This window comes from Pyrus communis, chromosome 3 (genome assembly GCF_041283825.1).
Source record: "Pyrus communis isolate YQ-2024b chromosome 3, ASM4128382v1, whole genome shotgun sequence".
Taxonomy (NCBI): Eukaryota; Viridiplantae; Streptophyta; class Magnoliopsida; order Rosales; family Rosaceae; genus Pyrus; species Pyrus communis.
Genome location: NC_142567.1, coordinates 26,316,766 through 26,448,054, shown reverse-complemented (window position 1 = coordinate 26,448,054; position 131,289 = coordinate 26,316,766). Strand labels below are relative to the sequence as shown.

At 36.8% G+C, this 131,289-nt stretch overlaps 10 protein-coding genes, 2 long non-coding RNA genes, 2 other non-coding genes and 1 pseudogene across 15 annotated transcripts; 4 read left to right on the top strand and 11 right to left on the bottom strand.

The window, feature by feature from the left end:
- Window positions 1-14,948: 14,948 nt before the first annotated feature.
- On the bottom strand, window positions 14,949-15,021 carry TRNAE-CUC (transfer RNA glutamic acid (anticodon CUC)). Its single transcript has one exon. It is a non-coding gene; the product is annotated as a tRNA-Glu (tRNA).
- Window positions 15,022-15,555: 534 nt separating this feature from the next.
- Window positions 15,556-17,939, bottom strand: LOC137716149 (BAG family molecular chaperone regulator 4). Its single transcript, XM_068455552.2, has 4 exons — window positions 17,559-17,939; window positions 16,759-17,015; window positions 16,532-16,678; window positions 15,556-15,982 (listed from the first exon to the last, which is right to left on the bottom strand). The coding sequence occupies exons 1-4, from the start codon at window positions 17,749-17,751 to the stop codon at window positions 15,782-15,784; spliced, it is 798 nt and encodes a 265-aa protein (XP_068311653.2). The 5' UTR covers window positions 17,752-17,939; the 3' UTR covers window positions 15,556-15,781.
- A 6,554-nt stretch (window positions 17,940-24,493) lies between these two features.
- LOC137715512 (putative N-acetyltransferase HLS1) lies at window positions 24,494-26,550 on the top strand. The gene is made up of 2 exons (XM_068454861.2): window positions 24,494-24,982; window positions 25,080-26,550. Exons 1-2 carry the CDS (start codon window positions 24,809-24,811, stop codon window positions 26,076-26,078), a joined length of 1,173 nt encoding a protein of 390 aa, XP_068310962.1. The 5' UTR covers window positions 24,494-24,808; the 3' UTR covers window positions 26,079-26,550.
- Window positions 26,551-33,629: 7,079 nt separating this feature from the next.
- On the top strand, window positions 33,630-35,772 carry LOC137715393 (zinc transporter 6, chloroplastic). The gene is made up of 2 exons (XM_068454712.2): window positions 33,630-34,530; window positions 35,238-35,772. The coding sequence occupies exons 1-2, from the start codon at window positions 33,793-33,795 to the stop codon at window positions 35,550-35,552; spliced, it is 1,053 nt and encodes a 350-aa protein (XP_068310813.2). The 5' UTR covers window positions 33,630-33,792; the 3' UTR covers window positions 35,553-35,772.
- A 781-nt stretch (window positions 35,773-36,553) lies between these two features.
- On the top strand, window positions 36,554-36,627 carry TRNAI-UAU (transfer RNA isoleucine (anticodon UAU)). The gene has a single exon. It is a non-coding gene; the product is annotated as a tRNA-Ile (tRNA).
- Window positions 36,628-42,084: 5,457 nt separating this feature from the next.
- Window positions 42,085-43,231, bottom strand: LOC137714194 (RING-H2 finger protein ATL2). Its single transcript, XM_068453468.2, has one exon. It carries the CDS (start codon window positions 43,134-43,136, stop codon window positions 42,318-42,320), a length of 819 nt encoding a protein of 272 aa, XP_068309569.1. The 5' UTR covers window positions 43,137-43,231; the 3' UTR covers window positions 42,085-42,317.
- A 6,758-nt stretch (window positions 43,232-49,989) lies between these two features.
- LOC137715061 (6-phosphofructo-2-kinase/fructose-2,6-bisphosphatase) lies at window positions 49,990-57,143 on the bottom strand. The gene is made up of 23 exons (XM_068454283.2): window positions 56,821-57,143; window positions 56,645-56,708; window positions 56,168-56,469; window positions 55,762-55,980; window positions 55,301-55,507; window positions 55,100-55,195; window positions 54,790-54,888; window positions 54,659-54,688; window positions 54,271-54,324; window positions 53,801-53,854; window positions 53,640-53,717; window positions 53,437-53,528; window positions 53,305-53,362; window positions 53,129-53,203; window positions 52,781-52,828; window positions 52,420-52,517; window positions 51,989-52,064; window positions 51,259-51,321; window positions 51,041-51,126; window positions 50,903-50,971; window positions 50,756-50,819; window positions 50,578-50,643; window positions 49,990-50,237 (listed from the first exon to the last, which is right to left on the bottom strand). The coding sequence occupies exons 1-23, from the start codon at window positions 57,022-57,024 to the stop codon at window positions 50,160-50,162; spliced, it is 2,280 nt and encodes a 759-aa protein (XP_068310384.2). The 5' UTR covers window positions 57,025-57,143; the 3' UTR covers window positions 49,990-50,159.
- Window positions 57,144-61,410: 4,267 nt separating this feature from the next.
- LOC137716176 (uncharacterized) lies at window positions 61,411-61,931 on the top strand. Its single transcript, XR_011065652.2, has 2 exons — window positions 61,411-61,550; window positions 61,701-61,931. It is a non-coding gene; the product is annotated as an uncharacterized LOC137716176 (long non-coding RNA).
- A 2,236-nt stretch (window positions 61,932-64,167) lies between these two features.
- LOC137716175 (INCREASED PETAL GROWTH ANISOTROPY 1-like protein 1) lies at window positions 64,168-66,947 on the bottom strand. The gene is made up of 5 exons (XM_068455582.2): window positions 66,297-66,947; window positions 65,825-66,141; window positions 65,582-65,693; window positions 64,491-64,622; window positions 64,168-64,402 (listed from the first exon to the last, which is right to left on the bottom strand). The coding sequence occupies exons 1-5, from the start codon at window positions 66,885-66,887 to the stop codon at window positions 64,313-64,315; spliced, it is 1,242 nt and encodes a 413-aa protein (XP_068311683.2). The 5' UTR covers window positions 66,888-66,947; the 3' UTR covers window positions 64,168-64,312.
- A 2,789-nt stretch (window positions 66,948-69,736) lies between these two features.
- Window positions 69,737-72,918, bottom strand: LOC137716399 (pyruvate decarboxylase 1-like; annotated as a pseudogene). Its single transcript, XR_015961008.1, has 6 exons — window positions 72,266-72,918; window positions 71,601-71,760; window positions 70,757-71,411; window positions 70,555-70,690; window positions 70,273-70,461; window positions 69,737-70,092 (listed from the first exon to the last, which is right to left on the bottom strand). The product of XR_015961008.1 is annotated as a pyruvate decarboxylase 1-like (transcript).
- Window positions 72,919-74,241: 1,323 nt separating this feature from the next.
- Window positions 74,242-76,582, bottom strand: LOC137715609 (ran-binding protein 1 homolog b). The gene is made up of 4 exons (XM_068454951.2): window positions 76,284-76,582; window positions 75,975-76,126; window positions 75,731-75,856; window positions 74,242-74,726 (listed from the first exon to the last, which is right to left on the bottom strand). Exons 1-4 carry the CDS (start codon window positions 76,436-76,438, stop codon window positions 74,488-74,490), a joined length of 672 nt encoding a protein of 223 aa, XP_068311052.2. The 5' UTR covers window positions 76,439-76,582; the 3' UTR covers window positions 74,242-74,487.
- A 486-nt stretch (window positions 76,583-77,068) lies between these two features.
- LOC137716009 (clathrin heavy chain 2-like) lies at window positions 77,069-87,219 on the bottom strand. Its single transcript, XM_068455399.2, has 30 exons — window positions 87,014-87,219; window positions 86,553-86,757; window positions 86,173-86,261; window positions 85,955-86,033; window positions 85,697-85,824; window positions 85,100-85,198; window positions 84,891-84,999; window positions 84,611-84,690; window positions 84,291-84,518; window positions 84,140-84,205; window positions 83,750-83,866; window positions 83,362-83,559; window positions 83,083-83,199; window positions 82,836-82,895; window positions 82,617-82,703; window positions 82,402-82,485; window positions 82,107-82,241; window positions 81,962-82,024; window positions 81,784-81,888; window positions 81,569-81,681; window positions 81,203-81,455; window positions 80,929-81,065; window positions 80,569-80,847; window positions 79,477-80,479; window positions 78,769-79,254; window positions 78,483-78,653; window positions 78,217-78,402; window positions 77,880-78,002; window positions 77,686-77,796; window positions 77,069-77,574 (listed from the first exon to the last, which is right to left on the bottom strand). Exons 1-30 carry the CDS (start codon window positions 87,056-87,058, stop codon window positions 77,431-77,433), a joined length of 5,100 nt encoding a protein of 1,699 aa, XP_068311500.2. The 5' UTR covers window positions 87,059-87,219; the 3' UTR covers window positions 77,069-77,430.
- A 1,967-nt stretch (window positions 87,220-89,186) lies between these two features.
- LOC137715821 (mitogen-activated protein kinase kinase kinase 18) lies at window positions 89,187-90,649 on the bottom strand. The gene has a single exon (XM_068455167.2). It carries the CDS (start codon window positions 90,612-90,614, stop codon window positions 89,187-89,189), a length of 1,428 nt encoding a protein of 475 aa, XP_068311268.2. The 5' UTR covers window positions 90,615-90,649.
- A 13,500-nt stretch (window positions 90,650-104,149) lies between these two features.
- LOC137715710 (putative protein phosphatase 2C 25) lies at window positions 104,150-106,336 on the bottom strand. The gene is made up of 4 exons (XM_068455050.2): window positions 105,777-106,336; window positions 104,973-105,311; window positions 104,682-104,861; window positions 104,150-104,566 (listed from the first exon to the last, which is right to left on the bottom strand). Exons 1-4 carry the CDS (start codon window positions 106,233-106,235, stop codon window positions 104,396-104,398), a joined length of 1,149 nt encoding a protein of 382 aa, XP_068311151.2. The 5' UTR covers window positions 106,236-106,336; the 3' UTR covers window positions 104,150-104,395.
- Window positions 106,337-110,712: 4,376 nt separating this feature from the next.
- On the bottom strand, window positions 110,713-112,854 carry LOC137716178 (uncharacterized). Its single transcript, XR_015961007.1, has 3 exons — window positions 112,785-112,854; window positions 111,889-111,961; window positions 110,713-111,009 (listed from the first exon to the last, which is right to left on the bottom strand). It is a non-coding gene; the product is annotated as an uncharacterized LOC137716178 (long non-coding RNA).
- Window positions 112,855-131,289: the final 18,435 nt, after the last annotated feature.

Sequence of the window (131,289 nt, the reverse complement as noted above, 5' to 3'; positions counted from 1 at the left end):
CTCTCTGTTTGTCTATAGCGTGTCGATTCATATATCTCTCTCATCCCTAAATTCCAGAATTCACAGAAATTTTTGTTTTATGACGGGTTGGATCCATCACGATCTAGTGCGCATGTTCAAAGAGAGAGAGAGAGAGAGAGAGAAGAAGGTTTTTTCTGGCAATAAGGAGCTGCATGGCGTGGTTGGGGTGGGTGGCTGTCGACATCGTTTGGTTGGCGGTGGAGTTTGGATGGCTGTTTGATGCTTGTTTTCCTTTTTAACTTTTAGCTTTTTTAAAATTTTTGAAAACGTTTAACATTTTTGGGTATAGAGTTAAGTTGAGGCACATATGTGGAGACACAGTAAGACATAAATTTAGAGACAGCAGAGATCCGCAAGAGTGATCAACAAATTAAAAAGAAACTGCTAAAGTGGATCAAACTACACCCAAATGATTTCATATCCCAATGGAACAAATGATTTCTTATCCCAATGGAACAATCACTCTTTCTCAGACTTCTCTCGTCGGTCGAATAATTAAGAGGAAACAGGTTAATATATTGTAGATTGTTGATGGTACTGCACAAATTCAAAGACAAAGAACGACATTACCAGGATAACAAAGAATGCAAAATTCTCTTGGGTTGAGTCGCGGATAATGTCGCTTTCTTTAAGATGTTTCACGGCTTTGCCCAAGTTGCGCAAGCAATCACAAATACCACACCGTTCCCAGGATATAATAGCACATAATCACCTCTGTTTAGACCTTCCTTTGCACTAAGGAAGATCCAAGTTTTTCTTAGGTTTTTCAAGTGTATTTTTTACCTAGCAAGAACCCTAGTATATATAGACTTTTGAAGGACTTTAACGTTGGAGTAGTTGAGGAGAGAATGCTCACAAAATCAGGGATCAAAACCACACGATATATTTTGTTAGATTAGTCACCGACGGAATTTGAATCCACACCGTAATACAAGGGCTCAAAACCACTTAGTTGAGAAAGAATAGGTCTCTTCAACCAAAAAAAAGCCTTTCAGTTTAAGAAAGATTTTTCGACAAAAATAGGAAGCTAACGCTAATTAAACAGCTAACCCAAAATTTTAAATAAACAGCAAGTGGCCTTTTACCATAGTGGTGGAAAAGTGTTGAGTCTTACATAACAAAGTGGGTTTAAACTCCGTCGGTGGCTAATCTAACAAAAAATTTCGTTTGAAAAAAAAAAAATTAAATAAACATACAACCGTAACATAGATCATATGACTTTCTTGATCCGAAGAACTGAAAGGCTCATTAACGAAAATCCTTTGAAACAAAACCCCCACTGATGGGTTGAATTATTTTAAAAACACGCACACGCTGAATGAAAGATGAAAGAATTTGTATCCAAATTTAAAATTTTGCAAGAGCCTTATTGATAACTGATGTAAACCAGCAATCCATAGCTATGAGATAAGACTGTGCGAAGAAGAAGAAGAAGAAAAAGGAACTGAAAGAAATGAATTAGAAAAGTATAGAGAAAGCACTGATTGTATTGAATGAAAGATAACCAAGGGTTTACAAGGCTTTTATAGACTACACATTTCTTAATGACTAATTTACCCTTCCTTATCCATTAACAAATTCTATCCAACTGATTCAACATATTCTAACTAACTTTTAACCAATTACAACCATTCCTAACCATGAGCTAACATGGCAACAACCATTGTAGTATTGCCATGTGTCTTCAGTCATCATCCCCCCTCAATCTCGGCTAGGGAACCAAGTCGAAGATTGCAACAATGTTTGAAAAATATTGGACTGTGTTTGGTTAGAATATCAGCCGTTTGCTCCTCAGTTAGGATATACTGAACCAGTGAGTCCTTCTTCTGAACCTTTTCTTGAACAAAATGGAAATCAGTGTCAAGATGTTTAATTCTGGTATGAAACACAAGATTAGAAAACAAAGCGAGTGCTGACAAGTTATCACAATGGATAAAAGAAGGTTCAGACACAAATTGATGTACGTCCCACAACAGATTATGAATCCAAGTAATATCAGCAGCACAATGAGTAAGGCATTTACACCCGGCTTCAATTGAGCTTTTTGAAAATGAAGATTGTTTCTTAGATTGCCACGAGATTGGATTATGTCCCAAATAAACAACAAATCCAGTGACTGATCTTCAAGTATTAGGATCAGCTGCCCAATTTAAGTCTGAGAAAGCTACAAGGGAGTTATTTGCTGCAGCTTAATAAGTCAAACCATAGTTAATAGTGCCTTGCACATAGCGCAAAATCCTTTTGAGCAAATCAGTGTACATTAGTGGGATTGTTCATATATTGACAAGCAGCATTGACAGCATATGCTAAATCGGGTCTTGTAAATGTTAGATATTGCAGCGCTCCTACCAAACTCCGATATAAAGTAGGATCAAATATAGGTGTTCCTTCTTAATCAAGAAACTGAGTGTGCGGTCGACAAGGTGTATTCACCGGCTTGCAACTATCCATACTTGCTTTGTGCAACAAGTCTTTAGCATATTTAGATTAGTTGAGGAATAGATCCCCATTTGCTTTGTATTTAACCTGCAGTCCCAAGAAATATGACAATAACATATCCCCTAGCTCTGTAATGACTGCTTGCACCTTCTCTGAATTAGAACCAGTAGTAATATAACCACATCAACTCCATCATACTTCACAAATAGACTTGTGTCAGATTGAGACATTATAAATCCCATTGCAGGTAAATAACCAGTGAATTTAGCATTCCAGGCTCGAGGTGCCTGTTTTAAACCATAAATAGACTTTATCAACTTGCAGACATGATTTGGATGCTGTGAATCAATAAAGCCTTGTGGTTGTTTCATATAAACCTCTTTCTCTAAATCACCATGCAAGAATGCATTTTTAACATCAAGTTGTCTCAATTCCCATTTGTGTTGTGCTGCAAGTGAAATAATGAGTCTTACAGTAGTATGCCTAACAACATGACTGAAGGTCTCAAAATAATCCATACCATGTTCTTGAGAGTACCCTTGAGCAACTAGTCGTGCTTTGTACCTTGAAATTGAACCATTTGAGTTCTTCTTCAGTTTATGGACCTACTTACTTCCAATAACTGCTCGATGACTAGGTGGAGGAACTAAGATCCAAGTGCCTTGACTTCGAAGGGCATCATATTCATCTTGCATTGCATTCTGCCAGTTTGAATTTGTTGCAGCACTTCGAAATGATGTTGGTTCAGCAATATCATGGATGGAAGCCAGAAAAGAAAAACCATTTTGACACTTATCCATCTCTGTAACTTGTAAAGTAGATAGTTCTGGTATAGATGCAATGTAACCAGAATAATCCTTTCTAGAAATAATCCCAGTTTGTAACCTGGTTTGTATCCTATAAGTATGTGTATCACCATGTAAAGAATCACTAATATCAGACGCATCAAGGTGAAGAATTACCTCCAATTGTGCAAGAGAAAGGACAGGTAACATAGAGGCTGGATTTGGAGATGATGGGAAAGTTGTTTCAGATTATTGAGATGAAGAAGTATTGTCAACTCCAGACCTTGAGTCTTGATGATGTAACTGTAACACTTGAGTTGCAGATTCAAAGTTCAAAACTTGCACTTTCTTGCTTGGAGACAGATGCACATTGTCTGGTACTGAGATATCAATTCTAGGATTTACTAGAAGAACAAATGTTGCAGATGAGTGGTTGTTTGTGACCTCTGGACATATTACATCCTGAGATTGAATTTTTGAAACTCCAGAACTTGACTTGCATGGAAACATATCTTCATTGTGTATAACATGCCTAGAAATAAAGGAGTTTTAACGAAAAGCCCGCGGTACTGTTCACTTTAACAAAAAACCACATTTTTACCCTAAAAAGTCAATCATGGTACTATTCAATTTACCCTTTATTTTGTCTTTATCGTTAAAACTCAAAGTTTTCAAGCCTTTTTCATTAGTTTTCCTTAGAAATAATGAATTTTTGAGTTTAAGGATGAAAACAGATTACACCTTTATATCCAGTTGCATATCCAAGAAAAATACATAACACAACTCTTGATTGTAGCTTATTATGATTGTATGGTCTGACATATGGATACACTGCACTACCAAACACCTTCAAATCTTGCAGTGAAAGAGTAGCACCAAACATCATTAGGAGACTGCCAATTCAGAATCTTATAAGGCATTCTATTAATTAATTAGAAACACATAATGAGTACATGCATGGAACCATAACTCTTGAGATAAACCAGCAACAGTCATAAGGGTTATAGCAGTCCTTATAATATGCCTATGTTTTCTCTCAGCAATTCCATTTTGCTGAGGGGTATAAGGACATGAAACTTTATGAAGAAACCCTTTATGTGCTAGAAAATCCTAAAATCTCTTACTCATGTATTCTCCTCCTCCATCTATTTGAATGCTTTTAATACCAACATTGAATTGAGTATACACAAAATTGTAGAACTTGAGAAAGACAGCAAAGACTTCTAATTTATTAATCAATGAAAATATCCAGACATATCTAGAGAACTCATCCACAAAGTTAATATAATATCTTAATCCTTCAACAGACTTAGTGGGTGAAGGTCTCCAAAGATCAGAATGAATCTTTTGAAAAGGAAATGTACATTTGTCTTTCTTATCTAGAAAAGGTAATCCACTCATTTTTCCTGGAATACAATGTGAACACATATGCTGTATACTATCATCAGTACTAGTTATTTGGGATTGTTTTATCATTGCAGACAAAACTTCATTGCTTGGATGTCCACATCTCTGATGCCAAATCTCATGCTTCAACTTTCTGACCAATTAATCCAGTAGGCTTACTCTTAGACTTCACTGCAACACTTGTAATCAACTTGGTAGGAATCTTAAACATCTCTTCATCATTGCTCCTTCCTTGGTAAATCACAACCTTGGTTACCTTGTCTTGCACAAAAAAATTATGTTAATCACATATGAACCAGCGTAAGTTATCTTTACATAATTGTGTAACATATAGCAAGCTAACTACAATAATGGGAACATGTAACACATTTTGCAAAATTAAAGAATGAGGTAATGTGTGTAATTTGGCAGATCCAATGTGCTGAATTAGCAAACCTTCCCCATTGCCAATTGTAATTTGACCAGTACCCTCATAAAGAGTAGCTTGTTGAAGAGCATTCACATCTGCAGTCATGTGATGTGATGCAACCCTATCAACAATCCATGAGTCATTTGGCAAGAAAGTTGGCTGAACTTGAGCTTGCATTGTAGTTAAGAATGCAAATGGTGGATTGCCCTGATATGCAAAATTATTCTTGTGATAACAGTCCAATGCACTATGACCCTTCTTCCCACAAATCCGGTACTCAACCACTGGACCACTGGAACTTGCATTTGTGGATCTTTTCCAACAATTTGGAGTTGTGTGACACCTTTTTGAGAAAATTTGGCACTCTGGAACAATGTGTGATTTTGTTTCAGTACTACCAGACCAAGAATTCCAATTATTAGGCATTTGTTTGTTACCAGAAAATTAACCTCTACCACCTTGTGAAGACCTGAAACCTCTATTTCCATTATTATTGTTGGACCTGAAAGGCCTCGAACCAGAATTGTGATTTGAGAACTGCCTTGTAGCACCAATATTTCCCACAAATCCATATGCACTTGGAAATTCAGAATATCCTGGGAATACAGGTTGTGAAGCAGTAAACAAAGATCCAGGAAATTGAGGATATATCATTGGTATATTAAAAGGAACTGGCATGGAAGAAGACTGAAATGGCAATAAACCATTAGAAACATTGTTCTGTGATGAACCAGAAGAATGTATTCCAAAAGATGAAGCTCAAGGTGGCATTTGAGTTAAAACACCACCAGTTATAAAGGGAAGTCCTCCAGAGTTGCTAGTAGATCCCTGAGATGAACTTTGTGATGATTTTGCATATATAGGCCTGAGAAGGTGTGAGATAAACTATTCATAACAGATTCAGTCTCCCTTTTAGCACACAACAACTGTTCACGAAATTTTCTCAAAGAGAGTGGTGTATCTCTAGTAAGAATCACAATTCTAATAGTAGAATACTCCCTAGGTAAACCAGATAAAGCAGCCAAGATAAAATCATTATTTGAGACATTTTCACCAGCAATGAGAAGTTGCTTTAATATTCTTGAGTTTTGTCAAGAACTGATCTATTGAATCCCCACCTTTTGGAACCGTCTGAAATTCAGTTTTCAGGGTATTAACTCGAGCTTTGGACACTAAAGCATACCTATCTTGAAGACTGCACCAAGCTTCATGTGCAGTTCTGCACCCAAGAACATGCTCAATTGCTTCATCAGACAAAGTAGCCAGAAGTAAGTTTAACAACGCCATATTAACCGATTCCCATTCCAAGAAAGCTGCTGTGATTTCTGTAGTAACCCCATTATTTGTATGTATGACATACTTTGGAGGACAGACAGTAGATCCATCCAAATGATCAAACAGCTTATACCCTTTTAACACTGACTTGAATTGAAATGCCCACTTCCAAAAATTCCTATCATTAAGCTTTGTTGTCAACATTCCCAAGACTCCCTCAATTTTCACACCAGGAACAGTCATTTTCACAATCAGAATACACACAGAAATAGCTACAAACACAAACAATCCAAGAAAAACTTCGAAGAATGGCTTCGTGCCTCAACAGATTCTAAAAAATAATGGCTTCGTGCCTCAGCAATCAAATCAAGAGAATGGCTTCGTGCCTCAACAAATTTAACCAAATAATGGCTTTGTGCCTCAAGAAACATGATAAAAGCAAACCACAACTACGAATCGAAACATATCAACGAAAATCGACATACTTGTTGATGAAAAAAAAATTCCCAATAATGCCCAAAGGTTGAATCTTGACAGATGAATGCCCTAAAGGTTGAATCTTGACAAAAGAAACCACAGCAAAAACGCCCAGAAATTCAGATTGCAAAACAAACCCACGGAGCCCAAGAACCTCCATAGACCCACATCGGACCAACAGCTCCAAATACCATGATAACTGATGCAAACCAACAATCCATAGTTATGAGATAAGAGTATGCGAAGAAGAACAAGAAGAACAAGAACTGAAAGAAATGAATCACAAAAGCATAGAGAAAGCACTGATTGTATTGAATGAAAGATAACCAAGGGTTTACAAGGCTTTTATAGACTACACATTTCTTAATGACTAATCTACCCTTCCTTATCCATCAACAGATTCTATCCAACTGATTCAACAGATTCTAACTAACTTTTAACCAATTACAACCATTCCCAACCATATGAGTTGACATGGCAATAACCATTGTAGTATTGCCACGTGTCTTCAGTCATCACTTATTAATAACATAATTACAAAAAAAATCCTAAGTTACTGTAAAATGTAGGGTGCCAATGCCAAACATGACCTAACTGTCAACTACAAAGCTAAAACCAGATTACAAGCAACTAAATATGCTGATAAAAAAACCAGGAAAAAAGAAAAGAAAAGTAACAAGTCTGCAACCACATGACCTTTATCTTTTATCGTCCCCAGCTCCGCGCTAACGCTTCGTAATTAAAGTCAATCATGCTAGAAAAAACATGAAGACGACTTGTATTGAAGTTGGTGGGTTGTTAGTAGGGTTTGTCTGGTTGTCATCTTACTTTCGGCTAGGGCTTATTTAAATATCATGTAAAGCTAGTATTAGTTTAAGTTAGAGATAGTGGAGGACTCATGCTTCCTGAGCTGCCATGTCTTCACTCATGCTCCTCATCATTTCTCCACGAGCACACATGCTTGCTGAGCTGCACATGCTTGTGAGCTGCCATTTCTGTCCGCACCATTCCTCCACTTTCTTTTCTTTTGTATTCCTCTCCTACTTATAGTTGATCTTGTAAACTATTTCAGATATGATATATACATAAAATTGTCTTCATGGTATCAGAGCAGTGATTCCTCTTGGACCTGCTTCTGTGTTCTTCCGGAAAAAAAAAAACACCCACCAAATCCAAACCAGTTGAGCCATTATGGCCATACCAGCAGAAAAAATTTCAAAAAACGAAACCATGGATACCAATCCAATTCAACGTTTGAGCTCTGTGCTTCTAAACGAATTCAACTACCTGCCTTGGTCACGAGCTATTTCTCTCGCTCTTGGAGGACGTGGAAAGCTTGCATTCATTCAAAAGGATGACATCATCCCCGAAACAACTGCACCGGATTATGCAGCATGGGTATCCCAAGATCAACTCATCATGTCTTGGCTGTTAAACTCTATGGAACCAAAGATGGCTGAGATTTTCAGCTACTCAGTATCATCTCACCAACTTTGGAATTCCGTACGAGACATGTATGGAGATCTAAACAATGTTGCGCGAGTCTTTCAACTGAAGAAAGATCTTACGGAATTACAACAGGGAAATCTCTCTTTTGTTCAACATCTTGGCAACTTGAAGGCCAAATGGAATGAATTGGATCTCTACAGACCTCATACCACGGACACAACCATTCTTTTAAAGCGTGCTGAAGACGACAAAGTGTTCCAGTTGCTTGCCAGCATTGGACCAGATTATGAAGACCTCAGAAGCCATCTCTTAATGACACCTGAACTTCCCACTTTACAGATGGCCTGCAACGTTATTCAACGTGAAGAAGTAAGAAAGAAGGCCATGAACGCAGACATGGTTGTTGGAGAATCAAATTTTAGGCCATCAGAAGCAAGAGCCTTCAACTTCTCCAGACCATACAAGGGAAAACGACCAGACTTAAAGTGTTCTCACTGTGTGAAGATAGGTCGTACAGGTATTGGACACATAAAAGAGAAGTGCTGGATTCTTTATCCAGAACTTAAACCTAAGTTCAATGACGATGGAAGAGCACCAAGAAACCAAATGAAGCCTGCCTACACTCCTAAGGGAAATCTTATTTGCGACAATGTCTCCAATAATGTGATAAACTCTTCCTCCAGTCCCATTGCTCTCATAAATGAATTTGCTAACTTCTTGCAACAGAAACAAGGAGCAACAAATCATGAAACTCCTTCAGCCATGCTCGGCAAGTTTGCTGGCTTCCTCGAACAATCAAACTCAGTGTCACAAAATGACATGCCAGGTATTATTGCAACTATCTCCACTGCTTTGGAACTTAGTAGAAGTTGTGATTTTTGGATAGTTGACTCAGGAGCTTCAGATCACATGACTAACGATGCATCTTTACTAAATGATTTTCAAAACTTCTCCACTCCTTCTTTTGTCTCCGTAGCTAATGGCACCAAAGTTCGTATAGTAGGCAGAGGGAAACTCAAAATTTTCTCGAGTCAAAAGGAATCTCCTGTCATGCATGTCCCTTCTTTTCCTTTCAAACTATTGTCAGTAGGAAAAATAACACATTTGCTAAATTGTCATGCAATTTTTTCAACTCACTATGTGATTTTCCAGGACCAAGTTTCGAAGGAAACGATTGGTAAAGGGTTCTTCCTCAATGGACTGTACTATGTCAAAATCTCTTCAAGTTTCCAAAAAGGTTTCTACGTAAACTCAAGCACTGTAAACAAGGAGCAGCTGTGGCACATGAGATTAGCTCATCCTTCTTCACATGTTATGTCTTTTCTTTTTCCTAGTTTCTGTAAAGTGATTCCAGATTGTGAAGTTTGTCAAAAATCTAAGTTCACCAGGTTACCCTTTCCCCACTCTCTCTCTAGAGCTACCAAAGCTTTTGAAATAATCCATTCTGACATTTGGGGACCTGCCACCTTAGAGTCCTTTGATGGTTACAGATTTTACATTTCGTTCATTGATGATTTCTCTAGAACTACTTTTGTGTATTTACTTAAATTCAAGCATGAAGCTTTCCAGTGTTTCAAAAATTTTCATAAATTAATTCAAAATCATTTTAACTCTAAAATTGGCATCTTAAGGTCTGATAATGGGTCTGAGTACACTTCCAAAAACATGACAACTTACTTAAGTGAGCATGGAATTTTGCAACAAACAAGTTGCGTAGGAACGCCACAACAAAATGGCATTTCAGAAAGAAAGAACCGAGACTTGCTTGAAAAAACACGATCACTAATGTTACAAGCAAAAGTTCCAAAGAAATTCTGGTCTCAAGCTATACAAACCGCTGCATACATCATCAATCGCCTTCCTAGCAGAATCTTGAAGTTCAAATCCCCTTACCAAATTCTCAAGGGGAGAGAAATTGACATAAGTCATCTCCGTGTGTTTGGATGTGTATGCTATGTGCACATTCAAACTAATCACCGAGATAAACTTGATCCAAGGGCTATCAAATGTGCATTTGTAGGTTACTCAACTTCCCAAAAGGGATACAAATGCTACGACTCTAAGACCAGAAAGGTATGTGTATCCAGGGATGTGCGTTTTGATGAAACTCACTCTTTCTTTCAAATGCATGATGATGAACCTCAGGGGGAGCTCTCACATGAAGTGTTCCCTACCCCTCTCTTTCTTGATGATACAAGGCTGTCAACACCGCAAAATGAAGCTGTTGAGATAGAGCCAGCTCCTGAAAGTATGGAAGAAGTCAATGAAGAAGTCATTCTCGAAAGGAGAGAGCCTCAACTTGAACAATCTCCTCCTCCACGAAGGAATCCTTCTCGAAACAGACAACCTCCAGCCAGGCTTGATGATTTTGAAATCTACACGCCTAGACATCCTAGTGGACAAATGGTTTTTCATAGCAAGAGCTCTCCATCTCATGCTGTCTTTGTAACCAAGTTATCCCACAATTCTGAGCCTCGATCCTTCGAAGAGGCACACCAATCTCCTGTATGGAGGCAAGCCATGCTTGAAGAACTGAAGGCACTTGATGAAAATCAAACTTGGAGCATTGTTTCTCTGCCAAAAGGTCAACGTGTGGTTGGGGCAAGATGGATTTATAAGACAAAATTTCACTCAGATGGAAACATAGAGCGGCACAAGGCAAGGTTAGTTGCAAGGGGCTTCACACAAACCTTCGGAGTAGATTACAAAGAAACCTTTGCTCCTGTGGCAAAGATGAACACGGTTAGAGTACTTCTTTCGGTGGCCATCAATTCAAACTGGTCTCTACATCAAATGGATGTAAAAAATGCCTTCCTACATGGAGAGTTAGAAGAAGAGGTATACATGCGACTACCACCTGGTCATGAACGAGAGAAGGAACAAGGAATAGCCTGCAAGCTTCACAAGGCTATTTACGGTCTCAAGCAATCTCCCAAGGCTTGGTACTCAAAACTTAGTTCTGTCCTTATGTCATCTGGCTTTAAACGAAGCAATGCAGATTCTTCAATGTTCACTAGGATTGGTACGCATGGAAGATTGGTGGTACTTGTTTATGTTGATGATCTTATTGTCACGGGAGACAATCCAGAAGAAATAGCTGCTCTCAAAGCCACATTACATTCAACATTCAAAATCAAAGATCTTGGCAGACTTCGCTACTTTCTTGGAATCGAAATGGATCAATCTCCCACTGGTTTGTTTCTAACTCAACAAAAGTACGTTCTAGATCTTCTAGAAGAAGCAAATATGGTGCATTGCAAGCCTGCCAAAACACCACTACCAACAAATTTCAAGGATGAAACCTCAGGCATCCAACTTGAAAATGCATCGGAGTATCAAAGGTTGGTAGGAAAACTTATCTATTTGACTATAACCCGACCTGACATTGCTTATGTTGTTAGCTTTGTAAGCCAGTTCATGCATTCTCCCTCATCTCATCATTTACAACTAGTTAAAAGGATCCTTCGATACTTGAAAAGCTCAATATCTACTGGGATTTTCATGCAAAACAACGGACACTTCACCATTGAAGGATACACAGACTCTGATTGGGCAGGCAATGTCCTTGATCGCAAATCCACAACTGGTTACTGCACTCTTGTTGGTGGTAACCTAGTTACGTGGAAGAGCAAAAAGCAATCTGTTGTAGCTCGGTCAAGCGCAGAAGCTGAGTACCGTGCAATGGCATCGACTGCATGCGAATTAATTTGGCTAAAAAGGTTGCTACATGATCTTGAAATCATCTCCTCCAAACCAATTCTTCTTCATTGTGACAATCAAGCAGCAATGCATATTGCTGCCAACCCCGTTTTCCATGAACGCACAAAGCACATTGAGGTTGACTGTCATTTCGTTCGCAACCAAGTTCAGTCCAAGCTATTACAAACTGTATTTGTTCGTTCCAGTGATCAACTTGCCGATGTGTTCACCAAGCTTCTGCCTTCTACACAACTTGATCGTCTTCTCTTCAAGCTGGGATCCAGAAGAACTCTCGATCCAGCTTGAGGGGGAGTATTGAAGTTGGTGGGTTGTTAGTAGGGTTTGTCTGGTTGTCATCTTACTTTCGGCTAGGGCTTATTTAAATATCATGTAAAGCTAGTATTAGTTTAAGTTAGAGATAGTGGAGGACTCATGCTTCCTGAGCTGCCATGTCTTCACTCATGCTCCTCATCATTTCTCCACGAGCACACATGCTTGCTGAGCTGCACATGCTTGTGAGCTGCCATTTCTGTCCGCACCATTCCTCCACTTTCTTTTCTTTTGTATTCCTCTCCTACTTATAGTTGATCTTGTAAACTATTTCAGATATGATATATACATAAAATTGTCTTCAACTTGCTTTAGATATTGACAATGGGGAACAAAGTGAGACACGGCATATCGCTCAAGTAGACAAGGCGACCGCCATGACTTCCGAGGACAATGTGAAATCTCACTGGAGTTTCAGAGGCACGAAGAATGCACAAAAAGGTTCCAATAAATTAACGTCAAATTTGATCGGAATAGAAAAATCAACATGATCATTCGACTCACATTCAACATGCACAAGAACAAAAGTTTCAATGAAAAGTAATTTGATTACCTGTTCGCAATCAGCACTGCGATGTCCAACCCTTCCACAGTTAAAACAATTTCGATTGAAACGCTTCGCCGCCCTCCCTTTCGAAGAATAAGACATTGTATTCTCCATTATCTTCTTCGCATGCCCCATGTCCCTCAGCCTCCTGCTCACCTTGTCCAACCCTAACCCATCCGAACCATCACTCTCTATGTTCACAATTAACCCGCCAATCGTGTCACGCCAGCTGTCCGGCAAGCTGTTCATCAGCATCACCGCCTGCAGTTCCTCCGGCACCTTCACCCCTTCGCACTCCAGCTCAAAAGCCATGCAGCCCATCTCCAGAATGTGCTGGTTTACCGATTTGCCCTCGCCCATCTTGTGATCCACGTACTTCCTGAGCTTCGACATCCGCTTCGACATGGAGGGTTTCTCGAACAGGGCGGTGAGCGCGTCTATGAGCGACTTGGCGGTGTTGTGGCAGTCGCCGTCGTGGCACATCTGGACGTGCTCCTGCAGAGCGCCGAAGATGATGTGGCGCGCCTTGAAGTCATCGCGCAGCCACTTTTCGTGGCGGGCGACGTCGGCTCGCAGGGAGTCGGGAGTAGGGTTTGGGGGTTTTGGGTCGGTGAGGACGTAGTCGACATCGTTGTCGGTGAGGACGTAGTCGACATCGTTGTCGGCGAGGACGAAGTCGAGCCTTTGTTTCCAGAGGCGGAAATAGGTGGTGAAGTCGAGTCGGTGGGTGGTTGTGAGTTCTGGGGATACGAGTGCGGAGAGAGAGAATGAATCGCCGTTCATTGTTGAAACTAGAAGAGAGAACTCCGTCGATGTTGTTTTGATCAGATTTCAAGGGTTTACCTGCAACGCAAGTTGTAGTTTCCCACTTTACCTCTCCAAGTCTCCCCAATTTTTTTTTTTCTTTTGGCCCTTTTGGTGTAAGATTTGGCTTACTAAGTCTATGCTTCTTCGCTTAGGCATCATTTCGTATAAGTAATTAGATTTTTAAGGTATAAGATATTATTTTTAAGGTATTTTGACGGCATAAATGAAAATTTGTGAACAACTTAGATAGTGATTACTCAAAAATATGATTCTTTTTTTTTTTTTTGGGGGTAAACCTCAAAAATATGATTTAGGCCAGCAAACTATGAAAGATTTAGGACATATATGATATAAGTTGCTTAGTACTTACCCTTAAACGGTCCAGCCAGGTTACTGGTACCTGAGAAATATAAACTCAGTTTTGGACTCGTTTTTACACAAACTCGGTCTAGCTCGGACCCGTTTTTAAATTAAAGAAAGAATCAGATTGTTTTACATCAAGTCGGGTAGTACAGTCCGAATGTCCAAAGACCCGTATGTCCATCCTTAATTCTCATATACCTTCAATTAGCCTTGAATTTAGATCCTATCATTTATACCAAATGGGTATGTTCACTTGCAAGGGATTGTTTATTAAGATGCGAATGTTCATTTGCCAGGGGTTGTTTATTAAGACTTAGGAGTGTAGTCAAATTAAGAATTAATTTTAAAAGACTAGGGTTAAAAGACCTTAAAAGAGTCCATTAAAATTCAGGAACAGTCAATTAAGATTTTGAAATGCTAGTTAGTTCTATGGTCTAATGGTATTTCTCTTCACTTATAAGTAAGAGGTCTTAGGTTCAATTCTCGTCAAATGCGAATTTGAACCATATTATTATGGCTCGCCTATTGTAAGACTTAGCCCACTCCCGACCCCCTTAGACCTCATTTAGATGTGCTTTTAAAATAACTGAAAACACTTTTGATGAAAATGTTTTTGGAACCAATCCTTAGTAAAAATACAAGTAAATCTTGGAAAAACACTTGAAGTGCTTTCTAGAAGAAGCACATAACTGGTGCTTCTTGCAAAAAGCAATTAAAGTGCTTTTGAAACCCAAAAATATTTTCTCTAAAAACGCTTTTAACCATTTTAAAAGCACATTCAAACAAACCCTTATTATACGTAATATCGCTTGTTCGAAAAGAAAAAAAGAATTAAGATTTTAAAATAGATTAGTATAGATCAGTGTAACAAGAAACAAAAAAAAAAAATTAAGATTTTAAAATAGATTAGTATAGATCAGTGTAACAAGAAACAAAAAAATTCCGTTGCCGGGACTTGAACCCGGGTCTTTCGGGTGAGAGCCGAATATCCTGACCAACTAGACTACAACGGATTTGTTAGCATAGCAGTAGACAATTGTTTATACAAAGGAATTACAGATTTCATTTTCCTATAACATTACAATTATGGGATCCCATCCCCATTTCTGTCAGGGGTCCACATGGCTACAATTCAATAAATTCTATTACCCTTCAATTCAATATGATCAAATCTCAATCATTGATAGAATTGTCAATTAACCTAACCAAACTCACAATCATTGATCTCAACTTTAGTCAAATGGTTGAAACTCATGCTCTTTTAACTGCACAAACCTTTATACAACTACACTTGGGAAAGCAACAGCCAAGGTTTGGAGTATGAGCATCAAATACCACAGGTGTATGTGTCTATTGCGTCTATCTTGAGTACTTTAGGTTCGGCTTGTCGTGACCCAAAAACCACCGATTTCTCTTAGTGGAGTGATCAGGAATACTTGATTTATCAATTTATCCGGTAAAGTTTCTATTTAAAGTATTCACTTTTTTAATCTTCTATGTAAATTTATGTATTCAATATGACATGATACATAGAGTAGACAGAGGCATCACAACTAAGCAATACATTTGGAAAACCATATTTACAGATGTATAAATTGTCCGAGGAACCCTTCCCTCAGTTGTTACCCAAGACAACATTTCACCAATCAAAGTCAGTGTACAAAATTGTACCAAATGGGTTCGGGTTCTATGACGATATACATATATGTATAGGTATATATAAGTCCTTACAAATTTATACAAAACCGGTATAATATGATGAAAATAATAAGCTTAGTCAAACAGTTCCCAATCCTGAGTTATTTTGGTAGAAGATGGCAATGGGGTTGGGGCATGCAGGCTTCCAACCCCCAACTCAAACCTCTCCCATTTTGTAGTGACCGAGACCGCGTTGATACTCTTCTTGCTGAATGGATTAGGGTTTCTCGCCTTCAGATTGTCGAGCGTGTCAACAAAGCTCTGCACACGACGAACCTGTATGCAAGAACATAACTATTGTCACCCTCCATTGACACAAAATATTCATGCAGGCACTTCTATGGAACATATGGGCGAGCAACTGTTTAGCGAAAGTGATGTAAAAAGCATCATTTGGAACAGAATATGTTGCACAGCTACGAGTTGAAATTTCTCTATGTTGGGGTCCTAGGATTCTTTTCTATGACACAATCCAAAATATGCACACGTGAAATTCGTTGGTGGTCCTTCCAAGAGCAAAAGAATCCCCAACCCATCTTTTTGTTCAAATGGAAAAATCTGAACCCCACATTTAGGATCCAAGAAATGTCTTCGACTCGCGCACTCTCAGTTTTCAAATTATCATTGCACTAGGTTTCAAATTTCTCGAGTTCCATCTCATTTTTAACTTTATAGAGCACGAGTAACAAGCATCATTCGTCGTAAGTAATGACTCAAGTAGCAACGCTATTGATCAGGATAATGTGGCTTAGGTTCCCTATAAACATGGAAAACCTTATGAACCATGACACTAGTTATAAAGTTTCGAAAAGAAGCATCACCAACCTCAACCCGCCTCTGCACTTTTGCTTCTCCATCAGCTACAATCGAATCCAATCTAAATAACTCCACCATGAGTAACTCCGTTAAGACCACAATCTCCTTATCTGAAACCGTGGTGCCACTTAGCAGATTTGTCTCCAAATCAACAACCTAACAAATGATTAACAGCGCAATTAGCTTATAGAACACTGCACGAAAAAAGGACTTAATCAAACAGAAAATACACAAACCTTTTGAGAGAGCTTGTCAACCTGTGCTCTAACTTCGGCAACCTGCTCATAGGCTTTCAATATGCCTTGATTTTTCTTCATCTCCTCAAGCTTCTTCTCTTTGCTAGCTGGGTCCTCTAGTAATACAATCTTCGACATATCTTTCACGCCAGCAATGTGCAGACATTCATTATCTTCCTTCTCTTTCCCTCTGAACAACAATCTTTGCTCCTTTGGCTCCAAGCCAGTGTCATGGGCAAGAACTCTTTTCAGATCACCTTGCATTTAACCGCGATTACGAATAAGTTCCAAAACAGTTACAGAATGTAGAATGATGAACAAAAAGATTCACATTCTATCCCTCCACATAAATTCCAAATGCCAAGTCCAACACACCAAAAGGATGAAGCAAAAGACTACTCTTCAACAATAAGAAATTTTTGTCAGAATATATGTTTCTGAAGAAAGAAGCAAAAGTGAATCAAGACAAACAAAACCCAAGAAGCAAACTTTAAGAATCCACTGCATCTATTGAAGCATTAAAACCAATACAATTTCACAAATTATTACCTAAATCATTTATCAACTCTAAATTCACCCTTGCATTGTCCCTTTTTTTCTTTTCCTTTTCTTTTTACAGATTTTAATAATAAAATAAACAAAATTTTCTTGAATGGCAATCACCAATTTTTCCAAAAAATATAATATGAAGAACCCAATTTGTAAATGAGCAATGCTACCTAAAATTCTGTCAGACAAATTATGAGGAAAACAAGAAGAACCCAGAAAGTAAATTAAATCAGATTAACGAGAAGATTTACCAAAAGTGGATTGAGCATGGACAATGAGATCATGGTAATATGAACCATGAGAAACCTTGATCTTGATCATAACCCCAGAATTGGCATCCCCAGTGTCTCTCTTTTGAACAAGCATTCCACCAGGCCTCAGCTCCCAATCTATCTTCCTATTTAACCCATCATTTCCCACACCAGCTCTTGATCTTTTTTTCATTCTATTTGTCTGAGAGGATCATAAAATTATGGGAAAAATGGAAAAGGTGGAATTGTTGAGAGAGAGAGAGAGAGAGAGAGAGAGAGAGAGAGAGAGAGAGAGGTGAGTGTGTGATGGCCTAGAGGGTTGAGTAAGCAAAGAAAATGCACTTGAAGACAGGGACCTCTCCAACTCAAAAGTTGGTATGTAGATTGCAGAAGGAGAGTACCACTTTACACTTGCACTCGTGCGACTGTGTTTAATTTTCCTGGAGATTAGTGGGCTTATTAATGGGCTTTTTGTTAAAATTTGGACTTGGGCTTGAAGTTCATGGATATTTTAGAAGTGTTTGTCACCAATGCACTTTGATTGGTGTCCACTTTGTTCAATGTGTTAAGGACATGGATTTTTGTGTCTTCTTAAGTAGGCATGGGCTCCCTACCCAAACAACTAACTTGGGTTCTTATCATTTTATTTAACTTATTCTAAACCATCAGCCACTATTGAGTCCAACACAATAAAAAGTCTTAGGTGAGGCTGCTCTATCCGACAACTCAATCATGGAGGGTGGGATCGAGTGCGGCCCAACTATAGGACTTCTTCTTGTGTTTTTTAGAGAATTGTCGGATAGGGTAGCCTAACCCAAAATACACTTCTTAATAGTGGTTTATGATGATAAATAAGGCGTGTCAAATTTATTCTAATTACTATATTTTTATCTTTAAATTGAATAAATTAAAATCACTACTATTAATTTAATATGTAAGACCAAAAAAAGGAAATTTTGGACACATTTCGGTGAGTTTTTTTCATTTTTATTATTGTTTCTTTCTTGGCAAATTTTTATTATTATTATTGGTGGTGGAAATGTCATAGAAAAAAACATCTTTGTCAGCGATGGGCCACCTTGTAAAGCTACGTAGACAATGGGCCCAAATTAAGATAGCAGCTCGTGGATAGTGGTGGACCAATCATCATTCAAAAGAATGTACAGTTGGCCCATCAAAGGACCCACACCACAAACCTATGACTCAACCTTGATTGCTGAACTCAGGTGATCAAACTTTGAATATTGCTGGGAATCGGATATTTCTTTTTTCTTTTCGTTTTTTTTAAAACGGAATTAGTTAGTGGTTTCGACACCGCAGTCCACCATTTGAGATTTGAGAAGACTCACATAAACATTTTAGCCTCTTGGCCACCATCGTTGATTCACCAACGTCAAAAATTGAACCCAAAACGGATTGTGTGGAATACGAACCTATATATTTTCTTTCGTTTAAAGAGAACTTTAGTACGTGAGCAATGTTTTTAGTGACATATACGTCAACAAAACCCTACATTCGCAAGAAAAATTTGTTGAAATTTCGATAATTGGGTTGTGAGAAAATTTAGAATTAATAACTTGTACATATACTGGATGAAAATTTCAAATTAGAGGCTTATATTTGTATTGAATGGGATGAAAAAAATAATCCGCAATTTGATGAAGCAATTGACAAAACTGAGAAAGGATCCTTGTCAGATCCTCTTTGTGAGGATTCTAGGGATTCTCCAATTATATTCGTTCATCGTATATCGTACAATCAATTTTTGTCAGGTACTGTTTATATTCAATTTTAAATAAAATAAAATAAAATTAACAATGATTTCTGACCGCATGATGTACGATGAACGAATGTAATTAGAGGATATTCAAAATCCTCACAAAGAAGATCCGGCAAGGATCCTCCTGGGACAAAACTAATGGTTGATGGGACAATTACATAAATTGAAAGGTTATCGGGCTCAAAATCAAATTGAAAATTTAGGAAGAAAAGGGGAATAAGGCCTATAACTTAAGAGGCATTGCTAAATATATTTATTTTTTGTTGCCACTTAGAACTACGGTCTAATGGCATTCATTTTTACCACTTGTAAGTAAGAGGTCTAAAGTTCAATTCTCGCCAAATGCGAATTTAAACCACATTATTATTAGCCCATTATGAAGCTTAACCAGATCTTCAATTTTCCCCATTTTCGAGTTATAACCTAATTAGCCTTGTATCTGAGGTAACCATAACAAGTTCTATTCAGTTTTTGAACTTGAATGCTTAAGGTTTGTCCATCTGTTGTGTTTTCATTTTGAGGCATGACAATATATTTCCTCTACGTAAATAAAAAACTAATTGATACATTATTCGACGGAATTGCATGAGTATGTTGTTCTTGTCAAAATTTTGACAGCTTTATAATTCTCTATATGGATACAATAATCCGACTCCAATTCTGAATTATACCGCAATGCGACATCTGCACTTGAGCTTAGCAATCAATTTGTTCTCACTACAAGAAATATCATCTCTATAATCTATATGCTAGCTTGCTCCTTATGTTGTCTCCCCTTATAGTTAATTTCAAGGTTCTTTAAGCTGAGGAATAAGGACCACAAAACCACAAACCAAATGCATCAAGGGATGGATATCACATAACTCTCAGTGCTCTTGTACTATGAAAACCCACAGTGACACACATTATTTTATATGACTAAAAGGAGATTATATATCTACCACTAAAGGTTTGTTTGGTGAATTAGACAAAATAGATGCTGTTCATATAATCAGCCAAAAAGAGGGGAAAAACAAAGGGATTTTAGCCAAAATAACCTCTAAGAGTAGCATAACTTCTTACTTTAGTCTTTGAGATTTAAAAACGATAAAGGTGGCCCCTGAGATTATCCACTGTCAATTATTTTGGTTCGTTTGTGAAAAATTTCCTTAAATTGAGGGTATTTTTTTCAAATCAATCCCTCCACTTGAATTGGTGGTTTTTTCAATTTAACAAAAATTTGTCACATAAGGACCAAAAGCATTGACGGTGGATAATCTTAGAGACTACTTTTATCGATTTTAAATCTCAAAGACTAAAGTGAAAAGTTATGACAATCTAAAATAACATTTTTGCTGTAAACTCAAAAAAAAAAAAAAAAAGTCTTTCATTGTGATTTTTTTTACGAAAAGTTTTTAATTAGCATTAGTAATATTGTCACGTGATGTAATTAGACGAGAAGACAAGTTCATATCAAAATACAGTATTTTTTGAATTATTATATTATGAATAAATAAGATGACACTACGAGTTGGTGTAACGTTATTACAGTCACACATCAAGAGTCTCTTTCTTTTTGTGTGGTCATCTACGGTAGGGATTGCGTACTAACTTAATGTTGTAATTACGTAGGTCATCATGTTGCCTAATGAGTCATGTACCAATCCTATTAACACATCAAGCTTCACCATCCTATTTTCTTTCTGCCAAAAATATCGATCCCATCTAAGAATTCTCATACTCCATCTGTATGTGCACCAACTGTGGACACGTCCAATGAACATGCAAACAATTGGCCATCGGTTATCTGTCACATTATTATGTATCCACGTTTCAATATCTTGATTACAGTTAGGAACTTGGTCCCTGAGCAACGAATTGTATAAGTATGGCATCTAGGGTTTTGGATGTGGAGATATGGATAATGATAAGTAAGGGGGCTATCAACCCTTTTAGAACATAATAAGAAGCAAATGCTACAACATCCTTAATCTTTAAGGGAAGATATAGATTCTAATGTTGTTCTCAACATATTTTTTTTCCCAAACACTCCTCGTATGGAATAACTTCTACATGTATATGCTATAATATATGTTAGGGACAATTTAGTTGCGGTCACTAACAGTTTTAGAGAATTGAACTTTAAAAAAAAGTTGGATTCAAAAGTATTTTTCTTGATAAATAATATTAGTCTGATCCAAACAGTTTTAGAGAATCACATTTCTTTTAGCTAGCACGAGAATGAAAAAACAAGGGTTTGCGCGACGAAGAAGTAACATGCGTCGCGCAAAAGCTCTTTGCGCAACGAAAGCACCTGCGTCACGTCGCGCAAAGTGTCTTTGTGCGATGAAAGCACCTGCGTCGAGCAAAGTGTCTTTGCAGAACGAAAGTAACCTGCGTTGCACAAAGACATTTTGCGTGACGCAAGTGCTCCCTTTGTCACGCAAACCCTGCTTTCACTGCCTTTGCATAATGGTTGGCACGTGACTCAGGTTTCTTTGGGCTAATTTTCAGGCAACATTTTTTGACTTTACGCGATGAAGGTACCTGCATCGCGCAAACTGTTTTTGGTACTAGTGAGAAAATCACATTTGAGAATTGAACTTTAAAAAAAGTTGGATTCAAAAGTATTTTCTTGAAAATTAATATTAATCTGATCCAAACAGTTTTAGAAAATCACATTTCTTTTAGCACGAGAATGATTTAAGCTGATGTACAATTAATGTATCAATTAAATAGATCATAAGAGAATCACAATTTTTTTTTCCAATACATGGGGTAAATCTTCAGCACTTTACTAGAGAAGATGAGTGTTGTCGATCTAATTTGATATGAATATCAATAGAAAAGTAAGTTTCGCTCTCAATTTTATTTTGCTACACTCTTCTATTTAATTCTAATATTTGAATTGAATAAATGTAAGTAAAAATATGAGACAACAGAATCAGAGGCGTGTATAATCATTTCTATCTATACTTTTGTAGAAAATCTTGGTACGTATGAGATATAAAGTGTTGGGCAATACTTGGAGACCAACTATTTACATCAAAATTGTGTAAACCTTATGACGTGGTTGTTGATAATTGGATTACTACGTAAATGTTGATTAACATGCTTATTTCTTATTAGTAACACATCACATGATTTACAATTTGGTTTTAAAAATTTGACTACCAAACATTACTCTAAAGTGTCAATTAGCAAACTACTGAAATAATTGATCTCCATGCCTATCTCCTTTACAACATGATCCATACTAAAGAAGAATCAAGGAACCCACGCTCCCCAATTATAAATTCCCCTCCCTACTCATTGGGCATATTAGGAATGCTTGTAGCTAGCTTCAAAGCATCCAATTATATTGAGAAAAAAAGCATATGTAGAGGGACAACATAATGCATGGAAAGAAAAACCACAAGGCAGAGAGAGATTTGCAGACTTCAATTGGAAGATGCATTTTGTTGTGGAGTGTTGAATCATTAGAGAAGGGACCCTCAGTTTTCATGTAAAACATGTAGTGGCAAGATCACAACCCCCTTGGTGGTAGTGGGTTGGGGCAAAGAGTGATTTTCTGGTGGGGTGGGAAAGCATAGCCTTTACACACACGTGTACACATTGCTGTTGGTGAACGTGTCTTTTCTAGTTAAATTAATGGAAGGTCTAATGATTAAGGAAGAAAGGTTAATTAGTAAGTTGGGATGGAACTAAGTACATGATTAAAGGGCCACAAAATAATGAAAAAAGAAGCATGAAAAAGAGCACAATAGCAATGGTTAGGGCATATTGTGCCATTTTTATTTTGTTTTTTGTGTGAATGTAAGTGCTTGGTGCAATATTATGAAGTGATTGTGCTATTTTCTATTAGGGTTTCTGTTATACATATTTTTAATGATTACTTTGTCATTCTATTTGGGTTTCTGTTGATGAGATTGTGAAAAGGATTCTGCTTAATGGCCTCATACACATCCCAATTTGTTGCAAATCTCACAAGCCACCATCTTCAGCGTGCAATTTAGAGAGAAGTCTAATACGTATACTTTTTTTATAGACAATCATCTATGTCGTGAGATAATTGAATTTGATCCACAGTTCTTAATTGTGCTTTTCTTAATCAGTTTCCACTGCGTTCTCAATTTCCTAGCTTTCTTTCATCAAAGAAATTTAGTTTCATCTCTCATTTTGTCTTGTAATCTCTTTAATTTCCACGCACTTAAGGCGCATTAGGCAAGTATTATCATTAATATTTGCTTCATTAGCAGAGAGCTCAGCATGACTTAAGTGGGGTTTCACTTTCACTTCCGAATCTAGGTGTTTTAAAAATGGAGGTTATCAGCCACACAACGCCACAAGCACACGTACAACAAAAACCATATAAAATAGTCCAAAAATGAGAAAAAGTTAGTGTGGTTGGAAAGGGATTTCATTTCCTCCTTTCCAAACTGATAATTAATTAAAATAATCCTTGCACAACTTAAATTAATCATCTGATGATATACCATGCAAACCAACAATTTTATACAAGCGTACACGTAGCCCGCCGACACAAATTCAATTAATTAATTAGGTGATATTTCATCTTCAATTATTTAATTATATAATCCACATTATCTATAGTATATCTATAAATATTGGCCTCTGCCGACTGTACGGTGCATCGATGAGGTTGGTGACATAGTGGAGTGTAACTATTACCTGCATGATATTAGGCAAGAGTGGTACTCTATTTTATACCCAATATGCCAATACTTTGGTAAATTCAATAGGTTAATCTATCGGGGTCGGCCAACGACATAATACTCTTATTTCTTAGGCGTGCAAAAGTGGGTGAGCCTGAGGTTATCAGAACGTTGATAGGTTTAATTAGTAAGTCTAAAGATGTTTAATTCGGAACATTATCAGATTGTGTTAAATATACATTAGAAGTGTGACATATCAATATCTTTTACGTAAAAATTTTCCTCTAAGTACGATAATTTTACAGAAATCTGATTTTGGTTACCAAATTATGTGATAATTTTTTATAATTCGTTAAACAGAATAAGTTTCAAAGCAGCACATGCATGCAACTATATATCACTTTCACATTGATTGGTATTTTCTTTTCTCAAGAGGAAAATTCGAACTTGAAACTTGTTCCGTTATTTTTATTCAAAGCTAAAGACAAAAAAACACAATCTATTTGTTTGTTTAACACCCTTTTGTCTAGTATATAATATTATTCTTGTATCTGGACTAGGTTGATGTTGAGGATAGAGAACATTTCCAAGTGCCCCCAGCTCCATATAAATGCCTCCATGATTATCATTACGGAAAATTATTCAGGCCAAACAAGCTTGATAAAATAGCCTGCATTTTTTGTGCCTGAAGGTACATATATCTGGCTTTAGCCCCTCTTTATTATAGAATTATAAACCTACAAACCTCCCCCTTGTTTCGCTTCCAAGATTACTGATCATCGTACATATCTTGGACGACAAGGTTAAATTCCGGCATGGGATTTCAGGAGGCTATAATTCGAAGCTATGACGGGCTGGTGGATAGAGGAAGAGTGGAAGATCTCGAACGAAGATGTGAAGTAGGGCCATCCGAACGTGTGTTTCTCTTCACCGATACGATGGGTGACCCCATATGTAGGATCAGAAGCAGTCCGATGCACAAGATGCTGGTACGTTACAACAATACTATTCATTCTTTATTTTTCGATAATATTCTTCTTTAGTTTCCAATCAATTATACATCTTATCGATTGATCTGTCATATAGGTGGCTGAGTTGGACAACCAGTTGGTTGGGGTCATCCAAGGCTCTATAAAGGTGGTCACAGTTCATCACAAGAAGCCACCACCTAATGATCAGGCCAAAGTTGGCTACATCTTAGGCCTTAGGGTTTCACCGCTGTATAGAAGAAAAGGAATTGGGTCAAACCTTGTGAGCAAATTAGAAGAATGGTTCATAGACAATGATGCTGATTATGCATACATGGCTACGGAGAAAGATAACCTTGCGTCAGTCAGACTTTTCATAACAAAGTTTGGCTACGTCAGGTTCCGGACGCCGGCGATTCTGGTGAACCCGGTTCGTTACAGGCCCCGCCACGTGTCTTCCAACGTTGAGATTGCAAAGTTGAAGGTTGAAGAAGCTGAATATCTCTACAGAAAGTGTATGGCAAATACTGAGTTTTTTCCTCATGATATAGATAAAGTGCTTGGGAATAAGCTGAGTTTGGGGACTTGGGTGGCTTACCCTAGAGGAGAGTTGAAAGATTTTGGGGTACATGGTCATTTACCTGAAAGTTGGGCTATGCTTAGTGTGTGGAATAGTGGAGAGCTTTTTAACCTGAGGCTAGGGAATGCACCCTTATCTTGCTTAATGTATGCAAAAAGTTGGAAATGGATGGCTAGGGTTTTTCCTTGCTTTAAATTACTGCCTTCCATGCCTGATTTTTTTATCCCTTTTGGATTTTACTTCATGTATGGGTTGCACCATGAAGGACCATTGTCAGGGAAATTGGTGAGGGCTCTCTGCCAGTTTGTGCACAACATGGCTGCTACCACTTCAGAGAATTGCAAGGTTATAGTGACAGAAGTTGGGGGCTGTGATCCAGTGAGACATCACATCCCACATTGGAAATTGCTCTCATGTTATGAAGATTTGTGGTGCATAAAGGCCTTGAAAAGTGAAGATAGAAGAACTAATAGTGTCCATGAATTCACAAGAACGCACCCAACAAAATCTCTCTTTGTAGATCCAAGAGAGGTATGAGACAACGGAACTTCTGCCATGCATGCAAAATTTGAACTTTGTCTGAACCGCTAATTATATTGATCTAACGGTTCAAACAGTGTTCATGTGGCAGATGTTCTCCGTCCATGCAAAGTCATGACGAACTGAACTTCTTTGGCCCTTTTGCAGCATAGGCTGCTTTGTTGCGGAAAAAAAAATTGAAAAATGTTGAGAGAAGCCAAACTTAACCCCACCTCATAATGTTTTCTTTGATATAAGTCTTACCCTTCATTGCATGTCCACTGTTTTTTGAGCTTTTCTCTTGTTCCTTTCACGTCGTGACACAAAATCTCGATAGATTTACTTAATTAGGTGCCACCATCGGTGTCCTTTGTGTGTTTGTGATTTTGATTTTGCGTTTTCATGATTCAAACTTATCAATTAGGCCAAGGTGGTCCAAATTTTTGTACCCATCTCGTTATGAGGTAAAGATTTTAGCTGGACCCTCCAATGCTTCTGTCCTGTCACATTCTTGGATAGACACCACAACGTGCCATTGTATAACCCCATTTAAATTGAAAGCTATACATAATAGCATGCTTTGTAGTACTAATGCACGTCATATGATGACCAATATACATTAAACAAAGTACAATAATACAAGACCTGAGTTAGAATAGTCATCGAAGTAGCGGAGGATTCCCAACCGTAGATGCATATCTATAATTGAGATTCATAATACACCGCCGATTAAATGTCGATCACTCGTACATGGACGATTATCTCGAGCATTATTTATAGACTATGATGCAATGCAACGTCTGAAATGTAGATCCACATAAATACTTGAAATTTAGGTTCGTTTTCCATATTGTTTGGGTATTATATATTGTCACTAGCTAGCCAAATGTGAGGAGCTACAAAATTCACATCCCTCTCATATCGTCCGTGGAAAAGACCAAAGTAGGGTTAATGTTATAAGTCATTAGTCATGGTCAGGACAAAGATTAGATAAAACATGAATTAGTTAAGCGTCTTATGCGTACTTCTATCTCCTGCCAAACAAGGAATTAATTGAAGTCTCATTGTCTTTTTTGTGTGGTGGTGGTCATTACTAGCTGCAATTAAATAAATTAGAGTTTCAACTAATAAGGAGGCATGCATGTGCACTAGCACTAATGATGGTGGTTAATTAAGATATGAGGATAATGTCTGGGGACAGTTGGGTTTAACTGTGATCGAGAGGCTCATTGTCCCCGTTCATCAATTTCTCATGGACTAGTAAGAAAATGAGAGAGTATAAAAGCTGTCCCGTTGGCATGGAAAAGTAAACCAGGGAGAGCCAGCTCAGCTATAATGTTTAGTGGAATTCAATTTTCTCACTGTTTGCAATTGAAACCGTTGAATGAACAAGAATTTTAGAATTTTAGACTGTTAGATGGTTGTTAAGATAACTTTCAATTATCGTTGACAAATAATATTGTGATTTTTAATCACGATAATTATTTATTGAGTTCATTGAAATTTTCTTGACATTTTTTTTATGCAAGATAAATGGGATGCAAATCATATCCCTGATATGGGATCAAAACAATGCATGTGTTGATCCAATTAAAAGTCGTGGGCTGCAAGAAGTTCAAATATGCATGTACTTGTGCATTATCTAAACCCAATATTAAATTAACAGCATGTAGCACTCTTAGCTTTAGATTCTTCACTCAATGACTGAGATAAAAATGGGTTAGTAATTAGCACGTAGAAGATAGGTTGAAATTGTGCTGACGGTTTTAGCTATGAAGCCCAAGAAAGCTCAAATATAGGCTTGTCTTATCTTTGAAAATATCTTGGGTGAATGGCCAAAGGATATTGCACGCAAAGTGATTGGTCACACCAAGTCATTTTAGCAGAGTTTGAGTCTACAGGATCATGTTCCATAAAGTTAGAATTGCAATTGGACTCTATCAGGTGCCAGGCCGCGCCAAGCAAATATATTCTCTACGCGAAACCCTATCAAACTTTGAGAAAATACTAACTGCTTCACCTATATATTCATTTTAGTTAAACATCACTGAGTTGACAAACCGGCGTCATATTCAGTTTGGTTAAACATCATTGTTGTTGTAGAAATGGTCGGTCTAGGAGTACCTTCAGTTCGGTTAAACAAAACTTCTTCTAGTTCGGTTGGTTATCCATCCAAATCTAAGTCAGCAAAGAGTCTTCGATTCTTTCACCGAAAGAGGTCACTTCATCAGCTTTTCCAATGAAGTAAAGTGTTCTATGATTTGTTTATTCACAAGTGCATTTCTGAATTTGGCATTCAAACGACCAAACCACTTTCACCATAAAGACGCTCATTTCTTTTCAATATCTTTATCCCTACATACTAATGCCTATTTGGTGCACCTCTGTTTTCACAAATATAGTTGAAGTTGCCGAATCTGGTGCAAAAGATTGAACATCGTAACAAAAGGCATAATCTTATATGTAGGTCCAATGCAATTTAGAACTCAATGCCGAGAGTGTTCCTTCTGAGGTCAAAATCACCACTTAACGGAATCATCTGGTTAAAAAATCCCAAGTTCCTAATATGTGAAGAGAGACTTTTTAACAATATGCAGAGAAATCCCAAGATTCTCTATCTCCAGTTTTCAACCTTTTTCTTCTGAATCTAGCTCTCTAGTCAATAAGAACAAAAGGATTGAGCAAACGTTTTATTCACAGTAGTTGAGAAAAACAGCCTCTTGGACCACGTTGAATCGTGAGTCATGAATTTGAACATAAAGCCAATTTATGATCTGAATTGCTTAAGATAAGTACAAAACTTTACTCATACGAGCAATGCATGTACTGTTCTTTGAAAAGCTTGCCACTGCCTTGGAAGGAAATTTCTGAGGACTTTATGATCGATGACCAAAACACCTTTAATTGGACCGAAGACTAATCATTCCGCCGCCCTGAAGTCAGCTGTACTGCGGTCGATGTTAATGAATGAGGATCCTCTTTGTGAGGATCTTGAGGATCTCAAATCATGTCCGTTTATCGTATATTGTACGGTTAGAAATCATTTTAAATATTTTTATTTTAAATTAAATATAAATAGTATCTGACAAACATTAATCGTATGATATACAATGAACGATCATGATTTGAGGATCTCTAGGATAAAGTGTTGAGTTTATGGTTTGACTGAGCTGCCATGTCGCTGCCATGTCGCTACCATGTAAATCATTTCTTGTAAGATTCACATAGAAGACAAAGGTTTTAACATCAAGAGTTTGAAAGTTTAGTCACCACGTACATTTGGAAGAAGTAACTTTCATTTTTCGTAGACTGTTAGATGAGACTAGTATTTGCCTACACACTTTGTGTATATGAACACATTCTTTTAGAAAATGAGAAGGAGAGAGAGAACGTGGGGGGAGTATGAGGTTTTTGTTTTTAGTTATTTTTTTTTATTTTTTTTAATATTAGAGGTATTTTAACATTACCTGTGGGTGAAGCTTTAATAAAAAACAGTAACATTTGGACCTGTGAAATTACATTATTGCCCATCATTTTTTTTTTCTGTGATTGAAGACTAAGTTGTCTTTTCATCCTTTTTTAATTGACAAAGAGGGCTTCCTTAATTAGTATAGATAAACATAAGGATTTCACTAATTAAACCAATGTTCCAAAAATTGCTAGATGGCGGGGAGGGGTCTGGGCGAGGGGTTAAACAATTGATGCAAATCCATTAAGTAACATTGATAAAATATAAAATAAAAAAAAATAGAGGAGAAAAAGTCCACTATTAACAACTAACAACTTTCATTTTCAAATTTAGAGCTCGTTTAAGGTTGCTTAAAATCTTTAAAAACCAGCATTTAAAAAAAGTTGAAAAATTAATTTCGTTTGGTAAATGAAAGAAAAAGTGTTTTTTTTTTCTAATAAAATCATGGGTAAAAAACCTCATAAAAGTAAAAGCAAGTGAGACCAAGCTTCTCAGAAGTGCACTTTTTTTTTAGAGAGTAAGATTCTTTCCGTTCCTATTCTCATCCCCTTCTCTCATACTTTGCTTTTTGTTTTTTTGTCTCTATAAAAAATTTATATAAGATGTTGACGTAACTTAATCGTAACCGTTCAAATGAAAGGGGAGGGAATGAGAGAGAGATTAGAAGGGGAGAAGTACGCATTAATGAAATTTTCTAAATTTGTGGAAATTTAGGGTTAATGTGAGTTTATGAAAACTTGTTGACAGGTTGTGTTTAGGGTTTATATTGTTGACTGGGTTGAGTTGAAGTTATATTTCTCACTTGGTTGACTTGTGTTGATGAAAACTTGTTGAAATTTCTGAATGAACTAAATTTTTCTAAGTTCATGAAGCTTTGTTTAGGATTAGTGTAGGTTTATGAATACTTATTGACATAATGTGTTCAGTGTTTATATTTTTAAATTGAGTTTGAGTTGGAGTAATATTATTGACTTGGGTTGATCAGTTGTGTTGATGAAAACTTGCTGAAATTTATGAATGCTTATACTGTTATGTGTTTAACTTTTGGTTTTAACTCATCTTCTGTATTTGGTAGCACAAATTCAGCTTTGTCTGCACCAATTTCATTTGTGCATCAACATCCTCGGTTTATTCTATATTTTTGTCTACTTCTCTGTTATCCTCCGTCGAAATTCAAATCAATAACTTGTTACTTTAAAGTTACACAAATATAACCCAAGTTCGCATGTGGTCCAATATCTTAAAGAATGAGGTGTTGAGTTTATATCCATGTGTCCAGGATTCGAAACTTCTCACTTTCCTAAATTATTGTAATAGTTTCAAATTTCACGACTCAAAACTTTGAACTCAATCTCAAAAAGGCAAAAGAAAGAGTAAAGGTTGCAGCTAAAACACGAAGCAGTTTAGCAGCACAGTTTCTGGACAAGGGTTTTTATCTTCACTGGGAGGCGCGCGTAGATCTACTTTTAAAATTTGTAAAATCAAACCGGTTTACTCGTGAATTATACGGGTCTTTAGAACTCGATTTTGCCAATAAACTCGGCTGATCACAGCCGTTGGATCTTCGTCAACTTAGATTGTACGTTCACATATTTCGTTCACATGAGAGAAACGCTAACTGACCCAGCATTGGAAAGGCCAGGATTTGATCCAAACTTTTATCAAACCAGTCTCAAAGGTCTTTGGGAGAGAACCTGCTACATAGTCCAAATAACTGAGTTGTTGGGCCTTTGAGAGGGAAATCCTCCTAAGCAGGAATTGCTGGGCATTTGACTAGTATTTGCTGGACTCCTGCAATGTACCCTCTTGTTTCTTCAAGCCTAACACACAACCAAAATCTTCAAACAATTCTCTTTCAGAAATAACAATATTGTATCTTTCAATTTCGTCATACTCAAGCTCAAGTAGCATAGGATGATGGTTTTTTCCATCATATTTTGGAGTATTGGATACTCCAGCTTTTATAATTGTTAGATATTTGGTCAAAAATACACAATCAAGAACAGCTAAAAAGTTAAGAGTAGGCCTATATTTCAGAGTATCATAGAATTTTTATATGATAAATAGATTGACATAAGATAAATACAGTAACTTAAAGTTGAAAAGTACGTAGGTCCCTCTTTTTTCCATGTGACAACACGTCTCTTTACGCATGCCGAATTTTCAAGCTTAGAACATGTACAAAATAAATCATGTGACATGGAGCACATGTGGTTATTGGGCTCCACACATGGAACAACCTGCATTGATATCATAAAGAAAGTTGAGGTTCCACCATTAAAAAAATAAGTTAAGCATAAAACTAAGAGAATTGTTATTAGCATTCCAAAAATCTCATCTGGCACTCCAAACTTTCTATAATTAGAAAGAAAAATACCCTTGTGAGGAGTGTAGAATGAGATTTTTAAAGTGCTAATAACAATTTCCAAAACTAATTGACAATATGAAAAATAACTTAATTGCTTATAAATACGTACAAAATCCCTTATTTTTTTGGTAAGAGATTCATACTCTCCACAAAAATATACACTTAAAAGGCTCAATGACCCATTACCTACCTCAACTATTGAGCCTAGATAGTTAAAATTATAAACCGCATGATTGAACTTAGTGGTAGACACTTACAAATCCGTAACACAATAAAAAATAGATCTTTATCTTTAAATCGTCTACTATATTGAACAAAGAAATTAAAGTGATTTAGGAAGTGCTATGGTTTATCAATTTTCATAGCTAAGGCGTCATCAGCTGATTGGCTTGCATGAGTGACAGCAATATTAGAACCCCACCACTTTAAATTGCTGTATTATTTTTGGTGGGGAAGGTGTCTTCCTTCAACAAATTAATGGAATTCATACTCGGCCATCTTGTTGAAAATGATGCATCTCCTTCGAGAAGAAAAAGGTTTCCAAATTAAAATTTTGAACTGAAAATAAAAGTTACTAATTTAGATGCATTCGTTGTGAAATTGCTAATGACGTAATACTATCATGAGCAGATTATTCACAAGTAAACATTAGCAATGACAGATTCAGGGATCTTATCCTATGGGTTCCAGGACCTAAAGAAGTTGAGAAATTAATTGGTATAAGGTCGGAGGATTCTATATCCATTCAGTATGAGATTTTAGAATGCTCACAAATTGTTCAATAAAATGCCTCTTACACAGAATTCGGCAGGCCTTGACAAGTGATGCTCGACATCAAGCCTTGAAAGTTGTCGATAGAACTAGGAAGATAACAACATACTCACCAAGTGCTCGACTAAATGCATCAATGGAAATATTAAAAACAAATTGGGTAATAAAATTAAAATTCTTGAATATGTCACTTACACAAGACACGAAGGACCGTGTCGAGAATATTGTACTAGTTTCATCGTAGAACTACAAATTTCAAAAAAGCGTGCCCTAAATTCGATACGAAAAATCTTGCACAAAGTGCTTAGAAGATCTTACACCTTTCCATCAACTGCCAATTTGTTTGCGTTGATTTACCTTCTAACAGTCTAAAAGCAACCATATAGCTCATAACTTAATGTACAAATTTTCGAAGCAAAGTTAAAATTTAACTCACATTTCAATTCACCATCGACCGATCCATATAAGAACAAAAGTAGCCAACTTTTTCTTCTTCTTCATTGTTCAAAAAAAAAAAAAAAACTTTTTCTTTTTTCTCTTTAGTATACAAAAGCATTAACTTCATTCCTCAAAAAAATTTGGAAGTGGAAACACACACATATCACACTTGATAGAAGTGGATTCATTCAGAATCTTAGCGTTCGGAATCTAGAAATCTAGAAATCATCAAATCTGAATCATTCAAATTAAATCAAACGATTCTCACTACCTCTTTCCGTTAGCCATTTCATAGAAACCAACCACTTCAATTTCTTTTCCAGATAAATAGAATGTCCAACTTTTTTTATCCAAGCTCCTGACGGATCCGATTCCACACTTAACAATGAAAACTCACGGATATCCACCACCGCAGCATGCCACCATCCTCCGTGTCAAATGGCTGTGAGACCGTACAGTCACTGGGCCCCACAACCCGGACCCACACAGTTTAATCCCACAAGCATCGCTCTCCCCTTCGCTCTCTCTCCTTCTCTCTCTCTCTCCTTCCCAACAAGACAAGAAGTCCACAAATTATATCGGCCTCAGAGACAGTTGAACTTTTGGGTTTTTGGGGTGGGGGAGGGCAGAGTAAAAAACTGCACCGCAGAGTCAGTTGAATTTTGCGTTTCGGATTATATCGGAAAATGGCGTCTTGCGTATCGGACACGGCTCGGTCCCTCTCCTGCCGAGACGGACGCGCCGCCGCGCACCTCAAGCTAATCTCAATCGCCGCCATATTCGTCACCAGCGTCGTCGGCATATCGTCCCCCGTCCTCCTCTCCCGCTACTTCCAAGGCAAGCCCGCGTACGACAAAGCCACGCTTGTCATCAAGTGCTTCGCCGCCGGCGTCATCCTCTCCACCTCCCTCGTCCACGTCCTCCCCGACGCCTTCCACGCCCTTTCCGACTGCCGCGTGTCATCCCACCACCCCTGGAAGGACTACCCCTTCTCGGGGCTCGTCACCATGATCGGCGCTTTAATCGCCCTCCTCGTCGACCTCACCGCCACCTCCCACATGGAGTCCCACTCCGCCGTCGGCGGCCACGGTCACGGCGGATACGAGATGGTGCCTGTGGGGGCGCGGGAGGAATTGGTGGGGAAGAATAGCAATTTGAAGGGTAAGAATAGCAAGCAGTCGGTGGATGTGGAGGTGGCGGTGGGTGTGGAGAGCAACAGTGGTGGGGGTAGTGAGGAAATGTTGATCCGGATGAAGCAGCGGCTGGTTTCGCAGGTGTTGGAAATCGGGATTATTTTCCACTCAGTGATAATTGGGGTGACGATGGGGATGTCGCAGAACCAGTGCACCATCCGGCCGTTGGTCGCTGCGCTGTCGTTTCACCAGATTTTCGAAGGGATGGGACTCGGAGGATGCATTGCTCAGGTAAATTTAATTAATTTAAATATCTTAATAATTTGATTTTTTTACTTAATTAGTTGATGCATTGACCCTATCCTTTCTAATCAGAAAAATGAAATGAATTTAGGAGATAAATAATGACGACAGAGTTTATTACATTTTTCTATGTTTGCGGGCCTATGATTTACATTTGAGTTATTGACCGATGACTGACTAAAAATTCTAGTATATTCTCGTACGATTAAAATTCTATTCGTTTAGAAGTGTTTTTAAAATAATTAAAAATATTTTGTATAAAATTTATTTTGAATTCTAAAAGTATATTAAGTGATTTTTAAGAAAAGCACCAGATATGTCCTTCTTGCATAAAACAATTAAAGTAATTTTTCAAGATCTATTTGGATTTGTATTACGAATTGATTTCTAAAACATTTTCACAAAAAGCGATATCAGTCATCTCAATGATACTTCTAATAAGCGACCCTAAAATTCAGATTGTTTTAAATACTGAAACAAGAATAAAGACATGGTTCATCACGTATATGTATTTTTATTTCATTAACACGGGACACAACCGTGAGGGTATACATGTACCATATAAGTCTTTCTCGTAAAGTAAAGATTGTAGAGTAGTTTAAAATAGAATACTATTATCTATATGCTGTGACAAATAAAGAAAGTGCTTTTGCGTGTACCTAGCTTCTAACATATATGAGTTGGGAAAATTGCAGGCAGGATTTAAGTTTGGGACAACAGCCTACATGTGCTTCATGTTTGCAGTGACAACTCCAATGGGGATAGTATTGGGGATGATCTTATTCTCTGCGACAGGTTATGACGATAGTAACCCTAATGCCCTAATCTTGGAGGGTTTGTTGGGCTCCTTCTCCTCGGGCATACTTATCTACATGGCTCTGGTCGATCTCATTGCTCTCGATTTCTTCCACAACAAGATGATGAGCTCTAACTCATGGCTGCGGAAAACGTCGTTCATCGCTCTTGTTCTTGGCTCTACCTCTATGTCCATCCTTGCCCTTTGGGCATAGAATTTGCTCTAGTAGCACCTTGTTGCAATCACATACTCCACTGGGATCTTTTTAAGAAGTAGAGGAACGAAATCGAAAATGTTAACATCAATTAGGCGATTGGGTTCTACCTCTATGAGTTATATAAGATGAATTCTACCCTAGAGGTTCCAAACACTAACAATATATATCGTTCTCGCATCAAATTGAATAAAAATTAACTTTTATTTATCAACGAAAATGAGAATTTGAATTTGGATTTGTTAGTTCCAAATACATTTTGTTTTTCTTCTAATTAGATGCAAAACGTTTTTGAACAAAATGAAGACTGGATAGCACTATCACTACCAAAAATAGATTAGACTAAGGACTGGTTTAGTATTGTTGTGCTTTGAAAAAAAGCTGTTTCTGCTGTGCTGTGAGAATAAGCAGCTGTGAAATAAAGCAGCAGAGTGTTTGGTAAACTTTTTTGTAAAAGTGCTTTTGAAAAGAAAAAAAACAGTATTATAGTGTTTGGTAAACTTTTATGTAAAACAGATGTGAAAAAAAACCAGTTTTTCAAAGTTGGGTTTTGCAGCTTCTTGTTTTTGGCTTTTTTTCACCCAAAACTGTGAAAAAAAACTGAAGCTGAATGTTTACCAAACATAAAAACAGCTCCCAGCTTTTTTTTATACCAGCTTTTTTCAGAATCACCTCAGTACCAAACCAGGCCTAACATGATGCGAAAGAAGCTACTTAATTATTTAGTTTACAATGAGACTTGTAGCTCAGTGAATTAAGTCTTTTATTTTTATGTTGAGCTCAACTTTTCGCTTTCCCTTTTGCTTGGACAAAAGAAATAAGAAATAGCCAACAAACGTTGGCCCACGTTCTTTATCTTTACCATATATCTAGTTTCTGCCTTCTATGTCATCTCTAACTACACATACTAAAGTAGAAGTACGTGGAATGCAACTAAATTAAAAGTACATGGCCTCTTATACAATATATATTAACAAATTTTGAGAAACAAATAACAAATTGGTCCCGTAGCTCAGTTGGTTAGAGCGTTGGTCTTATGAGCCGAAGGTCGCGGGTTCGAGCCCCGCCGGGACCAATTGTACTTAATTATTTTGGTTATTTCTGTTAGAGCAAGCCTTTTATGCAAATGAATCTTCAATTTTTTAAAAAAATAGGATTAGGTTTGGGTTTCACTTCACATCAAAATTCAATGATTCGAACAAAAATTTAATTCAATAAAAAATTATTTGCCTATTTAATTATTAGGATAAAATTTCATTCTTTCTTATATAACAAAGTATTCATTAATTTTTTTGAACCCAATTAGATGTCTTAAATATTTCCGATTTGGCTAATAGTTTGTAAGGATGATCCATGATGTGCAACTTGAAAAATAGATGGTTTGGATCATTAAAATTCAATGTCATGTGGACCCGACAACTAATCACAATTTTTATATAAAAAAAAATAAAGATCCCTTCCCTTAAAGGACTACAAACTCCAAATGTTTAGTGGCTACTTATATAACAAAGTATTCATTAATTTTTTTGAACCCAATTAGATGTCTTAAATATTTCCGATTTGGCTAATAGTTTGTAAGGATGATCCATGATGTGCAACTTGAAAAATAGATGGTTTGGATCATTAAAATTCAATGTCATGTGGACCCGACAACTAATCACAATTTTTATATAAAAAAAATGAAGATCCCTTCCCTTAAAGGACTACAAACTCCAAATGTTTAGTGGCTAAGCCAGTATGTCGTTAGTTGTTGTGTGTGTGTGTGTGTGTGTGTGTTTTTTTTTGTTTTTTTTGGTGGGGGGGTCGAAATTTAAAGGATAAATGTGAAATTCTATTCGAATTTTAGTATTCAATTTTTCATATTTCGTATTTTCGAGAAATTATTATTATTTTTGATAATTTTAGAATTTTAGTTGACTAGTTACAAAGTTTGATTGTTTGTAATTAGTCATAAAAATCGTAGATCTTTTGCAGTCACTCTTAATATATTCCGATGGAGATTGATCCCACGAACGCGTAGGCGAAAGCCGTTCATGAAATAGAGTTATAACGAAGGAGATAAGTGAGCAAAGACAAGAGCAAAGCCACCACCCCTAGTCGACTCGACTCGTCTCAATCTCATGAACAAGAACCACTCAACCCTCATCTCGTTTTACCACCATTCACGGCGGGGAGAAGCTCGCCTTTTTGGGCTCCCCGTCTCCGTTCATTTAGGCATTTCGTCGAACACCTTCTGTGCATGTTCACAGCAGGGCCATCTCTGAGATTTCGGGAGCCTTGTGCGAAATTTATAAAAGGACCCCCTTTTTAGATATATATATTAAATAGGACAATATATTGGTACTAGAAAATAATAACTTAAATCAAAACAATATTTAGGACTCACTGATTGTAAGTTTACAAATGTCATTAAATAAGTAAAAAAAGTTACAAACATAACATTCACTAAATAATAAAAAACAGTTCAATCTTAAGCAACTAGATAAAGAAAGAAAAAAAGCTTCAAAAACTCGAACTTTAAAGTTTCACTTGAATATATAGCATTATTATATAATAATATTGAAAAGAAATTTTTTTTTTAAAGGTGTTGTTATTGGTACTCCTAATATCTCATTGTGCATTCCAAATTTTTATATTTAGAAAGAAAAAAAATTTACACTTATAAAAGTGCCCTATAAGATTTTAAAGTGCCAGTAAAAATATTTTTTTAATATATAACATTATTACATATAAATATAAGATACAAAATTTTTTGGGGGGCTTTTCAAATTTGGGGGCCCTATACGATTGCACCTTTCGCTCCCCTCAACGCCGCCTCTGGTTTACAATGGCGGATTCTTTGTTCTTCATCAAGATTCCAATGACCGGAGGTGCGATCGCACCTCCTTGCGATGGTGTGGCTCTGCCACTGCAAATCCTCTTTCTCATTTTTGGCTAAAGTAAAAATCGATTCAAAACGAAGCTCAAAGCATGGAAATAGTATCATGTATCACGAAGACGGTCAATTTTTTGTGCCTAAATATCATTATTCAATACATAAGAAGAAAAACAAAAGGAGCTTGAGGTGAAAGCACACAAAAGTTGCCAATATATCCCCTCATCTATGACTCACGTAACACATCAGTAGGACATGCAAGTAGTTCAATATTGAGAAGTTGCACTAACACAAATGCTCACAACTACCTAACGCCCGAACTGACAGCCCATATTTATAATTAAACTAGCCTCTATTGCCAGAACTGGATACCTGACATGTCATTCTATTTCATGCAAGTTTTTCTTATGTTTGGCAATAATTTTTAGATAACTGATAAAAGTGCTCCCATCAAAACTGCTTATGACCATGAATTCTGCTACAAAAGTACTCTCGAACATGCCCGAAGAGTACTAAAACACACGGCCTCGCCGTCACAACCCACACCAATACCACCATTTAAACCCAAGAGAACCCACCAAAAGCTCGTCAAAACCTCCTATACAATTTTAATGGCATCCGAACACTCACAACTCTTTGAGCGGCATTTCAGTGATCTCAACCACTCCGACTTCCACACCTACAGCCAAGGCCACTTACTAGTCCTCTTCTTCTCTCTGATCTTCATCATCGCCACCCTATTCTTCTATGCTCATTGGGCTTGTATCAAAGGTCGTCTCTCAACAACCACCGCTAGGGCTACAAATATTGCATCTTTGCCACAAATGCATCAGTCACTGGGGCTCGAGGCTGCTGCCATTGATAGCTTGCCGGTTGTCTTGCATCGATCGGTGGTAATAGCCAACCCTAGTACTGTTCTTGACGTTGAATCCATTGGTATCGAGTGTTGCATTTGTCTTGGAGTTTTTGAAGGAGAAGAGATGGTTAAGGTGTTGCCAAAGTGCCTACATACATATCATTCTGAGTGTGTGGATAAGTGGCTGACCGTTCAGTCAAACTGCCCGCTTTGTAGATTGTCCCTCCGAGTCATCAACTCTCTTTAGTTAATATGACCTCCTTATCGAATTTTATCTCATAAATTTCCACCTATAAAAAGGTCAATCTCAAGCCAACAAGGCTCATTTCTCCCCCTCCTCTCATACAAACCGTAGCACAAATCCCTAGCCCATACTAGAAGTGCAGAAGGCGTGTAGAAAAGGGAAAGATCGCTGCTAGTTCGTCGTTCAACTTTGATCATGTCAATGGCTTCTCGAAGTCAATACTTTATGTATGCATTATATATATATTAGCTTATTATACGCAGTTTGACACACAAATGACTGCTTCGAAGAGAATGATGAAAGTAATTTTCTTTGAGTATCCCTTCAAAATCTGAAAAGGAGCCGAAAAAGAGGTTCACTTGCCCAAGGCCCAATTTGGCTACTAAACAAAGGCCATACTTCTGAGAATCCAAGGCCTTACCATGCCTCTCGGCTCTTGTCTATTTAGATTTTCCAAGATGTGATTTTATCACTCATCTTTACGCTTGTAAGTAAGTATAAATCTTATTCAAATCATTCTCTTCGTAATTTAAATAAACTTAGTACTAATTGTCTTGTCGTTTATAAGGAAGGAAAAAAAAGCTGAATTGAGTTTGTAATCTTTGTCAGAAAAGAGTCTTTGATTATATATGAAGTTATAAACAAATCCGTTGGCAGTGGCATATACACAAAAATGAGAACTTTTTAGGTTCATTTGGTCAACCACCAACAATATTTATATTGTCCTAATTTAACCACTTTATCATTCTAAGCTGGAAAAAAGTAGCTTACTATAATATTGATGGCTAAACTTGGGGTCTTGGTTCTTTCTATCCGTCTTGTGTGGGTTTAGAGAGGAACGCCACTACTATTGTAGCCTAACGACCAAGTGTTATGTTTAGTTCGACTCATCTAATTTATTATCATCCTTTCATAAAATTTAAAACACGTTTCATTGGTTCAGTTATTAATTTAGCGATATCTCTTTTTGCAACGTTAAAAAATGTGGCATAAAAATCATGATTGATCCAAAAAACAAGGACAATGTACAAAAATTAATGCAGCTATACCCGAAATCCAGGCAAAGTTATGTATTAAATGTAAGAGCATAGAGCATACAGTGAGCCACCATCACAATTTCACAAGAGTTTGCTCGACTATTCTTCCTTCGCACATATATGCGAAAACAATGGTCCAAAACATTGACCAGAAATCATGGACAAACGACTTGACAGCACCTCTCTTGTCTTCGTCATGCACAGGGCCTCTCCAGTCTCCAGTCAAAGACATGAGTCCCTCTACATTGCCCATCTATTATCGGTGATGCCTACAAACTAGTTCCATATCTTAGGGCTTCAATCCAAATTTTGTTTCATTTGGATTAGATGTTTGAAACACGGTACTTTTTTTGTGTGTTATTAAGTATCCAATACTTCGGTTGTTTTAACTTAAAAAAAAAAAAAAATTAAAATCAGTTAAAACATTTGGATATTCAATACTCCGAATCATCCAAAAATCTTTGTTGAAACACTATGAGTTTGAATAAAGTCAAATTAAGTTTATGACTTTGTTCAAGCTCACAACTCCATGACTCTAGTTTAACATCATCTCTTTTTTGTCAAAAAGTTAACATCATCTCTTGATTCCAATGTTTAGATTTTTTTTTTTTTATTACGATGAAGAGAATCGAACTCTGAACCTATTCTAATTCTAACTTATTTTCTTAACGTAATTGTGATTTAATATAAACTCATTAACTTACCAATAACTGCCTTTGGGCTAACATAGCCTCTTTCGTACCATGAACAAGCTTAAGGTCAGCTAGAATATTCACATGTTGTTCGTCGACAATGTCTTTCGGCTTGATCTGAAGCCTTGACTCACCCTCTGTGGCGGAACATCACAGAGAAGTATTTGGGTTTTGGGAAATTGGAATCTCACCACTATTTACATTACTTAAGCTGACATCTTCTACTAAGTTTACCGCTGCTCGCTGGTGCTTACCTCTAGGGGGAACACACTCCTACCAATACATTTCAACATCCTACTGCTTTAGCAAATCATCAAAATACTCCAAATCTTTGAGTATAGTGTAGGCTGTAATACCAGTGATTGTGTAGAAGCCGATGTGAGTTCTATTGCGTATTTGTGCACCCAAACACCAAAGATGTCCGGACAAGCAGAAATAACACGTAGTTTGGACGTCTGTTCTGAAGCTTTTCCCCTAGTTTAACTGCTAACGGCATCAAACTAGTACGAAGTTTTACCACGTTACTCTTTTTATTTTTTTGTGTGCTAATTGATGACTCCTTACAAATACGGTATGGATTACGAACATGAGACTAATCTAAGCTTAAAGTTTTCCAATGGTCTCCTTTTCACTGCAGAATTGTGCCCGAAAACTGCAAATTGGCACCCTTGTTTTGTTACCCCACTCAACTACACACTATTTGTACATGTCACATCCAAAATCTTTGATCCATGCCTTTTCATATCAAAACCGACCCAAATTTTTTAGCAAAAGTCGCATCAGAAAAACAATAACAACCAGAGAGGTATGAACAACTCACTCAATAACTCACGTCAACAAAAGGCATTTCTGATACGCACCAAAAATACAACACAAAAGATTCGATGTATTACTTGCAAGAAATCTATACAAATTTGGTTTACAACCAAACCCCAGAACCCCAGTTCTCTCTAATCTCTGATTCTCGATGAGAACTTTCACGCGACGGGAATGACATTGTAACATTATCTGAAGCCAATCACGCGCTGTCATGTGATAAAGTTAAAACACTAGACAGTTTCTCAGGCATCTGTTTGATCACTCCCATTTGTAGTTGGGAAAACCTTGCCACTTTCCGGCCTATTTCTGCTCAGCATTCTCTTCAATGAATACCCCACCATTAATGGCGATGATGACGAGGAAGACGATGACGATGAAGGTGTCGATTCGGTTTCAGTACCCATCGCTCCAACATGAACAATATCACAATTTGAAACATACCCAGAATCCAAAACATCAATCACAACCGATTCCTCTTCACCGGCAACCCGTTCCGCCATCGTATCAACCACTATCGGAGCTCTGCAAATTGGGCAGTTCGCGTGAGATCCCAGCCACATATCGATACACTCGACATGGAAACAGTGACCACATTTCGGCAAACTCCTCCCCATGTCGTTGTCCTCAAACAGGCTTAGACAAATTACACACTCCATCTCCAAAACCCCATTTTTGTAATTTTCCTTCTCCACCATTTCCTCCAGCTCCTCTGTTTTGTACACGAATAGAGGAATGGCGGAGATGGTTTTCGAGTCTAGGCCTTTGGATGAAGCAGAGCTCGAAAGATTGCTAATGGTGACCGAGTTTGCGTCCAAGGAGAAGGTGTGGAAGTTCTGGAAGCGGTTCGGGCCGAGGACATGAGATACGGTGACGGAGCTGCCCCGGCGGCGGCGGTGGGCTTGAGCTAAGAACCACTTGGCGTAGATGTGGAGGATGAGGACGAAGAGAATGACGAGAAGAAGAGAGACCACGGCGGCGAGCATGACAGTGCCGTCGTAGGAGAAGATGGTGTCGACGAGTTGTTTGAGGGGGTTGGTGGTGGAGTTATTGGGACTGAACATGATTTTGGATTGGAGATTATGCTGAGAAAGTGCAAGTATCTGAAGGGATTGATGGGTGAGAAGGGAAAACGGAAAAGGTAGATATAGTGGGTCATATGATTGAGTCAGTGAAGAAATGAATGGAATTACTACTAATTAACCACAAAATATCAGTAATGCTAACCTGCTAGATTTTAATCGTGAAAGATGTGTAATATCAAGTACAATTATCTGTGTATTTATGAATAAGTGTCGGTTGTTGATGCATGTAAGTGAGCGTTACAAGAATCAATATAAAACGATTATTAGCGCGTAAAAATATTAGTTGCTACCCCAACTTTTCGATTTATTCAAATTTGAGCTCACGATTAACCATGCCCCTAGATAAGATGCTAATATAAGTCTTGTGCATTATTGGGTTAGCAAATTTTTGACGAGTAATGATATACTTGCCAAATTTTATGTGTTGATATTTGACTTAGTAATATTATAGTTGATATACGTAAGTCTCACAATATATCAACAACTGACAATCGTTCACGAGCACATGTGAATGATATCGTCGTCAGCACAATCTAAGCTCGTTGTGAAATCTCTATCAGTTACATCCAAATAAGCAAGTTTAAGCGAATAAATTTAACAAGGCTAATAATGAAACAAAACTTATAAAATACACCCAAATGACTTGATTTTGGTTGTCCTTTTGTTTCTATATTTCCGTGAAGACGAGTGAGAAGGAGTTGACGTGAACACGAAGAAAAAGGGGTCTCCCTTGTTTTAATGGGATTAAAATGGTGGGTTTGGGGACACTCGGTTACCCTACTCCTACATTTGCGTGTAATGGTTGGCAAAAGTCTCAGAGTTTTCAAGTAGATTAATGCCTAATATGAAATTGTGGTTTGAAGTCAAAGGAAGATCCCTATTCCCTATATCCAAGGCCAAGGGAAATGGGAAAGGAAACCGACTGAAAGATTTTTTAATGTGATTGAAACACGGACACATACTTTATATGTCCTAGTACAAGTGAAGAACATTTAAAATAAAATTTCTCTCTATTTATACAATAATATATGATGTATGTGCCTGTGTTATGAAGACATCAAAAAATCTCTCAATGGGAAGTTGGACTCGATGCACGGTAGACTCGTGAAGGCGACGGCAGCTGAGGTGGGAGAGAGGATTGGTGGTGGGTTATTGGTTTCATGTGCTATTTCTTTAATGGAGGTGGTGGAATCCCGAGACCCTTGAGATTTATCGAATCAATCAACCACATTTCTTTCATTTGTTTCATTTGATTTTGGGGTTTCATGTTTTATTCTTCCTACAATAATTGCACTAAAGAGGACTGCTTTATAAGAGTCTACTGATTTGGTAGTGAGATGATTTTATAAAAAATAGGTATAAAAAAAAATCTGAGCTTAAAAAAGTATTTAGTAAATATTTAAAAACAGCTTATTTTCACAGTTTTAGGTGAAAAAAAGCTGAAAACATGAAACAACAAAAATAAGCTTATTTTCACAGCACAGCAGAAACAGTTTTTTTTTAAAGCACAGCAATATCAAACCAGCCCTTACTCTCGTGCTGTGCATGCCGGCTGTTTTCAATGGTTAATGTATGTGAAATTTACGTACGTACGATTAATAAGTGTTTACAGTTGTTAATGTATGCTGCATGCAGACATTGTTCATGGTTACTATATGCAGGCAGTTTTACTATTGCAGTACTGTCATTAGAACGCTTTAACATCACATACGTTAACTTACAAAAAATTTGAGTTTTTACTCTATCGAAATGTTGTCTTGCTATCTCAACATAAGATGCTTAATTATGTTGTTTGATCAAGTTGACTGTTACTTGAATTTCGTACATGGTTACATTGGATCGACAATTTAACAAATATATATTAGTAAAATAACATTACTATTATAATTTATATCATGTTTATTTACTTGTTCATATTAACACAAGTTATTGTAAAATTTTTTATTTATAAATTTTTTTGCGTTTATTAACACATACAAGATAAAGAAGTACGTGGACAACACACAGCGATCCATAATATAATTAATACCTGATAATAAGAAAATTATGACATGTTTATTTACATATAATATGTATAACATATATGCAATACAAAAAAGTGCAAATTCTACATTGAGTTTCATAATCTAATACTTAAAAAATTAGGAATCAAATTAACTACATACGCATTCCTTCTTTTCCCTTCTAATCCATGAATTTCTCCATTTCAAGGTTAATAAATATAACTTTTGACTTGTAACTCAATATCCCATCAAAGTATGTTATTAAGTTCATAACTTTCATGTTCCCAGCAAATGTGCCATTAACAGATTCAACATCCAAACTCAACACAGATTCCCTCCTTTTCTTCTTCTTTCATATTTCTTGGAAACCTAACGGAAAGAATTTTACTGGGAAGGATAATCTCTTCCGAGGAATTTTTTCTTGGGGTGTTTTTGTTCATGGCAGAAGACTGAGGAGGACTGAAGAGCAGGGACCCAATTGTGGGAAGAATCTTTCTCAGGGGTCAATTCACAATTCAGGGTTCCCATGTGACACCAACCAGACCTTCTGTTCGCTTCCAGCAAGTACTGGTGGATCTTTAATACCTTCTTCTTCCTTTTCTTGCTGCATATGTTTTAGGGTTGGCTGGTGAATTTTACGGTTTTACCCTTCAGATGTAGGTGTAGGCTCTGTGGAGTCTTCGACCCATACACGCACGCTTGGCCTTGTTTCATCATCATATTGTTCGCATAGGGCAGGACCCCGACCACCCCACCCTCCCCCCCCCCCCCCCCCCCCCCCCCCAAACACATTGCAAAATTCTGGGAGTCAAATAAGCTGCCTGAAAGGTCAAGATCTTTCCAGGAATCAAGACAGACGGCGATTGCAGAACCAATGATCTTTTTGCTACTGGACTAGTGAGCCTAGAGACAATAGGGAAATTGCACCGAATAGAACTTCCACACTACATGTTTTCACTACTTAAATGAGAAAATACGATGCTAAGAAGAGCAGATACTTTAAATTTTTTCAACGTTAATTTTTATTGAAAAACACAAATACCAAGACTGATAAACCCACAATATCTAATCTTATACTCCGAATACTATAGATTTGTGCACTTTTTTTAAATGAAAGGATGATAATGTCACATAAGACTTGATCATCGGATAGAATAGTAACCTTACTCTTTAAACCTGCATAAGGCGGTTAAAAAGAACCAAAATTATGAGATTACCCATCAACTACAAAGTAGGCTACTTCCTTCCCGCTCATAATGATTAGAAAAGGCTAATTCCTCGATCAAACGTTCCCCGTCCCCTACATTCGATACCGTGTAAGTATTATTTCCGCAATTTGATTTGTGGAAGTGCTATTTGATATCATTCTCCAAAATACAAGGTTAACGTATGTTTTTGGTCCTTGTAGATGATGTTCCACTTTGGTTCCGGTAAATTGTTGTCATTTAACCCCTGTTGTTTTGTCACTTTTCAGCGTATTTAGAATTAAATCATTGCTCTTCAAGTGCAACAATCAGTAAACTACGACTGTTAAACCACAACAATTCAAACTATACGAACTAAAATGAAACTTCGCTTAAACTGCAAAGATTTTTTGGGTAACTAAACTTCGCTTAAATAGTTTGGATTACTTATTATTGTAGATGGATACAGTTGAGACACTTCTGCTAATACTTCGTTGTGTTAACGAATGGAGATTTGGCAAAAATAATTTACACGCACACTTGGCCTTGTTTCATCATCGTATTGTTCGCATAGAGCAGGACCCCCCACTTTGCAAAATTCTGGGAGTCAAATAAGCTGCCTGAAAGGTCAAGATCTTTCCAGGAATCAAAGACAGACGGCGATTGCAGAACCAATGGACTTTTTGCTACTGGACTAGTGAGCCTAGAGAAAAGAAAATAAAGGGAAACTGCACCAAATAGCACTTCTACGAAGACTACTATACATGTTTGCACTACTTAAATGAGACTTTTTTTTTTTGGTTATTTCCTTAACAAACGGTATTATCTACACTAAAGCAGAAGGTGGGCTTAGCTCACAATGGACTAGCAATAATATGGTTCAAATTCGCCTTTAGTGATAATCAAACATAAGACCTCCTACTTATAAGTAAAAATAAATACCACTAGACCGTAGCACTAAGTGACTACTTAAATGAGACTTTAATCATTTTAAATTTTCTTAACCGTTAATTTTTAGTAAAAAATACCATAAGTAAGATTAATAAACCCACAATATTTTATACTCTGGATACCATAGATTTATGCACTTATTTTTAATGAAAGGATGGTAACAAATTAGGCAAACCAAAATACACATAAGGCTTAATCGTCGGACTACAATAGTAACTTTACTCTCTAAACCTGCACAAGGCGGTTAGAAACAAGACCCCGAGAACCAAGACTCAGAGATTACCCATCAACTACAAAGTAAGCTACTTCATTCCCGCCTAGAGCTATTAGAAAAAGCTAAGGCTATCTCTAATCGAGGGTTGGCCAGATGGCTCGTTTTAGCCCTCTGGCCCTCCAAGATCTTAATATTTTAATGAACAGTACATGGTCATATTTGTCTCCATCTCCAACCTAGGGCCAAAGGGTCATATGGTCAAACATAATTTATTATTTAAAAACTACAACTTAAATTCAAATCCAATGGCTAAGTGACGTCAGCTAGCCGTTGGATTTGAAATTTTTTGGGCTATAAATAGGGTGGATATTGGGTTATAATTCACACAACTTTGAATTCAATCTATTTCAATTCAATATCTTTCAATTCAAATTTGCAATAAATTCCAACTTTGGATTCTCTTCGGATTCCAACTAGGGGTCCTCATCCAATTCCAAATTGGAAGAAAAATGGGCGCAGATGAGACTAGAAGATGAAGAGTCTAATGAAAAAGATGAAGCATGGCGCTACGCACAAAACATAGCAACAGCCATGGCTGTGGCCATGGTGTGTCAGCCAACTGCGCAACAACCTAAATGGGGTGGCTATGTTGCTAGTCGCTCTTACAAACCACGAAACAGAGCGATGACGCATGCCAATTTGATGAACTACTTCAACCCCAACTTGGTGTACACAAAAGAGGATTTTATACTTCGCTTCCGGATGAGGTGTCATGTCTTCACGCGTGTACTTCGTGATGTCCAGCAGGTCAATCCATACTTTCGACAGAAGTGGGACAGAGCATGCCACCTTGGTTTCTCACCTTATTAAAAGGTTATTGTTGCACTCCGAATGATAGCCTATGGCTCCCTAGCTGATTCGATGGATGAAACTCATGGTATGTCTGAGTTTACATGCCTTGAAACTCTTCAACAATTTTGTGTCACAATTGTTCAGGTTTACAAAGACGAGTACCTTCGCGAGCCAAATCAAGAAGATCTAGATCGGCTCCTTCGCAAAGCTGAAAACCGTGGGTTTCCGGGCATGATAGGGTCATTAGAATGCATGCATTGGAATTGGAAGAACTATCCCACCAAATGGCAATGAGGCTTCTGCGAAAGGTCGAGAAAGGCAACTATTGTGTTAGAGGTGGTTGCCTCGTATGACATATGGATCTGACATGCTTTCTTTGGAGTCCCTTGATCCCAAAATGACATTACAGTTCTTAGGCGTTCACCTCTCTTCAATACCCTGACGGAAGGTAAAGCACCTCAACTTGACTACTACATCAATGGTCGTCAGTACAATATGGGGTATTACTTGGCAAATGGCATCTACCCAAAGTGGGCAACACTTGTCCAAGCAATTCCAAACCCTAGGAATGTCGCCAAAAAGTTGTTTACCTTACACCAAGAGGTATACCAGAAAGATGTTGAGGGAGCTTTTGGTACTCTACAAGCACAATGGAAGATTATCAGCGAACTGGCAAGAGGGTGGAGTCGAGAAAATTTGGACTCCATCATGATGTCTTGCATCATATTATTGTGGGATGACCGAGATAGGTATATTGATGGAGAGTCTGATGACGACCAAGAAGATAGAAATAGGTCAAGAATGGCTCGTGCAAAAATATATGATGGACCTAATTTGCCTTTCAATTCAAGAACTGGTAGTATCTCTATAAATGAGTACATGAGGCGTTATAGAATGATACGTTCCCGTGCCATAAACAAGTACCTACAACAAGATCTTGTTGCGCATCTTTGGGCCAAAAATAGCATAGAGAAGGAGTTTAAGTTTTATGTTGTTAAATGTTTTTCAAAATGTTGTTTAATTTTAATGTTGTTAAATGTGTTTTTTTATGTTGTTTAATATTATTTAATATTGTTTAATATTGTTTAATGTTATTTAATGTTATTGAAAAAATTAAAGGAAAGATTATTAGAAGATGTAAGAAAATATAATGTGAAGAACTGAAATAGAATGACGTAAGATAGTATGGCTTAAGTATTGCTTGAAAAAAAAAAAAAGAGAATTTTTAAATTTCATAAACCAAGGCATAATTTAAAATTTTAAATGATGTAGGAATGGCTTAGGTGTTTATGAATGGCTTAGGGGAAAAAAAAAAGTGAATTTTTAAATTTCACAAACAAAAATTTGGCCCAAAAAAAAAAAAAAAAATACATTTGAATCCAACGATAACTAGCCGTTGAATTTCAAATTTTGGCAACCATTTATGTCGGTTATATCCAATAGGAATAAGTACTATTACTGTTAGTTATATCCGACAGGATTAATCAAAATTTTAGCCTAGCCCGGGACTGGCTGGACTGGGCTAGCCGGTTAGTCCTTTGGCCCTTTCAGATTTCGTGGGGCCCATAAGCCCTCTAGCCTAGCCTCGGTTGGAGACTTGGCAAAAATAATTTAAGGATAAGTGAAACTTCGCATAAACTGCACAGGGATACTTATTATTGTAGATAGATACAGTTGAGACATTTCTGCTAATACTTCGTTGTGTTCACGAATGGAGACTTGGCAAAAATAATTTAACGATAACAGAAACATTCCGGAACCTTTTAAGTTACCAAGAAAAGTTTCGGGTAGCAAATGTTCAATCCATGAGCTTGTATCTTTTCTCCTGTACGCCTGTAACTCCCATTTGAATCTCTATGATGGTGTGAAGTGGCATCTGAAATCGAAAAAAATGGCTGTCAGAATGAGCTTCATGAGATCGGTTCAAGCAAGCCGCTAAAGTGATGAACCAGGAAGACCTACTTCTGGGGCTCGTATGATGTATCAGATAACTCATAAAATTCAAGGTATGTCGAAGGTAGAGGTGATTGATTTTTATTTCGAGAGGATTAGAAAGGGATTAGACATGAAATAAACTTATCGAAGCGTAACTTGAGCATAAAAGGGTAAAGGGTATTCGGCCTTTTCTTTTCAACCCCAAACGAATGTCAGAGAAGCAGGCACTTGAATGCAAGAAATGCACGAAACAGAATCAATTAGTAATTTTCATCAATTACCTCAATGTGTGGAACCTCTTTCAGAGGCCTATCAGCAAAGTAAGCATATAACGCTCTCAAAACAGCCTACAAAAATAAAGCAATAAACAAGCATTTAATTATTACGACCACAACAACGAAAGAAGAAAGGGAAGACGGCGATGATTAAGCATATATTAATGCGACGTGTATCATCTACCTGGTGAGATATAACCACAACAGGTGCACGTTGTCGTTCGAGTTCAATGATTACTGGCTCTAGCCTGCATTTGCGGTGGAAGTTAAATTCTACTGTACAGGTTGGCTTACAAGAACTCATCGTATATTGCAACTGTAAACTACAAACCTTTGGATAACATCTAAATAAGATTCTCCACGAGGATACCGATACCTCAGTTTGTCTTTATTACGTGCTCTGCAGTCAAACATATATTAGCAAACAGCAAAGACTTCTAACTTAGAGAATACTGTAACATGCTCATACTCGTTCGGCATGTTTTTCTGTATCTCTTCATACGTCATTCCATCACAGGCTCCAGCATTTATCTCATCCAGTGCACGCCATTGTATCTAGCAAAATTGTAAAGAACCATAAACCAAGCATGCTTAATAATGTTTAAATTTCTGGGACTCAGTTATATTAAATGTATAGAACTTGAGAGGCTAAAGAAGTTCATGACATTCTAAAAGATGCACACTAACCTTGGGAAATCCTACAATGGGACTTGCTGTCAAAATTGTTCGCTGCAGCGTGCTAGTCCAAATCTGAACACATGAAGAAAAGTAATATTATTCATTCTACACACGTATTATAACATTCAGTCAAGGGACAGTGAAAGAAAAATTCGAAAACAAGCGAACAAAAAATTGTAATGCTAAACTTCAAATAACAAAAATTAAGAATGATGTCAGGGACATGGCTGCACCCCTTACAAACGCTACATACCATGACGAAAAGAACCCAGACATTAACATATGTTCGACTAGTAAGATAATTAGGACACATAACATATTTGTTTTGCATTTAAATCCTGGTTGCATTTCCACTTTTGTTCATCTATTCAACAATGAAAACCCTATCCATGAAAAATGCAACACTCAATCCTCAATTACGTTGGTACGATTCAGAAGTATTTTCTTTCTAGATTCTTAAAACAATAGTTGGCAACTGTACATTCAAAAGCATATTATATAGTTTTCCAACGTTAAACAGCTGATAATATATATCCTCAAGTTTACATTTAGCTTTATCCGTCACACCACCCATGGTCAAAGCATATGATTTTAGTAAGAGATAGATGAAGACTTTTTTCCTGATCAACAGAGATATATGCAGACTACATGAGAAATAAGGATCAACCCACAGCTAGCATTTACTTCATATGGAAAGCTACAAAATTAAAACTGAATATTAGATATTGCTGAAGCTTACAGAAGCAGCACGTTCTGATTTCAGTCGCTTTTCAACAAAGTTAGCAAGTTTCTTTGCATAAATTTCTCCTGTATCACTGTTGAAACAAGTGGAATATCATTTGGTAAGGCACAACCCAGCACTACCATCAAAAATCAAAACTTATGCGGAATTTAAAAAGCTTTATGAAGAAGGTTGAAAAAAATCTTAAGGAACAGGTCTTATAATGAGGCAAAACCAAATTGTATAATAGACTGAAAGAAACCATGGTGGGAGCAATGCCATCATATGCTAGCAAATAGAAACATGAATAGCTGCATACTTACAAGTTATAAAACGAGATTAATAGAATTGAGGATCAGATAAGTTTGAGCGGTTACTATACAAAATGCATATTTTAACATGAGTAAACCAGTATTATTATATCAAGATAATCAACAGCAAAGGCAAACCTCAAAGGATTGTCTCCTCCAATTCTGCCTCTAACATTATCCATACTCTCTCCATGCCTAGTAAGTAATATTGGGCGGGGCGTGAGGTGTGTATTCACCTACAATGGTGTACCAGAAATATATGAATACCTTACCAAAGTATGAAGAGACAAAGTGACAAAGGAGCACAAAACAGGCAGTGGGGGTGGGGAGCGGGTTTGGGGCTTGGGGATAATCAACTAATCTCGGTTCTTTATGTGGACATTCTACTGTAAGATTTTGGTATGGTATTCACAAGTGCAATTTAAAAGAGAAACCTTTTACCAAGACAATTTAAAAGAGGAACCTTTTACTAAGCTATATTCTTCAAGGAATAACATACCAGGAAGAAAACAATTCGTCCAGGAAGATAGCCACTGATGTTGTTCACCTGAACCAAACAGAAAGCTTCTGAGTGGATATGAATCAAAAGCCAAAGCAATACGTGCATAAAAATCTAGGCCAAGGATGTTAAAGGGGGGAAGAACTTAGTGGCATAAATTGAATTTACATATATGTATGAGGTTCAACAATAACACGCTTAATAATTTCAGAAGATGTAGAAAGATTGAAATCCATTAGTTATATCTACCTCTGGAACAAATAAAACACATGAGAGTGATGTTTCTGATATAGTTACTGCAGTTCACTACTCTCCAAAGAGAATGATACAAAAATGATTTGATCTTACTTGTATTTGGCCTCCATGTCCACTGACCATATCAATCATTTTGATGTACGACCCTTCCTCTACTGGCTCATAAACCTAGCAGTGGCAGCATAAAAGTAAATCTAAATATGATTAACAAGAACAGTTAAAGACCAAACTTCACCAAACAATTAATAGTATATGTCTTAGGGGAGTACTTTTTCATAATAAGCCAGTCGACTTTTGAAGTCCTGTAACCCAGCCTCAAAATCTGTCCTACAGAGGGACAACAGTTAATGTACCGCATAATCAATCAAGATATGAAACTAATGGTCCAGGTCTAAACATACTGTTCTGCATAATCGGGACTTTGCTGAATTTTAAGACGTATATTTCTTTCTATAATGCGTTCATCGTTGCATAATGTTTCCAGAAAAATAATCTGCAAAGAAATACATAAACATGAATAGACAAAACAAGTACGATAAAGGCTTAAGACCAAGTTTTTACAATGTCTGTTGGGAACTGTCACTCCGTTCAATACTCATAGTACCTTGCACTTTCCTTCAGCCAATTTCATGAGCATATTTCTCCGTTTCCTTGAACTGTTTGTGGCATCAAAGATTCCTACCTATAATTCAGTTGGATATGTTAAAAAGAAAGGATTGATCAGAATCCACTAGAGATCAAAATCACTCACGTAGAAGGACTTACCTGGCCACCTTCTTGCATCCAAGAAACCATGTCATCGAATGCCAGGGCTGCTACCTAGTAGCACGTGATATATTAAAACTATGTACAAAGAAAAAGGTCAATATTGTGTTAACTTAGCCATTTGCCTCATGAAATCCAATTTACTATAAATAGTACTACTCTCAAGCACAAATATTCTGCAGAGTTATAAGCACCTATAGACTGTCATACACTAATGCCTGACTGACATAAGCTAAAACTGCTCACCCTCAAAGTGTTTTCACTTCATTAGGTTCGTTTTCTCTTTCGTGTTTCTTATAAGACCTCATCTCTTTCACTTGAGAAACATCCGTTCAAGATGAGTCTTTTCTAAACAGGAATACCTCATCTATTTCACTTGAGAAACGTCCGTTCAAGATGGGTCTTTTCTAAACTGGAGAATCTATCATGATTTATCTAGTCTAAAAGAATGTAAATCCAAGGACATTCACCTCATTACGTGCCTCCATGCCTTCAGGGTTGTCAGGTCGGAAAAAATCAGCAGTCTGCATGAATAAAATATGGTGAAATTTCGTAGGGCACCAAGAACTATGAGATTAAATAATCTAAACAGTGTTTAAATTTATATCCATAGTCCATACCCACATCTTCACTATTGTAGAACCATGTCAATTTTCTTTTGACACAGGAATACCACGTGACATGTTTGCAAAAGTTTAAACTAAGATTCTAGTGATGAAAAAGTTAGGCAGAGAGATGAATGGATTGCATTTTGTAGGATCACTCATCAGTCAACAGATAACCAGTTAACCACTGAGGACTTCTAAAAACTCTGCCTATTAATCAACCAAACCAAACTTCAACTTCCTATAATTTTACCTGATTAGCTCCATGCTTAAGACGGCGGTACTGCAACAAAAAATACAAAAAAGTCATGTTGGTGTCCACTTTCATATATTTCAAACATTGAATAGAACAAACGGTTGTCAATTATAAAAATAGCTAGCAACCTTTCCAATATTGAAGTGCTTGGTATCATGACCCAACCAGCGGAGATACCTTGTAAGCTTAGCTGCTGTAAAAGTTTTTCCACGAGCAGGCAAACCAACCTGAAGTACGTAAAACTTGTTAGAACTGTCTGCTCTAAAATATACTCATGAACAAATTATGAATCAACCAAAATGAAACCTTCCACGTTTCAGGCTACTAAGTAATACGTTTAAATTTTACAACTAAAGAAAAAACAAACTAATAAACAACACTAAAACTATATTTATAAAGTTCTAAGCTGTGTGGCCAACCACTCAAGCAAGACAATACCAGGACAATTGCCAAATGCTTATCTTCCTTTGGTCCAAGCATTTGATCAGCTACGGCTGCAGCCGCAACCGCTCCAGCAGCTTCTGGCATCGAATTCTGATAAAAAGGATAGAAAGATAGAGTTTCAGAACAACACCCACTGCATGTAGAGATGAGTTAAATTTTGATAATCCTCAAGGCCAGATGCTCGTCCCTACAGACCTTTTTTTCTGTATCAAATCTGGACTCGGAGAAAGTACTAGTACTAGAAGATTTAACTAGCCTAGGAGATCCAACACCCCTATCCACAAAGAGACCCTTGTGATTATCTTGCTTTTGGAAAGGTGAAAACGTTCCCACTGACTTTGATTCAACCATCCCAGAGGGAGAATAGAGCTTGGATGAATCTGGGATATCAACCTCCATCTCCTGCATAAACTTTGAATTAAAGGTATGCTATATGTAATACGGTACAATGGATTAAAATTCTCCACAGTCAAATATTGTCCCAGAATATGCTTAGAGCTTCTTACTGTAGAAGTTAACATTCAGATGCACCAAAGTGATTCTGATCAAAGTTGCAACAAAACAATGCGAAAGTAAGAATATATATATATAGAGAGAGAGAGAGAGAGAGAGAGAGAGAGAGAGATAGAGAGAGAGTGGTTTATATATTTATTAACCTTTGTAGTTGCATGTCGATCGGATAAAACACAACTATCCTTGAAGGTATATGAAGCACCGGTAGAGCCATCTGCTTTGGTAAAAATTCCAGAAAGATTTAATGACCTTGGAGTCTCTGTCATGTTAGCTGCATACACATGACCTGAATTGGCAGAAGTTGAAGGAGCTGGAACAACGTAATGTTCAAGGTCAAGCTCCAAACTATCTGAAGAGCCATTCTGCATATATAACAACCCCACTTTGAGCCAACCAACGAAAATGGTCAAAAGCTTCTTAAACAGGTATAGAAACAATCTAACCACCTCACTTTGATTTGAGCCAACCAGGACCGCAATTACAACCGATAAAATGTCAATAAAATGAATGAGCAATAAAGAGATGCAAATCTTCTGACTTGAAACGTACCTCAGCACCTATCTCTGGCACTGTATCTAAACTGACATCAGGAATTCCGCGAACAGCAGAAGACCTAAGGTTATCCTGATAAGCTCTCCAACTGGCTGCAAGATCAAACGGCGAGACCCTATCCGCCTTAATGAACACCCGGTACTCAAGAACCTCATCACTGTTAAGCCTAAATATGGCCAGCCTTTGATCCCCTTGCAAGGCCCCTCCAATGAGTTGGCGGTTCGGACCCTCCTCCACAACCCAAGGTGCAGCTGCGTTGTTGTTCCTTGGCTTCAAAAGAAAATTGAAGTCCAAAGTTTCTAGTTCCGGCACAAGAAACACAATCATATCCAATCAAAAATCGAAAACCAAGACCTTTTGACTCCACAGTGGCAACAGAATTGAACTAAGCAAATACTAGTACAGTAATTCAAAGCTTATAATTACAATTCGTGGTAATGAAATTCGAAAATTGAAAGCGGAATGATAAATTACCATGATTCGGAGGAACAACAAAGCTCAATTCCCACATGGAAGTCGATTCCCGCTCCATTGAAAGCTAGTAATCATTCATACAACCAATTTAATCAATCAGCAATCAGAAAACAAAAAACGGGATTAACCAACCGAAAGAAAGTGAACTAATTGGATTAATTTTGTAGAAAGATTACAGCTTTGGAAGCATCCCAAGAGCCGACGAGCGGGACGGAGCCGAAGATGTGAGGAAGAAGCTCGCCTTTCTTGAGCTTGTAATTGTTCTCCATCTTCAACGACACGTAGAGCTGTCCTCCTCCCTGGTCCAAATGCTCCTCCTCCTCCGGCTCCTCGCGGCCGTGGGAGCCGTCATCCGTCCTCTTGGACGCACCAGTCCCCATTCTCCGCTCAGAAATGGCGTTGAGCGTGTTTGGTGGTGCGAGTTTTGGGGACTGGATAGAATGGGAGTGGACGGAGAATGAGTGGGATTGGAAAATTTTGGATTGGATTGAATTTATATGTTACCGGCCTGGCCTTGGATTGGATTAGCTTTCAAGTTAGACGATGGGGCCCACTGCCATGGCTAGCTGCATAGCTTTTTAGGATATACTCGCTTCTAGTGCTTGACACGTGTTTTGCTAGTTAGATGATGGGGCCCACTGTCAGATTAGCCTAACTCCTCTCTTAGTTCCTAACTCTAAGATTTGAAATTAATAAAAGTAGTCATTGAATTTATTCATCATCAATCATTTTAATCATTCCATGAAATATCTTTATTAAATAAATATAAAACGACAATAATACCCTCATTTTTGTCAAATCATTTTGGTCATTGTTTATTAAATTAAAGGTATTTTTTTCATCTTAGGGACCAAAGTAAGGAGTTTTCTTTTTTCGAATGTCGAAAAATGTAGAATCATTTTTAAGTTTAAATTTCAAAAATAGTTATTTTTTTTTACAAATATTAAAATAATTTAAATTAGGGGTGGGCATAAAAACCGCCAAACCGGAAAACTGAATCTAACCGTGATAAAAAAAACCGTAAAAAATTGTGTAGACCAAAAAAGTCAAAATTGGAACAAAAGCAGAACTGAACCATTTCAGACGGTTCCGATTTTAGTTTGGAAATATTAAGAACCGGAGGAACCGAACCGAACCGCTTTTAATATAAATTATTGTTTTATTATTAATTTTTTATATAAATAATATATTTTTCCAAGAAGACCATATGCATAAGCCTAATATTTTTCTTCACTTCTCTCCCCCTCCTTTGTTATTTTATCACTTTTCTTTCCCTACATTATTTTTCTCCATTCTTTTCTAGTATATTATGCACTATGTACATTTTAGTTTTAGTTTTAATTTAAGATCTACACTTTGGTCTTTGTCACGCCCCGATCCCGACATACATCCAGAATTGACACGTGATGTCACCCAATTACTTGTATTTCTCACATACCCCGTCTTAGGAATATGGCAAATCGCAATTCGAGAATCAAATTGCAAAGAAATTTTTCGTTTACCTTATGGCTGCATCTAACCTCCTTGTTAGACTGCATACGTACTCTGAATAGGGATCAAGCCATTCATAGTTCACTTATCACAAAATCAGACGTTTATTCCACTAAGTTCAAGCAGAAAAGCATAGCATTCCTCAATCATTTATTATAACCTGACAACATGTAATTCTTGGACTCATGCTATATAACCAATTCCCATGAAAACATGATTTCTCTTCCATCCAACATATAAATCATTATGTCTCATCATGATATCGCAATTCACAACACACATCATATTTAAGAGCCGACAAAACATAAAACCATTCTCTAGCTGCAGTAATTAATTAATTTGATCAAAGTAATAACAATCATTCCCATATCTTCTAAATTCATAGAAATCATAATCGAATCATAGAAAATCCCGAAGGAGTCACTCAGACATCCAACATCTTTTTTAACTCAATTCACAAGACTCTCGAAACCATTGACACAAAATATATATATATATATATATATATATATAACACTAAGGCTAGAGTGACACAGTTAGGCCAAGCATACTTCTCCAAACAATGGGATTTTAGGCCATTCCACGAAATTCAACACCTCAGGTTCCGGACCACTCAACGGAACCAAACCAATACGATCGCCCAAAAATGTACCATGTACAACTAATCCTCATCACCTCTAGAATGCGTATGGTCGGGCGGGGAAGGAGAAGTGGGAAGTGGGTCTCCTTCGCTTTACTAGAAGTTTTTTGATGCGCGAGGAATTGTCTGAAAGTGAAAGGATTGGTAAGCAGCCAAGCGAGCATTCATGTGTGATTGGGGATAGGTAGGCACAGAGAATCGTCCCTTTCCTGTGCTATCAAGAATAAGGAATAGCGGGATGCTGTAGCTTTCTAGAGCATATTGGTGCTAAGGAAAAGAGAGTAAGCAGCCCCCCCCCCCCCCGAGACCTCTCGCCTCAGCATCCCATCCCTCCCGAGGCCCACACGCACGGGCCCCCGGAACCTTATAAAATTATAGTATTCCATCCACCCCGGGCAATGACTATTCCCATGATGCACATTTCTTAAAGAGGAAAGGAAGATCACTCAATGAAAGGAAGGCATAAACTCATCGTGCAGGCAGTGATCACCCATTGCGGATATACCAAGCATGATCACCCCTGAATACATATGGTCCTCCCTCATCGCGAATATACCAAGCAGAACCATTCATGTACCACAACTACGTGGTGCAATCTCATCATCCCACATTAAACATAATTATACGCATACATGTTATCGATTTCATATATCAACCAGCATCAAGTCAAATGGAGCACAACACAAGGAATTCCCTTAATTACTATTTCTACTAAAATTCAATAAAGTACCTAACTCATCTCCTGATTTCCATCTCCATCTCATGCTAGGTAATAGTGCCAAGTTCAAATAAGTATCCAGTTGGCCAACATATCCAAATAATTATCAAACAATAATTAGCTCCCATAATCGTCATAACATTCATCATTATTATCGTTCACATTATTAAAAAGATAATCAAACACATATATATCACAAACATCAACAATATACAAGCCAAATCATAGTTAATTAGTATAGGTTTATGGCTAAATATATAAAATTCACATTTCAATAGAAATCATAATTATAAGACCAATTCATATTCACAAATGATACTAATATAAGAAATTAAGATAATAATCATATTTAATATATTCAAGTTGCTAACAAAACCAATATAGGCCCACTAGATTTTCACTAGTAATTCCCTAAGGTCTGTAAATAATATCTACAATAGCACACTAACATTTGGTGTCAATTCAATGGTAAGATCGTCAATTGTTACAATATTCAAGTGACGGATCTTATCGAAAATATACTTAACCAAATATATTCAACCAACAGCATTTCATAAATCAAATGTTACATATCGGAAAATTCGACTTTTTCCAAAAATTCTCAAATTTCATAAGAATGAAGATCTCAACAAGCAGAGTAAACTTTATATCTACGGTCAAGGCTAATTTGGCCGGAAAACACCCCAAACTGGCCACGAACCGCTGGAACCCTAAGGTGGGTGTTCTTCAATTCAACTTCCTCGATGTTCCAACGCCCCTATAATTGATTGGGTCTTGTTCCTGGATCCAAGGGAAGTTGATTTGAGGGTGATGGTGCATGGTGATACTCACTAGAACGGCGAATCGCCGTCGAGAACCTCCAAGTTCTCTGGTATGGTTCTTCTCGAAATTGGCCTTAAAAACCCTTGAATTTGAGCAAATATGGTAGATGAGAGGTTGTGGAATAAGTTGCAGGTGGAGGAGGGTGAGAATGGCCTGAAAAAATGGTGGAGATTGGCTAGAATTCGGCCAGGTTGAAGTCGGGTCTGTGGGTGCACGGGTTGACCAAATGAAGGGAAAAAAATCCCTCTTTTCCTTTCTTCTTTTTCCCCCAATAGCAGGTTCCCTTAACCCCATTATATATTTGGGCCTTTTACCCTCTAGTGGAAATTAAATAATTATCACAGCCTAAAGTTTCACAACTTCAAACGACTGTAACTATTCCGTTATAACTCAGACTCGCAAACGGCTTTCGCATATGCGCTCGTGGCTTCGAGACCTATTTGAAAACATTACTTGTGACCTCAAAAGGTCGAGTAAATAATAATTTTCCAAACTTCACTCTTCATAACTAGTTTAATTGAAATCTAATTTCAAATAAATCAATATAAATTCTCGAAAAATAATATAAAATCTCAATAATACAAATACGTAGATTATAACAGTGAAATCCAGAAACGGGATTTCACAGTCTTGATATAAGCCTTTCTATCTTTTGATTTATATTTATATGCATACTTTCTATCTTCTGGTCACAAATCTTGTAGATCTAGTAGTGGAAACTTAAATTTACTTGAATTTGTGGTTGAAATATGTGTTTGGTATTAGAAGTAAAAAAAACATATATATAATTTTGGTTAGAATTGTAAACCGGCATGAACCAAACCATATGATTTTAGTAATAAATTTAAGTGAAACCACACCAAATCGAACTGTGCCCATCCCTAATTTAAATTACATTCATCTAAATTACAGAGAAAAGAATTCAATACATTAGCAACGTTTGGATTTCCTCGAATGTAATCGGTAATAATAATTACGGGCCAAAGCCCAAGCAATAACAAAGAACAACTGATTTAGATGGCGGCCCAATAATGGCCTATAATTGTCACCTAGCTCGAGCCCATGTCCGTCAATTACATCCAACGTCCAAAACACAGCTAGGGTTTTGCTTATAAACGCTAACCACCCCACTCCCACAGCACATCTCCCATTTCTCGTCTGTCGGTTCTCATCGGAGGACCTCCAACAAATAGCGCAAGGTTTTCCAGTCTCGCTTCGCTGCCATGAGAGCCAAGGTAACAACTCGTAGCTGTTACATTTCTGCATCCTCAGTTTTTAGCTTTTCCCATAAGTGCTTCTGATAAGAGAGAAGCTTTTCCAAACAATGCCTTAGTTTCCGATCCTTGAATTATGAAGCTGATATACTTTGTGTCGTGTGATTGCAGTGGAAGAAGAAGAGGATGAGGAGGTTGAAGAGGAAGCGCCGAAAGATGAGGCAGAGATCCAAGTGAGAGCAGCAGCTGCGTGTAGCTGTTCGCACGGCGGTTCTCGTGTCCTTTTGGATTTTGTCAGACTTAGCGGTTTGTTTAGAATTAATGTGAAACCTTTGGCGTTCTTATCTGTTTATCTTTGCTGCATTTCTTAATATTTAAATGAAATTTGACTGCTTTTTATGATTGCTTTGGTTTGATGAAATTGTGGTTTTACTTGTTTGAGTTGTTTATATTTTGCATTGTGGTTTATCTGAGTAGAATGTTAAATTTTGGGGTTGAATTTCAAATTGTTTAGTTAAGGGGATGTATTCAATTAAGATTTGAGGGATTTAATTCTTTTAATGAATCTAGGGTATTCAATCAGGATTTTAAGTGATTCTCTGAAATTCAATTCAATGTGTATTCAATCAGGATTTTAAGATAGTTTATTATAATACTTAGAAATCCAGTTGTATTCAATTAGAATTTTAAAGAAGTTTATAACATTTCAGGTGTATTCAATTAGAATTTGAATTTAAAGAATTTGGAAAAGTTGAGGAATTAGAGGGAATTTGAGAGATTTTGTAGTGTATTTTAAGCATCCACAAATCTCATCTCTCCCTATGAGATTTCGAGGGAATTGAATCAAAATTTTACATGGAATCTCTACAAATTAGTTAAACTCACACAAAAATCCATAGATTTATAAATCCATTAAAATCTCTCAAATTTCCACTTGAATACACCCCCTAAATTTGGCGGAGAGATTGAGTAGTTTTCAAAATTTGGGAAGTTTAATGGAATATTGAAGGGTTGGTTTTTTTTTTATTCTCAAAGATGGGGAAGTTTTAGGGAAGGGTTAGGGTTGGGTGAAAGCAATCATTGATCCTTCCTACATTCTTCTCCAAACTTAAATTTGAGTGAAAAAAAATCATCCAACCCTTTCTTTAACTCTTCTCATTTTTAAGAAATACAGATTTATATAAGGTTGTTGTGCATGGCAACATTCATTCAGATTTGTTTAGAAGGATTGTTAATTGTCCCAATTATGTTTTTAGGAAATGTTTGGTGACCAACGAATGTGTGGTCATCCATCATTAGATTTGACCATTGGTGGAGATTAAATGAATGAGTTTTTAAATCTCAACTCTTGGTATAAAAATCTAAAGGTTGTGACCATGAATCCTTCATCAGTGTTTGGTTGGTATAAAAATCTAAATGAATGAGTTTTTAAATCTCAACTCTTATATTTGCATCTTGAAGAATTGGCATGCTTGCTTGTGGTTGTATGCAGAAACTCTTGTGTTTGGTTGGTGTACAACGTAACTTGTCCAACCATACTCATAAAGGTTGGAGACATCTGTGGGACATGCATATGGTGTAGAGTCAGAAATTCTCAACCCCATGGTTCAGAGAAAAAAAACCACTTTATCCCACCTCCTTGATTTTTCTCGTTCACATCTACCCCATTTTTGGTCCCACCCTTTTTTGTTTGAAAATTGGACTAGGCCAAAGAGAGATGGTGGCATCAAAGGGTGGAGTAGGTGTTAGCCTGACAATCAGGGGGATGGGGTAGGGTGGTTTTTTGGTCTGGGACGTAGGGTTTTGGTTTTCTACACTAAAATCTCTATCTTTTGAGACCTAAATATGGAGCGTTGCTTTTTATGAGTGGTCAGATGAGTGACGTGATCCACTAGCTTAATCTAGTATTTTCTTAGGATTTGGAGAGACTCTGATACTTCGAATTTTGAGTAGACGTAGTGGATTTTGATTTAATGAAGAGGGATTCATGATAAATATTGGCCTATGGGTGTTATGTAGAAGGATTCATGATAAATATTGGCCACTCACGAGAGCTGAACTCCCTGCATTAGGGTTCCACGAGTAGGAGCATATGGGACTTCAAATACAGGGAGTCCTGTTCTCGTGAGTCATTGGAGGAGTGATTGGGTTCACCTGTTGGATCCCAGGACTCTTTGTCTCAAGAGAATTGGTATAATCTTGCTGGAGAGGAATTTGATACAGATCTAGGCGGTGTATCAAATGCCTTGTTCCTTCTCTTCCACATTCTGTATGAAATGAATGAGCAATTCTACACTTCATGTCTTCCTTTTCATCAAACGATGCTAGACGCACCACCTTTTTTTCTCATTTTTTATTTCAGCAATCTTACTTGATGCGGATCCTCTGTGGTTCCGGATTCTCATGGGACTCGCGTCATGTGAGAGAGTTGAGATAATAGTTGGTAAAAGAGTTGGTGTGTCTAGTAATATTCATTCTGATTATCTGTAGTCATGTTGAATTAAGTAGCATCAATCAGATCTTGTTTAACCACTGGTTTCATTATGCATCAATGTGATTAAGGACTGTCGTGGTTCGACGGAAGACGTCCTCCGCTTCCGTCATCCTCCAAATCGGAGAATTTTCCTGAGTGAAGACCTTTCGAATCCATATTCAAATTAAACCAATCTAGGAGTTTACCGGTATAATAAAATGTTGGCCATTTTACAAACACATATTTTGCTACTACTAATCTGCTTACACCCTATCGACCAATTTCCGGGTTCAAGTCTATATAGAGCGAGCTAAATCGTGCCATTTCGTCTATTATTCGTGCGTATCTTCTTTAGTTCCTCGAACGCGAGAACCGTCTCCGAATCAAAACCACCTGCAAACTGAATTTTGGGTGTGTGAGTACCTGGTTCAACAAATTAACAAGTAAGGCTAGAAATTTGGAACCGCGTTTGTGAAGGGCTTCACTACCTGGTGTACCCGGAAAGCGAAACGGACTCCTTGAAGCAGGAGACTTTCTTCTCTTGGACATTCGCTAGACTCCACGTCTCTAATAATCCTCTGCATGTATTCCTTGGCTAGCCTTAGTGAGCTCAGTTTCATCTGCAAGTAGTTTTGCGTACAAGATATGCAGTTAACATCAATCGATGGTTTTTGGTGAAATGAAGAGGCTTTCGAAAGATTGTGTGTGAATCCATCCCCTAGCTTCAAATCCACTCCTCGTCCATTGTCGCTAGCACTTCGAAACAGTTTCAAATTGCAAAAAGATTGTTTTAGAGTGTTAATAACATTTCTTGCAACTTACGATGTATAGTTCGTAGAACAGTGAGAAGTGTTGTCAATTCGTGTTCTCTGTATTATGACCTTCTAGCTTGTACATCAATATTAATCAATTGAAAGTTGAAACTAGATGTGGATTGCTTAGCTACAAGGTAGATATTTAGTCACTTAAGCTCTAATTAATCCGAATTTAGTACCATGTTAATGGAAGTCAACAGTAAACATATGATTCACTCTTTCATAAATTATTGAAAAATGCTAGGGACTCTTTTAAAGGGAAAAGGATCCCCACCGGATCGTTTTTCTAGGGATTCTAGGGATCCCACGATCGTGACCGTTCATCGTACATCGTGCGGTTAGTTTTTGTTAGATACTATTTATATTTAATTTCAAATTTTAAAATGATTTCTGATCACACGATGTACGATAAACGGTCACAATCACGATCACGGGATCCCTAAGATACCTAGGAAAAGGATCTGGGCACGTTTCCTTTTCCCTTTTAAAGTGGGTTTTTTAAGGACTATTTGTCACCTCACAATTTAACGGCAATTTCTATATCAACATTATAAAATATTGTGCCAAAACATGAGGTGACGGAGAGTATATGAAGAGTCCCACTTATGACAGAGTCTCTGTTAATATTTCTTCTAAATTATTATCCGAATGATTGCCAAATTAAAGCTATTGGTAAGCCATAGTTATCAAAGGCCGGAGGGGACCTTAAGCCATAATGGTAAACAGTAAAACAGTAATTAATTTGGTAATTGCCTTCTACCTACCTGACCCATCAGCCCCGTGTCCAGCATCCACTCCCATGGGATCTGAAAATCCCTGTATCTCTTGCTGGCACTCTCCCTTGTTCTTTCTGTGCTGCTCACACTTCTTTCCAACCTGCAAAACCGGATTTGTGACGTTAAACAAGGTGTTATTCTAAATTACTGCTCCAATCAACTGAACTAAACTCGCATCTGCACTTTCCAATATCAATGGAACTGTAATAAGCTATTGTACTCCATGCTTACCTGTCTTGTAATGCTTCCATTCTTCTCAGAGCAAGGATTGATGGCTCCTTCAGGTTGTCCTCAAATGATGAGGCTTCGTTTTTCAGATTCCTCAGGTCTCTGTAGCTGAAAGCGGCTTCTCGCAGCGTGTCCGCCTTTCGTTCCGGCCACTGCGGGAAGTGCTTCAGCACTGCTCTCTCATCGACTAAAGAAGATAGCTGCCGATCCAGCCAGTTCACAAATGCTTCCACATCTGCAATGTTTGTAAATTTTGCAAACTCGACCTCACTGATCAAAAAGTTTACGAACTCTCCTTGCGTTTCGACCTCCGACTTTATCTGTCCATGAATGTAGAAAATAGCCTCAGAAAAATTTCTGTCTGTATGAGTTATGGAATAAGAAGAATAGGGTTTGCTATAGGGAAATGATTCCCGCAACACGTTTTCTCCTTTTGCAAAAAGGCGTGCGGAAATCATTTGCAATATTAACTTACAGCCAAAACGTAAGATGAACGGTTTTCGATTTCTCCGATCATGTTCTTAGTAAGTGCAAAAACATGAACTCCTGCAGGGTTGGCCTTGTTCTCCATGTGTGCATCTTTCCTTGTAAGTGAACGGTACAGCTCAATCACTTCCGGAACACGTCGCACTCCTCTTGACCCGATTAATGCTTTTGAGGGCGGAGGAGGAGGCGGCGGTGCTGGTGCTGACGGCCCTTTGTTTTCCTTTACCTCCTTGAACAAAGTAGGAGGAGGGGGAGGCCTTGGCGTTGGTGGTGGTGCATTGGTTGGTAACAATCTTGCTGCCGATCTTTCCTTTGTGGCTTCTGACTCTGTGAAGTCTACTTTCGGATTCGGTTTCTCTGTCGCTGGAGTCTGCTCCAATGTGCTTTGAAACTTCTTCCAGAGCACAGATTTCCTCTCATTGTTGTGTGCTTTGAGGGAAGTTATTTGAGCTTTGAGACGACCAACTTCTTGCCTCAACTCATGGTTTTCTTTCTCCAACGAGCCGTTCTTTTCGAGAGAGGCTTCGAGTTCTTTCGTGAGAAAGACGACGATCTCGGAGCTTTCAGCTTCTTCTGGCATCCTCCTAGTCTGCTGTGCTTTCAGTGGAAGGAGATAGGAAGATGTGGCAAATGAGTTGCTGGCTCGTTCCTTTTTATGTTATCTGGTATTACTTTTGACGTAAGGTTTGGTGGGTTCACGTAAACCTGACGCCTGATGCTCTAGACTCTAGTGACTAGTTTTTTAGGGCAACAATTGTACATTAACATTGGTTTTGTTTTTCTTTTCTTTTTTCATACAAGCGATATTCGGCACATAACCTCGAATGCAGAGTAATTTTTATTTTCATTTATATATATATACATATACATATATATATATATATATATATATATATATAATCGATATAAGAGTGAGAAGAATCGAATGCATATGGCCTCGAGTAACTGCTCTTAAGACTAGGATACCATAGTGCCCGATAAGTAATATGGTTAGGGCTCCTATCAATGACAAGTGAGTGTTATGATTATTTTTCTTTTATTCTCTCCCCTCTTAGTTTCTGCTTATCACAAATGGAAGAGACGTCACTAAAACAATGTATTGAATACGTGAGATATTTTGTCTTATGTTTTACATGAAAATTGTCATTTCCATCATATTTTACCTGTAGATTTGTGAAGCTTCAGCGCGAATAGCGAACGGTACATGATTGATTGCTAACTAACAACTTAATGCTCATTAACCAACTTCTCGGACAAGTGTTTGTTGTCCAGGTAGCCTCAGGCTGGGATGTTGAAATCATTAGGTAAATCTTAACTAGCCTATATATATATAGGTCGGTTGACATGCCAATTGATATACTAATCCTTCGTGAGATTATTACAAATTTGAATGCCAATTGTCTATTCTTTGCTTGTGAAGCAAACCGAAAGCCCAAAAAAAAAAAAGGAAGGAGAAGTGAGAGCAACAGAGAAGGATATATGCTGACAGTCGAAAATTAAAGAAAAAGTAAAAGCCTTGATATTTACAGCCTACCAGGTTCAGATCTTCCCCTATTTCTTGCTTTATTTTTCATGTCCTTCCTGAAGAGAAAGAAAAAAAAAAAAAAAAATGGAGTGGGGGTGTCATATTTCTGTTTGAGGGTCACATTTATCCGGAAATTCTTCGTGGCATGACAAATCTTGCAGGATAGTTGTGGTATATGAGTGGTGACTGGCTGTATCATTCCTATTGAGAGGCTACTTACATCATGCAATTATCTGGTAATACATTCGCCACATGAGAACACCTCGCATTTATATTATAGAATATAATAATATTTATTTGGATATCATGATTTATGACAAGACGATAGTTTAAATTATTCTAATTTATAATACAAAGAACGAACATATTATTCTAACCAACTAGCACAATTCGCGTCTAACTTAAGTGGCAAATTTTGTTCATAGCCACAACTGTATTATCATGGTGATGAACAGTAAATCACTAAGGCTGACACCTACTAGAGACTTGAGGTGTAATTACTTGGCATGGGCATAATCTTTAAATCTTTTAAAAGGGTTTATAATATATTCTTCTTCTCACTGATCTTAGCGCATGTCCATTTCAAATACAACTTTAATTTCTAGGGGACCCCATACCCTATATTGCCCTTGATCAAAGTACCCTACAGGTAAGGGAACCTTATTAGGGGGTCATAGATAAACAACTTGTTCAAGGCTCAAATCCGAACAAGTGTATTGATGTGGAGAATGACTTTACATGACGTTCTTTTTCAATAACACAATGATAGGTGTAAGTTTCTATCTACATGACATTATATTGTATTATTAGTACGAGCAATATGATAACGATGAATTCATGCCATGTAAAATGCTTTTCAGCAGAAGAGCGAAGGTAGAAGAGATTTTAATTGGTCAGAGATGGTTGAGGAGGCTGAGAAACTAGGTAGTAGTCAGTAGGTGGAGAATTTATTTGGCGGACATACATGCCCCAAATTAAGGGAAACAGAAAAATCAAATTTGACTCCCCTACTTAAACAGTTCTAGCAATAGCTTGTACAGAGTCATAGCTCAGTCTTCCCTCAACGAGGAGATCCTTGCATGCAACTAGTGGAGAAAAACTTAGGGTTACAAACTTATCGACATGAGTATATATGATGACTATGTAACCGAAGTACTGATACTATCAATAATATGAACGATATGTCGATGGTCAATAATATGTAAATACGCTGGTTGAAATTGACTGAGCGAATAATCACCTAATTAGGAAGTCTAATTCAAGTTCTCTTCATTATCTTATAGCACTCATCACATGTTCCATTAGTGCGACTCGTATATACTCGATGACACCCAAGTCTTTTACCCTGCTATGACTGCCCACATAAAATAAACAAAAATAAGAACAGATCAATCATACAGGCTGTTTTTTAGGCATATTAGTAATATCCAGGTGGGTTAGTGGATTGGTATGTTAATTGGGTTGACCACATTACAACAAGCTTTTGGTGTCACGAAAGCAACACATTTCAAGGTGTACAACAACCTCACGGCTTTAATCTAGCTATGTATACTGCAATTTATAAACATAATTAACACTACTAAAAAACTTGGCACTGTATACAGACTTGGAATTGTGCCCTACAAATGTTTAGCACACCAATATTTGTGTTTGATAATAATATGGAACTTAATTTTTTCCCCTTTGGTCCATGGCAATTGATCTCGTTTATTAAAAAGGGCGACGCCAGGCCAATGCAATCTTACCTTTACTTTGCAAAGAGGTTGTTTCCACGACTCGAAGCATGACATTTCTGTCACAAAAGAACAATTTTTTCGTTGCGCCAAGGTTCGCCCTCTAATTGAGCTCGTTTATTAAATAAAGGTTCCAAAACACAGGAAATGATTTGAGTGAAGCAGAAATAATTCCAAGTGAATGAGAAAATCCATAAATTTTGATATTCCTTCACGAGTAGAAACTAATCTAGAAACACAATTCTAGGATATAATTTTGCTCTTATTCTAATTTAAATAAAATAATTCAATCTACTAAAGTACTAAGATCTTATTCTAATTTGGATTTTTTGTGATCATTCTAAAGAATGGCTTTTTTATTGAGGATTTGGCAGGCGGCTATTGGCAGAAGAGACACTGGATCCCCATTTAAGCAGCTCTTTGCTTGTGTCATCCTTGTGAACAATCACTTCAATGAAGCACAAGCAGTCTTTCTTTTCCCCAGTTGCTGTTGCAATCGCTTCCGTTAGCTCCTCCTCGGTACGAACCTGAGACCGAAAAAGAAAGGAAAAAACACAAACATTAGGTCAGAATTACTTCTCCAACTCAACATAGTCTAACAAAGCAAGTCCAATGCTATTCGCGCTCTCCGTTTATCATCCACTCCTAATCTGAGAGTGAGAATAGCAGCTGCCTTATTCACCCGTGCTTTTATATCGGTCACAAACCTTTGTTGTCCAGCATTTTCCTTCGCCGTTATGGATTGCATCCACCAAACCGGTGTAGTTCCAGTTCTTGATCACATTGTAAGGCCCATCATGGATTTCAACTTCTATGGTGTATCCTCCATTGTTTATGAGGAAGATGATGCTTTTTTGATTGCATCGGATCATCGTTGACACATCTTGTGCAGTCACCTGCCATCCAGGAAAATATTTACATATTGAGACGAATCAACAACTTTTCTCTAAAATATCAAGTTTAATCAACGCCGGTTGAAGCATTTGAACCTGGAAGCTCCCATCACCGATGCAAGCAATGACGCGCTTCTTTGGAACAGACTGTGCATAGCCAAGAGTTGCACCAACAGACCACCCGATTGAGCCATACTGCATCTGGAACTCATACCTACAACACCAACCTTTTCTCTCTAATGAGACAGAAAATAAAAATCCTCAAATCACATATATAGGGTTTTTGTTGCATGCTCGCCCACATCCTTCCGGCAGTTTCAGTTTCAGGCAGTTGAACCAAGAATCACCGGTCTCAGCAATAACCGCGGTGTCAGCTGAAAGCATTTTCTGAATGTGCTGGAACTGAATGTTCACTCTCAGAGGCTCATTAGGCTGACATTTGGGAGGCTGGCCATTTGGGACGTAGATTCTGGCGTAGTTTTCGTAAGCGGTTGTGTTTTTGGTGACCCTCTTCGCAAGTGCCTGAAGAAAGTCCTTCATTAGGACACAACCGAAAGAAGGGCCATTGCCAACCACCACGCTATCGGGCTTCACAATGATTGCCTTCTCCTTTTTGAGAAGGAGAGAGTAACCAACCGAGCTGTAGTCATTGAAGATTGGACCGGCGAACACGTATGCATCAGCAGACTCCACAATCTCACCGCAGTAGGCAGTGCCGACTGCTCCCCAGTATGTCCCGATGTAGCGAGGATGTGTTTCAGGGAAATGCCCTTTGGCTGATGGCATCACAGAAACAGCATAGCCACTGGCATCTGCAAATTCAACAAAGGCTTCATGAGCCTTTGCCACTCGGAGCTTGGGTCCGCCAACCACAACTGGCTTCACTGCCTTCTTCAAGAAGGCAGCTGCTGCCTCCACAGCGGCGTCTAGCCCCATCTTGTTGGTCATTCTGTACCATGAAATAATCAAATTGTCATAAAACTACATCTCAAAGTATAAAGAAAGAGAAAAAATTTATGTTGTCAGACTGTCAATCAAACATGTCTAATATACATAATTGACAGTCTACAGCATAACATGTTTGATATACGGCAACCGAACTCATAAAAACCATGAAGATCAATAAACAAATAAGTTACCTAGTGAGATGCAAAATTTAATGGGCTCTCTGCTAAAAGTTGGATGTGGAATGGCAGGCAAGTTGCAGCTGATGCTAATGTATACAGGCTAACTTTCTTTGAGAGCAGTAGAAATGGCTGTGTCAATCTGTTCATGTGCATCGTCCAAGTTGTTCACCACAGCCTGCCACAGCAAATAAAATAAACAAGAATTAATACTTAATACCATTAGAAAAATAACCCAAGTCCAAATTTTCCCAAAAAATAAAATCACACAACAATATTATACTATAATAAATCCCATTCCAAAATAGTTCAAAGCACAAATATTTTATAGGCTTAGCCTAAAAATAGTATGTGAAATTGTCATAACTCTTCATTTGCTTAATGAGATTTAAAATCACTAGAACTGGTTCTGAGTTTGTCCATCATCAATTAATTTGGTCATTCCGTGAAAATTGTCGTTAAATAAGGAAAAAAATCCCCGTGAAAAATCAATTTCGTTAGATTCAAGAAATAAATACGCAAGCCAAATATAGATGTGGTTGGATCAGTTGGTTAAGACTCGAGGCAGTATATGCCCTCTCGTCACCCCGAAAAGTTTGAATGTCTTCCTCATAAATTAGAGTAGTTTAAAATATCACATCGTTCAAAACGAAAAAGGGCAAATCAAACAGTTGCGGGTTTACTTGATAGCAAGTGACAGTCTGGAAGCATCTGAGTTCTTGGCTGAAATCCGGCAAGCCAATGGTGTGGTGAAGAATTCTGTTCGTGCCATAATCATTTGTGTTAGGCCCTCCAACAACACAAATAACAGGAAGGTTCTCACTGTAAGCTCCAGCAATGGCATTGAGAACACTAAGCCCACCCACAGTAAACGTGACAACGCACGCCCCGACGCCACGGGCCCGGGCGTACCCATCAGCGGCGTACCCGGCATTGAGTTCATTGCAGCAGCCGATGTTGGTGAGCCCCGGTTCAGCAATGAGATGGTCTAGTAGTGTTAGGTTAAAATCCCCGGGGACAGAGAACACGTCCCCCACCCCGATCTCCACCAGGCGGCGTGCTAAGTGGCGGCCGAGAGTGGAGTCAGCTGAGGCGATGGCGGAGGGAGGGTGGGAGGAGTCGTGGATGGTGGCAGCACTGTTTTGGGGAGGGCAACCGATGCAGTTGTTGGCAGGTTTTGAAGAGTCTAGGGAGCCAATGCTGGTGGCCATGGCGGAAATTGGAGAGCTCGAAAGTGGGGTTTGGGATTCAGGTTCTGTGTTTTGTTGATCAAATAAAGTGTTGATCGTACAAAAATGGGAGAAAGGATTGGATCTTTGTGGCTGTTGGGAGGAGGAAGAAGAGTAAGAAGGATTTATAGACAGGTTTGTTTTGGAGGTGAAATAAGTTGGTGGGTTTCTTGGGGAAGGGGGAAGAGACTCATTTGGGGTTATGTATGGTAATTCAGTGAGTGCTAAACTAAAGGAGAAGAAAATAATTTTTTTATTTTAAATATTAATATGATTTTTGGTATGGTAGAAAGAAATAATTTGTACATGTATCAATACTTAACATATAACGTAATAAGACTGTTAAATTGAATCCTATTTATTTGTTTTTTCTTGACTGTTATAAATTAATTGTAATTGACAGTAAATATTTTCGTAATATACCTTGGTTCCCAAGCCATTTCATTTTTATTCTTTTGGATTAATCCCCAAGTCATTTCCTAAACGTCCATTAATACACGGAACATCCTTTAATTCCCTAATCTTTGCCATATCTGAAAATTTATTGCCATTAGAAGAAAAAAAAATTAAAAAAGAAAGGATGTGCAGTTACAATTAATAATTTAAGAGCTATGAAATTGCTTAAATTCGTAAGGACTGTAACAAAAATTGCAAGCTTTTCTCATGAGATTAGTGAAACTTTAACTTCTAAGGCTATGCCTACTAGTTTTGCACTTACCATTCACATTTGAATTTCGTAGTCCTTTTACCATATGAAATTGCACTTATGAAATTGAAGTTGCAGCATTATTAGAGCATCTCCAAAGAATTAGCCGATTTCTTGAAACAAATTTGTACTTTCATAGTTGATGTGGCCGTTTACCTTGTTAAAATGTGTACTCTTCCAAAAGATAAGGTAAAATAAATGAGGCATTTATTATTTTATTGTATATCCATACGACGTGATGTGAAACCTTCTTCCCTCTTCTTATATTTCTGTCCGTTTGTTTATCAATTAGTATTTTATTTCTGTACGACATGAATTATTTAAATTGATAGCTTAACTGACGTAAGAATAATCTTAGAGTTCATCTAAAAAAATTGCCTCACGGGTCCTCAAACTGAGGAACTCATGAGCCCCCCTGCAGTTCCACTTTCAAATCTTGTACCAAGACTTACCAAACTCCAACTAATCCACCAAACAATTGGACTGGATAAGTTTTCATCGTAATTAGTAGTTGTACATCTTTTACCTTTAACTTAAACAAGACTGCGGGGTGATTTTCGCACGCTCCTTTACTCCCACGCAAAAGAAACTAAATTCACACGAGCTGCCGTGTACCAAAAGAGACTGCCTGAAATGCTTCTGACTCACAATGTGAATCCAATGGAGCCCCACACATATTTGCCCATAAATAAAACTCAAAAGACCCTAAAACCAAATCAAGGAATTATATCCAAACAAACGATCCTCGGCTTATATCAAGTAATTTTCACGGACCTGTAACTTACTCCCAAGTAATCAAATAGGATGGGGGAAACTCTGTTACAACAAAACGGTACTGAGAATAACACACAACCCTTCAACCTTCAAACATGTCCTGAAAGTCTAAGTTTTCTAACCTGACTTTTGACAACGACAACGACACCAAGTGGACCAAACCAGACCCATTGCAAAATACCATCAACCTTCACTCTTAATCATCTTTCTTCTTCCCCTTGACATCAGGTGCCTTTTCTTCTGCTTTCTCCTCAGCAGGTGCTTCTGCTTCTTTTACTCTATCACTCTTGGTTGCAGCAGGTGCCTCTGCCTCAGACTTCTCCCCAACACTCAATTTATCGAGGAGCCCAGCAGCTTCAGTAGCTTCTTTGCTTTCTTCTTCTGGACTCTGGGATTCGGCAACTTCTTGAAACTTCTCCATGAACAATTTGTTATCTGATACAGCCAACAAACAACCAAACATCAATAAGCAACTTTCATGATGATGCTCGGGATCTTGTACCAAGATATGCTATAAACACATTTAGCACTTGCAGGCAACATTAATGCCAAGAAGATAAAAAGGTATAAACTCGTAGAAAAGTTCCAACATGCAGGTAAAGATTGGAAAAGGTCAAAATTTACGCTCTATAAGCAAAGGGGTAAAAAATTCTTAGTACACCATGTCTCTATAGGTTTTAATCTTAGCAAGTGCTACCATTCCCTTTACTTTCAACAGAAAAAGCAGAACAGATTTCGAACATGTTGACTTCAGCAACGTGACCATAGCACAAACATGATTAACCCAATCAGAAAATTACTCACCTAAGAGAAAAACAAAACAAAAAATCCCATACAAACTACAAAGGGTTTGGCATAAATTTTTAACCTCCAATAAAAAGAACAAGACATGTTGTAACATATACAGATGTCCACCTAGTACATCTTTTCAAAGTTAAAATGTTGGTTGTAGACCGGTTACTTACTGTAGGGAATCACACTCTCTAGGAACAGCTTATGCATAAAATAAACAACACAACGTACATCATCAAATAACACATATCACAAAGACACACACATATATGGTTGATTTTATTCACACCGGTCATCACAAACAAGTTTAAATTAAATTGTAATGTCAATTACAACTCTCTTCAAACAATATACTTATTAAACTCCAACAAAGGTATAGTATGAAAAGTTATTAAATTTGGGTACTTCATGGGTTCAAAATGTCAAATATACTAGCACAGAAACAGACTTAGATTGCATATGAAAGCATAGAACAGAACTAGATATATACATATACATAACATATATATATATATACACACACACACACACACACACACACATACATAAAAGTAACAGAATCTATCGGGTAAACTAGCATCTATCAGCAAGCAAGCTCAATAAAATTATTTACGAAAAAACCAAGTCGATCAAACTAATAAACTCACTTTCAATTGAGGCGAATCTAATGCAGAAAAGCTCCTCCTTCAATTTCCCGTCAGCAAAATCAGTAGCGTGCCAAACACAAGACTTCTCATTGCCGGCGTGCTCCTGGACCGTCATCGTCGGTAGAACTTTAACAATACCATAGAGCACAAGCAAAATAAATTCAAAACCCTAAACCCACAAAATCTTAACAAATAATAAAAATTGTACGTTCATAAAGGAACACATGGACTGTGGGAGACTAACCGAGATGATTGGCGCAGATCTTTAGGGTTTTGGACTGGCGCATGACAAGGCGGACCTTGCCCGTCTTTTTGTGCTTGAGAAACTTGACAGTGCCAGCACCTCGCTCTTTCCACTGGTTACCGTCTTTATCGAATCGGTAAAGCTTCGCCTTCCTAATTACACAAACACAGCAGAGAGATTAACAAGGATTTAACAGTGTTGAGTACGCTAATCGAACCAATCAAACCCTAGCTATGTTCTTGCAGATCGGTGAAAAAAGCGAAAAACCCTAGAATCGGACGAAAAATAAATCGGGGGAGAGATACTTACAGATCGAGGATGGCGTCCTCCTCTTCTTCGCCGGTGGTGACGGCGACCTCCTCGAGCCGGACGATCGGAGCGACCTGAGCTCCGGTGTCCTCGTCGTCACCGGCGAGTGGGGCCTCCTCGTCTTCTCTGTGCTCGGGATCGGCGGCACTCGACATCTTGTAGAGACAGAAAGCAGGAAGTAGGAGTGGTAGAAGATTGTAGAGAGAGAAAGAGAGAGATATCAGATAGGAGCGTGTAGAGAGAGAAAGGGAACGGGATGAGGGTTGAGGGTTATTGGGGTTTTTATACCAGTAGGAGAGTGAGCAGTAACACGCTCAATGACGGCGATTCAAAATATCAACAAAAAGGCCCAAATCACAAAACCCAAAACTTTTTTAGTCACACAATGAGATAGTTATAATTAGAGATCGAACTCTGAGTCGAAACATCAAACTTCTCAAGTTTAATGTGAACTAAAGGCTCGTTTGGGAGTTTTTAGAATAACTGAATACGTTTTTTGTGAAAATGTTTTTGGAACCCATCATCAGTAAAAATGCAAGTGAATCCTAAAAAAATACTTAGAGTGCTTTTGGAACCCAAAAACATATCCATGATCTTTGAGGCAAGACCTAAAAGATAGGTTTTTCGGATCATTGAAATATATTACAAAGGCCCCGCAAAAAGGTGTATAAAAAATATTTTTAAAAAAAAGTAGTCTCACGAATCCTTCCCTACATATCTATATACTAAATACTTTTGCTTGTGCCCTTAAGATTTAAGGGGCCCCGGGGGTCGGGAGGACAATCTTGAAGAGCAATGGAAAGAAACGTCTTACTCACCAAGTGGGAAATGTTAGTACAAAAAATAGACCAATGAAAAGTTTCTTGACACTAACAAGAACAAGTTCAACAAAATTTCCTATACAGGTAGTAAGAGTGTTTCCATCCTACATCTCTCAAACAGCCAAGCAAAAAAGAATTTGATACTGTAAATTAAAAAGAATTTCTATAAACGTCACCATAAACCCGCAGCAAACAAAGATGTTGTACTGGCTCAACCCTTCACCGAAAACGAATTGCCTTCAGCCTGACAGAAGAGTTCCCGACATACTAGTTTCAACCAGTAGGAGTTGTTAGAGCGCTCGTAAAACCTCAATCCGCGTCAAAATTTAGTAAGAGGGGCCCATTTGCGGCATTCCAAATGGTGGCATTGGCGGCATCCCCATCCCTCCCATTGGCGGCATTGGTGGTGGAGCATAACCTCCCATTCCCGGTGGTGCAGGCAAGGCAGGCAGCAACTGAGCATACATATTCTGCAGATCCAAAAAAACAATCGTCTTTCAAACGAATTATACATTTCTTGAAGACAGAAAATTTAAAAGAAAGGCTCTCGATGACACAAGGATAAAGCAAAATAGAAATACCTGCTGAGCAACCAATTCCTTCTCCTCTTTCGCTTTGGCTTTCACCTCGTTTTGAGCTTCGATTTTGTCTTTAATAAGTTCATCAACCTTTCCTGTGTACTCTCGAATAAACTAGAGAGAAAGAGAAGGTTGGGTAAATGAGGAACAATTAAAGGTAACCGATGGACAAAAAACAACAGCAATAAAAGCATTACCTGCAGGAGGTATGGTAAGGCAAAATCAATTATATTGTTCATCCACGCAAGCTCGAGAGCAACATCTGGCCGGATCATATCATAACAAACAAATAGGCATGCAGCAAAACACTCTTTCTTTCCCTGCATATACATTACAGAAGAATATGATTACAAAACCACATAAAAAACAATACTTCACAAAGAGAAAGGGAAAGAAGCATGGACTGAACTGCCTTCTTTAGTTCATGAGGTGGAAAGAGGGAAAGAAATAAGTGTGTATGTTTGAGCAGATAAATCCTTGCTTTATTTGGTATACATGAGCACTCCTTAACTAGTGCATAGAAAGAACACAGACCTGCTCAATGAAATAGATAAGCAGTTCCTCCGAAAGTTCATGATCACCAGACTGCGAGCATGTCTCCATGCAATCTTTGTAATGATTGTCTTTCTTTGACAATGCAATGGATTGCTTCCATCTACCCGCTTTCTTGTAAATGTATGCAGCGACACGTCTCATCTCCAGAAGCTCATGTTTCTCAAGCTGCTCATTTGCATCAATAACAAATAATAAGTACAAGCCTCGATCAAAGACTTCCCATGTATGAGAAACTTCAACCTCACCTTTTGAGCAAGGCCGATCTGATCAAAGCTGTCGTGCAAATCTATTGATTCACGAAGCCTGTCATAGTCTTCCTCCTCTATGTATATTTCATTTAGAGCTTCATTTACAGCAGTTACATTGTTGCTCTGAACTGCAATCATGTATGGCTTTATGAGGCGGATGTGACCAGCCTGAAACTCAAAGGGATTGAAAATGTAAGCACAAAAGAACTCTTTCCAAACCCTGCCAGAAGAGAAATTTGGCAGCAGAGACCAGTATAAATAACATCATGAGAGAGAAGCAAACCTTTCTCATTATATCCACCACTCTGGTGTGGTCGACACGAAGTGCAATCACATTAAGAACATCATTAATAACTTCAGGATGTTCTTCTAAGTAGAAGTGCACAGCCCTATAGTAGAGTTCAACACTTGCAACTTTGACAATAACATCCTTGAATTGCATGTGGTCCCATGCTTCTGGGGAGTGGTTCATTATGGTAGTTGCAGCATTATCAAACTCATCATATTGGATATATAAGTATGTTAATTCTTTCCAGTGCTGCTGTTCATCGCAAGCTCGTATAAGCTTGGGAATGTTGAGACGGGTAGAGAACAGTTTAATGTGTTCCATAAGCTTCTCAGGACGGTATCTTGCATATAAAACTCCTAATTCCGTAAAGATGCCCATATGTGCACGCTCCAACCCTAGCCCGCTCTCCATGAGACTAATGAGCTCGTTAAAGCATCCCCTGTTCTGGTAATACTCACAGACCTCTTCCAAATCATCCACCTAAAAATAAAACATGCAGAAGTAAGGAATAATCAAAAGTATAAATGACCAACCAATTAATTGTGTCCAATGGTGCTTACAATCTGCAGTGCTTACAACTTAACAAAAACTTATTCAAAGAATACACCTCCCATTTTGGGAAACATCTTAATAAACAAAAGAAGCAGATAAAACTTTGGAAGACATGCAAAATTAGCATACATAGAAAATAGTAAATGCTACCTGAATGATGATGTTAAGTCCACAAATCTGAGCTAAGCGGAATTCCTCAGCATCAACGCATGCAAAGCAAACAAACTTCCAAGTTTTTGAGCTGTTAGCTTTCCGAGCTGCATCAACGGCACCTTGAAACTGATTTAGCTTCACAAGAGTGCATGCTAGTTTACCCCAGTTAGAAATGAATGCAAATATGATCTTGGCTGCTTCATATAGGGCCTCATCAAACAAGCGATCCCCAACATTTTGGAGATTGGCAACATTTGGCATAAGAATGAATTCTTCAATATCACCAAGCCGATCAATCTTAGCATATGCATAAATAAGTTCACTGTCGACCTTCGGCTCCTTGGTCTTCTGCCTAACCATCAGAAGGTACCTTACCAAGTCATGATATACATCTGCATCCTCAGAAGCACGTATGACATCCAAAAAGTGGGTGGCATCATCTGCACGGATGAATGATTCGATGGCATCACTCACTAATCCCTCTCGCAATTGAGCCTTGGCCACCTGGCTCCAAACAGCATCTTCTTCAACCCGGAATGCAAACTCTACAGCTCGGTCAATGCTCTGAATGTTATCCAACAGGACATTCACAGCATCAACATTCAAATTGAACTTCTTGAAGATTGCAAATGCTTCTTCATACAATTGAGCTTCTACAGCCATTACTCCAACTGCGGGTCCATCAAAGTTGTCTAATCTATTGATATAGTCCATGACTCTGGATGGATCAGCTTTGATGGCAGTCAGAATCAACAGATTCTGCAGATTGAAGTTCCCACTAAAAGCAGAATTTTGCAGCACTATCTTTTCAAGAAGTTCAATCAACTCGTGTGGAAGGTCTGCAGTCATAAATGCTTTAACAGTTGCCGAAACTTGCTCAGGACTCTTGCTTTCAGGCAAGGCAGTAGATACAACTTGATCAATTAGTTGCCTTTTATATTCATTTTCAGGATCAAGGACCTTAGCCCAGAGGTCATCATCCATTCTTTCCACGACATATCTGACATACATAAATCAAGTAAATAGCATAAGAGAGCTACATACAATCATGATCCAATACATCTAACTGCCAAACAGAAACACACAAACCTGGCCTGGAGTTTGAACAAAGAATTTTTATTTGTAACATTAATGAGCTCATCGTCACATTGCCCTCTACGGTATGCAACAACAGCAAGGGTAGGATCCCTTTTCTCACAATATTTACCCACAACGCGAGAATCATAGTATGGGTTAGTTGTGAGAAAATGCTCAGGATTGTTGCCACTATCTATGATGATTTTACCCAGAGCATTGTGGACATGTACATCTTGGCTTCCCTCACTCACAAGATGCTCCAAAAATTGAGTGAGCAAGCGAAGACGATTCCTGCAAATAGTAATCACAGAAACAATAAGCAACTAATGTGAGTGATGAAGGGAAAACGGGGTCATAAAGAGATCACTACACCTCTTTTCACATTCCTCGACAAGGGGCTCAACCGGTAGAAGAGAACGAACTGATAGAATAAGACCTTTAATGAAATCTTCAGGACATTCATCATCCAGTAGCTGCCCTACAACTAAAGGAGCATTTCCTGGATTGACCTATCAAGCCAAATAAGATCTATAACGGTCGATGCTCAATTTGAATAATAACATTGACAAAGCATAAGAAATTTAACAGGAAACCCGCAATTGGAAAGAAAGAAAAAAGTTGATATAAAGCCTCCAAGTACAAATACCTTTTGGACATAACCTTCAATGTAACGAAGCATATTGTTCATATACAGATAATGGGTGAGATCTGGAACAAAGCCAAAACGATCACAGACATTAATTAGAGGACGTGCATCTGGAAGCTTTGCTTCCATTAAAAAGTTCTTAGCCTTTTCAGGGTCATAAAAATTTGATTCCCGTGTCACACGCTCCACCTCCTTAATCTGTCCAGTTTTTGCAGCTGCTTCAATGTACTTGAAATGAATATCAGGATCCTCGCTGTTCAGAAATGATGAATAAATGAAAGGGACAAAGGAAAAAGAATCCCACAAAACTTGCGGAGCAAATGAATGTCATCTATAAACTTCTCTTCCACTTAAAGAAACTGATACCTGGAGCTCAAATATGCGCCTAGGAAGAAGTACAGCCCCTCATAGGACTTGAACTGCTCAAACAATTTTATACACTTATCTACACCTAATTGCTCGCAATACTCTTTGGCAGTCTGTACAATAATGATCAGGTAAGCCCCAACTTTATAAACGATGAAAGAGCAATAACTGGTAAAATTTATATATATATATATATATATGTAAAAGCACTTTACCTGTACAATAATCTGAAGATTGCCCCTAAGATTGACCAGCAGAAGATCTTTCATGCACTCAAGAGCCCATTCTACAGAAAGAGTTCCAAAGAACTCAACAAGAGCCTAAAATACACATTGTAGTTAGATATATACTATTCCACATATGATCAAGTTATAAGGACATCTAAGTGCCAACCTGAGGGTCAATTGCATGTGTGTTCACAATGACACGTTTGATATCAGGCAACTCAGTGTAGTGCTGCACATTAGACATACTATTAGTCAGGAAACAAATTATCATTTTTAAATGAATATTTATCAGAATCCAAGAAGTACTATACCTGTAGGGCACGCAAATACAAACCAGCTTTTTCACAAAGTTGACCAATGCGTGGGCGATCATAATGGCTGAACATACCATTGGCCAATATAGCATCCGCAACATTTGGAAAAGTCACAAGATTGATTTCCAAAACCTAAACGAAACATAATATGGAGTAGATATGTGAAGATACCAACTCTAGTTGTACTTTTAGTTTTGTTTTTAAGAGAGAGAGAGAGAAAAAAAAAAAATGAAAAAAGAAGAAGACAAGGTAGGGGAAAAGAAACCAAAGTTTAGAGAAAGGGATTATGAACCTTTGTCTGAAGGAATCCATGCTCAGGTAGATTCGGCTTCAGCACATCCAACAAAAAGGCTGTTGCTTCACGGATCAAGTTCCTCTGAAAAATAAGAGAAAATACACAGATAAGAAGTCCCAAAACTCATACTCTTCAGAAAAACAACAAAATGAAGAACATATTCCAACCAAAAAATTGTTGACACAACATAAAAGCATGTATTCAATTCAAACCTGAAGGAACAGATCGGTGATGGTATTGTAGTCAATGGGGCAACCTCCCTCCATTTGAGACATCATTAGAGCAAAATTAACAGCCCCCTGCCATCGAGATGGTTGAAGTTGTTTCAATGTCAGACAATTTAGCTCAACTTGTAAGAAGAGCAAAGTATATAGTTACAAAACCGTTGTAAAGAGAAAAGTGCCTCAAACTTTCAAGATAAATGCATGTACCTGGGGATCTGCCCGCAAAATTGTTTGGAGAAGGAACAAATAATCAGGTGTATATCCAACCTGACAATTTAAAAATCATAATAAGATAAAAATCCAGTAAGAGCCACGGCCCATGTTATTTATAATCATAATACCAAAACTGACACAATAACAGTTTTCAGCAAACATAATATTGCTGTTCAAAATGAGAGAATTTGAACAATTGTATGTCATTAAGATAGTTCAAAGAAAAGTAAAGTTGTGTAACCTGCTTTGAGTATATCAAAATCTTGTCAAATTCCCTTCTCTCAGCAAATGCTGCAACAACTTTGGGCGTTGCTCGAGCTTTGATGTATATTTTCAAAGCAAGGTCATTATCCACTGTCTGCATTGTATATATGTTTCATAATATTAGTATGACAGTATAACTCGGAAGAAAATCAAACGGCAGCAAACTCAACAACGCCATTGTTGAGTAAAAGTTGAAGAGCTGTCTAACATGATTCTCTCCTTTCTCTTTTTAGGTTAGCTAAGATTTGTTTCAGACCTTCACAAGATCTCCAAGCTCTTCACTACATTCTAGCTTGTCCTCTGCTAGCCAATTCTCCAAAAGATTCTTTTTGTTCTGATTTACAACTAAACGTGACAGTTCTAATGATTCATAAGCATTGAGTTTTCCTTTAGTTAAAAGAGTTCCAAAATACTGCAATAGAGGTGGGGTTTGCCCCGCTTGCACAGGAACACTCTGCAAAGAATAATTAACGTGTGTAAGTTAGATCCTGATACAAAGATTACATACTATATAGTCTTGTAAAGGAAGCACAATGTATACAAGATCATCTAAAGGTGACACTGAGAAGCACAAAACTATGAAGAATATATATGTATATAAAGTTTATAAACTGACACATGAATAAAATATCAGAATGCTATACCTGAAATTTAGCAACAGTATCAGGAGTACGGAGTATTCCCATTGGAGATTCTGCGGCAAGCTCTGCAGCCTCCTTATACTTTGTTTGAGAAAACAATTCTTGGAACCGCTGGACAACCTGAGCACGACAACCATATATTGTAGTTTCAAGACGTCACCAAAGTACAAACAGAAAACAATTGTGCCAGTGTGAATATAAGGATGATCCAGTTTCTACATATCACTACATACCAGCATAAGAGGGAAAGACACGCACCATAAAAAAAAAAAAACACCCACACTATCATTATATACTGATTTCCTTCTTCAACACCGCAAGAAGTATTGACAACAACTAAGATAAACGTGCCAATTTCAGAAAGTTATGACAAAAACCAACTGCAATCATTACCAGGTCCTCAGCACCAGGAAGGTTTCCTCTTTTCGCAAGACTCACTGCAAGCCCCAAATTGTTTAACTGCAAAATCCCCAAACAATAAATTAAAGACCCAACACTTACTTTTCTCCAGTAGTCACAAGCACAAAACGATTCAAAAGCATACCTGACCACTAACAAATGGTACAATTGTTTGTTCATTTATAGTGGCAAGTAAGACCTGGCCTCGCCTATTGATTGCATAAAACCCCCCAACAGTTGAAGCTTCAGCTGTCAAAAATATAGGATCTGGACTGATTCGATTTCTATAAACTGCAGTTGCTGTCTCTAGGTCATATACAAATAAAAGTCCAAGCTTTGTGATAACATATATCAACCCATACTTTTCCGATATCTGAAATCAAGAAGAGAAAAAAAAAGAATGTAGTTTGATTGATAGGTAAAATATATGGGATAAATCAAAGTAATAACAGCCAAAAGTAAGACCTGCATTGATACTGGAAAGTCGTCAGCAAAATCTGGAGGAAAGAATAAATCTGCTTGCTTCTTAGTATATGATGGTTTTCCTGATGACAATTCACAGTAAATTAGTTCCAGAAATGAATCCTAAATCAGAGTAAAGCATGTCACAGATGCATAAGACTACAAAAGGATCATGACAGAGAATATATTGAAAAGCTAGCCAACAATAAATGTTAGATCTGTGTGATGTGCTTTAATATATTCTCATATATTTTAAAAGGAATCCAGTGAAGAAGCAGTGTACCTGGCTGGGCACCAAGCTCAATTACATGCATCTTTGATGTAACCTGTCCAGCATTGGAGGACTTTGAGGCAAAACAAATAAGAATTGAAGGATGCTCATTCCCTGGAACCTGCATGTAACAGAAAAGTTAGTAAGGATTAAATATAGCACAGTAGTAAACTGCATATCTTTAAGCCAAGAGAAACTGAGAAAGAAATATGGCACCGCACTTTAAATGTGGCAAACGATGCAGCATGTGCTTCAAGAGCCTGACTACGATTCTGTTCCACAGAAAAAAGTTGCATATTTCCTTTGACAAGTTGTGGCCTCTGCAATCATTTTGGCAGACGAAATATGTTAACTGTTAAAGATGTCATTAAATCTGGTAAACCATAATTAGTTCCAGTCGTTAAATTATAATGAAATAAAAGTAAATCAATAAAATGACAAAAATCTTCGTTTCCATAAAATAATCACATACCCCAAGTATTAGTAAAAACAAAAAGGATAAAATGCTGAAGTATAATGAGTGCAACTAGAACATCTTCTCTAATCCCGGCTCCCATGAATTGAAAAGAGCTCAACATTTTGACCACTCTTCTAAATCTTTTTAGCAACTTCACAACAAAGTAAAAATTAAAAAGAAAATAGCAATAATGGATCATGTCCAAACATATTAACCATCTAATGAAAAAATTATTTTCATACAGTAATGTACAATTATAGAGGCACCAGTTCACACACCAAATTTTGAGAATTCGTCGACAGGATTACAGAAAGACAAAAGCAATACAAAGGCAAAAAAGGGAAACAAGATAATCACTCACCTCTGCTGAACCAGGAGCAATTCCAATTAAGACCAACCACTTTTCCGAAGGATCACAACGGTAGTTGATTATTTGATTGTTTGCCAAATTAGCTGTCCGCTCAAAGACCTTTGTAGGCTCGGAATCACCTAAAAGTAATATATATATAAAACATGTGCAAAAAATATAAGAATAAAAAAGCTCATGTGGAGAGATGAGATGATGAGAAGAAAACAAAATAAAAGAAACCAGATTCAAGGATATATAAAGACGACTTACCTTCAATTAACCAATGATATACTGAGGTTTGAGTGACCAGACCTAGCATCTTTGGAGTGATCCACTTCCAAAAGACAACCTACAAAGAACAAAACAATGAGCAAACAGAAACATTAGGATTAAAACCAGTTACCAAATCAAATCCATAATAAAAGATTTTAAACGTTCACAAGATCACATTCAACGTTGTGAATGCCAAAAAAGGGCAAGATCATCACCTGCTCAGGCATTTGATGTGATTTCATCTTTGCTTTCATTTCGATGTTAAATATTTGTAAATGGTCCTGAGTAGTTCCTTGGACTTGAGCTACACATTAAATTCAGCCGTCGATCAATGAGGCAATCACCACAACAAATAATTAAGAAAATAAATTAAACAACTCAACACAAACAGTGTCAGTTTGAATTCCACAGAAATAAATTTCACATAATCCTTCAGATATTGAGCAACCAATCATTTCTGACAATCAACAAATGGTGCACGTGAATAGCAATGACACGGTTGCGATATACTTTCACAGTGGTAACTCAAGCTGAAATTGCATTACTACACATTGGAATTGCATCGATACATTGATTTCAAGTATTCAAATTTTACCTTTTAGAGCAAGAATTCTGGAATTGGGATTCATCAAAGCCGAGTCGGCGGTAATGGGTCGACGCAACGGCTGCATGGGCATGTTCATATCGATGATAACGACGCTATTCTGCGGTGATGTCTCCCTAACACAAATGTACTTATCCGATTCCATAGTCACATGCGTAAACGTAATGAATTGGGGATTGATCCCAATACTAGGCAACTGAAAAACCACACAAAATACAAATCAACAATCACATTATCGCACTCGATCACTCAAACACAATGCCAAAAATCCAACAACAAAAAAATACAGAAAATTGCACAAATAATACATAATTCGCAAATGGGTCACTGGGAAACAGAGTGAAAATGCAGTTTTCTAAAGGATCTGGATCGATCCGATGAAGCATTGGATCAAATGAGGAAACCCCAGAAACGGTTCGATGAAATTAGGATCGAGATGAAGGTGGCATTACCGTGAGGGCCTCTTTCATGGTCATGGGGGCGTTAGCGGCGGCCATGGTGCCTGGGTCGGGGCTTCGATAGGAGGACCCGATAAGCAGAGAAGAATGTGGCACAGCAGAAGCTTCTGTTTGTGGATTTGCAGGGGGGGGGGGGGGGGGGGGGGGGGGGAGAGAGAGAGAGAGAGAGAGAGAGAGAGTGTGTGTGTGTGTGGATCTTGTAGTATGGGAATGTATACAGAAGAGGAGGAGCTATAGTTTGCGTTTTTTGTCGCGCAAAATTTGTGAATCGATTGCCGAGTGGGGTCGTACGTTCTGAACGTGATGGTTTTAGTCGAATGCACTTGTCAACGTACAAGGATTGCACGTAAGTTGAAGCATTTTGATAAAAGAGCAGAAATATTTCTAATTTTAGAAGTCACCATGCGTTTTTTATGAATTTGGATCCTCCCGCGACACCAGCGTTTAGATTTTAAGAACTAGGAAATTTGAACCGTTCAATAGAGAGAAAGAGAGATTCGGATCCTTGATTGTGTGAGATGGCTAGCATAATGAGTTCATAAAAACTGTTGAATCCAATTTGAATGATACAGATTTTCTATTTCATGAGCTCCAGACAGTGAGATCCGAATATAATCTATACATAATCCGTAGAATAATGTGTACTTATCACATTGTGTAACAATTTTATCTTGTTGTATGTTTGTTTTATGCATAATAGTTTAGAAATCTTAAACACTTCGTAGCTAAGAAACCCCACAAAAGGTTTTTTTTTTTTTTTCTGTTCCTTAAGTAATTTTGTCAATCCATAAAAAGTTGTAAGGGATATTACTGTTTTAATTACTAACAAAGCGAGAAAAAAGAGTTTAAACTCGAGACATAATAAATTGAAAATGATGTCTTATTTATCAGTAAATTGAGAAGTTTTGAAAAATAAAACGTAGCCATAAAGTAAAAACAATAATGTAAGTTAGACTAGTTAACCTGAGTAACCAATTCACTTTTTTGGCTCGAATTAGAGTAGCGTTTCCCAAAGAGTAGTTTAAAATGTTGCAAATTTGTTTGTTTGGTTGTTTTTTTTTTTTTTTTTTTTTTGAAAAATTAAAAATATCAATGGGGAGTTGGGCATTTTACATGCCGATTGGTTTATTGTATGGGCTTGGCTAGTAAAATAACTTAACCGATATGTGGGCACCCTTATCAGTTTAAGCTCGGGGTGGCCTTCTACTACCTCATTGGGCTAGTTGTTCTTTTCCTACTTTTCTATCGCCTTTCAATTATGTTTTATTTGCAGATGACACTTTATTATATTGACAAAAAGTAATAATATCTATGTATTTTAATACAAGTTTGATCCCAATTGATCCTCCTCTCCTCCTTAACATTCAACACTTTAACCCACAAACGTAATCGCTTCTTAAAAAAAAAAAAATATATATATATATATATATATATATTTCATCTTCAAAAGAAACAAACATAATTGTCATATTAGTCCACCATAGAGATCAAAACTTGAAACGAACTCTAAGCTTTATATCCATTGCATCTCGAGCGTTTGGAGGGCAGTTTTCAAGGGCATCTCAGATTTTCAAAAGACAACACCCAGCTCTTACATGAAGAATTTTTTAGTTTAGGAATCAATTGACCCACATTGCCCCAATGTGGATTCCCCTGGCATATATCAACGCTAAATTAAGGACAAAAGAAAGTGTCAAGATCGTTTCCATTAGATTGTAGTGTTTGTTTGTTGGTGAATTATCAAATGCAATTATACTCAATTTGTTGCATTAGTTTAGTGTTTGGTAGAGAGTCAAGGAACATTCATGAGAAACTTTTTCATGACCAATTAAACGATCAACCTCCATAACCCACCAAATATCTCATATGTCAACAAACAGTTATAGTCCCTATCGAATTGTTTAAGAAACCACGTGGTTTGTTTGCAAATTGCAGTGCATAATCTTCTCATTTCCCCACTTGTTTCTTCTTCGCCAGGCCTACTTCCATCCATAATTTTGATATTTTAGCAAAACAAACTGCACTCGCACTAGTCCACAAGAAATAAATTACGATGAAATATAACATTTTTTTAGGTCATAACAACGAATTAGTTACGAATGCACATTGATATCTTTTATTTACCAGTAAGGATGATATATTTAATGCAATACTTTATATTTCTGATTCATTTAATGAAATGCGTCAAATTTTTGATTCGTTTAACAACGATTAGACTTTGTTCAATCATCACATGCATATCTCCATGCCAATATAATGAAACATAAACAATATAACAAATAAATAGAATTCGTAATTTATTCATGAATATCCGAATAAAATATAAAAATAATAATAATAATTTGCTTCCGCACAAATTACACAAGCTTTGACGTGACCTTTTTCCAACTCCTACCCTTTCCACCGCCAAATATTCCCTTTTCGAACCGCTGGCGCCAGCCGTGCACCACCCACTGTAGTTAACACCTCGCTCCACTGAACCACCGCCACTTAAGTTATCTAATTCCAATTCTACCCCTACACAATTACAATATTCCTCACTCGTCCCTTCTTCCTCACAAGAGTTCGCGCCACCTGAATTTTCCCTCACCACCGTCCATCCGTCCGATTCCCAATTCGCCCCTGCCTCCGTCGCCAATTTACTAATCCGGTTCCTGGCAGAAAGCTCATACTCCTGCTCGTCCTCGTCATAGACGTCGTCGTTTTGATCACCGAACTCGGAGTTAACCCAGTCGAGCACGGACCGTGGCGACGAATCGGCGACTGCATTAAGCGACGCGGAAGCCAGAAATGGGTGCTGCAGCAGCTGATCGCAGCTCCACCGCTCCTTCGGGTCCCTACTCAGACACTTGCTGAGAAAATCGCGGCCCGTTTCGGACAACTGGGTCGGGAAACGGGGCAATTCACCCGACAACCCGATCCGAGCCAGCGTCTCCATCCCGCGATCCTCCCACGCGGGCCTTCCGGTCACCATCTCGATAATCGTGCAGCCCAACGACCATATGTCGGACTCCGGCCCCTGATATTCCCCGTTAATGACCTCCGGCGCCATCCAAAGCGGACTTCCTCGCGGCGTGATCCTACTCGTCCACATGTCATCCGACGAGACAATCGCCGACCCGAAATCGGCGAGCTTGGCTTGGTTAATCGCGGGGCCCACCAGGACATTTCTCCCCTTGACGTCGCAGTGGACAATGCCCTTGGAGTGAACGTGCTTCAGCGCCGAAACGACGCACCAAACGCGGGACCGCAGCGTCGTTTCGTCCACGTCGGCGTCCACCGCGGTGCCACCTGGCAACAACTCCAAGTGGAGATTACGAAACGACGTCGCAGATTCGCACGAAACGTCGTCGCGGAGGTAACTCACGACGTGCGGCGAGGAGAGTGACCGGAGAATTCGAATTTCGTTCTCCAGCGCCTCCAGCTGGCCGGGAAGACACGCGGCTTGATCGACCGACTTGACGGCGAAGACATGACCGTCCGATTTGCTGACCCCGATGCTGACGGTGCCGAACGACCCTCTTCCTATGCATTTTCCTCGTACCCAAGAAACCGTGTCGTGAGAATGTTGAGTGTTTGAGTTCATTTTTCCCATGTCGGAATTTTTTTTGCGTGTTTTCGATTTGGGTCCAACCGGGTATTTATATGTGCGGGAGATCCAACCGAAAGTTCGTATATACGTTTTTATTTTTTATTTTTTAATTTATCGGAAAAGATATAAGGAGAATTTTTTTTGTGAGGGTGACATGGAAATTGCAAAAGGATAAACAGGGGAAAGGGCGCGTGTGTGATGACGTCAGTGAGGCATCTCTGCCCCTTGGTTTGTGTTTACGTAGGGAATGGATGGTGGGGTGGGGGAAAGATACTTGGTTTGGGAGGTCTATCCTTATCCAAGTAACCGAACTTGTGTTTCGATCTTGGACCGTCGATTTGGCACCTCTTCACTTGTCCAAGTGTTTAAGGTCCAATTGTATAGGTCGTATGTGGACGTCTCGAAGCTAATTCATTTGGTGAAATTTGATCATGAAGCTTTGTCGGTTACCAATCATAGTTAATATTGTAATTATGTTTGACTCTCGTTTAAAAGTTGCAAGTGAGGTTCACATACACAAGCAATATAAGTATGTGAAATGATATATTTTATCATGTTCAAATCTTGAAGCGAAATTTTTGTTAGAAATTTAATTTTGGTTAAAATCGTACATAACATTAGTAAACATGAGCAACGTAAGCAGATGAAATGATATATTTTATAATCTGTCAGAACATTATGTGCAATCTTGGAGCTTAACCTTGTCAAAAATTTCATTTTGATTAAAATTACTGATTGATCTTCTTAGAAAAATTGATGTTATGCGTTTTAACGTTCTTGTGTAGTTGCAAATTATTGATTGACAACGTAAGGAAGTGTATCATTCCTAAGACATCCATTTGACCAAAAGATGACGTGTGCTATGACACCAGTGTTTAATTTCGGCATGTGGTTGTCAAAGGTTACTAGTTACCAATCTTTGCCGCCAACTTACTTTTGTTTTTGTGAAGGAAAAAGAAAATAGAAAAATAGAGTGCAGGATGATGGGGTGGTAGAAGGCATTGTGGTTGGGTGGGCAACAAGATCTGGACCCTTTGATTCGTTGACTTAAACTATATTCTCATGGTCTTGCTGTCGCTCCTCCATTGGATATTAAATATTTAACTACTAATACTTTATTTTTGGTGAGTCTGCATGAATGCTGATGCGGACGTAACACTCTGTATTACGATTAATTAAATAATTCGTTATTTTGTGAATATTAGAGGGGAAAAAGATAGGGATCATAGAGACCCCGAGATCTTATCCGTTCATCGTATATCGCGCGGTCAAAAATTATTTTAAAATTAAATATAAATAGTACTTAACGAAAACCGACCGCACGATATATAATAAACGGGTGAGATCACGTAATCCCTAGGATTCTTAGAAAAATGATCCGGCAATGATCATTTTCCATGTAGAGGCACAACAGCTTTTAGTTGGTGGGCCCGTCTTGTGGTGACGTGGCGGGAAAGGGTAGGTCCACGTTGGCGGGAGAGCTTTGGATGGCGCCAAGGGAGGGAGATGCTTGTGGGTGGCTGTTTTTTTTGGCAAGTGAGAAAAGAAGGTGAGTGAGGAGTCTGGCGACGACGTGTCGTTGTTGCAGTCCATGTAAAATAAAATATTTTGGATTAAAATAATGTGAAATTGGTTGAGGTGAGTGACAAATTGGCATCAAAACCAGCTATCCATATCAAATCGTATCTTGTGAAACGGATGAGGGGAAGGGAACCCATAACATGAAATATCAAACACATTTTGTGGCTTCTGGCACTTTCACATGTTTTCTCTTCCTAACTAGTTGGCAAAGGCAGTTCGGGGACTCTACTATATCTATTAAAAATTGAAGAAAAATGGCTTGTTGACATTAAAGTTTGTATCGAACGAGACTAAAATTGCAGTAATCAATTTCGCTTCTTTATATATAAGTAGGATCAACCTATCATAACAAGGTTACTTTTCTCTCTTCAAAGAGTTTTATTGGTTGAAAGTTTGCAGTTCAATTGATTAACAACATTCTTCTCATGTAAGTAAGTTAGATCATCTCTTTTTCTTTCATTATCGGTTTTGAGATTTATTCACGATTCAAATTTTGCAACATGTGTTTTGTTTTACCTGACACGTCGTCATTAATCTTCAGCATAAAAAATATTATTAATTAACAACGATCTATATATATGACTGTATGCAAGATTCTCTTTCCGCCGCTGTATATGTAAGGGGAGCATGAGGGCCAAAATGGTGGGCAAGAATAAAGAAGAAAGCAATTGACAGGTATAGTGAAGCTTCAAAAACCGAGTAATGGAACAACGAAGATGTCTCCGTACGGAGTTGGATGTTAACTTTTCTTTGGGAATTTAGATTTAACTTAATGATGAAGTAGCAAGAAGTTTCGAGAGCCATCTTTTTTGTGCCACACGTGACATGTCAAAAGCTAATATCTTTAATCTCCTCTTAAGTTTCGGTTATGGGTTTTCGGCCACGTGTACTAGATCAAAGTTTTTTTTTTTGTGGAAAAATAGACCAAAGTTTGCTTCAATGTAAAGGTTGGTAGAAGCTTTTAAGCAAAGAGAAGGAGGTGTCCCTAAATTGGATTACATAGGCTAATGTGCATGATATCTACTTAATTGTCACGTAAAAAAGTTTGTCACTCAGGATTAGCAAATTAAGTAGGTAAAATTAAATTTTATTATTTTTCATTTATAATATCCAATTTCACGGTTTTAACATTGAATTTTGGTGTGATGCTAGAGAGATCATTTTTTTTGTAGATTACATGGTGTGGAAGTTGATAGTTAGACTTCTTCTTTCGATGATTAAAAAAAAATCCAAAACATCAACCGTCACTTTATGTGATTTACAAAAGATTATCTAAAAATTTGATCTCCTTAAAATTTTCACTAGTTTTATCATCTTCGTCTACATGAAATATTGTACTAATAAAAAGATGTGAAACCCGATCTGACTATTCATGGGACTATAGATAACATTTGTCTATTTTGAGAGAGTAGACAAAATTTGCAAACTCAATTGGCTATACCACTAGAGTTAATTTTTGTCTGCGAAATAGATTTGCCTACCGAAATGCCTATAACACTATAGATGCTTTAAAAAGGCAAAGCAAACACCAAAAGATTGGGTAAGAATGTAAAGGTAAGTAGATAAACTTCAATTTGGGAGATACCTTAAACGGAAAGATAAACATGCATGAGTCAATACCATTGTCCTTTTCGCTTAATTATACATACCTATGTGTAAAATTTCTCAAAAGTGTCCAACCAAAACCATACATGCATCTCCTTGTACATTGAATTGAAATATTAACCTATGGTTTTCATTTATATAAATGTTTTAAACCCCTTATTTGCTTAGTTATTAATTAAGGGTCATTCTCTGGAAAAAAAAAAAAATCAAATTCGCGATCATTTGTAATTCATATGTGTTGAAAAAAAACAACAGTTTTGACAACAATTAAGATGAGCATGATAGATCGTACATTGAATACCAAACACTTTTTGATTTGATTGATTGTTTTTTTTAACATATGATCTTCATTGATACCTAGCAAAGAAGGAATAATTTTGATTGTGGCGTGTGTATGGTAAAAATTCGTTAATTATGACATGGCACACGAGGAGATACACCTCAGAAGTGCACCTAAGTAATGTTTTACAAGAAAAAAATAGGGGGAGTTGTAAGATAATAAGCATTTTCTACACCCTCGTTATCCTTCAATAGTGTGGTTCCGTTATTGTAGAATTATAGAACGTATTTAATAAAATTAATTGTCGAAAAGCTTAAAAACTCCAATTACCTTTGGAACCATAGTTTGTTAAACTTAAGTATTCTACAACTCAAACACTTTTTTTCTTTCTTATAACTACACGACATTTCGATTTTACAATTTTTCGAACAAAAAAAAGTCAGTAATTTTGAATGCTCATATATCTCTTGTCTGCGACGAATCTTATTGAAGGAAACCTGCTCCGGTAGAACGGTATCTAGGTGTTAGTTTTCCCTCGCTATTACTCAAACAAAAATGAAATGTATGCTTGTGTATTAGTCCATAGATCAAAACCTCGGTCGCAAAACAAATTCATTTTCTTTATGTACCCACTTATGAGGATCATGAATTCCAAGCGGATCATTAATTTATGATGAAGATGATAGACTTCAAGAGAATGATTCAGAGTTGGATAGGTTTAGTATAAAAGGTGACCCTTTCGTTCCGCCTAGAAGAAAGTACCCGGGCGAGCGGCCGAGACCCTCATAGGTATTATTTAGAATTTTAAACTTTATTATTTAAGATTATACAGTCTAGCTATTATAGTGTAACTGGAAGTGTTACGTATTAATTATAGCCTATGATTAATTATATAATTGTAATAGAAAAACGTGGGTTTGTTTTTTAAATTGTTGATTGAGTGGTTTATAAGTTGATATACTAGGTTTAGTTTAAGTTTGTTCCGACGGTTCTAAACTACGTCGTAGAAGATGAAGACAAACGAACAAACGTTGACCGGAGGGCCGACAATCCAACATGCATGAACCCAAAAACGATTCCATCTTTTGCGGCTGACAGGCAATCCTCAACTCTTCCTCTTCTTTGGTCATTTGATAATGTCGTCTTTACATTTGTGTGGACTGAACTTGACACCCTCCACAATTAAATAGATACCGAGTGTTGCTAGAGTTATGTCATAACATTCCTCAAAGATCCAAATAAACGTTTTAAAGACATGAACTAAATATTATAGGGTTAATTGTACTTATGCCCCCTTAATTATATCTTGTGTCTCATTTTATTATTCAAAATTCAAATGAACTCAGTTTGTGTGGTTCGTAAGGCGAGACATTTTGTTAACTATAAAACATTTTCATTACAATTGATGATGTGACACATATACAAAGTGTATTTTCTTCATTACCACAACATAGATGAACCAATGAATGATTCCCACGTAGATCAAGAAACCAGAGTAAGTCAGTTTCAGACTTTCAGATGAAAAAATAAGAGACGGATTATAGTTCAGATATCATCGAAATATAATTAAGCCTTAATTAGGTGAGATTATGTGAGTGGCGAGTGCTTAGAGTTCATGCATTAGTTTCCTTTCTAGATCTGAAGTAAGTACATGACAAGATCTGGCTGTACAAGAGCCATATACAACTCATGTAATTAGGCGTTGTTGGTTGAATTTGATTGATAAATTAGACATGATGTTTGATACAACAACATAACATGGTGATTAGTACCAGTGACAGTAGTACTGAAAAGTCCAAAGGCAGCCAACCTGGGATTTTTCTAGGAGAGGGTACACCATAAATGATTGAGAACATGCGATGTGGGTGGACTCAAAGCCATTTGGTCGGACTCATGTGCTGTTGTTATCACAGAGATCCACTTCGAGTCTTAGTGTCTGGAGTCCAAAGATTTGACAATTCAGATTACTTAAATTGAAGCCGACGATCCTCATTAACTCATTATGCTGGCCCACCTCATACAAATCAAAGGCTTCGATCTCTTTTTCAAACAAACCGAAGGCTTGAATTTCATGATCCTTGGGCTCCGGATACTAAAGTTCAGGGGGTATCAAAATTCCTATTTTTAGGTCAGTTTTAGGGCAAAGGGGGTCCTATTAACAACGGATCATGTTTGTTTGTCTGTTCCTCGTGTTATCCCATTGGTTTCTTTGGTTGTTAGTTATTTGATTAAGATAATTAGGCACATATATTATGCAACATACCGAAGGTAACTCACAACGTGCGGCGAGGAGAGCGACCAGACGGTGCCGATGCTGACGGTGCCGAACGACCCTCTTCCTATGTATTTTCCTCGTACCCAAGAAACCGTGTCGTGAGAATGTTGAGAGTTTGAGTTCATTTTTCCCATGTCGGAATTTCTTTGCGTGTTTTCTTTTGTGTTTTCGATTTGGGTCCAACCGGGTATTTATATGTGAGGGAGATCCAAACGAAAGTTCGTATAGACCTTTTTTATTTTTTAATTTGTGGGAAAAGATAAAAGCACAATTTTTTTGTGAGCGTGACATGGAAATTGCAAATGGATAAAGGGGAAAGGCGCGTGTGTGATGACGTCAGTGAGGCATCTTCGCCCCCTTTGGTTTGTGTTTGCATAGGGAACGGATAGTGGGGTGGGGGAAGGAAAAGGATCCGGCGGGGGTGGGAGAAGGAAAATGATCCTGGTCGGATTTTTTTCTTAGGATCTTAGAGATTCTGTAATTTTGTCCGTTCATCGTACATCATGCAGTCAGAAATCATTTAAGATTCAAATATAAAAAGTACCTAACGATTTACAATGAATGAACACGATTGCATGATTTTTAGAAAAAAGATTCAGCGAGGATCCTTTTCCGTGGGCGAAGATACTTGGGTTGGGAGGTTTATCCTTATCCAAATGACCGAATTTGTGTTCAGATCTTGGATCGTCGTTTTGGCACCTTTTCGGTTGTCCAAGTGATTTAAGGTCCAATTGTATAGGTCGTATGTGGATGTCTCAAAGCTAATTCATGTGGTGAAATTTGATCATGAAGTGGTGTCGGTAACCCAACATATTTAAGTTGTAAATTTTGCTTGACTTTCGTTTAAAAGTTGAATGTGAGGTTCACAGACACGAGCTATATAAGTAGGTGAAATAATATATTTTATCAAGTATCAGAATATTCTATTCAAATTTTGGAGCGAAATTTTGTCAAAAATTTGATTCTGGTTAAAATTGTACATAACACTCACAAACATGAACAACATAAGTAGATGAAATGAAATATTTCATAATCAATCGGAACATTATGTGCAATCTTGGAACTTAACCTTGTCAAAAATTTCATTTTGATTAAAATTAGTGATAGATCTGCTTATAAAAATTGATGTTATGCATTTTAACGTTTTCGTGGAGTTACAAATTATTGGTTGACAACGTAAGGAAGTGTATCATTCTTAAGACATCCATATGACCAAAAGATGACGTGTGCTATGACACCAATATTCAATTTCGACATGTGGCTGTCATGGGTTACTACTTACCACGCCTTGCCGCCAACTTACTTTCGTTTTTGTGAAGGAAAAAGAAAATAGAAAAATAGAGTGCAGGATGATGGGGTGGTAGAAGGCATTGTGGTTGGGTGGGCAACAAGATCTGGACCCTTTGATTCGTTGACTTAAACTATCTTCTCACGGTCTTGCCGTTGCTCCTCCATTGGATATTAAATATTAAACTACTAATACTTTATTTTTGGTGAGGGTGGGCGGGTTATCAAGTACATCTCTCTTTACCTATTAACCAATTTCTAAATGTTGTAGTAGATCCTAAAGAGATCCCACTTTCTCGTGAATTTATCTTGAATCTGGATCTTTTGGTTTAACTTTATCCTAGTTTTGCTGAGGGAGCAACCCCATTTTTAACCTTTAATTGGTTAAAATATGCGGAATTTCTTACTTTTCGTGGAGGATTAGATTCATTAACTGGGGGTCTATGGCTAACCGATATTGCACACCATCATTTAGCTATTGCAATTCTTTTCCTGATAGCAGGTCACATGTATAGGACCAACTGGGCATTGGTCATGTTATAAAAGAGATTTTAGAGGCTCATAAAGATCCATTTACAGGCCAGGGCCATAAAGGCCTATATGAGGGGAAAAAGATAGGAATCATAGTGTTCCCGTGATCTCATCCGTTCATCGTACATCGTGCGGTCAGAAATTATTTTAAAATTAAATATAAATAATACTTAACGAAAACTGACTGCACAATATACAATGAATGAATGAGATCACAGAATTCCTAGAAAAATGATCCTATCCTTTTCCATGTAGAGGCACAACAACTTTTAGTTGGTGGGCCAGTTTGTGTTGGCGTGGCGGGAAAGGGTAGGTCCACGTTGGCGGGAGAGCTTTGGACGGCGCCAAGGGAGGGAGATGCTTGTGGGTGGCTGTTTTTTTTGGCAAGTGAGAAAAGAAGGTGAGTGAGGAGTCTAGCGACGACGTGTCGTTGTTGCAATCCATGTAAAATAAAATATTTTGGATTAAAATAATGTGAAATTGATTGTGGTGAGTGACAAATTGGCATCAAAACCAGCTATCCGTATCAAATCGGATCTTGTGAAGAGGATGAGGAGAAGGGAACCCATAAAATGAAATATCAAACAAATTTTGTGGCTTCTGGCACTTTCACATGTTTTCTCTTCCTAACTAGTTGGCAAAAGCAGTTTGGGACTATTATATCTATTAAAAATTAAAGAAAAATGGCTTGTTGACATTAAAGTTCGTATCCAACGAAACTAAGATTGCAGCAATCAGTTTCGCTTCTTTCTGTGTAAGTAGGATCGATCCATCATAACAATGTTACTTTTCTCTCTTCAAAGAGTTTTATAAGTTGAAAGTTTGCAATTCAATTGATTAACAACATTTTTCTCATGTAAATAAGTTAGATCATCTCTTTTTCTTTCATTATCGGTTTTCAGATTTATTCGTGATTCAAATTTTGCAACATGTGTTTTGTTTTAACCGACACGTCGTCATTCATCCTCGGCATGGAAAATATTGTTAGTTAACGATGATTTATATCTCTGACTATATGCAAGATTCTCTCACCCACTGTATATGAAAGGAGAGCATGAGGGCCAAAATAGTAGGCAAGAATAAAGAACTTAGCAATTGACAGGTATAGGGAAGCTTCAAAAACCAGGTAATGGAACAACGAAGAAGTCTGCGTACGGAGTTGAGTGTTAACTTTTCTTTGGGAATTTAGATTAACTTAATGATGAAGAGATGCAGCAAGGAGCAAGAAGTTTCGAGAGCCATCTTTTTTTTGTGTCACATGTGACATGTCAAAAGCTAATATCATTAAGTTAATCTCCTCTTACATTTAGGTTTATGGGTTTTCGGCCACGTGTTCTAGACCAAAGTTTGGTTCAATGTAAAAGTTGGTACAAGCTTTTAAGCAAAGGAGAAGGAGGTGTCCCTAATTGTAAGGACAATTAAAAGCAGGAAAAATTGGATAAGAAAGGCTAACGTGCATGGTATCTACTTAATTGTCTCGTAAAAAAGTTTGTCACTCGGATTAGCAAACTAAGTAGGTAAGATTAAGTTTTATTATTTTTCATTTATAACATCCACTTTCACGGTTTTAACATTTAATTTTGGCGTGGTGCTAGATAGACTATATTTTTAGGTCGTTTTTTGTAAACTACATAGTATGGCGGCCGATAGTTAGACTTCTTCTTTAGATGATTAAAAATGATCCAAAACATCAACCATCACTTCATGTGATTTACGAAAGATTGTATAAAAATTTGGTCTTATTAGAATCTTCACTAGTTTTATCATTTTCGTCCACATGGAATATTGTACTAATAAAAAGAAGTGAAGCCCGATTTGACTGTTCATGGAACTATAGATAACATTTATCTATTTTGAAAGAATAAACAAAATTTGCAAACTCAATTGGCTATACCACCAGAGTTAATTTTTATCTACGAAATTGATTTGCCTACTGAACTGCCTATAACACTATAGACGCTTTAAAAAGGCAAAGCAAACACCAAAAGATTGGGTAAGAACGTAAAGGTAAGTAGATAAACTTCAATTTTTGGGCGATACCTTAAAGGGCAAGATAAACATGCATGAGTCAATAACATTGTCCTTTTCGCTTAATGATATATATGCCTATGTGTAAAATTTCTCAAAAGTGTCCAACCAAAACCATATATGCACCTCCTTGTACATTGAGTTGGAATATTAACCTATGGTTTTCATTTACATAAATGTTTTAAACGAAACCCTTTATTTGCTTAGTTATTAATTAAAGGTCATTCTCTGAAGAAAAAAAAAAATCAAATTGACGATCGTTAGTAATTCATGTGTTAAAAAAACAACAGTTTTGATAATAATTAAGATTAGCATGATAGACCATACATTGAATACCAAACAATTTTCGATTTGATTTATTGTTTTTTTTTTCCCACATATGATCTTCATTGATACCTAGCAAAGAAGGAATAATTTTGATTGCGGCATGTGTACGGTAAAAATTCGTTAATTATGACATGGTACATGAGGAGATACACCTCAGAAGTGTACCTAAGTAATGTTTTACAAGAAAAAAATAGGGGGGAACTGTAAGATAATAAGTGTTTTCTACACCCTCGTTATCCTTCAGTAGTGTGGCTCCGTCATTGTAGAATTATAGAATGTATTTAATAAAATTAACTGTCGAAAAGCTTAAAAACTCCAATTACCTTTGAAACCATAGTTTGTTAAACTTAAGTATTCTACAACTCGAACACATTTTTTTTCTTATAACTACACGACATTTCGATTTTACAATTTTTCGAACAAAAAAAAAAAGTCAGTAATTTTGAATGCTCATATCTATTTGGTCTGCGACGAATCTTATTCAAAGAAACATGCTCCGGTAGAACGGTATCTATGTGTTAGCCCTCGCTATTACTCAAACGAAACTGAAATGTATGCTTGTGTATTCGCCCATAGGTTAAAACCTCGGATGCAAAATAAATTCATTTTCTTTATGTACCCACTTATGAGAATCATGAATTCCAGTGGATCATTTATGATGAAGATGATAGACTTCAAGAGAATGATTCTGAGTTAGATGGGTTTTGTATAGAAGGTGTCCCCTTCGTTCCGGATTATACAGTCTAGCTATTGTAGCTGGAAGTGTTAAATATTAAGTATAGCCTGTGATTAATTATATAATTGTAATCAGAAAAACATGGGTTTGTTTTTTAAATTGTTGATTGAGTGGTTTATTAGTTGATATCTAGGTTTAGTTTAAGTTTGTTCCGACGGTTCGAACCTATGTCGTAGAAGATGAAGACAAAAGAACAAACGTTGATCGGAGGGCCGACGCTCCAACATGCTTAAACCCAAAAACGATTCCATCTTTTGCGGTTGACAGGCAATCCTCAACTCTTCCTCTTCTTTGGTCATTTGATAATGTCGTCTTTACATTTGTGTGGATTGAACTTGACACCCTCCACAACTAAATAGAAACCGAATGCTGCTAGAGTTGTGTCACAACATTCCTCAAAGATCCAAATAAACGTTTTAAAGACATGAACTAAATATTATAGGCTTAATTATACTTATGCCCCCTTAACTATATCTCGTGTCTGATTTTATTATTCAAAATTCAAATAAACTCAGTTTGTGTGGTTCGTAAGGCGAAACATTTTGTTAATTATAAAACTTTTTTCATTAGAATTGATGATGTGACACATTCACAAAGGGTATTTTCTTCATTACCACAACATAGATAGTATGAACCAATTAATGAATCAAAGTAAGTCAATTTCAGATTCAGTTGAAAAAGTGTGAGACAGGTTATAGTTCAGATATCATCGAAATATAACTAAGCCTTAATTATGTGAGATTATGTGAGTGGTGAGTACTTAGAGTTCATGCATTAGTTTCCTTTCTAGATCTGAAGCAAGTACATGACACGATCTGGCTGCACAAGAGCCATATACAACTCATGTAATTAGGCGTTGGTGGAATTTGATTGATAAATTAGACATGATGTTTGGTACAACAACATAACATGGTGATAAGTACCAGTGACAGTAGTACTGAAAGGTCCAAGGGCAGCCAACCTGGGATTTTTCTAGGAGAGGGTACACCATAAATGATTGAGAACATGCGATGTGGGTGGACTCAAAGCCATTTGGTCGGATTCATATGCTGTTGTTATCACAGAGATCCACTCCAGAGTCCTAGTGTTCAAAGTACAAAGATTTGACAATCCGGACTACTTAAATTGAATCTGACAGTCCTCATTAACTCATTATGCTAGTCCACCTTATACAAACCAAGGGCTCCTATCTCTTTTTCACACAAACCAAATACCTGGATTTCATGGTCCCTAGGCTCCGGACGGTAAAGTTCGGGGAGTTTCAAATTTCTTATTTTTTAGGTCAGTTTTTGGGCAAAGGGGGTCCTATTGACAACGGATCATGTTTGTTTGTGTGTTCCTCGTGTTATCTCATTGGTTTATTTGGTTGTTAGTTATCTGATTAAGATAAGTATGCAAAGATATTATGCAGCGTGCCAAATCTTCGAATGCCAACCACAAAATTTAACATGGGGGCAGAGTAGTAGGCAGGAAGGTGGATCGTCATGTACATCTCATCTTATGTTTTTATGAAAGAGTTGGCAGATGAATTTATTTTTAGTGGTTAAATTTTATTGCGTGACATACCTGTGTACTGTTTGTTCAAATAAAATGGCAACGTCCGACTGATTGGAAGCATTTCATCTTGATGACTGTCTCTCTAACACAAGTGAATAGTACCATGATTGACTTTTTAGTGTTAAAATATGGTTTTTCGTTAAAGTGAACAATATCGAGAGCTTTTGGTTAAAGTTCCCTAAAATCTATGATGCGATTACTTATAAGTACATTAGTGCAACAGTCCTACCTATATGATAGAAAAATGATTCCATGATCTTGAACCTATCTTACTTTGGATCGCAAGTCCTAAATTTATAAATGAATAGACATTTATAGACGGAGTCCACATCCATTAGAAAAATAATGACAAAATGTGGTACAGATAACATTATTCAAATGTAATACTATACAATGAAGATTTGAAGTAAATAATGAAAAATTAAAAAAAAATAATAATTAGACAAGGTGCATGGAAAGGTGTTGCTCACGGAGTCGAACAAGGTGTTTCAGATTGGGCAGGTTTGGTTGAGGTGGTGTCCTAAGTGAAGAAGGACTTACATAAAACGGATTCATCGCCACATAAAATAATGCATTATTATATTTAAGTTTTTCTCCACATGATAAATGCATGACTGGACCACAACGCTACTATGACAATGAGCGTGTTCCATATAAACTGCCCTCGTTTATTTTATTTTATTTTTAAGTTTGTCTAAGTTGACCCCTCGTTTAAGAGGGTGGTTGAGAGGGTGCTACGGTATGCTACTAAGAGATTAGAAAGATTAGGAAGGTGGGGAAGGGGGAGGGAACAAGAGGGGAGGGTGGTGGTTGGAGGTGGCGGGTTGAGTGGACTTGGCGTGGTTTGGGTGCTAAGTGTAGTTTAGGTCCATTAGGGAGAAGACTGAGTGGGGGCTTGAGTAGGCAAGTGTTAAAAGAGTCGGATTTGGTTTTTCCTAAATATAGGTACACTCTAGAAAATTTACTAAGACATCATTTAGAAATTTCAAATCAACTATTAACGATACAGGTGATATTCTAGTTAAAAGCTTTGAGAAGACGTGTACTATTTGGCTGTAGTTAGGGATGGATTGAAATGCCCTTAACCTTTCCGGCCCAACTAGAGCTTAGTCCAACCCTTAGAGGTGTGGGTTACCACATGCTTTGACAAAACAACAACCAAAAAAAAATCTAAACACAAAACAAAATCTAAACACATCCGAAATCTTCCACAAGACAAAATCTAAACACAGACAAAATCTTAAGCACAACGGTTCAAAATTGTACACCAAATTTTGATTTTAACCGTTGTACCGAATCAACGGGGAGAGGAGGTCAGAGAGCAACAAAAGTTTGTAACATTCTAATGCGCAAGTCATATTATTCTAAAAGAATGAATTAATCAACATCTTGAACTAAGTCAAGTTATACAAAGAATTAAAGAATAAGGCTGCAACAATTATACAAATCAATGACTACGTGCCATCCATCTTCTATTGGTGTTAAACAAATTGCAGATAAAATGGTTAAATAATTTAGCATAGATATGGCTACTCTGAAGTCCAAACACTTTGATCATTCTAACGTACCAACTCTTGTTAAGCTGAAAACCATAAGTAGGGTCTCAATTGGACTACCATCACGCTAATATCATCGAAAGAGCCTCGTGATGTAGATAGTTCTATCAGCTTTTTGCAAGCCACCAACGGCTGCCCGTCAGTGCCTAAGCATGAAGGACGTACGATATCCACTGCTTCTTGGTTGCTAACCTGGAACAAAGGAATAAAATCCAATTTAGTTGATATGGAACTAATTGATCTTAATAGTATGTATGGAACTCTATTGATTTAAATGCAAAATTATGATAACGGGATTACTAAATACCTTATCCCATAATCCGTCTGAGGCCATAATTAGGAACTCGTGTTCGGGTTTGATTCTGAGCACTTTGGTCTCTGGCTCTGGAGTTACATATTGTTTAAGTTGCCTATCGCCAATTCCTCTCGATACAGCTAGAGATCCCTGAATTCTCCAAACACCATGGCATAAATCGACATATCCGCCCTACAAAAAGAAATTCATTACAACCATCAATCACAATCCGAATAAGGTTTAACTTGAATCTGAAGTAACCTCAATGTATAACATTTTGGACAAAAGAAACATAGTGCTTACCAAGTTATCAATTCTGGCTTTCTCGTCTTCCCTTGACGGCCGATGATCAGATGTGAGTGCTTCGGCAGCGCCTCCACTGCTCAAGACAGCACGGCAATCGCCAGCATTGGACACAACAAGGTTACCGTTTGTGATCAAAGCAGTCACACAGCATGATCCACCACGGAAATCCTCTTTGAGAAAATCAGAGTCCGTATTCAGATAACCATGCTTGACTGCTTCCTCAATTTCATCACCACCCCTCCTCGCAACTTCATCTAAAATGTTCTTTGACAAGTTCTCTGCTGCAAACTCAGCAGCTTTTGCACCTCCGTGCCCATCAAATATACCGAAAATCGCCTGCAGAAACAAAGCTTCAGCATATCGAATTCCAATTCTCAGGCCGCTAATTCGTCTAACTAAAATCAATAAAGTCCTGAAACCTGAAGCACGATTGTGCTGTAATAGATCAAAATATTCTATATTTTCCTCAAATTCCTAACCTAGAATATAAATTCCAACATCTCAGAAAAAGGGTTTTAAAATTTCCATCAATTCAGACCCTAGAACAACTAAAACATACAACATAAATTAAAAATTAACTAAATTGGTTATGGTTCATATAAAAACCCCACTTTGATTTCTCACAGTTCTAGATAAAGCTTTCAAATTTCCCAAAATTCTACATAAAGCATTCAAATTTCTCAAATTTCTCAAAATTCTACACAAAGCATTCAAATTTCTCAAAATTCAGCTCAATAGCTAAAACAAATTAATCACAATTAAAAAAAATTAAGAAAAACAAGAGAGCAAATTTAGAATTACCTGTTTAGAATCACCTTCAAGATTAAGATTAGCTGAGTAGCGATCCTCCAAAGCCTCTCTCCTCCCTCTCTTGCAACACACGTAGTAGTGCCCTTCTCTATCTGACTCCACCACCTCTCTCCTCCCCGCCGTCGACGGCGTCGGCGGAGCAGTCCCATATCCCGAGGACACCACTGGAATACAAAGCTTCGCCGGCCTCTTCCTCTTCAGCTGCGTCACTGGAGAGCCCGGACCCGAGCACGACAACCCGCTCGGCGGCTTCGGGATCCGAATCCGAAACGGCGAAGACGGTGAAGATGGAGACGAACACGAAGCCAATCCCGCCGGTGATGACGCCAACGGCGGCGGAGCTAAAGTCAGGGTTTCTGGGGCCGAAGTGATCATGGAGGATTTGTTGCAGAACAGAGACGACGGCGGGGAAAACACCGGCGAGCTGGCCACTGCGACGGAGCACGACATATCGTTTCTCCTTTTCGGCTTTGTTTTTCCGGTTAAAAAATTGTGCCGTTTGTTCTTTTTTTTTCTTCTTCTTCCTGTAACGATTTTTCTGCGTTTTGTTTGGATGTAGAGAAAAATTGGAGAGAATTCTGGAATATATAGGTGGCTCCTCCGAGTGGGGTCTTAGTCATTTTCCGTGTTTGTGGGGCCCTCCATGGCTATTTTTAAACATTGTTTTGACCAGTGATTTGGGGCTCTATTTTTGAATGTCGGTTTTACCCTTCATTGGATTTGCTTTGACTTTTAGTCATTGCTTGAGATTGGACGTCGACGAACTCCAAGTAATTTTCTTCTAAAATTTAGTGAGAAGTTCGGATTTGTTATTAATTACGTTCAAGGTTTCTTAACATGTTATTTTAATTTAATTTATTTTTATTAGTATTAGAATTTACATTTATTAAACAAATGAATACTAACAACTAGTTATTATGTACATTTTTTTTCATTATTATTTTACAGTAGCGATGAATACTTAATTAAAGTTTATAGTTTGTTAGCTCCACACTATGAGTTATACCACATATTTATACCATTAATTTTCTATCTCGTTCTTTTGGTGACAATAGTTCATTTTTAATGTTAAAACAATTCATTCCATTTTATCTTAACAAGACTATGAGCTTTTTTGAAAGTACTATTAAAATGACTGAAAGAGTTTTTAAAAAGATGGTTTTTAGTTTCAAATGCACTTGAAATGCTTTTTGCAAGAAACACCCATTATATGCTTCTTCCAAATTTATTTGCACTTTACTAAGAATTGGTTCCAAAAGTATTTTCAGTCATTTTGAAAGCACTTCCAAACGATCTCTATACGTTTTGAAAATCAAATTAAATTAATATTATCTAAGTAAATTATGGTTCTAGATTTTTGGATATAACAATCTCCAAACCTAACCAATTTGAATATATATTCAAAACAATTTGTTTATAGATATTGTTATAGTTGGCTATGTTTGTCTAATTTTACAAGCATTTTACCGTTCAGTGGAGTTTAACCCTGCAGGGGCAAAACCGTCCGATCAGAACCGGGTGCCCCGCCCCAAATCGGATGAGGACCGGCGCGCGAGTGTGAAAAAGATAAAAAAGGAGAAATTTAAGTGGTCATACACGTTATTTAATTTCAATACGGTGTTTGACTTCTTACTAACTAAGCTAAGCTAATGCTGTCACTGTGGGCCCCCACGCTCTCCCTCTCTCCCCTTATTGCTGGTTTTATGAGCTTCTGCGAAGTTACCGTTGTGAACGCATTCTCTTACTTACAATGCTGTCTTCGTTATTTCGATTATTTTTGTGAGGATTTTAAGAATTCTTAGATTATGTACATTTATTGTATATCGTGCGATCAGTTTTCATCAGATACTATTTATATTTAATTATAAATAAAAATATTTAAAATAATTTTTTAACGCACGATATATGATGAATGAACACGATTTAAAAATTTCTAGAATCCCTCCAAAAAGAATAAGGAGAAGATCCTCAGTGGGGAGGAGCTGACAGGGATGTGAATGAGACACGACCGTTGGGAAACTGGGCGCGATTACAAACGGCCAACATGTGAAACTTCGAAATTCCGATTCTACCCTTGTTTCAGGTGTGATTTTATTCAGAAACGGTGCCACCGCGTTGTTTAAAAATCTTAATTTGTTGCATAACCCAATTGAATTGTTCCACATAACCCAATTGAATTGTTCCATGTAACCCAATTGAATTGCCCCACGTAACCCAATTGAATTGCTCCACGTAACCCCAATGGAATTGCCCCACGTAACCCAATTGAATTGCTCCACGTAACCCCAATGGAATTGCGCCACGTAACCCAATCGAATTGCTACACGTATTGTTCTAAATACACTCTTTCTTGCTGGACTAAACACTCAATTACAACCCGTTGACAATTTTCTCTTTCAAACTAAGCACACCGTTCACATTCTTCATTATAGAAGATAGATCTTTGAAATTTTTCATGTTACTTCACATTCCCGGCATGGTCTTGATTTTTTTTTTTTCCTTTTTCTTATCTACACTAAAATTTTGCACGGTAGGACGGAAAAAGTTTATGAAATATCAATATATTGAATTTATATAGGAATCACACTCTTATACGTGGCTAAAAATTTTGGATATATGATACCAATACATTGAACTCATAAGTTCAATATATTCAACTCATGAGTATAATACTAATATATTGAACTCAAACTAGTGTAGCAGTTGTCGATGCAAATTTCCACCATCTCTAGTTTTAACGAAAATGCACCTGTAAAACAATCAACACCTTTTATCAAGGATCTAAGCCTCAAGCGCCCATGAGGTGGGGGTTAAGCCAATGGATCTTTGATGCCTAAATTAGTTTCTCTGAGAAGAGTAAAGTGTTTAGGGCTTTTTGGGGTAGCAAAACCTTACCGAAATTTGGTAGAATATGATGTATCTATAGGGGAGTGGCCAGCCATGGAGTTAGGGTTTTATCCTACACATTGCGGCATCCTATTGGGCAAGGTTTTATGGAGAAATATTCTCAAGATATTAAATAGGAAATAATATCTTAAGATAATGGAGTAATTATCTCTAATTGATTTAAATATGAATTATTTATTTGAATGGAGTCAATATTTATTTGGAAATGAATTAAATATATGATTTGGGTAATTAATCCTTATCTTTAATGTTTTGACTTTTTCTTGCCAAGAACGGGTGAGTTGTGGGTAGTCGTATTCATCTGCAGGGACCTTCAGGGGTGTGAGCGTGTGAGTTGCGCATGGGAGTATCTGAGAAGCGCGCCCATTAAATGAGGGCACTCTTGTCTTTCTTGATCAAAAGTCTACGTGTCGTCTCTAGAATATTTGGGATTATTGTAGACTCCACAAATGGCCCACACTTGCTGGGCTGCTCGTAGGAAAAAGGGCAGTAGGTGTAGAAATCCTAAGCTGCATGGGCTTGTAGAGTTGTTTCCCAATTTGAACTAGAACTCTTTTCTTGATTTGTAGATAGACTTCTTCTAAGAAAAAGAAACCAATTGCTCCAATACATATTTAATTATACCTTAAGCAGGGATTAAATAAAATTGGAAAACAATCATAACTCCAACAAGGAAGAGAGAAGACAGAGGAAATTTGTTCCCCCTCCCCTAGCTTTCTTCTTCTCTTGTCTTTGCAAAAAATCGTCTCTCATTGTTGTCCTTCTTCTCGGTTCCACACCAAGGTAAGAAAAAATTCAAAATTTTCATTCTTTTTTATTCTTTTAGGAATCTTCGAACTTGAAAAATTGTCTTACGTATAATGTTGTCGTCGACAAGGGGAGGAGCTGACCGGGATGTGACTGAGACACGACCGTTGGGAAACTGGGCGTGATTACAAACGGTCAACATGTAAAACCTTGAAATTCCGGTTTTGCACTTGTTTCGGGTGTGATTTTTATTCGCCACGGGGCCACCGCGTAGTTTGAAAATCTTGATTTGTGGCATAACCCAATCAAATTGCTACACGTATTGTTCTGAATACACCCTTTCTCGCTGGACTAAAACACTCAAGTACAACTCGTTGACAATTTTCTCTTTCAAACTAAGCAAACCGTTCACATTCTTCATTATAGATGGAAGATATATCTTTGAAATTTTTCATGTTACTTCACATTCCCGGCATGTTCTTGATTTTTTATTTATTATTATCTACACTTAAATTTATGAATACAAAATTGCGGCATTAGATAGCTAGGAGAACATTCTTCATTGTTCTTGAATTTTTTTTTTTTAACAGGAATAACCGGTGGCAAACCACGGTTATCCACTCCTTTCAAGGGCTTGGAAGACTCACAGAGGCATTTTAGCTCCCTGGCCACAAGTCTAGCTTTCAAACCAATAGTGAATTTCGAACTCGAGACCTCCAATTTTTAGTTTTAAGGAAGCCGTACTCTGCCTTTTATCACTGGACCACCAGCTCTTGGTTACTTTTCACTGTGTGTTTAATAAGGGCAAAAAATGATTTTGGTTACAAAAGTTGACAAAAAATTGCACACGATTATTTGTTCAAGAGCATTTCGATAACCTACTTATGTCTAGTTGTAGGGATTTATGCTGAAAAACGAAAAAAATAAGACGGTTTGGAATGTTTTGATAAAAACACAAACTGAAATTCCAACGGTGTCCCAAAATATGAAACTTTAATTGTTAGATCTTTATTTAAAAATACTAAAAGTCAAGATCTAACAATTAAAAAGTTTAGAGTATCTTATTCTCCGAATCACCTTACAATTTTTGGAAAGGCTTTGACAACTTTCTTTATCATTAAGGACACCTTTTTGCATTTAAAGGCGTCCCAAAATGAAAAAAAAAAAAACAACACAAAGTGGTTGAAAGGTTTCTGCCAGTTTCAACCTTGAACGTGCAATAACACAAACAGTAAGCTGGCTCTCGGCCAAACTGATATGGAGAACAAAGAGATGGGGAAAACAAATAAATAACAAAGCTTTCGAGGAGTGGAAAGCAACACAAATCACATCATCCACCGGTAAATCAACTGTAAAACTATCTGCTATATTAACAGAAATTCAAGTCTAAAACACAAGAAAATGGTGTAGGACATGCACAATTACTCTCACAAAATCAACACTTCACAAGTCAAATCTAAATACGGAGTGTAACACACGGTGGTGCAGCTGCATTCAAATCATCGCTCAGTCATCAATCCGAACACCCCAGGTCGACGCTATCTCCAGACCTCACCATAGACGCCTGACACTATATCAGAATGACAAGTTAAAAGCTAGTTTACAATCTTTCAGTTCAACTGAAATCAGTCCGTAAACATCTGATAAGCTGAAAGAAGATTAACTTGTATGGAGATGTCCATTAGGGAACTTCTAAAGATAGACAACAATTGGTCAATGAAACTTCGTTTTCATATTTTTGGAAGTCTAAACGCCGTCCTAAAGGTTTAGAGTATAATCTTGGACCTTCAATCGATGCCTCAGACAAATACTTGGGTATTTTCTACTAACTAAAAAGACAGCCCTGCAAAATTAGTCTGTCGTTTAGGAATTTCATAAGCGACTTCACCTTCCATAGTTTTCTGTGTATGTTTCTTAATTGCCAGAAAAGCGCATGTGAATAAGTCTAAAAATACTCGAGTAAACCTCAGAACTGTTTTAGCATAACATTGCGACAATTCCTGGACAGTAATGGAAAGTGATAGAAACCCTTCAAAATGTTCGGATGTTTTGTTTATGGTGCTCTGAATTTGTAGCAAAAGAAACCTTCAAGCATCTCATCATGTGTAAAATTCATAGTGAAAATTCACAAAGAATTCTAAAATCTATTCAAAGTAAAACACAACTAGAACAACTAATTCAAGAATTTTTGAAGCTGCCGATTATTACTTAGGGTAGAGTTCTTCTATCCAAAATAGACACGTAAACTCGAGAAGTTCAATGTCACAAAGGAGGTTGAACCAAGAGCTGTTTGAGATGGCATTCAAATCCCACATGTATCTATTGGATCACGATACCATCACATCCAATGACATCATAGCAAGGTACACAGTCCAAAGTCTAATAGAAAATAATGATAAGATGCTACCACCTAATGATATCCGACAAGAGACAAATGTTAAAATATTACCTCTTCCCAAACTCCATCAAATATCGTGACCCATTGTAACACAGGAACCACAGCAACACAACGACCAAAGTATCTGTCAAGATTAAGGAACTGACAAAAGCAATATAACAGCAGAAATTAAGGCAGAGAAATCCAAATTAAATTTGAAAAAGAATGGTGGGATATATGGTAAAAATATTGAATCCTCGTAGGATTGCTTCCTCAACAAGCATTTTGCTGCTATTATCAAGATTCATAACAATGCACCAGACGCTGATGACCATAAACACAAATTTGTATGGTACCTATATATGACAGTATGAAAGAAACAATCAAACAATCTAAAAGTTTGAGTCGATTCTTAACATACGGTTATCTAAGAAACTGCCAACAAAGAGGCACTTTCCCAAACCATAACAGCAAGAAGAATTTCATATAAGCTAGAAAAATGCTAAGGGCCCATTTGATTACCGTTTCATTTTAGTTTTCACTTTTGGTGCTTGAGATATGAGGGAAAAAAGGGATGAAGAAGCAGGATGAGAGAGAGGTGAAGATATAAAGAAGAATACAATGAAAACCAAATCTAGAAAGTACACCCAACTTGAAATGGATTTTTGTTTTTCGTTTTCATTTTGTGTCTTCCCGTGTACAACATCTCTCCCACCATCTTCCCTACACTCTTCTATATCCCTCATTTCTCCCACGTATTTCCCTCTATATGTAACACAAAAACGAAAACTAGAAACTGAAAACAAAATAGTCACCAAACGTTCCAAATTGTATACTCTAAATGTACCCGATCGAGGAAATAAGTTCACTCATGAAAGTATGCAAACTCATGTGCTCTCTAAACTAAAACGAGACAAATATCCGGTCGAGGAAATAAGTTCACTCATATAAGGTAAAACACAGGATACTGAAGAGATAACGCTCCCACCAATCCAACATATAGAGCCCAAATGTCACATTGTAAAGATAGATCTTTCGTTGAACCCAATTCATAACTCCAGAATCTACAAACAATAAGCACAAGATTAGTGTCAGATTAAGATATCCCAGACAAAAAACAAGTCAACAAAACCATATCCAAAGATTTCAAAAAAAAAAAAAAAAAAAAAAGAGTAAATAAGCACAAGAAAAAAAATATCAATTCACAGAAATTCCAGCACTAAATAATCTAGTAGGATGGAATGGACTGTAAAGCTTAGAGCTTGGCTGTAATCTTGCCCATCTATATACATACATACATACATACATATACATATGTGTGTGTTTATATTTGATTGGATTCCTACAGAACTTTATTGAGAAACCCACAAATGGGTATGTAAAAAAATTGGGATTCTGCACAAGATTTATTCTAAGCTAAAGAAAGGACCCTAAAAAAAATCAGTGTGAAGGGATTGGCAGATTCAGTTCAGTGCAAGTTCCAAATTTGTATTTTCAACATTTGTTCTTCAAAAGAACACTAACTAAACGTATCAAATCCTAAAAATTTTCTATCTTATTCCAAAATTTTCTCACCAACCAAACAGAGGAATGACTTACCGTTTTCAGAGAACGAAAGAATGAGTTCGGAGGAGCTGGCCGGAGACGATGAGAGAGAGAGAGAGACAGATTTTTTAGACGGCAACAAGTAAGACCGAGTTGGTTTGACTCTGACCAAAACAAAAGAAAAACTTTTCGGCCCAATTTAAAGCCCACATCGTCCTTTAGACAATGAGGCTTTTGAGGCCCATTATTATTTAATTCATACTTGGGTTGTATTTGTCAAATAGGGTAAAGCCTTCTAGATTTTCCCTTGGGCTTGGGCCTTTTAGCCCGTTTAGAGTAGTTTATCGACAATCTCACGTATTACGTGCCAAATAGATCGATGAGTAATTGAATTAAGGTCCCACTTGGTTTTCTGTGGGAAAGATTTTTCACCGAGCCCCAAATTATTGGTGTATAATGTCTTTTTATTTTTTTTGAAGTGATTGGTGTATAATGTCTAGTTTGCTATTTCGATGCTTGTTTGGAAGAATTTATACTATGACAAATGTTAAGGAAACTCTCTTAAAGTGTGATTCTCCATGAACCTTCTGTCACCTCACAGTTTAACGTCAATTCTCGTGCCAATATTATAAAACATTATTAAAAAAATATAAAGTGGTAGAGAGTCCAGCGAATCTCATTTTTTAGAGTCTCTCTATAATTTTGTTTTATGCCTCTTGTTTTGGTAGAGTATTAATTTAAAATGTGGCTTTAGTTCTTGATATTCAAGTTGAGTTTTGGATAGTTTGCCTGTCCTTTGTACGCGTAGTTTCCAACAACAGAAGAAGTGAATTATGTATTAGAGCACTTTCACCAAGCCATTTTTGTTAGAGAAATGCTAGTAACATTTGCACTAACCTTCGCAATTGGACATTCTCAATTTAAAAGATGCCATGCGTCATTTGTTCACACAAAAACCAAGACGTTTGATGCTTTGGAATTGTATTTTCTATTTTCCATCTTTGATTTCTAGCCAAAAACGTTAAGAGTCTTAATTTTTGTGTAAGTGGTGATAAAGTCCAAATACAAATGGTTGTGCGTTGCTAGCACTCCCCTTCGGCAGCCAAAATGAACTAGAAACAAAATCTACCCCAAAACCCATTCCCAACCGCCCAATCTTGCCAAGGTAAGAGATGGATCCCACTAAACCATTTTCAATGTCTTGTGGCCTGAAATTCCCTCAAACATATCCTCGATTTCTTTCTCCCTCATTGTAAAGGGTCTCTCTAAGTCTCTTCTCTTATTTCCCTAGGGCCTTTTCTTCCACACATCAAGGGCACATCAACCTATTGCAAAAAACCATAGTAGCAATTTCTCTTTCAAACGTTTTGCTTTTTGGATTTTTATCAAAAACAGTATTTAAAATTGTCTTAACTTTCCATTTTGGTCATTCAATTTTAAAATTGATTAATGTCGTCATTGAAATTGACTATCGTATTTCATTTTGATTATTCCATTAAGATTCTGTTAATTTATTCACGTGACACACATATGGGATTTACAAATCAATAAAATGGTGTCATGTTGAAATATAATTTAAAACTATAGTCAAAAGTGATTTAAACCAATAAGAAAACTTAAATAAATGGATTAAAACAAACTCAGCTTTAAAAAACTAAAATCTAAAGGTTGAACAAATGCACTCTTCACCTCCTCATGTCAATGATACTACCACATGCGTTCTTCACCTCCTCATGTCAATGATACTAACACATCATTCAACCTAATCGATGAAATAGGATATCTAAGAGCATCTCCAAATAAAGTGTCAAATTTGAACATAAAATTTAAATTTGACATCCTATATGACATTTTGACATCTAAGATGTGTTCTTCACCTTCTCATGTCAATGAGACAACACAAGGTGTAAAATATAAATTGGGATTATGTAAAATACAAGTAGCATTGCTAACATCAAAACAAAAACATCCCCGAGAGGAAATAATTATACTAATAATTGTCATTTAAAATAGAAAAAACAGATAATTTATTCATTAGCAAGAAAAAAATGACAATATTATCATCATTACCATTATTGTCATAACTTTTTCATGTGAGAAATGTTAAGGAGACTCTTAAAAGTAAGATTTTTTATGAACTCCCCGCCACGTTATGTTTTTGATATAATATTTTATAATGTTAGCACGGGGATAGACATTAAACTGTGAAGTAGCAAAAAATCAATGAAGAATGTCACTTTTAGAGAACCTCCTTAGCATTTCTGTTTTCCTATTGGAGAAGTTAGTAGACTAAAAAGATGCTAAATTGGTCATGAACTGCTTATCGTATCTTATGTTATTTTTCTCTCCTTTGATTAATAATTAATACTCAACACTCATCTCCTTCACACCTTCCATTCCCCTCTGCTTTTCGTCTGGGATTCCATGATAGCAAAATGCTAAACAAGTCGTGCGCCACGCTAACATTAAAAAATTGAGAGATCCTAATCAAGGTGTTATATTTTATGAATTTAGTCGTCACTTGTATCCTTGTAGAAATAGAAGCCAAACACAAAAATGTGAAACCGTTTTTACACTTTTTTCTTATAATTAAGACTCAAAACACACGATAAGAATATGTTTAATCAAGTGATGAATCGTTCAATTAGTCCTCATCATACACTGTGATTCGATTGCCAATATAATTTAAGGATCTCTTACGACATTTTCAAAACTTAATTAGATAGAAATTTGGCAGATTTTTTTAATTAAATAAATGCCTACGAATCTTACTTTTTTCCTCAGACTCTCTTGCATATAGACAAACTGCAAACTCATATTCAGTGTTTGATTAGGGTTTAGGGTTACGCTGTTGACTTATTTCTTAGAGCATCGATCTCCAACGATTTGTTAAATTTTTGTTAGTTTAGCGAGTGAACAGTATAGAAAAATTACTTTAGCTAGTCTTTTTAAATTTTTATCTTCAAAAGTACTCTCTATTTTAACAAAATTTAAATATTTTATTATTAATCCTTTCAAAAGAAAAAGCTCAATCTACCTATTTTTTGGAACCATCTTCTTACTCTTTCTTTTCTCCTCGGCTCACGGTCTGTCTTGGAATTTTGTTATATTTTTAACAATTAACATCTAAACAGTGAATATAGACTTAAAGAACAATTGTTCACTTTGCTATTATACAGAGTCCTTTATAGAGTCTATTGGAGATGATTTTTATGAATTTGGCTCTTTAAACTAGCTTTTGGTTTTATAGAGTCTCTTGGAGATGCTTTAACAGTTTACACTCGTTCAGTCATTAAATAAAGAGTAATGTTAGGAAGGCTAGATTTTCAAATTAAAATAGTAAACTAAATGATTTGATGGTTGATGATTGTATTATTACTTAAGTGTTGATTAACGTACTTATTTCCTATTGGTTACACATAATTTGGTTTGAAAATTCGGTATCTCTAGCATTATTTTTAAATAAAACTGTGTCAAAGCTTTCATTCGTTATCAGCTGATTAGGGGTTACGTTAGGGTGATATACATTATTGACTTACTTGTTTAACTGTTTAAGCTCGTTTAGAGGATCAGTCATTGTTTAACATTACGTCTAAGTTCTTGTTCGAGATGAGACAAAACTCTTGTCACATATAATTCCAACTGCGCCATATGTCACTGGTCATCAGTAAAACACGCAACTTAATCGTGTTGCCGCACGCCATGGCAAGTTGTGAGTATATCTTATAGATGGAATTGGAAATTAAGCCTAGCAAGTTAGCTAGCTATTGCTCCAATTAATATAAGATATTTTAATCTTTATGCATTCTGATGACTTTCTTCGAGCTTACCTAGCTATTAAACAAAAGCTAAATCAGACTCCACTTTCTAGACGGTGATCAGCAACCGGTGGTTACATTATCAATCGTTTTCACTCACAAAGTGTTGCAATAATTGAGAATTAGGGTTTCGTTTTCAACAAATTGGTCCCCATACATACCAGTGGATTCACTGTTATCTCATATTTTTTGCATAATATTTTATAATGTTGACATGAGAATTAACTTTAAGAGTACTGTTTGACTACTCAAAGATGAGTATAAGCTCCTACCAAAAACTCTTTGTGCCTGATTTACAAAACTTTGTGCTTATAATCGAAACTGTTCATATTATACATTACTCTGTAAAGATCATCTCTAGAAAAGAAAAAAAAAGAACTAAAATTAAGGAACATTAAGGTCATTAAGTCGATCAACTATAGCAAATAGATAGACGGTTCGTAATGTTTTTACCATTTATGTCCATTTGTTCTAATACAATTCAATGGCTAAACAACCTTAGTTTTAATTGATTGTTTGCATGATCTTTATAATATGAATGGTTCCAGTAATAAACACAAGGGTTTATGAATTAGAAATGAAGAGTTTTGAGTAGGAACTCCTATTCATCATTTGAGTAACCAAATATTATTTGAACTTTAAACTATGGATGACAGAGAGTTCATGAAAACTCTCATTTTTGAGAGTCTCTTGGTGAGATTATACTACTATTGCTAAATTGTCAAACTACAGCAGCGGATTCCTCACGCGACATATCTTGTACACGAATCATTGTTTACTATCAACTAGCTATAGTATATAGGAACATTATTGAGCGTTAAGCAGTACATGCATACGTGATTTGACCAAAAAAATTCCGTAGCTAGGTATGTAACAAAGTAGTTGTTTGATAATAATGGTCCCGTAAGTGTATTTGGCGTTACTTGGAATGGAGCAGTTTCTAATGGATCAACAAAGACGGTGCGAAATTAAACTCTTTCGTCCAATAAATTTGTCGTTTAACTAGTTAAATATTTATTTGTGCTCATGAATCAGAACTGTGTTCAATTTTCTTTCCGTAAATCACATGAAAACAAATTAATAACGGCACTTTTGTTTTTTTTTTTTTTTTTTCAACTCAAGGGCATGGTTTTTTTTTCCCCGAGTTAATAATAATTAAGATGAACCATGACTATAAACAAGTAAGAGAATCTGCATCTGTATTATAAAAAGTGATCAGCATTGTGTTTAAACACATGATTCTTTGCAGTTAGGAGTACAATTAAGAAAAATCTTCCTTGTCTGCCATAATTGAGCATGAAAATTGGGTAAAGATTTAGGAATATTTGCACTAATTTGGGACATGATTAACACGAGAGATCACACTTCTTCTCACCTTTTGTTCATATTATTCAAACCTTTCTGTTGCATTCTTTGCTGCGATTTCTTAATTATATAAAGAATCCATTGAAGTACTTAAGATTATATTATTTTTTTGTTTACAAAAGATAATCTAGCAGAATCTGAACGTTTGAGTGGAACCAATTATAGGTGTAGATCCCGGAATTGGATCCGCTCCGGATTTTAGTGTTTGGAGCCTAAGAATCAACTAATCTGGATCACATAAATTGAATCAAACATTTTCCATTAACTTATTTTTCTTGCCCACCACACACATACTAATATCTTTTTTTTTTTTTTTTTTTTTTTTTTTTTTGTACACACCAATCAGCGATCCAATTCCGTAGATCCCCACCATAAAACTAAGAGTTTAAAGTAAAAACCTGTCTAATCAAAGCAATAGCACATGCCTTTTTAAAAATTCGATAACATCTTCAGTAAAGATTATTATTATTTTTTTATTTTTTTATTTTTTTTTGGAAACAGTCTTTGAGTAAAAGATTTTGGCATTGAAAATCAAGCAGGTGACAGTAGGCTAATTACCAAGATAACCAAATTGATTAGATTGGATCTATACATACATATATGGTTTCCAAGGAAATTCACCGTATTATGACACATGTTAGTTATAACACATATATCTGTAACATATGTTAAGATGGGCACGAAGAAAACTTCTCTCTAATTTGACGTCTCAGATTATTTAATTTCTTCGAAAATAGTACATACATATATATATATATATATATATATATATATGTATGTATTTACACTTGCTTGTCATTTCTTCCTTTACTTGCATTTACTACAACAATATCTTCAGTAACCTGGAATTGAACGCAGTTACACTTGATTTTTAGATCATCTCTCATCCTTGGGTAAAAAATTAAAATTTTTATGTTTTAACCTAGAAATAATTTTTCTGTTTCAAACCTTTTGGGTTAAATTTTTAGCTTGAAATTATTAAAGAATAAATTTAGGATAATTTTTTTTTCTTAAAGTAACTTTTTTTTTAAACACAATTATATAGACTATCTTAATTTAATTTTATGAACATTTTAACCTAAACATATTTATATTCCGATAAATATTGAAAAATCACTAAACCGACATTATGAAACTCATGGAACACTATGAAAGAATATGAAACACATGAAATAATTTTTCTTTTTAATTATTTTATTTATTAGATTTAAACTTGGACAACTAGGTCTTTTTTTTACTGTTGGATTTGATCATATTAGATCTTAGCTGTTAGATTCATTGAATTTATAAATATAAAACTAAAAAGAAAATACACCTATATAGTGGAGAAAAACTTGTGTGGGGCGTTGCTTACCACTAGACTTTGCTAAGTGACACAACAAACCAATCAAAACTCGCCACATTGCAAGTCTTGAATATTTATTTTTTTTTCATTTTTACATTTAAAACTCTCCTAATTATTTTTCCTACTAATTAATATACAACATAAGATTAATCGACTGGTGCATTTTTTTTTTCCTCTTCTCCTTTCTCTCCTTTTTCCTGACTATTTTCTCTTCGGTCTTCTTCCCCACTCTGTATCTTTCCTTTCTTCATAAGAATATGAGAAAAAAAAAAATGAAAGCCATTAAAATTTTCTCCAATTTATGTAACATCCCACATCGACCAATGGAAAGGGGGTGATGTGCCTTATATGTACATGCCCACCTCCATATAGCACGAGGCATTTTGGGGACTCACTGGCTTTGGATTTCATTGGAACTCCGAAGTTAAGCGAGTTCGGGCGAGAGCATTCCGATGATAGGTGTCCCCCTGGGAAGTTCTCGTGTGAGTTCCTAGAAACAAAACCGTGAGGGCGTAGCTAGGGCTCAAAGCGGACAATATCGTGCTACGGCAGAGCCGAGACTGGGATGTGACAATTTCTGTCCACCGTCTTCGTCCCAATTTGTGGCTTCACAAGCGGCGAGTTCGGGCGAGAGCATTCCGAGGATAGGTGACCCCCTGGGAAGTTCTCGTGTGAGTTCCTAGAAACAAAACCGTGAGGGCGTAGCTAGGGCTCAAAGCGGATAATATCGTGCTACGGCAGAGTCGAGACTGAGATGTGACAATTTCTGTCCACCGTCTTCGTCCCAATTTGTGGCTTCATAAGCGGCGTTAACTAATTTTCTCTGCCAGATATGCTTGACTTTTCTTATGTGCACACCATCTCCATTAAAATTTATATCTATAAGATTTTCCCCTCTAAAATAAAAACCCCAATTCCTCTAATTATAATAAAAAAAATCCATATTAAACTAAATGAAAGTTTAACAGTGCTGTTAGGGTTTCTTCTTACTGTTCACTGCTGCAAGCACTCAGCAAAGAATCTCTATAAAATGTACATCAAATTAATTTATTTTTAGTTATATGAGATTGTATGCAAGTGATGTCGTGGGCAATAAAATGCCGCTCATAACTGGAAAAAGAATGAACAAACAATTTTTGTAAAAAATAAATATGTGTTGGATTTTTTTTTTTTTTTTTCATTTCATGATAGTTGGAAAAGATGGCTTAATTGTTTCTTCTGCATATTTTTATGAAGAAAGGAAGGATATAGATGGGGAAGAAGACGATAGAGAAGATTTGGAAGAAAAATAGAGGGAGAGGAAAAGAGAAAAAAATCATTTTTAGATTAATCCCATGGTGTATATTTATTGTAGGAAAAATATTTATAAAATTTTTTAAATAAAAATTTGGTAAAACAATATATTTAAGATTTGCCATGTGACGAGTTTTAATTGAATTATAGTGTCACTCAGCAAAGTCCAGTGGCAAGCAAAGCCACACACAAGTTTTTCTTTATATAGTGGGCCAACACACTAATCATGGGGAATTCTGACATAAATTTGCCTTTTTTTGGGGTAAAACTTATATTTGGCTCAAGAGTTAAAACAAGTTGAGATAAGTTTGGAACCTAAAACTTGAGTTTTACTCTAAGAATTGGAGTAAGTCTTATCTTATTACATATAACTGCTGATAGGGATTTTACTACACACGCAAAAGGGTTAAAAACTCCTATATTACTTGCAAGAATGACAAGGTTATTGTAGTATAAAAGGTTCTCGCAAAGTCGTTTTCCACATGGATTATTAAATAAATCGAAGCAAATCAAATTCCAATTAATTATTGTAAAGCAAAAAGTTGAGATGATTGATTTTTATGACCTAATTCAATAAAACGAATTTAATTAATAAAAGAAACTAATATGCAATATTAAAGATGAAGAAAAAGGAAACTGTTTTGTAGAAATCAAATTATAAAGAAAGCACTAGAGATCCGCCGTCACCATAACAACCCTATATAGTTCTACCAATTACTTATGACTTATACATGCATATTTCGAAGGTTAGGTTTTCCTAATATATGCCTACTTGGACCCCTAACATAGAGCGTATATCAAACATGCAATCTGTCTATGGTACTCATATCAAACCTAAACATGCATGACTCATTAAGTTTTGTGAAACCTTTTGAAAAACCGTGCAACCTTTAAGGCGTGGTATTCATCCTAAGTGAACTTGCACATATTAATCGCAAGAAGCCTTCGTCAATTTTAGGGACCAACCTCCGACCAAAATTGCATCAAATTACTTTTCTAAACATCCTAATGGTGATCAAGCATCAAGACAATTAAATAGTTTAAACCAGTGATTAATAACTCGAAAACCTGCATGCATATAATCATAAGCAAATCGAAGAGAAACTACATATTCTTGCTAAGGCTCATGACCTCATCCTAGCAAAAGGAATTAGTTACGCATGTTCATAATTAAAATCATAGAAAATATTATTAAGAATAAAAGGAATGAAAACACCTTAAAGTAGAAAATCTCCAAGAACCCTAGCAAAGTTCTTTGTCTTCGAAGTTTAATAATAATAAGCGTAGCCAAAAAGTGAGAATGGCAAAGCAATATATCTGCTATGCCCCTGCAAAACCCCTAAAACATAGGTCTCTTATTCCAATTAGGAAACTAAGAAAAATAATAAAATATCTTAGAAATTAAAATCCTAATTAAACTAGGAGAATCTGCCAAGTACTTGTCCAGTCACATTCTAGCCTAATATATCCTCCAAATCCGGCCCATAATAGCTTGTTTTGAAGATCAAGACGTTCTGAACACATCTCTAGAAGGCCACGAATCCATCCGAGGTCATCTTGGGCTCCAAAAACACAATTCAAGCCCAAAATGTCACTATTGCAGCACTGCGCATTGCTCCTTTATTTTATCGCTAGAAAATCATTGCTAGGTAGAAAAAGTCCAAAATTTGAGTCAAGTGACTCACGAACGTCCTCTAGCTGGAATTACTCCAAAATTTGTCAATTTAGTCCTGTTTTGCTCTAAAAAAAGTCAAAAATTCTATATTAAAAATACAATTCAAAATATAAAATTCTTCCAAAATAATAACCAAAATATACTAAAAATAAGATAAAATATATAATATAAAATCTACTCATCAACTGCCTGCAGATTTCAGAAAGATAAGTGTGAATAATTGGAACTTCTATCACATGATCACAGATGGATAGTCCTGATCTTATGACATGGCCTATTTTTTCCCATCCTGGCATTTCCCGACAAAACGGGACAACTCTACAAGTACCAGTGGTTCTTGCCCATCAGTATATAAATTATTAATTAACAGCTTACCCAGCCTTCATGACATGGCTCACAATAAGAACATTTTCGGGTGTATCATATCATCAAGTAACATATTGATTATGTGTGTCGAATTCATTCAAATTAGTATAACACGAGAGTATTGATATCTCCATTTAAAGTTTAAGAGCCTGCCTGTTGAGAGATAGGAAGTGAGAGAGAGACCGTGACACCATTTTTAGATTTAGGGGTTTATATATTAATTACAATGATAACAAACATGTTATAATTTGAGTAAATTCGATGCAAGACATCACATATCAAATACACAATAATTTGTTCAAACGAAGAAATCAATGAGATACATACATTTACATTATTATCCATTTGGTTCGTCGAATTAACAAGTGCCATATATGTCTTTTTCCTCTTTGTCTACCACTAGGAACAGGATAAGGCCTATTATATGTACTCTATCTAGTAGATGATTGTGATCCTCTTTGTCTGCATTTATTTGTGTCCAGAGTATAAATTTCAAGTTCAAGAAAAAAAAAAAAGAATTTTGCATATGCTTATAAATAATTAGATTGCTTCTCATATTACTAATTGATCTTATGGTGGAACCTCAACTTTTTTTATGGTATCAGAACATGTTGTTTCTCGTGTGAAGCCCAACGGTCACGTGCATGTCACCCGACTTGAAAATTTGTCATACGTGAAGGGACGTGTTGAGAGTATCAATTCCACATCGGAGAAAAGAGAACATTTGCATGTGCTTCTAAATATTTGAGCTACTCCATCCCAATTGGGTTTATATATGGTTGAACCTCAACTTTCTTCAATCTGCTTCTCTCCTCTTCTTATTTTCTCCCCTTTTCCAGGTTTGTTTTTATGTTTAGGCATATATATAGGTCTACTAAGCAAATCTCAAAGAGTGAGGATCCTCGCCGGATCCTCTTTGTGAGGATCCCGGGAATCCTTAAATCAAATCTGCTCATCGTACATTATGCGGTCAAAAATCATTGTAAATTTTTTTATTTAAAATTGAATATACACAGTACCTGACAAAAACTAACTGCACAATGCACGATGAGTGAATGTGATTGAATGATCCCTAGGATCCTCACAAAAAGGATCCGACGATGATCCTTTCTCTATCTCAAATTCGGTCAGTGGTATTATTCTATTCAAATAACACTGGAATTTATCTTTTTATTAATAACCTAAAAATAAAACATATAAACCATATCGTCCTTCTTATTACCTCATATGAAATAACGTGGAATAATAGCTTTTATTCCAAGTATCTGTAGAAATTTCTATGCCTATCGACGTTTGATTTTCACGTCTTGTCATCACGGGATTCACGTGAACTGAATTTTATAAACCCGTATATGCTGTGTCAAGATCATGCTTTTGCATGCAGTAGTACAATTGTTCGACCCTGTTGTATGAACAAGAAGTAGATATTAAGACCCATATGCTGTTGTGTCAATGCATTCCTGCATGCAATACAATTGTTCGGCCAAGTTGTATGATGGGGCTTACAATTTCTGAAAATAACGTTTGTTGTTTTGCCATCACTATCTGATTCTTTTACTAAAGATCCTCTAGCCAGTGTAATCTAATTGGGATTTGATTGAAAATTTTGACAACACAATTATGTAATAAAAAATACAGAGAAAAGGATAAAACAGCAAACCCTAAGAGATCACTAAAGTACAGAGAAAATATGGTTGCCCGAGAAAAAATATCACTAAATTAAACTGGAGAAAAGTTCAGCGATCTAGATTTGGTGTGTGATCGATGTTGTCATGGTGATCGTTATGTGGTACATATAATATAATAGAGCATAGATATATTAAGTTTATGTTAATGACGATTGATGATGATGTTAAATAATATTAACACCAATAAGTATAACAACAACAATAATAATATGAAACAGCAACATCACCAATACGATATCAACAAAGTTCATGCAAACATATTGTTTACATATTTTAAATTGTACATTACAAACCATATGATGCAAATATATATTCTTTGATTCATGAAAGAGCATTATGCATTATCGCCATGTGCGTAACCACCATTTATCAACCTTATCCCAACCCTTTTGTGAATTATTGGTGGACGAACACATGAAATGTATGGATAATATATGACCATATTAGTTGTTACATGATGCAGTATTTCACGGGTTATAATATGAATGAGTGACGTATGTTCAACTTTTAGAGTACCTTAATAAGAAATGAAACTTTACTTGTTATAGTTTGGCTGTAACAATAACATTGCGTGGTGATATGCACCTAGGGAAGCAATCATATGGTTATGCATTTTGTAACCGATTTGATCTTCACCAATTTTCATCTCCCCTAACAATTAACTATTTAACCACTGAACTTAAGATTGCTTATATTATAGCCATGGCTGTGACAGGAGGAAGAGCAAGATGGTAAAATAAAATTTGAGAAATATTCTGTCATTTTCAACCAAAACGTATATTAGGAAAATTTCCAACTGCCAACGAGAGAAAAATATATATTTATATTTATTATATTGTATATAAGCATGTAGGACGTACATATGTTACCAAAAGTTAGTGAGTGAAAAGAGATTCGAAGAAATGAAAACAACCGGAGCCGTTTATATATGCAGAATATATATAACTCTTTAGTAGGCCAGCATTGAAGCAGATAGTGAAAGCTGATTAAGCATGGCTTATCCATTTATCCAAAAGCCACAGATCATCTCTAGCGAAAGCTGAATTGCCCTATACTATTTTAACACATGAGGCTTAGCCTTTCTTTTTCTTCTAATAATCTAAAGCATAAAAATAGAAACTAAAACTAGCACTTTAAAAATCTTTTTATGCACTTCACAAGCATACATATTTATTGAGTTTATATATAGAAAATTTGAAATGCACAATAAGAATTTTGAAGTGCCTATAACAGTGTCCTAAAAATATTAAATTTAAATGATTTCATTCATAGTGTAAACTCCATTTATACATATATCACAAAATATGGATTTCAATGATTAGGATTCCTTTAAAAGTATTAAAAGTTCATTTTGGTTTAGTTACAATATTTGTAGAACATGGAATCTGATCTAGGTTTTTAATTATTCCATGGGAGCTAATATATTTATACCTTTTTAAGCCTCTCAATTGTCAAACACCAATATTTATTCTGACTATCAGAATAAAAAAATTAACAAATGACGGACATGATTAAACATGCATGAGTGCGTAAAAGGTACAAATGTGTGTATTTATCATTTCACTTAATAAAATTAGCCTAATAAACAGTCTCTACTTTAATAGAAGAAATACTTTCACATTAATATTGTTGTTAGATAACAACTTAGAAAAATTAAAGGTTACTCAGTCTACAACCTATAAACATTACTTGTAAAAGCTTAAACTGATACAATGAGGGACCAACGCTTAATTAGTTTATATTATAACAAAATTTTGAGCCAATTAATATAATCACTTGTTAGTGAAGGGCTTGATTCAAGTATTAATCCAGACATGAGGTACTTACAGGTACATAATGCCCCCTACGCAAGCAATGAGGGCTTGGTTCATGCCATTATATATTTGAGTTTGAATTTGAAGGAAGGCATGTAGCCGTATATTCGGATCAAATAAACCATCTTAGAAATATATTTTATTTTTGTTGTTGGGAAAGAAATAGAAAATTGAAGTTTCCAAAAGAAACGACGTCTACATATGTGCGATAGGTTTTTACTCATCAGTTATCTGTCTTATATACCCATGCATGCAAGCATGACATTTGAACGCATACCTAAAATGTACTATTTGTTTTTCTTTGGAGAAATTAAGGTCCTATCCCTCATTTTTCTATTTGTTGATTGAAACCTTATTTCTTTTACCACAACAAGTGGCTTAGTAGTAAGGGCACGAACTGCAGCTTCCAAATAAACAAACAATGTGGGAGGTCCCGGGTTCGATACTCCAAGCTGATGAGTTTGCTTGCCATAGATAGCGTGAAATTCCTCGTAGCTCTCTGGGCCTGAAAGATGTGGATAACCATGGCTTGCCACTGGTTGTCCTCTTTTGAAAAAAAAAAAAAAAACCCCTTATTCCTTTGATATTTATCTATGTCATTATTTTAATTATAACATATTTACATGTTAGCATATTTAAATTTTCAAATATATTCATTTAGTGCTAAAATTTTATATGTACTATATTTATGTTTATGCTTAAATTTTGTGCATATATATACGCCTATTTTTAATTTGTCCCCATGTTCAATTTGCAACGATTTTTTTTATACCAATTTTCTTTCTAATTTTAATTTGAACCCATATATTTAATTATTTTTGTGCACATATTTTAAAATTTTTATTTGTACTCATAATTTCTTTTAATCTTTTATTTGTATCCATAATTTATTTATAATATACTAATTTTTTATAAAAAATGTACCACTTTGTTTCGTAAAAATGTTCCAATTTTTTCATATAAATGTACCCATTTTTTAATATAAAATGTACTTTTTTTAATGTAAAATCTATTCACTTTTTTTTTACTATAATGTGCCCATATTTTATTCGGTCAAAGTATTAAAAATAATAAAGTTTCAGTCTAAAACTTGGTCAAATAGAGACCGGAATCAAAATTTCCTTTCTTTTGATGCTAATTTATTAGAATTTAGGATAATGTATTTGTTCAAATGGACAATAAAAATTGAGTGAAAACATGACTTTAATAAAGCACTTAAAATAAAATAGATTAAGTTCCAACATATCTTAATTTTTTCATTGGCGGGCAATTACCACCAAGAAAACAAATTATGTCATATTTTACCCTTACATTGGAGATGGAGAGATTATTGAATGTAGGATTTATTGATGTAATGTCGGGATAGGTCCAGTTTCATTTGGTTTATTTTTTGTCAAAACCAAAAACTAAATCAAAATTACTATTTGGTTCGGTTCGTTTTGGATTTGGTTTTCTTCAATTTTATTTTAGTTCAATTCATTTTCAGTTTTTTTTTTTTTTTTTTTTTTTTTGTCAGTTCGATTCCGCTTCAGTTCGAATTTGATTGGTTTGTATAATTGTGTGACGGATGTGTATAATATATAGAATGGAGGCACAAGGTCTCAATCAGTACCAAGTTAATAAAACAAAGAGAATATCATCCTACACACATTTGATCCCTTGGCAAACAAACTGTTCGCCATCTTGTACCACTACAATCTTGAATCTTACACCACTACCTTCATTACCACCATCATTGTAGTCACCGTTGCCGTCACCACAATCACCACCATAACCGCCACAACCACCACTGTCATGAAAACCACAACAACCTCCACCACTATTGTTGCCATCAAGGTTGCCATAATCGTCACCCTTCCCCTACCGCCACTGTTACCTCTGCACCCCAACCACCACACCCCACTATTGACACTGCCATTATACGCCTACCATTTTAGTTGTCATCACCACCACCATCATCATCACCGTCGCCACCATCTGCAACTACTACCAACAATCTTACACTACCGTTGAGATCACCAATATTAGTGTTGCCACTGCCACCGCCAATGACTTTGCTACCACCACTGCTAACTTTGCACTCCAACCACCACATTCTATTATTGGAACCACCATAGTCGTTACCGCCACTACCACCATCACCCTCATTATCATGTTCATTTTTGTCATTACATACAATTTTATCAATTACATTAAAATTTACCTAACACTTTTACACTGTTTTTCATACTCACAACACTTTGAAAAATACAGTTTATCAAACATTAAACTGCTATATTTTACAATAATTATTATTAAAGAACAACATAAACAAATTTTTTAAAAAGCATAGCAATCCCAAACTGACCCTTAGAAAAAAAAGCCAACCAGTAATTTCTGTGGAGCCAAAAATATCAAGAGACGACACGTGGATTTTTAGGCAGAAGGGACAAAATTACACTTGAGGAGCATCGGAATTCCCATGCGCGAGCAATGGACAATCATCCCACAATCAAGTCAAAAGTGCCCAAAATAGGTATTTATTCAAAACCTATTTCTTCCATCTTCTCCACAGGTAACCCCCAAAACATTCCTTTTAAATTATGTTAATTAGCTAATTAATAGATTTATTACCTAATTAATCTATTAATGGCTAATTAAACTACCAATTAACTACAAAATACACTAAAAAACACCACAAAGGGCCGGCCACCTTCTCCCCCCATGCCCTATATATACTACCCCGTTTTCTCTAAAAACCTAGGTCCACACTCTTGCTAAATACTCAAAATTTTCCAAACACTTTTTCTGTCTAAATTCTAACTTTGGCATCGGAGGTTCTTCAGCCAAAGTCCCCCCCCATTCATCGTGGGTGCGTAAGGCTCTTGGCCTTAACTTAAGGTGTTATTTGTTTTATAAGTACAATTTTGTCCAAGAACAAGTAGGAAAAAATTTGCATCCACGATTTCTTTCTACCTCTTCAAACATTCACACAACCCATTTGCTTTCACAGGAACCGACCCACCCACAAACTTACTATTATCAAATAACAAAGGTGGAAATTTGAGAGCGCTTTTCTTAATCCAAACCGAAAGCTCGAAACTTTCTATTATTTTATGCCAAACCACACCGAACCACTGAAACCGAACCAACAGATTTCAGGTCAGTTTGGTTTTCTAATTCGGTTCGAGTTTTTCTCGCTTTGGTTTTTTTCGGGCTTTGATATGGTGTTCGGTTCGATTTTCCGGTTTTTAGAACCCACTCTTAATCTCATATCACTTGAATTAAAGGCACATCATATTATTATTTCATCTTAATTTTCATAGATTTATCTCGCGGCTTTTCAATGCCCTGCAACAAATCCCAGAGTGGTAGATATTCTTTATCTATATTTTTTTTTGTTGATTAGTCTAAATATCTATAGATTTCTCCAGAAATAGTTTTGCTCAAATCTAGTTAATTATCTCCGAATTATTGGTTGGTAATAGGTATAAAAATGGCTGTTTGCCGAACTTGTTCAAGTGGGGATTCGTTAATTTCCCATGTGGTTTATCCGGATGAGGTTTTATCTGAGCCACACCTTTTGGCATGCCGCTACCTGTTATAGTCTTGGGGTTGAGCAATGAAATTATATTTTACAGTAAAAAAAAGAGGTGGGGATTAGTTTCCAGACCCAGCCATGGTGAGTACATTGACTGAGAGAGGAAGAAGGAAACCCTAGGTCCCCATGCATGCATTATGAACTGGTAGGAACCACATGCACTAATTGCTCATGATATCTTTGCTAATCATGGAACTAATTACATATACATACAAATTTGCCACCGATGAAATCAAGTTTTTTTTGTCTGTCTTGTCACTCTTCTTCTCACACAGTGATGGTAAACATGATTGTAAATTATCTTTTCCTGCTTAGCTTAATTAGGTTAAGCATTAACTTTCTGTTTTACGTTAATGTCATAGTCTTGGTCCCGAAAAGTAACAACATCACATATTTGTTGCCACTCTTAATTATTAATTCTATATAAAATTGTATAATGTATGCTTAGCTATGCGTGAAAGGTAGATTATATTAAGAATTTACAGTACGATTTATCTACTTTATTAATTATCTTCATGATGTAAGAAGGAAAAAAAAAAGAAAAAAGAGAAAAGAAAAGAGAACCTTATATACTAAGAATTTTAGTGGATGAATTTAAAAAAAAAAGTCCACACCCGTTCTTGAGAACTTGGCGAGAGCTTTCTAGGAGATAATTTGGAGAATATGAGTGAATGCTATTATGTCTGCAAATATTAAAATGAATAGATTCATAATTGATGTAGGATTAGACTGGGTGAGAGGAAAAGTAAAGAAAAGAATGGGATTTAAAATTGATAAGACAAAAAGAACGCAGGGGGAGTCTACAGGTTTGGTGTATGAGTTCTGTTTTGAGGCACAATACGTTCTCAAACAGAGCACGACGTTCCAATTCAAACCCATTGTTTTGTTGTGACCTATGATGGATTTTAGCCATTCCAGATCGTTAAGTTTATAAAAATGCATTTTAAATTTTGCAATAAAAATCAAACATTTTGTTTGTCGTCT

Coding starts and splice junctions, on each gene's coding strand:
- LOC137715609 (XM_068454951.2), bottom strand. CDS start 76,438: ATGTCGAGTGCCGCCGATCCCGAGCACAGAGAAGACGAGGAGGCCCCA. Junction 76,127..76,283: donor GAGGACGCCATCCTCGATCT/GTAAGTATCTCT, acceptor TTGTGTAATTAG/GAAGGCGAAGCTTTACCGAT. Junction 75,857..75,974: donor GATCTGCGCCAATCATCTCG/GTTAGTCTCCCA, acceptor GTATTGTTAAAG/TTCTACCGACGATGACGGTC.
- LOC137715512 (XM_068454861.2), top strand. CDS start 24,809: ATGGGATTTCAGGAGGCTATAATTCGAAGCTATGACGGGCTGGTGGAT. Junction 24,983..25,079: donor GTCCGATGCACAAGATGCTG/GTACGTTACAAC, acceptor TCTGTCATATAG/GTGGCTGAGTTGGACAACCA.
- LOC137714194 (XM_068453468.2), bottom strand. CDS start 43,136: ATGTTCAGTCCCAATAACTCCACCACCAACCCCCTCAAACAACTCGTC.
- LOC137715061 (XM_068454283.2), bottom strand. CDS start 57,024: ATGGGGACTGGTGCGTCCAAGAGGACGGATGACGGCTCCCACGGCCGC. Junction 51,127..51,258: donor CCATTGTAGGATTTCCCAAG/GTTAGTGTGCAT, acceptor CAATTTTGCTAG/ATACAATGGCGTGCACTGGA. Junction 50,820..50,902: donor TATTTAGATGTTATCCAAAG/GTTTGTAGTTTA, acceptor CCGCAAATGCAG/GCTAGAGCCAGTAATCATTG.
- LOC137715393 (XM_068454712.2), top strand. CDS start 33,793: ATGGCGTCTTGCGTATCGGACACGGCTCGGTCCCTCTCCTGCCGAGAC. Junction 34,531..35,237: donor TCGGAGGATGCATTGCTCAG/GTAAATTTAATT, acceptor GGAAAATTGCAG/GCAGGATTTAAGTTTGGGAC.
- LOC137716009 (XM_068455399.2), bottom strand. CDS start 87,058: ATGGCCGCCGCTAACGCCCCCATGACCATGAAAGAGGCCCTCACG. Junction 83,200..83,361: donor AGCTTGGAGATCTTGTGAAG/GTCTGAAACAAA, acceptor TATACAATGCAG/ACAGTGGATAATGACCTTGC. Junction 78,654..78,768: donor TGGTGGATATAATGAGAAAG/GTTTGCTTCTCT, acceptor TTTGAGTTTCAG/GCTGGTCACATCCGCCTCAT.
- LOC137716149 (XM_068455552.2), bottom strand. CDS start 17,751: ATGAAAAAAAGATCAAGAGCTGGTGTGGGAAATGATGGGTTAAATAGG. Junction 17,016..17,558: donor CCATGCTCAATCCACTTTTG/GTAAATCTTCTC, acceptor GTTAAATGCAAG/GTGATCTGAAAAGAGTTCTT. Junction 15,983..16,531: donor AAGTGCAGAGGCGGGTTGAG/GTTGGTGATGCT, acceptor TCTTGCATACAG/GTTCGTCGTGTGCAGAGCTT.
- LOC137715710 (XM_068455050.2), bottom strand. CDS start 106,235: ATGTCGTGCTCCGTCGCAGTGGCCAGCTCGCCGGTGTTTTCCCCGCCG. Junction 104,862..104,972: donor AAGCCAGAATTGATAACTTG/GTAAGCACTATG, acceptor TTCTTTTTGTAG/GGCGGATATGTCGATTTATG. Junction 104,567..104,681: donor CAGACGGATTATGGGATAAG/GTATTTAGTAAT, acceptor CCTTTGTTCCAG/GTTAGCAACCAAGAAGCAGT.
- LOC137715821 (XM_068455167.2), bottom strand. CDS start 90,614: ATGGGAAAAATGAACTCAAACACTCAACATTCTCACGACACGGTTTCT.
- LOC137716175 (XM_068455582.2), bottom strand. CDS start 66,887: ATGCCAGAAGAAGCTGAAAGCTCCGAGATCGTCGTCTTTCTCACGAAA. Junction 66,142..66,296: donor GTTCATCTTACGTTTTGGCT/GTAAGTTAATAT, acceptor ATTCATGGACAG/ATAAAGTCGGAGGTCGAAAC. Junction 64,403..64,490: donor TCGCTTTCCGGGTACACCAG/GTAGTGAAGCCC, acceptor CCCAAAATTCAG/TTTGCAGGTGGTTTTGATTC.